This window comes from Podarcis tiliguerta, assembly GCF_965153285.1.
Source record: "Podarcis tiliguerta genome assembly, chromosome: 6".
Classification (NCBI taxonomy): Eukaryota; Metazoa; Chordata; class Lepidosauria; order Squamata; family Lacertidae; genus Podarcis; species Podarcis tiliguerta.
Window position 1 is genome coordinate 78,847,739 of NC_139539.1, and position 144,179 is coordinate 78,991,917.

A 144,179-nucleotide genomic window follows, 5' to 3' on the forward strand; every position below is an offset into this window, starting at 1 on the left:
TGCATGCGGATGGTACCTCAAGCAGCAGTGGAAATATGAGAGACCCTAAGCCATAGTTTACAGTAGGAAGTGTGTGATCTTGGCCTTTTAAGTCTTGATTAAAGGGGAAAAAATTAATTGCATAAATTGCACGTTTTCAGCTGGGTTTTTGTTATCTCAAGGTCTGCAAGACTCATAGTGCAGCCGAGGTGATTTATGGCCAAGGAGACATCTCTGTATTTGGGGCGAACTGAAGCACCTCAGCGTGCTGAAGTTCTGTGGCATTTATTTGACATCTCAGCCATTTAGTGACGGTTGGATGAAAGCTTCCCCATGGTATCATTACAGCTGCCGAATGCACATTCTCCTCAAGCTCCAGTTTAAATAATCCTTTCCACTTTTTTTTTTAAAAAAAAGAACCTAAAAATAAACAGCACCTGTACAACAAAGATAAACTTTAATCTTCAGCTTTAGCAAACTATAATATCGAGGTAGAAACAGCATTATAAACAGGACGTAACAACGAAATGTTACTGTGTGGAATGCTCCTTCTCAAGATACTCCATTCCTACTCACTTCTTTCAAGTAGTCAATTACTATTCCGTTCCCAGTGAGCATGCCCAGTCCTGCAGAAAGGCAAACCAGTCAGTTTCGGTAAATCCCCACTTACCATTCTTCCAATCTTAAATTCAGTTCTCCACATTCCCACTTTCATGTGCAATTTCAAAAAGAATTCTTCATGAAAACTCACCAATATTTTCATGTCAATTTCTCCTAATGTTTGTGTGCAATTGTGCCTACTATACACTATACACATTTTTGCAAAGCAATTTCCCCGAATGCAATGCATGTATTTTCATCAGTGTTACGCACACTTTACCCTGGTACATGCATTTTTGTACATATTACCTTGCTGTCAAACTCCCTTGAAAAATTCGGGAGAGTGCAACTTTTGAAGGACGGCTGTTTCAGTTCCTGCATTATTTTGGAAGGTGCTAATTAGGCAGGTTCACCTTTAAATGTGAATTGAATCAAATTCCTTCCCTATTCCTATGCAGTCTTCACTGGGCTGTTTGGGGTTCACGTGCAAAAACATTCCCCCATTCTTTTCTTGCCGGCTGATTCTACCTGTTTGCATCTGGATGGTGCCATTTTGGCAAAATAATGACTGGTGCTCAAAGAATAGTGATTGCTGTATACAAGGGGAGCTCTTAACACAATGTTACTTTAAAGCTCTCCTTTCCCAGAGCTCCTTCCTCTAGGTGTCTCTTTGTGATGGCCTGGGATTCGGACTCGGAGGCTGAACCTGAGGAATCCCAGCCTGCTCAGGATTCCCCGCCTCCAGAACCAGCTGAGCCGGAGCTGGGGCTTGAGCCTGAAGGGTCCTCACCTGTGCTGGATCCTCAGGTGCAGGCACCAGATGAGTCTGCTCTGGCTCCTGAGGTGATGGAGGACCCATTGCCTGCAGGTGCTCCACTCTCAGCCCCGTCAGGGCAGGCTGAGGTTGCCTCTGTGTCCAGTAACCCTCCAGCCTCTCCTGAGCTGCAGAGGCTCAGGGCAGAGAGGCAGAGGGAACTAAGTTCCTGCAGGAGGAGTGCTCGCCTCCAGGCCAGGAGAGGTGAGTCACCTGCGGACTGGGGCCGCCCTATGCCTCGGGGCAGCTCAAAGCCAGCCAGCCCCAGTCCCAAGTTATGGGAGCAACGTTGTTGGTAGCCAGTTGCTGCCTGCACCCTGTCCTGCTGGATCTCCTGACCTCACCTGACTCCCTGCCTTGGACCCAGCTTCAGCTTTGACGGACAGCCTCAATACTGCTCCCTCGACCTCGGACTGGACTCGGACCTCGCCTCACAGAAACCCACAGCACCAGCACACACTTCCTTCATCCTCATCTTCCCACCAATCCTTTTCCATCCTCCTTCTACTTGGTTTTCAGTTTTCTCTCTTAACAGTTAGTTATAATTCTGTGGGTATCGAGCATTCTCAGTCCTCATTGAGCTGTTTTCAGTTTCACCCCCCCTTACATGAATCATTATTTCGGTCACTGACCAGAGTGCCCCTCCCTTATACATTCTCACCCACCCCGCCATGCCTCCGAAAGTCTATTTGTATTACTGCAAAACTCAGGGTTACCCAGACTCTGCTCATACCTCCCCTCTTGGGTACGGCTATTGGCATTTTGGTTACATAAGCACTAGGAGGATGGAATCAAAATTTAAATGTAGGATGATTACCCTGATCTAAGAGGAGAGACTCACATGTAGAAATAGGCTTCGTTGTGCACAGCTGATGCGGAAGGGAATGCAAACGTGGTGCTTATCCAAGCTCCACTGAAAAGGATGGGTGCATATTTTAATGCAGATGGGAAATGATGCAAATCTTCATACGGATCCGCTAGCTGTTGCACATGACTAGTCAGCTGCAATTAGAGCTGGATTGTGGAAAATATGTGTTTCTGAGATGTGGTACGTTAGGGCAGGCAGTAGACCCACAAAGCTTTCTGTCTCCCAACTGTTCAACAATAGCAACACCCCCAAAAATGCTGCTGAAACAAAGGAAGTTCGGGGTGGAGATAAACCAGGACTAGATTTTTGAGTGAAAGAATGGTGAGCTCAGTTCTGATACTGGAAACGAATTCTCACACAAAGCATGTGTTTGGAAAAACTCGGTTCCTAATTCCGAGTGTAAAGCCTTACACAATTCTGTACCGAACTGCTGTTGGTGTAATTCAAAATTCTGGTCCTCAAGCTTATTCATTACCAGCCTACCTATTATGTTCATCACAGGGATCTGTAACATGGCCATTGACCATCGTTTCTCTGCCACTGGCCATATGATTTCGCACTAGTCACTTGTAAATCCTAGCCAATCCGCATTGCCCCCCACATAAAGCTCACTACGCCATATTGTGACCAGTTGGGTTGTAACTTACTGGTAGAGCACACATTCAAAAGGTCCCTGATTCAATTTCTGGCTTCTCTAGGTATGGCTGGGTGAGATCTCTTCCTGAAACCATGGAAAGTTGCTGGCAGTCAGTGTAGGCACCCCTGAGTTAGATAGACTAGTGGTCTGAATCAGTTCCTATGCATGTGCCCTTCCACTGAGCTATGGTCCCTGTAGCTTTGTGTCTCCTCATTTCACAACTCTGTTCCATTGCTCAGATACACACGCAACACATTCAGAAACAGTTACAGACTATACAGCCCACAGAGCAGTAATTTACTAAAAAAAACTTATTTATCTCCCTAAATTAGTAGCCAACCAACTGAATCGAAAATTGTCAGTATGGGGAAAACACCCCCCCCCCAATGCTTCCACCTTGAGAAGTAATCTAAAAATAAATTCATTTAGATAAATTAGGCCATGAAAAATGAAATTTGCTTTCTCAAGCCAGATGACCTAAATGGCGAAATCTGACAGCGGCCAAGAAAACAACGTAGCAAGGAAAGGCTTTGCAGAATATTGATTTAATGCATCACTTAAGCAACAGAATATCTCAAACCAACATTATCCATGCTCTATTTCCCTATAACTTGGACAGTTTATCTATTCACTTCTCTCAAAGGAACACACACATATTTCTACATGAATTGATTCTATCTGAGGCATTGCTCTTTGCCACAGAGCCAAAATGGAGTTCCTGTTCATCTCAGCCTCTGTAAGACAGATGCACTTTCCAAAATCCTAAATTAAGGCTTAGGGATGGGAGAGGTATTTGATTCAGTTCACATTTAAAAGCAAACCTGCCTGATTTGCACTTTCTGAAACATTTCGTGAACCGAAACACAGAATTCTTTGAAATTTGCAGTTTTCCGAACTTTGCAAGGGACAAGTAGTGTGTACAACAATGTATATACTAGGGCAAAGTGTGCTTAGAAATGCACATCTTAGGGGAAATGATGCACAAAAATACATTGTATTGGAGGGAAACCTCCCTTGCCAGAGAGAAGCACACTTTAAGGCCCCCAATTGTGCATTAGCTGTCATGTTCCCACCTGCTCATATGACGATAGGTGTAGGGAGGGGTGGAAGTTTTGTAGAAACAGCCTCATGGGACACATTTATGCCCATGGGCCAGAGTTTCCTCACCCCTGCCTTCCTGCAGATGCATAAATGCCAACCACTCACACCAAGGGCAAAATAAAGTGGCACTTGTGGACACCAACGAGGTGGGATTAGAAAGTCCCTGCCCTGTGTGACCCCAACCACTGAGAGCCAACCTACTCCACAGGGTTGCACCTCAGCAACAGAAGGAAGACGATGTCAGTGAGGACAGAGGAAGCCCCAAAGAGACCTGAGGCAGATCAGGGCTTTGCTTAGGCTCCTCAGCCTCCCCACCTAACAGCTGATGTGTGGGGTAGCGCAGCAGCTGCTGCCACTTTCCCCTTTTGTCCTCCACCCACCAGCCGACGCCAGGGCTACAACTGTAGCTGAAAAGAGTTGTGTGGAGACAGAGTGGGTATAGAACAATTCTCTGACACAGTATAAGGTAGATTCCCATTTCAACTTAATGTTTCCTGATCACTTGTGAATGTGAGTAGACTTTGGGAACTGACTTATGCACTGATGACCCCTTTTTGTGCAGACTGCTTTGGCGGGCTGGGCTTTCACCATGCATGCTATCCACTTGTAGTGTGCCATAATGGTTAGTGGGCAGGGCACTTTATGCTGGAGTACCGTTTAAGATGCTCTCAGGTCTTGTTTCACCCCCGCAATTCTAGGATTCTATAAATTACCAAGGACAGCCACTTATAACAGCAAAGAATCAACAGCCTCTTAGAAAAGTGTTTCATATTTAACAAGCCATCTTGAAAACATCTGAATTCTAGCGTGTGCTTGCTAGGCAGCTACCTTAAATGATTAAAACCGTGCAATTTGCAGTTTCATACGCTTTCAAAATAATGCATCTATGATGAGGCCATGCACTGGGCTTTGCTTCCCACAAAGAAAGCCAGTGATGTGGGCAGAAATATCTTTATGGTATTAATATCTCATATATAAAGTTTAAAGCCATTTCTTTTGCAGTAAGCTATGGGTGGAGTGTGAAAGAAATCTGCAGGGCAGATGGGATTCAGATGGACGTTTTAATGAACACCTTGTTGATCTGAGACCACCCAAAAAGTGGAACAAGAGTGGAAAAGGGCCAACTACCTAAGCTCATTAGTAAGACTACTCCCCCCCCCAAAAAAAATTTAAATGTTGGAAATAAAAGGGGCACTTATCGTATGGGGGCATCAGTTTTGCACTATTGAAATATGATATTATGAAGAAAAGAAAACTGATCCAAGAAAGGTCTGCCAATGTCAAAATATGGAAAGGAAACTGTAAGAGCTTAAATTATCAAAGAAATATGCAGTTCTCTCTCAGCTTGGTACCCTCAACAAGGGAACAGAAAGATGCTTCAGTTTTTGTGTATCTGAAACTGGGATTCAGTGCAATAACTAGAGATGTATGGACCACCCTCCCAAGAATGCTCACTAATTTCACTAAAGCATTTTAGATGCTTCCTCAAAATCCTTTGATAGTTTGCCCAAGCACCAGCCGCTTAAATTACTCCCATGATTTGCTGTTGGTCAGGGATGGAGGATCTGTGGCCTTTCAGATGTTGTTGTACTCCAACTCCCATCAGCCCCAGCCAGCATGGCTAGCAGTCAGGGATTATGGGAGTTGTAGTCCAGCAACATCAGAAGGGTCACAGGTTCTCCGCTCCTGTTTTATGTGAAATTCAATGGCATATGAACAATGAAGACTTAAACTGTGGGAGTCATTCTTAGCCCCCTATGAATCCCAGAGACTGTAGTTTGAGATGTAATTATAGCCTTGGGCTGATGAATACATTGCAACCTTTTAAATGTGTCTGTGGGAAGCGGGGTTATTGCTCTGCTGTTTTGTTTTACTTATTTTCATGTTTTTATCCTGTGAACTGCCCTGAGATCTTATGATGAAGGGCAGTGTATCAACCAACCAACCAACCAACCAACCAACCAACCAACCAATCAATCAATCAATCAAATAAACAGTGGATTCCAACAACATCTGGAGGACCACAGGTTTCCCATTCCTAAACAAGAGTAAGGTCACATACACACAATGCAGTAAAAGCACACACATCCCTGCAAAGAATCTTGGCAATTTCAGAGACCCTGTCTAGTTCTAGACAGAATAAGTGACAGCAGAGGGGGGGGGGAAAGGACGGGGTGTGTGGAGGGAGAGAAATATGACTTAGAAGTCTCCAGAAGCCCAAAGCAGAACTAGAAGGACAATCACATATTATGATGGGACAAAAGGAACTTTGAAAACAGAATTAGTTGAAATTTAACTAAATTTAACTAAATAGTTCAATTTAAAACCAACATTTGAAGAATTCCCAGATTTCAGGTCAGGAGGTACACCAGAAGGCACTAAACTTCCACTACACTTTTTTAAAAATAGCAGCAAATATAACTTGACGTCTGTAACAGAGTCTGATGCCGAAGTGTTGGCTCTGCAGCCTTGCTGACTGAAGCTTAAACAGGATATAAACAGTACAGGAAAGCTCTTAAATAGGCAGTGCAGGGTATTATTTCCTATGGCTGAACTTTCCCTAAGCAGCCTGCCATACCAAGAGAGTCTACCTTGACTTGAGAAAATGACTTTAAGCTGGTTTCCAGGTGATTTCAATTTCCTACCTACATGTTATTTGGAAAATCTTTTTAACAGATGCTGACCGTGTAAAGCAGGGGCGGCCAAAGTCTCTAAGCCACACACCAAACTCTTCATATGTACAAGATGCTTTTATTCTCCCCGTATCTCACACTGCCTGTTCCTCTTCTAACATCATGAATGTGCTATATATGGCTGGGTGGGAGAGAACGAGAGACAGGGAAGGGGGAGGGAGATCAATACAGTACTGTACAGTCAGTAGAGACTCTTAATCTCAGGGTAATCATATTGGGCAAAAGATTCCCACATTGCAGTGGGTTGGACTAGATGACACTAGTTGTCCCTTCCAACTCTACAATTGGATGATTCTATGGTAAGCTCCATCCCTGGCCTTTGCACTTTCACTAGAACCTGTGCACAGAGTCTCACCACATGCACAGGCGCATTTGCATTGGGCTCTCAATGTATGTTCCAATGATGTACATAAATCAGAGGCAGAATTGCACCCTAACCCCCCCCCCCGATAATGCCATCCTGCACATCTGTGTTCATTTGGCCATTTTAAAAACAGAATGCAGAAATGTGACATCCATATCTATCCAACTCAACTCAGTTTGCAGTCCCAATTTGCAGTCCTGGTTTGGACTTTCGTGGCTTAAGCCCTGAGGACTTGAAGGACTGTCTTCAAATGTTCCTACTTGTACATTAGGGTCTTCTGTGACTGGCCTCCTGTGGGTGCCTCTGCTATCCACACCATAAATTTAAGATGCATGGCTCTCCCCTCAAAGAATCTCTGGAATTGTAGTTTACCCCTCACAGAGCTAAACTTCTCCACACCCTTAACAAGCCACAGGGTTCTTTGGGCGAAGCCATTGCTTTAAATGTGCTTTAGATGTCTGGATGGTGAAGAGAGACTTCGGTTGGTAGCCTGTTTTTGGAATGGGGGCCAGGTAGGAATTTTTTTCCAGTGTGGCAGATTGGCTGTGGCCACTTGGTTTTTGCCTACCTCTTAGCAATCGTCACAACTTTGTAAGGTTTGGCGATTAGGCATTGGTTTAGGGGAATGTGGGGAGGGGAGGTGTGGCCATCACCTGCCCCTCCAATGAATAGGGTATTCCGTTAAAGGAATCTGGGGGTCTGGATCTCGTCCGAAGCCCAGAGAGGGGCTAGGGCCATGCCAGGACCCCCAGGGGTGAGCACCAGTCAATATACACTGACAGAGATCCCCCTGCTGGTTGTTTACCCTTCCAGGCCTCCTGCAGGGTGGAGCAGGAGCCAGATATAGTTTGATACCAATTCCTAAGCCAATACCAGTCACATTTGCGTATTTTAATAAAGTTGTGGCCAAAATTCGTCCATTAACATTTAAACTAAATTCTGTCTCCACTGTGTCTTTATTTCCATTCGGGATGGGTATTGGGGCTCGAAGCACAACTCCCTGTTGTGTAACGCTACCCTCAGAGAGAATTTACATCATTCTCCTTTCGGTCTCAGGCAAAGACATTTCTTGTTATGAGCTTCTTTGAAGTCGTTTTAATCCTGGCGTCTGTTCTATGATGTTTTTACATTTTTGTAACTTTCAGATTATTGTATTTTGTGTATTTACATTTTAATTGTTTTATTATTCTTGTAATCCGCCCTGGGAATATGACTGAAGGGTGGAATAAAATATGTCTACTACTAGTAGTAGTTAAATTTGTCTCCTCCTCCTCCTCTTCCTCCTAATTCTTCTTCCTCCTCCTCTTTCATCAAAAGAGGGAGCGTGGCTTTCATTTCTCCACCAGTGGAATGCCTGTTCTCTAAATAAAAGTATGTGGCAAATTTAAAAAGGGGGAGGGAAAGGTGCCTCAAGGGAAAGTCTTGTAAGTTTTTCAGGTGCCACAAATTGAGTATGGCATTCAGTTTTTGTGGGCTACATTCTGCTACATCAAATGCATGAAGTGTTATCCTGAGTTACCTGGGTGTGTTTCTTCTTGAGATTGATGAGTTTCCATTCCACACAACTAACTCAGGACAACACTTCATGCATCTGATGAAGTGGATTTTAGTCCCCAAAGGCTTATGCCATAATAATTTTCTAAGTGTTTAAGGTGCCTCAAGACTCTTTGTTTTGCTGCGACAGACTAACACGGCTATACGTCTGGAAATCAGGGCTAGGATACCGTTTATATACTGTTGGAAACAAATGAATACCCACAGGATTTCTTCATTGTAAAGCAACTTCTTGGGCTCTTGACAATGAATAGTTTTTCCTCATAAATATCACAAAAGAGTGCATTTTAAATTTGACATAAAGGTACAAGCTCATGCATTGTCTTTGGCACTTCGAAAGTACCGTAATTGTACACAGAACCTTTTCAACTCCCATTCAGGACTGCAAGTGTTTGTTAAATGCAATCTAAATTACTGTGTTAAAGACAGAACAGCTGACCTAGAATTCCAGGTAGTAGATAAAAATATACTGCTCTAAGGGTCAAATTTGATACAAAGAATTAATTTTAAGAAAGAGACCCCAAAAGTCTCCTTGCAGATGATAGAGCTGTTCTACAAGGCTTAGGTTGCTTCCCAGAGAACAAGCATAAATCTGCAAGTCTCACTCACCTATAATGTATGTACCTCAGGTGAGTATAGGAACACTAGGAGATAGGCTTCAAAAGGAACCAAATTGTATAGAAAAAGAGAGTTTTTCTCCTGTGGACATGTGTGGACAAGGACACATAGTAATGGTACTTGTAGTCTGTGATATTAGTAGCAGATATTGGCAGATTCAGATGGATGACAAAGTCTGTGCACTCAAATTGTATAAGATTACTATTTAGTACCTCCTTGATCCAAAGGACATTTCAACATCTGGTGTCACATGCTAGATGGGTATCCTAGTGTGGGGAAAGACCAAGAAGGAACATAATAAGACGCTGAAGCTACTTGAGGGATATTTGAGAGAATGCTGCAAGGCTAACCAACATGGTATTGCTGTACTCCAGCTCCTATCCTCCCTGACCATTGGCTATACTGGCTGAGGCTAATGGGATTTGTAGTCCCGGATATGTGGAAGAAGCCTTGTTGGCCGTAATCTGAAGGAGAAGGAAAAATCTGACCCTAAACCTCCACTGCCTTGTTTTGAGAGAAGAAAAGACAAAGGAGCAAACCAAACAAAGATCCAGTGTGGAGGCCCTAAGACGGTTGGATGGCGCCTCGTATAACTCCTTCCAGCAACTCCTGCAGCCAAGCTGGTGCCAAACATGTTTCTCTGCTTTCCTTTGGACCATATCAGCGAGGCTGAGAGGGGGAGTCTTTTCATGTGAACAGCCCAGGACCTCCATACACACTGCCCAGCCTTGTTGCCTGGGGGAGGTTGCTTTGGTGATGCTAATGCAATGGTTTGACTTCAACCCCCAGAGGTGCACTCCATTGTCCCTTGAGACAGATGGGTGCCAACTATTTTCTGTTTTGTTGTATTTCTGTTTTGTTCTCTTCATTTGTCAAAAACTTTCATAATTCTGGGACCGTCCCTGGAAAATCAGGACACTTGGTGGGTACGATGTATTCATGGAGACCATAAGAAAGTGGAGGGTGTGGTGAGCCAGAATCGTCTAGGGCAGGGGTGGGGAACATTTGAGGCTCTTGAAGTTGCTGAGCTACAACTCCCATCATACTTGGCAATTGACCATTCTTGCTGGGAAAACAAACTCCATCACCTCATACAGGTGTATGATAGGCTGTTGTTCTGAACCATGATGGAAGCTGTAATCCCCACCAGGTTGGGGAAGCCTAATGGACATCATTGAAGAGTAAACGGCCTAGTGGAAATTTTCAGGCAGATTTTTAATGTATTTGGTAAAGTTTGCCTGCATTTGACAACAGGAAACCATATCCCAAGAAGCTATGTTTTCCCAAAGTCCAATTGGAAAAATCATGTTGGCAGGTACAAGGTGCTGAATTTCTTTTTAAACGCACACACAAAACCCACAGCTGTAGAAATGTCTCAGAGTAACGAGTGACTTCCCTCCAGGCAAGAATCAACAAAATTTCTCATTTTCATGCAAGTGATCCATAAAATGACAATATTAGCATGATGAAATATTTGCTTAAACGTATGGAAACAGTCTGTGTATCCGCTGAAGGGTAAGCATGTCAAAACAGGGTGCTGCACACAGTTTTACAAGTAACAGGCTTTCAAAAGACAGAAGCATGAATGCTTTTAAAATGTGCAGAGGCTTTTTCTAAACGCAGCACATGCAATCCTAACCGACCTTAGGGTCACTATAGTGGATTTCAATTAGAAGTGAGATATTATAAACAAAAGCAAGATAGCTCCAGATTCTGCTAGATTTGCCCCCTTTTGTTTTGCAGAATTCCGATACTTTGAATCAAGTGCCTCTGACCATGTGCAACATTCTTTCTACCCTAGGGTAGACACACCCTTTGCACTGGAAAAAATATAATATACACATATCTCCTTACCTATATAATATTTGTAAAACAATATACCCAGTTTATTCCTAATCCTGGCAAATGCTGACATTCAGACTGGATATTTAGAATGAGATCACACATTTTAAAAAAACAGCAGCAAGAAAATAAAAGAGAAATGACTGTTCTTTAGAGTGAGGTTTCTTTTATTACGATTTCTTTCTGCTTTAATTGAATGAAAGAGAGAGAAGAAAAATTAAAGACCACCAGCCATGACCAAAAAAGAAAGCGAACGCTTCTCAGACTTTGTAACTCTGCTCCCTCTGTGTTCTGGAGCCCAGATGTGGAAAGCCCATTAGATCAAGATACAGTGACAGGGAGGGAGGAGAAAGTCTGCTTGCTACTGACCCATCTATACTTCATTGTAACCATACCAGCGACTGCCCATGCAATAGGACCATCCCAAGGCTTGTAAGAAAGGGAAAATGTTTTATTATGTAAAGTTTGACCCAATGCAAGGTTCTGTTAGATAGTCAGGCCCAACGATACAAACAGCAGGCAGGAAGAGGACAATGCAAAGAGAGAACTCAGAGACTTCTTTCCATCAAGCAAGTTGCCCAGACAGACAGAGCTCAGCAAATGTGAGGATATTTTTCACATGGTGGCCTGGGATTGGCCATCTGGCATCATGTAATTACCTGGACATGGAAGATTCTGGGCCTGTATGTGTCCCCACAATTCCATCTTCTGCCTGGTGGCTCATGAAGCGGAAGACCAGTGCTTCCACTGGCTTGAGCCTCACAATGGCTGATAAGGTGGAGGCAAAGCTGGAGGAAGATTCAGCTCATCTGAAACACCTGTTGGAATTTTGAGAAGGCTAAGTTGAGCTGAACATTTTCACCCGAGAACCCTGGGCTTGAAATTAGAAAGGAGAGGAGAGAATGGGGCAAAAAGATTAGAGAGGTTCGTGGGCAGTTAGTCAGGTGCCATTCATTTTGATAGTGGCACTTTTTTCTTTCTTACCTTTTTTTTCACCGACCCCACCAGAGTTGCAGGTGGTGGGGCTTCTGTGGGTCATTGATAGACAGGCTCCATTACACACACACACACACACACACAGACAACGGATTCCCTAAACATAGCATCATTTCAAGGCAATTTTTTTTGGGAGGGGGGAAATGAGAGCTGCCAGTTTCCAACTTTTTAGGTGCTGGGAACCTACCTCCCTGTGATTCTGTAATTCTCTTGCTTTTCAACCCCTCAATATTTTTTGGAACTCATCTGTTCTGCCCTCCACTGCAAAATTCACTGAAAACAAAATTGATTCCATCCTCGACTGCTTCATCCATTCTTCTTGCCACCACCAGCTTCTTAATAAGGTATCACAGAATCAGTTGATTCACTGCCCACCCAAATGTTCATTTTATCAGAATTAATAATGGAAGCAATTTACACCCCCTACCAAAGCTAAAAAATCAGTGACATGCTTCCCATGCCCACCCCCTTACGTTCTCCCTCTTTCCCCTCCACCAAAGGCTCAGAGAGGCATATGGTGATTGGCTCAAATTGCTGTTCTAAGCTGCTCTCCTGGCAAAGTGAAGAGAAACAGTGGGAAGGCCAGCTTTGTTTTCCATATGGAAAGTACGTTGCTAGAGTGGCAGAGAGTGCAACCACACACACACACACACACAAACACACACATACAGCATGTAGGAAGAGAACAAGTTTTCCAGATCCAAAAGCTATAGTATGGTGGAAGAGGTGCAGGCTGAGAATTTGTGGCTTGGGCTTTGGAGCTGCAAGCTGAAGAATGGAGCAGCCCAAAGCAAACACTATGATTCTATGAAAGTAAAAATTCACCAACCTGATGCCCTCCTGGTGTTTGCGGTTTAATGTGGAACTACTGAATTTCTCCCATTCCTACATGTAAGTCGTCGTAACATGAAGTAGTATCAGAATCCTAGTCTTCAGTCTCTGCAATAAACAACCAAACAAACAAACAAAAACATAACATTGAGTTTGTAGTGTCATTTTACATAATCTTAAAACATTAATGGTCAATGTAGGCTCTCAACATATATATTTGTGAAATTGGTGGGAGAGATTTGCTATTAAATTTTAAATAGCAAACTTTATTTAATCTTTTTTTTAAAGAATCCCAGTCTTCTAGGAAAAAGCAACAGCAGCCTTTCCTCCCAAATGCCTAAAAACCATGAATGTGCATGTGTGAATGCATTATATTTATTGATTCGAAATGTATCCCACCTTTTGATCCCAGTCTTCAAAGTGACTTCACAATGACAAATACATTATATAACAAATCCTTTACTTAAGAAATTAAAACTATGGCGGAAATGGATCCACGTGGAAAGATTGTTAGGCGGGTGGGGTAGAGAGTGAAAGAGAAGAGGGGAACACACATGGGAAAACTGTGAACATGAGGAAGGGAAGCAACAAAATGGCCGACCATGAAGTGTTCCATGAGTTGGAAGCAGATGGCTGCCTTTGTTTGTCTCCTGCTTCTCTTACACAGGCTGGCCAGTCTTGCATGGCTTCTGCAGATGACCCCCCCCCCCCCCCAGGATCTTCACTTGCTTTCCTCCATCCCATCCTCCTTCTCCTGGTACTCCTGCTGAAGGCACAGAAATGTGGAATGCCATTATTCAGCCCTGTTGCTGGAAGACTAAAATAGCCAAAGGAAATAAGTCCCGCAATAAATGCTGCCGTTGTGTCCGAGCTGGTGATACCCGCCCAATGTTACTTTATCCAGGACATAACACCTACCATGGTGTCACACACGGACTAGCAATATTACTGTTAATCAATCAGAAATCACATTATACATCTACTGTTAATAAAGGCATACTTCCAGCTAAGTCCTCGAGACAAGCAGGCATTCTGAGAGAGGAAATGGATGAAAAGTTTGCTATGAATTACAGCAGTCATTAATCTGGCTTCCCCTTTATTGCCCCTCGAATTCATCAGTCGTGTAGCTTTCATTCAGAAATGGGCCTGTAGGAGGAGGATTTTTATGTTTGCTACCTTCTCTTTAAAAATTATATTTGTTGAGGTTGATTAAAGAAACTGGACAAGAAGTACAGGATTAAGGGCTTATAAGGAGTGAGAACTGGGTAGTACCAGGTTGACAGTTTTTAATGTTTTCTTTACATATTTTGAATAAGAACATAACTTCTCCATGTAAAGCAATAAAGAATATACCGATATATATATATATATATATATATATATATATATATATATATATATCTCAGACCAACTATCCATGCAAAGGCATAGTAAACTAAGCAATTAGCTGCAGAGGCATTAGGTCACAAGCTAAGAACATAAAAGCTCTGCAACGTGCCTCTTGTGCAATTATACCTGGAAAACTATGCCCAGCTGAAGTGATGACAAGAGCACAGAGGATAAAGTCTATAAATACTTTCAGAGGTAAACATCAAGGAGGGAGGGAAACTGTCAAAACCAGTACAATCAGTCTTAGCAAGTCATGATAGGGAGGGTTTTTCTTTTCTTTTTAAGAGCATGTTTTAAGCGAATATCACTAAAAAAAAGTAACAAGCACGGTTCATATATGCCTGAGGCAGTGAGTGGCTATTGGAAAACCTTGCCTCCATGGGCTGGACCCATATCAGCCTTGGCAACATGAAAATTCCTGCCTCACAAATAACCCTGATCACATCGTTACATTTCATGCCACCATTGCCTTGGGTCACTGGTAATGAATGTTAATATGGGATTGGTGGAATCCATTATTATTATTATTATTATTATTATTATTATTATTATTATTATTACAGTGGCGCCCCGCAAGACGAATGCCTCGCAAGACGGAAAACCCACTAGACGAAAGGGTTTTCCATTTTGGAGGTGCTTCGCAAAACGAATTTCCTATGGGCTTGCTTTGCAAGACGAAAATGTCTTGCGAGTTCCTGCGATTTTTTTTTGCTCCCCACCCCCTTTTTCTAAGGCATTAAGCTGCTAATAGCCTTTTAGCAGCTAATCCGCTAATCCCTTAAGCCTTTAATAGCTGCTAATAGCCACTAAATCGCTAATAGCGCTAATCCGCTAATAGGGTTGCTTCGCAAGACGAAAAAACCGCTAGACGAAGAGACTCGCGGAACAGATTCTTTTCGTCTTGCGAGGCACCACTGTATTATTATGCCAACCTTTATCAGAAGATCCCATTTAAAACACATTACAGAACACCAATGATAAAAACATAATAAAAAGCATAATAAAAAGTATACTGGCAGACAGCCTAATAATAAAACAGTCATCATAATAACAATCTTCTCCCTGACACTTTCACAGGTCATAAATTATTTAATAGCCATAGACCTGGGTAAAGAGGAATGTTTTTGCCTGGTGCCTAAACACATGTAATGACGGTGCCAGGCAAGCCCCTCTGGGGAGAGCATTCTACAATTGGGGAGCCACCACAGAAAAGGCCCATCTAATCTCTTCGGGATAGGGGGACATCAAGAAGGTCCTCAGATGACATGTGCAGAGTTCGGGTCAGTTTGTATGGGGAGAGGCGTGTTGAGGTTCTGAGCCATTTAAGGTTTTATAGGTCAACACCAGCACTTTGAATCCAAATTTACATCCACCCACCCTCCACCTCTCTGACTGTCAGAACTCTCCCTGGGCAATATCCCTCACTGGCTTGCTCCACACCTTCCTTGAGGTTTTTTACTCAGCTGGAATGTTTCCTAGAATTCTGATGACTCCTTTTGCTTGTCTAGGAGGAGCATAGAGACAGAAGGTGTGTGTGTATGTGTAAAAACTAGCCTCCAATAATATTATCTACTGCATTGTACAGAACCACATAGTCACTTCCTATTGTTTACAACTGGACCCTTAGAGCGAATAATAACAACAATAAAAATAAATTTTATTTATATCCCGCCCTCCCCAGCCGAAGCCGGGCTCAGAGCGGCTAACAAAAGTAAAATGACAAAACATTATAAAATCATTTCATTTTAAAATTAATTCCAATCAACTTCCAATATTCAAGTTTGCTATTTATCAGTAGTCCACAGAGTTTCAAATGTAAAACAACAACACATGTTTTATTCCATACAATGAATGGAAAACAAACCGAAAACTGCAAGAAAACCCATTAACTGTACATTTTTCAAGGTTAAGAATGTAAAGATCAGAACAAAATTCAAACAACCAGTACCCTTTAAGATGTCAATAAGTACTAAGAAAAATATATCGGGTCTGATGGCACAAGATTACGCCTTGACGAGCATGTCCTCTCCGATCAGCTGATTGTATAAATAAACCATTCACTTTTTTGCATGCCTTATTTTGCTTTTCTGTGTTGCTATTTTTTAAAAATATTATTATTATGGCTAGGAGTCTGAAAAGCTAAAAGTGACCTATACCTCTAAGGGCATCTGGGAGGCCCCAAATACACAATGTAAGCACATATAATGTTTCTAGCTGCTCATGTGCAGGTGGTATAGTATCTGCACATTGGACAACAACACACATTTCTGAGGAATTTTATCATTCTATGGTTCTTAATAATAATATAAATAATATATGGTGATTCAGAGTGTTTAGATTGCTTCATTACATTATCCCAGTAAACCTTCCAGCAACCTTGTAAAAGTAGGTCAGAGTTATTAACCCCATGCTGCAGATGTGTGTATTTGTGTGCAAGGGAAACAACAGCCTAAGGCCACCTAATGCATGTTACTGGTTGGGTTTTTATTTATTATTGCAAAATTATTAAAGGGAAAAGGGGGGAACCCAAAAGTATGGAAAACAAACACACAACAACAACAGAACAAAACAAAAACAAAACAAAGCCACCAGTTCACAATCACAATACAAGAAACATCCTTCTTAATTTAGAGATACAGATATGCCTTCCAAAAGTCCACGTAGCTATGCAAATGAAGTTGATGTTTATAGAAAGTATGCTCAGATGTGGCAAGGGCAATGATGCCTTCAGACCATTGCATAATAGATGGTGAGAATTTATCCTCCCAGGCTTCAAGTTTCTAATAAAAATCCATTTTTGTTGCCCTGTCCCCATACTACAGGTGTGCCATTTAAAAGTACGCGACTGTCCATGAATATAGGAATTTGTCAAGACAAGATTAATACAGACAACAACTTCAGACCAAAGAGCAGATTATCATAAGGACAAGCGTCAAGGAGGCATTTCACCTCCAGCATATATCTGAGTTAAACACCTTATTGTAGAGAATCATGGAATAGACTTGGAAGGGACTCCAAGAGTCATCTAGTTCAACCCCCAGCAATGCAGGAATCTTTTGCCCAATGTGGGGCTCAAACCCATGATCTTGAAATCAAGTGTCTCATGTTCTACCAACTGAGCTGTCTCAGCTGTCACCTCCACAGAAGACATTGTTGAGTCCAACATACCCAAAATATCATATATCTTTTTTTGCTGAATCAATCTCAGATTTAAATCTAAATGAATATCATGTGTGGATCCTAAAGCATTTCTCCATGGTTTAAGTTACTTAGCTTGTACATTCTAACTCCCAATTTCAGCTGTTGGCGAGAGCTGAACCAAGGACTTCCCTGCTGTCCAGTTACTGCGCCTACAGAATAGTAGCTCTCCGCCTGGGTCTGGCTTCAATTCAGGACGTTTCCCTTTCCCTGAGGAAATCAGTCTACTGACTGTATTGGGGGCATTAAGTGGGTGCTTTGGCAGATGGAGAAGGACAGCTGCTCAGTGCTAGAGCCCTTGCTTTGCATGTAGAAGGTTCCAGATCCAACCCCCAGGTAGGACTGGGAGAGTTGCCTGTCAGTGTAGACAATACTGAGTTGGATGAACTAATGGCCTGACTTGGTGTAAGACAGATTTTTGTGGCCGTCCTATTCTGCTTTCCCAGCCCCCACAGCTGCTCCTTTTACACTTGCTAGTCTTTCCACCCCAACCTCTCACCTCATAAACAAAGTGCCTCACTTTAGAAACACCTCCAGCAGCAGATACCTTCTCTCTCTCTCTCTTTTCAATGCTTCCAGTTATTGGCATTTATGGCGAGAGTTAATCTGAGGCGGCCACACTTGACTATGTGCTATTTCAAGTTACGGTCAATGCCAGCATAAGAAATTGAGACAGGCAGATTTTGAACTGGAGCTGAATACCGTTTGCAGCCCCAATTAGCATCTTAATAAATGCTTCGTTATTGCAATCATGCCATTATTATGTTTTACAAACCTCTTGTGGATTGAATTTGTGTTTGTCCAACCATGAGACTTTTGTGCTACACAGAATAATGGTGAGGTTGAATTTTACATAGGTAGTCAGATGACACATACTCTTTCGTCTGTGACCCAGTAAAAGGGGCTAATGTTTTTAGCCAGTAGCTAATACAAAACCATAATTAATGTGATGGATTTATGTCTCCTGGATGTCACGTTAATGTAAAACCAAGGCTGTTTCTCTGACATAATGAAAACTCAATGATAAAGGGAGCCCCAGAAATGAATCCCTTTTGAGTTCTGCGAACACCTTTGAAAAGAATGTGTGTAAATATGAGAGAAAACAGTTTCAAATGAATGACAAAATTAATCAGTGCTACCTTTTGGTGTATTGAAAAATGTGAAGCACATGTCAAAACCAGTATCAATTCGTGGTTAATTATCCAAGTGTAAAGGAATATTGGAAAAAAATATTTCATGGTTGATAAATACATAGGCAGTTCAGCGAGCCTCTTCTTGTTTCTTGTCAGCCAATACAAAACGTATAAGGAATTCTTTCAGGGTAAGGAAATAATAGTTTCTATGATTGCAGTGGTGGCCAGAAACGGATGTGCTACAAAGAGACAGGCGACAAAGTGAAATTCCAGGCAGATATGGGCGAAAATGTGGACGATAACAGGTCATGTGTGAGGAAAGAGGGAAGACAAAAGACTGAGTTGGTTAAAAAGGTCGAGCCCACGTTTGTCAGATTTCCTAAAAGAAAGTGGAGCCCAAAGTTGGACGTACTTTCCATTCATTGGGGGGGGGGGGGGACGTTTGAGAGATTCGTAGTTGCACTACGATACGGTTTTGTGTTTTTTTTGAAAGGGAGTGAGAAAATATGAACAGTGCGGAAGCGCATTCCTTTTGTTCAACAGGCTATGAAACGCGCAGACGCTCTTCTGAGGGAGAAATTCCTCAGCGTGAAGCGAAGCCCTTGTTCATGGTGTGTCGACCAAAACCCCCAAATCCTTAAGTGAACCCTGAACGGAAGCCTCTTTCTTTCTTTCTTTCTTTCTTTCTTTCTTTCTTTCTTTCTTTCCACCCTCTTTCTTTCTTCTTCAAACACTTCCCTCAGACCCCAAACGAAGCCCCGTGTGGAAAGCGCGCGCTACGGACGCGCCTGGACGGGGCTCGCTTTCCTCACCACACAATATACACACACGCGTGGTGTATGTGTGTGTGTGTGTGTCCCCGTGTGCGTGTAGGGGCGGTGGCCTGCCGCCTCCCAGTCCCCACCCACCCTCCCGCCTCAGCCGGAGAATGACTTCACGCTCGCCGCCTCGCGCCTCTACTAATCCAGTCCCTTTCGGAAACCCTACAGTCATTCTTCCACACGGACTGTGGTGGCGGCGGCGGCGGCGAGGAGGAGGAGGAGGACCCAGACAGACAAGACAGACGAGCTCTCCCTCGGCGCGCGCACTCCCAACTCTCGCCGAGCGACGCGTCGGAGAAAGGCGAAGGGGTGCCCAAGTTATGCTTTCGCCGCCAATGGGGGAGCGCGTCGCGCCTCACGTGACGATGCTTAGACCCCCCCTCCCCTCCACTCCCCACCCCACCCCGCCTGCCCGCCCGCCCACCTCCAACAATCACCATCACCCTGTCTCTTCACACGGGCGCTATTTAGTTCTTCAATTCAGGTCGGCCAGCTCGCGCCGGCGGTGGGATGTCTCTGCGCGCGCCAAAGGGGAGCGCCCCGTTCGAGGCGGCGGCGGCGGCGGCGGCAGCTGCTGGACAAGGGAGACTTTCCCACCACCGCCCTCCTTTCCGTTTCTTCTTCTTCTTCTTCGGCCCGGCCCGACACAGCCCCTGCCCCGGCCCCCCACGCATCCAACCCCTGGGAATTCTGCATCTTTGGTATGCTTCTCACGCCGCGTGCAGCTCGCCGACGACGCCGGAGGGACTTCGCCTCAGCGGGAAACGGTGAGTCCCGTCCCTCGTCGCCCGCCCCCCCCCCATCCCCTTCTTTCTTCTCTGAGCGGCGGGTTCGGTCCCGGGCATGTGTCAAAAAACGCTTCCCCTCACTCGGCGGACCCGCCGTTGGCGCGCAGGTGGGGGCATTCCTGAGGAGAAGACTTTGCGGGGGTGGGGGGAAGAGAGGTTCGCCTGCCGATATTCCGAGAAGCCCTCAACTTCTTTATATATATATATATATAAAATGTGCAGAGTTATTCCCTCAGGGCAAAAGTCTGCGAAGCCACGCCGCTGCTTATCACAGACAGTGTCCTGCTTTGTTCGTGAGGGAAAACGAGGAGGGGGAAGGTGGGGTGGCTGGCTGGCTGGCTGGGGGGGGGGGGGACGGCGGCGACGAGGAAAGAGGGTCTGAGGGGGGGGGGACGGACGACGAGGACGCTCGGCTCCTTATTGATTTTCCGCGTCTTCCTTTCTCGGGGGGTCTTGAGTGAGGTGCGGCGCTCCGGGTGGGGCGGCGGGGAAGCGAGGGACAAACTTTGCCAAGTCAGCTGGCGAGGGGAGGACGCGCCACACTTTGCAGGCATCTGACAGTTATGATAATGAGGCCGCCCGGAGACACTTCGGGGACAAAATGCCTCGCAGGTTCTTCTGGACAAGGTTCTGTGGGGCAAGAGACCCCCCCCCACTCCACTCTCCCCCCCTCTTTCGAGTAGGATGTCTTTCTTTCTTTCTTTCCTGACATATAAATAAATAAATCTCTTTCCAGCGATTTATTTATTTCTTTGCCTGCCTAGGATAATTTAATTGCACCTAGGGCAGAGAGGTTGCTTCCCCCCCACCCCCCCCAAAAGAAACCCCAACACACATAGACACGCATTGGAATTCTCTCGCCTTTGATTTTGAATTTGCTTGAATTCCCAACGGGCTTGGGAGAAGAAGAAGGAAGAAGAAGAAGAAGAAGAAGAAGAAGAGAAGAAAAAGGAAAGCGGTGTGGGACTCTCTTCATAGCACAAGATCAGAGGGAAGAGAAAACAAGGCGATCAGAAGACATTCATAATAAGGAGTCTTTCCCTGGTGCTTTTTACACACACACACACACACCACGAGAGATTCAAGTTGCTTTTGCTGCGTGAGATTTACGAGTTCTCAAGCAGGAGCAACAGACAAAGAATAAGGGGGTGTAGTTTCTACTCCTTATTCTTCTTCTTCTTCTCCTTCTTTGCCCCCTTTTTCTCCCCTCCTCCCGAGAAGGGGGAAAAATGAATTCAAGAGTCTCGGAGTATAGCAAGGCACTTTGATTTACAGCTTATGCTCGCATAAAGAATTCTCACCAGGCACTAAAGAGTAGAAAAATGCGACCCTTTATGAGAAAGTTGCATTCTGAAACTAGCTTCACAGGGGAGCGGTTTGGGACGGAGGGGAGGGGAGGAGGGGAGGGCGAACAGGACAATAGAAATCTGATTCAGACCCAGCTAAGCAGGGTCTGTAAGAAAGTGCAGAGCAAAACCTAACACAGAGAGAGACATGCAAACTGTTTCTTGCTTCACCCACAGCGAAACAAAACAACGCCCCTTGAAATATGAATTTCAATTAAAATGAGAAAATGGTTTAGTGAGACTCCAGACGTTCCTAAATACATCTGGAAATAAATATTCGCGGGCAGAGCCTACGCTTGCTGTGGTTTGTTGGGAAAGGAACCCAAGGAATGCATTTTCTAAAAGGAGGACTCGGCGTGAAAATATCTCATAACCTTTTTTAAACACACACACACAAAGCAACACTCTTTATTTTTTCCTCTTCTTTGTCTGCCGTACTGTTATCTACACCTCCCCCAACCACCGCCCACTGTGAGCTGAGACACCTGAAGGCCAGACATAATGATCAACAGAGCGCTTTACTCCAGCCTGTCTGGATTCCAGCCAGGTCCCCCCCCCCCTTCCCCATTCTCCAATCAAGGAGCCTGCACGCAATGCACGCCAGGCTTATTCTTCAACTGCATGCAGAAGAAGGGTGGGAGTCTTGCTCCTCACACCGTGGCAAGACCCAGGCAAACAATATCCCCTTTCTCTAGCCAGGCGAGGACCCGTTTTGACATGTATTTTCTCTCTGTCCCTCGCAATGCATTTGCAAGCACCACTATCTGGTCCTCTTTGCAGTTTTGTCAAGCTCACAGTTTACTTTAGTATTCATGTGCTGTGCATTTCATATACTATGACAGTTCCCACAGGTATTATTTTTAGAAAGTGTGGAGTGTATAGAAAGGCATTGCACAAAGTGTCTTGCATGGTGCTTCTCCCCCCCCCCCCTTAAAAAAAAAGATTACTGTGTTTAGACGAACATACATAAACATTCCAAGGTAATTCAATAACCCATTTGTAAGAAGCATCAAGTCATTTACTTTGCTGTTATCCCCCTTGTTAGGCAGCTATTACATTGTTTTGAGAAACAACACTTTCATAAAGTTGGACTTTGGGGTGAAACACTGAGGTGTTTATGCCTTCAGAGCTGCACTTAAAATTTCGATGTGGCCTGTGAATTGGTTAAAAGGAGATGAGTAACTCTGCAATTCTACATTTGTTTACTTGGAAGTAAGTCTGATGATGTGCAGTTCAATGGCTTACTCCCAGGTAAGTATGTACAGGACTGTTGCCTTAAAGACAAGAAATATTTAGAGTCGAGTCACTAGGAAATTTTGCCTGAAACCAAATTCAAAGCGGTTTTGGATGATCTTGAACAGGTGATGCATAGGTATGAGTTTTGCAGGAAGTTAACAAAATGTTGATAAAGATTAGGAAAATATTTCCTGCGGCTTTTGCACAGTAAGTGTTTGTTATAAATGCATTATAATGTGCGGGTTGATTCTTTTATGGGACAGCTTAGCGCAGAGTACTGGTTGGTGTAGAACTGCTTTTGCCAGCCTAAAATGTGCCAGGTTATGGAAACCTGGTGCAAAAGCAATGAAACTGGCTTTGAATAGGGATGTGTTGTGACCTTGTTGCCTCTTCACCTGACAAATTTCACTAATGATGTTTGAGAACAACAGCAACTTTTGCCTGAAATTTGGCCAGTTAAAGAGAACTTTGATGTCGTTTTAAAATAATATTAGTGAAATCTCTTAGGTGAAAGGGTGGGAAGGTCACGCAAGCTAGTTTCACATACCAACCAGTATTCTGTGCCCAGCCGTGCAATATAGAAATGGATATGGCCTTTATAGCAAACACTGTTATTGAGAGTGAAACCTATGCAGTGAGGGAGGAATGCAAATAAAGTGCTGTTGTTTATTTTTTATTTTTTTTAAAGATACATCTGTAATTTTGTGAAGTGCTTTAGGTTTACACTTTCAGGTTTACTCCAATGAGTAAATTGATTTTCTATTCATTTGTTTTTGTTTTCAGTGGTGCATTCACCTAGTAACTTTCTTTCTAAAAGTTCCCCTGACCCACTGAAGGCATTTTTATGAGAGAAAGTATGTGTGTTGGGCAGGGGGCGGGAGTAATGGCATTCTCTAAATAATTTCAATGGAAACATTGTCTGCGCACATATGGCAAAGTAACTTGAGTAACATGTTAACTGATATAGTGTAACAAAACATTTCCTTAAAATTTCTATTTAAAGAGGAGACCTATAATGTTGTCCATCTGCATTGTAATGCAGACTATTGCATGTGTATGAAAATACCATCCATACGACAAAACGACATTTAAAACTCCTTACTTAGTTCTGATAGGGTAGTGGAATTCCAGCAGTCTAAGTTCTCAGTATGTAACAGCCCTATACTATAAATGTATACCTAGAGTTCAAATGGACTTACTTCCTTGTAAGTGTGTATTGAAGTACTTAAAATTAAGTCCCATTAAGCCCAATAGGGTTTTTTCCAGTGTGAGCGGGTAAGGAATTGAAAGGTTGTTCATGAAAACACATTCATTCTAGCGTTCTTAATGTGCTCTATTTTCATTATCACTGTCATTTATTCAGTTTACTTACCTCTTAAAGCAGTTTTTTTAATTACTTCAAATAACTAGAGAGGTTACAGCATCTCCAAAAATGCATTTATCCCTGATTTCTACCTATTTAATGCACCAACAGATGTTAATATACCTCTTATATTCAATACTTACTTAAAAAGATTTCATAATCCTAGTGTGTTACTTCACATCTTACCTGTAAATCACCAGAACTTCACCACAATGGGCAATAACAGCCTTCAATGGCGGTAAGTGATCTTGTGATTTATTCAAAAAAATGTACAGTACTGGTCTCCTTCAAAGTGTGAAGAGAAAGGTTGAAAACTGACTGTTCACTGTTTTGACATCCTCAGTGGAAATTATATGGGTACCCATACAGTTTCTTCATTGGGGTGAAAACAGCTGGATTTGAGTTGATTTCAGTGGAGTAATGGTGGAAAGGGAGAGGGCTCAAAAATCCACTTGTGTTTCAAATCACAGCCTTTGTGGCTTTGTAAAACAAAAGAAATATGTAAAAAGGGAAGAAAAAAGAAGAAGAATCACAGTCAGAAACATACACAATGTACAGCTTCATCCCCACTTCTGAGTCAATATACATTCATTAGTACAAAAAGTTTTAAACTTAAACCTTTTAGTTACAGGACTGCTGCTCTTGCCTTTGTAAATGGGAACCTGCAACTGAATTAAGTTTATCCAGGATCAAACACCCTTGCTGTACAGTTCGCCCACTTTTAAGTGGGATTCATTACGATACTGATACTTTCCTTGGTATAATCTTCTGAACGGTAGCTACATCTAATAAATAGTTTGTTGCACGGTTGTGTAAGTTCATTCTGAAGGAGCATCAAAAATCAAGATATTCTCTCTTACTATTATTCATTTTGTGTTTGTGTGTGGCAGTCATCATTCTCCACGCACACACACACATCATGCCCTGGAATGGCGCTTGGTCTAGGGCATTGTGGAGGATGCAAAAATGGTGGCCGGGTTGCCTACACAGTTTCTGCACCTGTGTTGCAACAAGATGGCAGCAGCAACAACAAAAAGAACCTTAGGGAGAAAAGAAGGAAGCCGTGCTATCGTCAGTGCAAATGGTCTCCCCAAGAAAGGGGAAGAATTGTAACTCAGTGGTGGAGCGTATGATTTGCATGTAGAAAATCCCAGCTTCAATCTTCGGCAGGTCCTGATAAGGTTGGGAATTCCCCCATCTGAAACCCTCGCAAGTTGTTGCCAGTCAGACAATAAGGAACTCGATGGACCAATGGTCTGATTTGGTAGAAAGCACCTTCCTATATTCCTATGTGTTAACTGTTGAATAGTTTCTCCTCTCCCATAAGCAATTTGGTGAAAACACCCACCCACCACCAATTTCTCTGTTCACAGACAGAGTGGATAATTTTGAGAGTTCGTTTGTTATTACTACTAGCCCAGAATGGTTCTTTAAATTTATGGTGTGACATTGTGGCGCCCGATTCAGAAATCTGGTTCTTCTGTATTTCCAGAATAGCTGTGAAAATGTATATTCACAGTCTGCTGAAGAATCCAGTGTTGTACACTTGTGCCCTTTCTCTCTAGGTGCACACACATGTTCACACACTTACACATACATACCTGTAGTTGAGTTTCCCTCTGCTGATCAGCCTCTCCTATTCCTTGGCTAGAAGAACCCATTCAGACATTATGCAGCATGCTCCTTTCTTCTATGGACGAAACCAGTGTTCATAGAAACAGGACCACATATTCTAAGATTTGCCTTTGCACAGGAACATGCAGTAGACCTATACTGGGAATAGCAAATTCAGCGTGACTCAATACCATGCACCCAGCACTGCTTTAAATACATGTCCTGATTTATATATTCAAGGCATTGACTGCTGTAATTACTGCATGAAGTTTGCATCAGTCCTTACCCACATCTTCTCAAATTACGTGTTGGGTATTCTCACATGGTGCTAATTAGGCAACCATTGCTGGAGCAGGTCCTCCTACTTCCACTACCGGAATGTCTTCTTCTCCATCTTCGCTTCCAGACTGTAGCGGACAGGGTACATCATTTAGGTGACTGCATGCAAAGGATAGATGCCAGAAGTGCCAAAATGAGAACCCAAGGACAGGAGCCGTTCTGAGCCTTCCAAAAAGGACAGGGTTGCATGTGCAGGAAACAAAGGTCGTTGCTGCATGCCTGCTTCAACCCCCCACTGCTTCCAGCGTTGCCACCAACATCTGTAAATCGATGCAAGAAATACACTCAGCACCGCACCCTTTCCCTATAACCGTCACCTCTGAATGAACCTAGCAATAACACCTTTTTTAACAGATCGGCTTTTGTAACAAGCTGGAGTAGAAATCATGGTTATTGGAAATAATTAGAATTTGAACAATGCTTCCACTTGGTGTTCTGCCTGGTGGTAGGAGCTGGTAAGGGGGATGCAGATCATTAAAGAAGCACTTCTTATTGCAGTGCTTCAGTGTTACAGCTGCTGTTTCAGTGGGACTGTTGCTGATGTGCCTGTAGCGAGCTTGCTCCCTGTGTCTCGACTAATGGTAATGGGGGTTGTTCCCCCCCCCCTCAAAACCTATGGTCTGTGGCCAGCCACCTGCAGATCTGTAGGTTTTGGAACCATTCACATTTGTGGTGTGTGTATGCCAAAGTGTGGTGGAGGAGATAATTTGGCAAGCCTTTAGGATATGGTCTGATCTCAGCACCCCAAATTTTGGTGGAAAAAATGCTACGAAACTTTGATTCATAAACATGCTGCCCAGTGTCGTGTGATGCTCAGTTGTGTGTAGTTAACTTGTAGCTATGAAATTTACAGACAGAATATTGTGTGGCTGGGATAAGTTGATGGGGTGTGGGGTAGGGAAGGTGCTTACTAACCCTATACCCTCTGTATTTTTTTCCTTGTGTAAATCACTTTAATGGTAACGTCACCAAGGAGAAAAGGGTTAAACAGCTCCTCCTTAGCTAGTCTTCCCCTGTAGCTTGCAGCCTGTCTGGCTGCATTTGGTAAAAGAAAAGGAACAGTAGTAATTGGGGATAAATTTCAAAACGTTTACAAAATGCCTGCACACAAATGGCTTGTGCACATTTCCAAAATAATTTGCACATTAAGTATACACTTAGACTTAGACAATACACATTGTTCTGTTTAATTTCCGTCCACTTTTGTACATCACTACTCTTGTATTTCCAGCATGTTTTTTTTTTAACTTCTTCCACATACAAATAATCCCCGCCCCAATTAGCGAACTGCCAGATTTATTGTGCCCATGCAGTCAAAAAAGGGAAGTGGCAGCAGAGGAGGCACAGAATTCCAAATATTTTAAATAGCTGGACTGTGGATCAGGAGGTAACCTGGTTTCGTTCATCGAAAAATAAATCGACACATGGACAGCACATAAGTGCAAAGGTAGAAATCTACGTTATGCATTTTGTAAAGCATCCGGTAATGCAGAAGAGGAGGCCAGACCGCGGCAAGGGAAAAGAAATGGGTCGACACATCTGTCAGGAACCCAGAAATGTTTGTACCTCATTTAATGGGGTATAAACTTTCCCATGTCAGAAATGAAAGTTTAGCATAGCATGAGTTGTGGCTTCCCAGGGTGCCTACTTAAGGTCAAATGTGTTATGGTCTACACCCAGATTTCATGCTGTTTCCAGTGCAGTAGCCCTTTCCATGTAGGAAAGACTTAGTACGTGAAGCCATCCTTACAGCCTTGAGGAAAAAATTATATCAGAGACATTCTTAGAACGTTAAAAGGGCTGCTTGGATTGCCCCAACCTTTATCAAGCTTGTTGCTGGCAACTGAGCCTACAAATCTTGCTAAGCAAGGGACATGAGTAAGCGAACATATGCATCTATAGAAAGGAAACGAGCTGCGCAGAGCATTTTTGGAGATAAAAATATGTTAAGGGAACCTAAATGTAAACACACTCCTCTTTGATTCCTTGGCAAACTCTTGCACAGAAAGAGAGGCGGGGGGGGGGGCGGGTAGAGAGAGAGTGTCTGAGTTTCAACGACTTTTCTGTACGGTAGAACTGAACCAGATGGCCACGTGCTCTTTTCTTATTTAGATGAGAGTTTTCCTTTCAATAACATCTTTCTTCCTGACCTGCTTAAAAATTCCAGAGAATGAAATCAGCACAGGATTTTCAATTCTAATTGACCATGTGCAGAGGAAGGGCCAGTGGAGAAATCAGTAGAGCCATTGTGAGACATACTACATCAATCTCGCCTTTGTCTTGCATCCTTGCTAGCCAGAGCTGAAATAATTAGGAATATTTGATGTATATGGGTTGGACTAGAATTGCTATGTTAACTGTTTTTATGTGTCTGTGTGTGGAGGATGTAGGTGGAGTCCTTTTTCTAGAATGAGGTGGTGCCCAAGAAGGCATGGTGTCTGCATTGCGTTCATTCACATTCGGTGCATTTAAAACAAAACGTGCTTGAAAATTCACAAAACTTTAACATATTTGCTTTCCCTCAAAAGGTGTGTTTCTAAATGCATTTCCTTCTAAATCACAAATTACGAAATGTACTTTCTTTGAAAACCCACACTTCAAAAACATTTCGATAGCTTTATTTTGCACCAACACCTGTGTTAGAACATTTGGAAAGTGTGAAAAGCCTTGGGTAACTCGGGTTCTGGGAGGTTGTGAATCAGTTGGTATCAGAATTCACAACAATCGGGTTCTTCAAGCATCCTTAGTGTCATCTTGCACACAGGCAAACACTGCTTATTCTCACTGGATATGAGAGAGAGGAAAAAAAAGAAACCCACAGGCATTATAAGGGAGGGAGGGAGCAAATTATAGCATGCTTGATTCCTTGTCATTGTTAACTGTAGGGTGAGTGTGGCTGGAGAAAAGTGGCTGTGATATGTAATTTATAACTGCATACACTGAAATGTATGCAGTACTTTCTTGCTGTGCTGTGCAATAATCTACAGGCATGTTCTAGATGGGACAAATAACTAGAAAGATGCAAATCGTAATACTTTAAAATAGTTTTCACCACAATACTGCCATCTAAAAATTGAGTAAAAGAGCTGGAATTATTAAAATGGCAGTATCATTACCAATGTTTAAAAATAACCATGAACTAACACTGCAAGTACAATCCAGTGGAAGTTATGCCCCAATTATCTGAATGGGAGATATTTGGCTGTATTCTGAACATACCCATCAGGAGCGTGTGCTGTGAATGTTGCTGGATCATGCCATGCATTTTAATAGTTCCCTTTTTAAATTTTATACGCTCGTCATGAAGGTATGTTGTTTGCTTCAGGAGGAACTGAAACAGTCTTAAATTGTAGTTGAAATCACAGTATACGACTGATAGAGTTCTCCCTTGCTTCAAGAAAGTCATGATATCTCACCACAAGCTGAAATTTTACTTTAGTCGTTGTATCAAAAAGGAGCATTGCTTGAGTTAAACAAGCTGGTCATCAAATGTCTGAATCAGAAAATTCCTGATTCTCTGGTCATACCATCATCAACAGTAATCAAAGCTGCATGTGTGTACATTTCACAGTATGTACGTGTGCTGAAAAACCACCACTGGCTGTGGCTTTCCATCCCATGGAGATGTATAAACGTTATTAAAGATTCTAAGACATCTAGCCCAGGGGTTTTCAGTCCATTTTCTAGGAAAGCCATGGGGTTCCTTGGAAGCTTCTCAGGGATTCCTCAGTTAGATTACCTTCCCTGCAATCTGTTGCCAGAGGAAAGTTTGGGGTTGTGCAAAGTCTAGGTTGTGCATTGTGTTTGTGTTGGGCCCACTAACTTCGGGAAGTGCCCCACACGAATTGAGTCTGCACTCTTGAATTTATTGTTGCTGTATGAAAGATATGAAGCGGCTTCTCAAGAGATGAGAGAGGAGTCAATGTGGAAAGGTAGAAAGTTTGAAAATCACGAATCAGCTTAAGTGACCCATAGTGGCCCAATCTGAAAGCTTTCAGAGATTTAATAGCATAAGTAGTATTTCTGTCTTTCAGTAGATGGTAATATTGGATTGTGGGCCAGATCCAGGTGCTCTTGGAGGAAACTGATGGTCTAGGCTTGGTTTTGGCACAGAAACTGCTTTGGTCGCCAGCTTGCTCACCTGGGTAAGGTGGTTTGAGCATATAACACCAATCCTGGCCCAATTGGTTGCCAATTAGTTTCCAGGCCCAATTAAAAGTGCTGGTTTTGTCCTATAAAGCCTTAAATGGCTCAGGACAGTAATACCTTATTAATTGAAGGACTGCCACTCCCTATATGAACCTACCCAGACCCTGAGATCATCATCTGAGGCCCTTCTTTGTGTGCCTTCTCCATAAGAGTTCCAGAGGACAGCAAGATGAGAACAGGCCTTTTCTGTGGTGACTCCCATTTGTGGGATGCTCTCCCCAGGGAGGCTCGCCTGGCACCTTTGTTACATATCTTTAGGCACCAGGCAAAAACATTCCTCTTCTCTCGTAGCTTTGGCTAATTAAACAATCTATGGTCTTTTAAACTGGGGGTGGGGGACATTATTGTTTTGTTTGTTACGATTTTATGTATTTTCTTGTTTCTGTATTGTAAACCACCCTGTAATCCTCAGATGAAAAGTGATATAGAAAGAACAACAACATTCTTTATTTGAGGAATAGACCTTCCATTAATTTGCCTAGCCCTTCTGAAAACATATTTCTCCTCTTGAACAAATGTCACGCTTGATGGCCAGGAGTTGTAAAAGTTGATTGTGCAGTCCAAAAAAGCCCCCCAAACCGTAGTTCACACTTGTTTTAAGTTTGTCATGTGAATATCATTAGGTAGCCTAGTTTGACCAATAACAGGTTGTGCAATAGCCAGGTAGTTACAGTCAGGCAATGGGCCAGGATGTTTTTGCTGCACTGTGCAATCGGAAAGGTTCTCTTTGTGTACTTTCATGTAGGAGATACATTTTCTTTACGAACTGGTATAGTTCATCACTGTACACTTCTTGCATATTTGAGGTTTGATAGGCTGTTAATGTTGTTCCCTTTCCCTTTTCTTTTTAATATCTATGCATACACTGTTAGGAGAGAATTTGCAGACATGCAGGAGAACTAGCACCTAGGAAAGCAATGCCCATTTGGGACTATTGTAATACTTTTAATATAAAAATTGGTGGAGCTATGCTTGAGTTCAATCCAATGCTGGTTCTACTCAGAATATACCCACTGAAATTAATGGGCATGACTAACATGGGCCAATTAATTTCAGTAGGTCTACTGTGAATATAACTTAGCGGGTGACAACCCACCGTTACAGAGGCACACCTAGGGATTGGTGATACTGGACCCTGACAGGTGTGCAGGCCTCCCCCACACTGAAATAATCACCCCAGAAATTTGCCTCTAGTTATCTGTGTAAGGTTGTGAGTTTAGACAGGAGCTGGGAGCTGAGCGGTAGGAGAAATGGCAAGGCAGTACGAAGGTGGACCATTGGAGACTATGGAGAGCATGGACATATATGTGTGTGTAGCAACGGTGCTACAGGAAGATCAAAAGGAGGAGAAACTTCTTGTCCTCGCACTGCAGCACAAAGGCATGTGTTTTTCCCCCCGTCTATCTTCCCCGCCTTACCCTCACTTTAGACTCTTTCAGTACTTGGGTCACATAAAATGTAGTAATTTCTAATGTGGCTATTGTGATTTTTTGGGGGGTGGGAAGGGAGCAATACAGCTTCTTGCCGAGGGTGCAAGGGTCCCTAGGTAGGTCTCGGCACAGTTAATACAAAATAATGGCAGATAGGCAAGTGGAACACATGTTACCTATTTTCAAAGAGCTCCACTGGCCCCCAGTCTGTTTCTTGGCCTTATTTGGAATGCTGGTTTGAATTTTAAAAATCCTACAGGACTCATGACCGAGATGCCACAAGGCCAATCTCTTTCCATACCAGCCTGACCATGAGTAAGAGACCCTTCTGTGGGCTGCTGTGATGAGGTGGGGATGACACGAAATATAGTCCTTTTTCTTATGGCACCCTGCCATAACAGAACCTGCTCCCCCAGCAAAGCTCACCTGGCTGCCATTTGTGTTACCCTTTTAGTTTGAAGTGAATATGTGTCTTTTCACCCAAACTTTTTATGATGCTTAATCTGACGGTTACGTCTGTATGGCTTTTCTTTAAACTGCTGTTACGAAACGGTGTTCTTTGGCTGTACCATATAAATCTTTATTGAGACAATTGTTTCACATTTTAGAAACTGCTTTGGAATGCTACACGCCTAAAAGCACTACTCAAATGGGAAAAATAAATGAGCAAAATTACAGCTGGGTATACTGTCAACTTTCATGTACCAATAAAACGGCATGTACCAATTGGGTAGAATTATGCACTGTATATATACTGCTTACGTGCCAAGTCATGCAAGAATTTGTGCATGGAAACTCAGACATTGAAAGCGTATTTTGGGATCTCCTAATTTTTCTGCTTGCCCATGAACCCCCACAACTGTGACCACAGTAAAGGACAAAAAAAAAAAGGGGGGGGGTGTGATTCTAACAAGCAGGGCAGAATTCATAATCAGAGCACATATACCATGTTCCCTGAGACTTTCAGTTGAATTTGTCTATGGAAGAGCTGCAGAATTAACCCTTGTAAACAAAGGGAGCAAAACTGAGATCTTGAAAATGCTTTGGGATAAAACTGCATTGATTCACAGTGAATGGTGAAATGAGAAAGTGTCTGGTCTTCCCTAGGAGTCGGTCCCGAAGGTCTGACGGTTTAAAACAGAATGAGCTGGTTTAGGGTATTTGACAGTTTTCTTTACTAGACAGAATGGAAAGCTTTTTATTCCATCTAAAGAAGAGTTCTGTGAAATTCAAAACTTTGCCAATGCAACCCAGTTTGTTCAGTGAAAACCCACTTCATTTGGGGACACTATTGCAGTGAGACCAGTACCCTGACACAGATTGATTAGCCCAGCACTAACAGGGATCCTGCAGTAGCACCATGTGCCTCTGACTGCAGATCAGGCCCTGTATCCTTCTAAGCTATTGCGACATACTGGCCCTTACTCCACATACAGATCAGCTATCAATAAGTTATTGGAATGCTTGAATAGAGATATAGCTTTAAACTTTTTTGGACCTTAGGCTGCAATCCTAAACAGACATACTAGGCCCTGTTGAACACAGTGAGCATTACACATGCCTAGGATTGTATTGTTAATGCAATCCACTTTGTGCTTTTATTACAATAAAGTAATATATGTAACGGGATGCGGGTGGCGCTGTGGGTAAAAGCCTCAGCGCCTAGGGCTTGCCGATCGAAAGGTCGGCGGTTCGAATCCCCGCGGCGGGGTGTGCTCCCGTCCTTCGGTCCCAGCGCCTGCCACACTAGCAGTTCGAAAGCACTCCCGGGTGCAAGTAGATAAATAGGGACCGCTTACTAGCGGGAAGGTAAACGGCGTTTCCGTGTGCTGCGCTGGCTCGCCAGATGCAGCTTCCCACGCTGGCCACGTGACCCGGAAGTGTCTCCGGATAGCGCTGGCCCCCGGCCTCTTGAGTGAGATGGGTGCACAACCCTAGAGTCTGTCAAGACTGGCCCGTACGGGCAGGGGCACCTTTACCTTTAATATATGTAACTGGTGAAATGAATAGATTAAATAGCTGCTGGGGTGGAAGAGCGGGGGGGAGGGGGAGCCCAGTTGCACAGGTGTGGCTAGAAGCATATTTTGGTATGTTTTCAGTTGGCTTTTGACAAGGACCAGATAACAGAAAAGATCTGGATTCATAACAGAAGTTTAGTGGATGAGCAGAGGTTGAAGTCTTAAATAACATTTTGCGTCTGTGCCTGCTGCCATTTTGTAGGGACAGAAAATTGCTTTCTGACTCACATATGTGGGACTGAAACAAAAAAAGAAAAAGAGAAAGAAAAAACATTTTAGGTTTTTGCTATTCCCCCACCCCCACTTTGGTGAAAACACAATGGCACCCTTCTATGCATGAGTGAATCTGTTAATTTAGGTTTCTCTGTTTCTTATTTTCCCAATATTAAGGTGAGTTCTCCTCATTTCCGTATCAGTTTGCATTTTTTTAAAAAAAGACATGAAAATTCATCAGCATTTTAGTGTGAATTTCTTCACATCCTTGGTATGCAGTTTTGCCTAAAGACATTTTTGCAAAGCAATCGCCCCTAATACAGTGCACTTCTCTGTTAGTTACACTAATATATGCATTTTAATGCACACTTAATGCACACTTCTGCCCTACATATGCATTTTTGAACTCATTACTTGGGTGCATTGCAAAATTCAGAGAAGTGAACATGTTGAAAGTTGATTGTGTTCTGGTTCACATATTGCTGCAGAAAGTGTGAATCAGGTAAGTTTGCCTTTAAATGTTAACTTAATCAAATTTCTCCCTAATCCCTACACCCTGGATAGGACAAGAAAAGCTTCCTTCTGCCTGCTAAGCAGGTTGCGTTAAGTTCCACTGGGCATTTCCCATTGCCTTCTTGTTGGCTTCAGAGCTGTACAAAAGTGCATTAAGAAAGTGAAATGCCTCTTTCTCCTTTCACATTTTAGCATGGTTGAGGTGGGAAAACAGACAAGTTATGATGTGCTTTGGCCTGTGTGAAACCTTAGCCACAAACCATGCATAAGCTGGAGAATGGGAGAAAAAGGATATTGTTTCCTTGCAAAGGAAGTAGGGATGGGGCTTACTTTGGCCAGCTTAATTTTAGTTACAAGGCACCCGAAGGGACACGGGTGGCGCTGTGGGTTAAACCACAGAGCCTAGGACTTGCCGATCAGAAGGTCAGCGATTCGAATCCCCATGACGTGGTGAGCTCCCGTTGCTCGGCCCCTGCTCCTGCCAACCTAGCAGTTCGAAAGGACGTCAAAGTGCAAGTAGATAAATAGGTATCGCTCTGGTGGGAAGGTAAACGGCTTTTCCGTGCGCTGCTCTGGTTCGCCAGAAGCGGCTTAGTCATGCTGGCCACATGACCCGGAAGCTGTACATCGGCTCCCTTGGCCAATAAAGCAAGATGAGCGCCGCAACCCCAGAGTCGGTCATGACTGGACCTAATGGTCAGGGGTCCCTTTACCTTTACCTGAATGTATTAACATTTGAGCTGGTCCTTTGAGATAGGGTGGGAGGCAATGGGACTGCCTCAATTTTGATAAAACCAATCCTGAGAAGTGCTTTGGTGCAGTCTCACAGTGTTGGCCCCAGACATGCAAATAGACGACTTCTTCTTCTTCTTCTTCTTTGGCTATCACTCGTAGCCGAGTAAGATTGTCTTCCATAAACATGGTTTTAACAATGAGTCCGTAAGTGACTGTGGAGGCCAATTCTCGATCCACACGTCCTTCCACAATGGGACTGTACCATTGACGATGGGGTATGGGAAGCACTCCATGGGTTTCTGGAGCTCATTATAACTTAGCCAGCATGGAGAAATTATGTACAGGTGATTGCAGCCATTGCCCAATCCAGAGTTCAGAGACGTATTTCATAGTATTTCCGCCATCTTGTATAATGCTATAATTAGGACAGTTGGCATTAGATAATTGTTTTATGTGACTATTTGACATGCTCATGTATTTTGATCCAAAATAATCCCCACAGTGGCTTGTAACAAATAGCACAATACAATGACATGGGGTGGGTACTCTACAGCATCTAGTAGTCATTCAGCCAGGTAGTTTGAGCTTCTGGACTTAATGGCCTGAGTTCATCCTCTCTTTAGATAGTAATGTGCATTGCTTCACTTACTTAAAAATGCAGTAAGCCTGTCCTGCTGCATTTGCGGGTCCCCTGCTCTCTCTGCTCAGTTGAACTCTGGACTTCTGCTCCAGAGTCATTCCCTGATGGTGCTTCTGCTGTCTGAGCAGCAGATTCTCCCCTTTCCCAGTGATTCAGGGTCTTTTTACTGGCTGAAGGCAGAGTGGGAGGAGTCATGCTCAGCAGCTATGCCCCAGATGAGAGGCTGAGTGACTGGAGTTGGACCTTCTATGACCCTGATGTTGTGATGCTCCTGCGCTGTCCTTAGTGTCTTTGCCATAGCACTGCAAGTCTCTCCTTGTCTGTCTGTCTGTCTGTCTGTCTGTCTCTCACTTACACGCAATCAGCCAAGAGGAGCCAGATGCATTCCAAGTGGATTAACACTGCCACCTTCTCCCCTGGTGGCCTCTTGTTTCCTTTAATTACTGCATGAAAAGGGAGAAATTTAGCAGTCTTCCTTTTACTGTGTCTCTGTTCCAGTAGAAAAGCAACCTGCTCTATTTGTACTTGTCCCCTAGCAGCTGAAGGCAGAGGAGCCTTGCCAGAAAAATGTTGGCAATTCTATAAAGGCAGTTTTCTGTTCCCTCCCCTCCCCAAAGATGCATTTCCCAAGAGAATGCTAAAAGCAAAGTTTGCAAATTGCTCTTGAATAAAATTACTCAGTTGCCTGACGTCCTTTCCTCCCACGCCATTGCGATGTGTGTTTTCCAAAATGTGTTGACCGATCTGAAATCGAAATGTAACCATGTTTCAGAAAGGTGAAGCCAGAGCACAATAATGCGGGGGGACGGGGGACGGGGGACGGGGGACGGACAGCTTCTGACATTAAAAGAATAAGGATTAAATGCGTTGATCCTTAAGGAGCAAGTAAAGGTGAGGGAAATCATATTTTTATTTTTTTAAAAGGATTTCTAAACTACTAGTGATTTCATTTCTGTTTATGGATTACTTATGCTTTGAAAAGAAAACACCCTCAGAGCTATAAGGTGACACTGCAGGGGTTGTCTGGACTTTTAACTGAGTGTAAAGTCTGTTTAGTCAGTGCCTTCATGCCTAACGCTGACCTTTCACCTTGTCATGCTTCCCTACCCCAGGTGCAACACTCCCCCAAACAACTAATTAGTATGTGCCTGTTACACATGCATTTTGCAAAGTACAGGCTATTTAACACAGCACAGACCCTGTTTCACAAACATGACCTCCTCAAAGTGTGTCTTTTAGTGCATGTCCAAATTTGTTTGCTTAATGTTTCCATTCCCACAATCCTATTAAATTAACAAAAACCAAACTAACATAGCAGCAGCAGTTCCCGCCAACCCCAACTTTGCTGCACCTTGTGGCCAGATATTGTGGTATTTCTGTCACACACATGAGCCCATTATTCTCTCTGCTCCAGGTTAACCAAGGCCCAGTATATTACAATCTGTAGAATAAGGTATGAGTTTGTCTGCAATCAATTCAACCCTGCAGAACCTTTGTCTTTCTCTGTGTCGGGGGATCACTGTTCACGAGGGCTATTTTCCATGGGTAAACAATCAGACCTGCAACCATTCATTAGCAGCCTGAATTAGGATAGTCCAGGAAACGCTCTGTTGCCATAGTCAAATCTGTCAGAATCTGGGTCGAGGTGAAGCAGTTGCACCAGAGCAAGAGGTTTGGGACAGTTCTAAGAAGCAGCAGATCCGGGCCTCTAGAGTGGCTGGGGAAGCCCAGCCAGATGGGCAGGCTATAAATAATGATGATGATGATGATGATGATGCCATATCCTGGAAAACCACAGAACAAATTGATGTTTTGCTTGTTTAAAGAAATCTTCTATCCTAGTGAGTGCTGAACAAAAAATTGTAGAGCGATGATATCTTTGTAGTTGCCCCAATACAGAGTACCTTATCCTGGCTGACTTTAGTCTTGCAACAGAAGTCGTCTATTTGATTTCTGCTTGAACTACTATTTTCCTCACCAGTGACGGATGGTAATAGAGGCTCTTCGCTGTTCAGAGTGGGAGAGGGATTGAGGCAGTCATGGATATCTAGTGATATTTTCTTGTGATTTCCCCCTACTTTCTTTTTATACAGTATAACTGTGTCTGATTTAGGGACTTCCCTATTCAGAATACCCTCTCATGAACTCATGCCCTACAAGGAGGCAGATTACTACTACAGTGAATTGATTTTTGCCAAAATTCTTCCACAAGTAAATAGCTAAGAATGACTGAAGCTTGGGGGAATGTCCTTTACCATCTTGGTCCTGATCCAGCTGTAATTATAGGAAAACAGTGATGTGTAACACCTGGTGGCCTTGAATGAAGATTTCCTCTTTGCTTCTGACAACACATCTAGTGAGTTCATTAGAGCTCAGATGAACATTGCAATAGAAAAAAGGGGGCTGTGTATCCAGATGCACAGTAGGAGGTTGCTTACCCTTAGATAAATCTTCCTTGCTTGATTGGGGGATGTCTGCCACAAGCACCTGGAAAGCCAGTTCCACTGTAAGAAAAAAAGTTATTGTACACCAAGGTGAAAATATTGCCAGGATATTCACTCTTATTCTGCCTCATTTCTGTGAATGTGCTTGGTCTATGATTACCTTGATGAGCATACCTATTCCTATTGGTGTTGCATTCTGTGTGAGCTGAACTATGCTTCATACCCTTCTGAGAAATAACCCACCCCACCCTCCCACTATATATAAGGGTCTGGTGACTTCTGCTTCAGTGTATCTGAAGAGAAGTGTGCATGCACACGGAAGCTTATTCCAGAACAAACTTAGTTGGTCTATAAGGTGCTACTAGACAGTTTTTTTCTTTTTTTATTTTGACTGCGTCAAACCAACATGACTACCTACCTGAATCTATCTTCATATCTGAAGTGGAAGAATAGGTATTGTATCATATTATGGGTGTTATAGGAAATGCATCATCACCAAAAAGGGGGGAGGGAGAGAGGAAGGCACAGTTTTACATAAAATGTTATATATGTTAGCTGCAAATTTAGAAACAATTGATATAATTTTAATAGGGATATAGTACATCTCACAACCACAGGAAAACTGATTGAAGTGAGCTCCATCTGCTGTGGAGGCACCTGCTGTTCTGATGGGCAACTTCAAGGCCCCAGCTGCCGTCCCTTCTTAGGGTTCCTTCTCTTCAAACTGGACTTTGGCTGGGCAACCCTTGAAATGGTGTCTGCCTTGAAGCAGAGGACAGCCCTTCACATAGTCCTCTGTAAACAGGAGAGAGGCCACCCACCAGGCATTGTGAACTATGAGAACGACCATCAGATATTTGATGGGCATCAGTTCTTTGTTTTTGTTTTTAAGAATTTGGAGGGGATGATTGCATGGCCATAATTTGGCCACGTGGATAAGCATTGCTTCAGTGCAGGGTTCTGCTTAGGCTGACCTTCACATCACTGTGATACTTCCAGTTTTGTAGTATAGGGCATTCCATACTTTTAATTAACCCCATTGACTGAATTCAGAAGATGAATATTGTTCGGTTCCGATGCTCTTCCGACATCAACAGTGGAATACCCAGCAAACATTTTCCAAAACTCCAGCTGAATTGTAAAGTTAAAGAACTCTTGCCTGCAAAAATCTATAGCTTTTAGAAGCAAAAAATGATTATTCATCCAACTGGGAAATTAAAACGACATGAACTTGCCCAATTGATTATTTACTGATTAGCCAGTAACTCTACTGTACAGTAACTCTGCCAAAACAACTGCTGAAAATATAAACCAAGACACAGTTTCAAACATATTTAATCATTGTTAGTGGTTGGTGATATATTGGCTTGCACTGAAGACCTACTTCTGATGTGATTCTAGCCAAGTAATTCACAAACTGTGCTGAGGGAGGGAGAGGCCTATGCACACACACACACACACAAACACACACAAACACATACGGACATAAGACATCTACCAACATTTCTCTTACCCATTACTGTGAGTTAGAATGCCCCTGCACAAGCTCCTCAGAATCCTTCTTAAGGAAGAACAAAAGCAGAAATATTATTCTCTGCATTGTTGGTAGCCTAATAGAAGCTTCCAATGCCCTTCCTCACTACTAGTAGTGAGCAATTGACACGGGAGGCTCCAGAGTCACTCAGTGATAGAGTACAGTGCTTCCCATGAGAAAGACCCCAGGTTTAAGGTGACCATTGCACATTGCCAAAAGGGGTTGGCGGGCAAAGGAGAACACATTTGCATGTGCTAATTTATATGCATAGATGCAAAATTAGAAAGAATGACTATAAATACAATAGATCTCACCAGAATAGGGGATACTGTGACCAGGCGATTCCAAAGCCCCATATTACTGTTGGTAGAAAATAAACTATCCTGAGATCTACAGATGAAGGGCAGTATACAAATTTAATAAGTATATAAAATAATAATAATAATAATAATAATAATAATAATAATAATAATAATTATTAATAATAATAATATAATATATTCATCCACTTTCACATCGAGTCAAAAAGTTCTGTCATTGGAGAGGCATGGGGCCCAACACCTCTCCTTTTAGAGGTCAGACACTGAATAATGCCTCCTCCTCAAAATTTAGAGGCTCGGGTTAGAGTTGTGCAAGAAAGGAAACGCCACGGGAAATCAAATTCACCGGTGCTTATGAAAAACTCCTGCAAGGACAATGCCAACACTAGCTCCCCCAACCTTGCTACCACCTCGCCCTGCCCCATCTCCATCCCAAAAAGCACAGCTGCTGCTCCACCCCCACCCCACCCCCTCACATGCTGCTGCAGGCAAATATGCAGACAACTAGCAGCAAGTGAGGGTTGTTTTTTCTTCCTCTTTTAAAGAACCATAGTCCAACAAGCAGCAATGAAGATTTAGATTTAGTGACATCTCAGTATATGTTGGCTCCTGACACAGAAACAACGTATTTCATTTCCCTTGGTGATTAAAATATAATAGCCTCAGTGTTTGAGAGAACTTGCTTGCTACTGGCTCTCTTGAGGATAGTTGGGGAGGTCAATTTTGTCCATGAAGTGTAGAGCTGTCTTCTGAACATGAGTCATGAGTGCCACTTTGAGCCTGATATCTGTCTCCAAAGCCAGCATGAAGTTAACAACACACTTTGCATTCCCCCCTACCTTCTTTGAAAATTGATATTGCTATTGAAAGTTTTCAAACTTTAAATTGTGGGCTAGCATACATGTTGGATGGAAATTTCCCCCTTGGCACCAAAGGGAGATTGCCTTCCCCCAAAGGAAATACTACAAGCTTCAGTGGATGGAATTGTGGGATGGGTTTTAATGAGTAGGAAAGGATATCTCAGGTGCAATTTAACCCTCCAGGTGCCTACGCGTTTGGGTTGAACAGTTTCACAATCCATCATTGGCAGCAAAATTAAAAGCATGGGAATTGGGCTGTAAAACCTTGTTTTGAGTAAGCCCAGTTATGAAATAAGTTTGTATCCCACTTCTTATCTCGCTTAACAAAGAAACGGGCAACAACTTGTAAAGTAAGTTTAAAATAAGATTTACTTACTTTATACTCATGCATTGGTTCACAGTACCAGTAAAAACTATGCCAGCAAAATACTTACATTTAAAGTATAACCAGCTTCAGACATGTGCCTAAAGCTGGAGCAAGCAGAGGCATGTCTGTATCCAATGCTGGTCAAAGGGGGGACGATGAAGTACTATATGTTCCTTTCTCTCCAGGAGAGGAGAGGAAATGACATCAGGCAGAGCCCGCTCTACCAACTGTATTTCCATGGTCTGAGTCAGCAATACGGCTCTGTGGTGTTAGCTCCTTTTAATGCTAGCTAGCAAGAATATGCATTTGTTACGTTTGGCAGCTAATCTCCCACAGGAACTACCACAGAGAAGGGAAGGGTTAACCACACCTCCATGCCTGCTGTGATCCCAGTAATGATCAGCATTCCCAGCTGATGTTATTTGCACTTTGAAAAAGCTGCACATTAAAAACAAAGAGGCAATTTGTTTTTAAAATCATGAGTAGTTTTGCTCTCAGTCCTCAAGAAAGATAATCACGCATTGTATTACATTTTTCATTCTCTTTTCCCCACTGAAATCGGCTGTCGTCAGTGGGAAGCCAAGCTTGTATTTGCACTTGAATGTAGCGTTGTGTTCTCAGCTTGTGCACCAAGAATAATTCTGGTACCTTGGGATGGACTTAAAGCAATGTACTTGCTGTATTACAAACAAACAAAAGATTCACAAGAGGAATGACAAGCCTAAAAACCTAAGGTCTCACTTTGCTCAGCCAGTCAGTGGTACCCCCAAACCAGTGGGCTATAAGGAAGATAAGTAGAACTGTTCAAACCCATTCCAAAAAAATTATACTCGGCATCAATATGGACAACGATGAGTAAGAAGTTATGGAAGGCAAGCCAACCCTGATGTGAGTGCTGTTTAGCTGGGCTTCCGCAGTTTCAACAGCCATTGCCCACACAGTTTCAAACCCATCTTCATAGCCAGTGCCAGATGGGCTAAAAAACAATAGAAAGGTGTGATTATGAAAGTTTAAGTTTGCAGGAGCTGAATCTGTGTGCCCAACACCAAAATTCTATTGGCAAAGGATAGCTTGCATACAGTTATGAAAGGAAGGGAGTAGGCGTTGTAAGATCGACCCACAGACACAAAAGAAATGGTCAGGATTTCCAGTGCTGTGCAAGGGTACCCATTGACTGATTTAACAAAAAAGGAAGCTCCTTATACCCTAAAGTTGTGGGTTTTTTTTATAAAAAAAAACTCCCATAAATCAGCCTGTTCTATGTTTTATTTCATGCCATGCAACTCCTGAAGAATGCTATCCAACATTACGAAGATAATGGAGCTTTCCCCACTCCTGCCCCATTGCACAGACACATTTTTGAACGAAGACTTTCTTGACTGAAAACTGTTTCTTCAAGAAAGCTGCTGACTGTACCAGCTGTCCAAACATATTTTTCAATCACTCCGTGTTCCATCCCAGTGCTGCTGAATTGGAGCTTCATTTTAGGGTCAAAAGTAAGTTTAACTGAAGGATCTACTGAATATGAAAAAGAACATAGCTACACATTATTTGCTCTATTTCTGATAGTGGTAAGGGAAATTTCCACTTGGTCCCAACTCCTAATTATATTAGGGACTGCAAGGGAAGTGCTTTCCAACCTTTCCAGGAGTCCAAGAGCTGCGGGGCATCATGACAATATTCACTAAGGTCCATCAGTTTCCCAACAAAGGTGGATTTGCTCCTGTGTTTCCATTTTGTTAACATTCTTTTCTTTCGGTCCCTGTCTACCAGATTTTGATCTGCAGATTTTATTATTTGAACAGTGCTTAGAACACAGTTGGTGCATCATGCTTACTGGAGTATTTATATATATATTTAGGCCAATGTGTTATGTGCATCTTACTCTGCAGCATGCCACACCGTATAACCCAATGACAATTTTATTATAGACAATTATACACATTTTATGTATTTTACCGTATTTTTCGCCCTATAGGACGCACTTTTTCCCCTCCAAAAATGAAGGGGAAATCTGGGTGCGTCCTATGGGGCGAATGCAGGCTTCGCGGACCTCTCCGCTAGCAGCGGGAACGCTCCCGCTGCTGGCGGAGAGGTGCCTGCATGCCGAAGCCTGCGCGCGCTGAGCTCAGCGCGCCCAGGCTTCGCGGACCTCTCCGCTAGCAGCGGGAGCGCTCCCGCTGCTGGCGGAGAGGTGCCTGCATGCCGAAGCCTGCGCGCGCTGAGCTCAGCGCGCCCAGGCTTCGCGGACCTCTCCGCTAGCAGCAGGAGCGCTCCCGCTGCTGGCGGAGAGGTGCCTGCATGCCGAAGCCTGCGCGCGCTGAGCTCAGCGCGCCCAGGCTTCGCGGACCTCTCCGCTAGCAGCGGGAGCGCTCCCGCTGCTGGCGGAGAGGTGCCTGCATGCCGAAGCCTGCGCGCGCTGAGCTCAGCGCGCCCAGGCTTCGCGGACCTCTCCGCTAGCAGCGGGAGCGCTCCCGCTGCTGGCGGAGAGGTGCCTGCATGCCGAAGCCTGCGCGCGCTGAGCTCAGCGCGCCCAGGCTTCGCGGACCTCTCCGCTAGCAGCGGGAGCGCTCCCGCTGCTGGCGGAGAGGTGCCTGCATGCCGAAGCCTGCGCGCGCTGAGCTCAGCGCGCCCAGGCTTCGCGGACCTCTCCGCTAGCAGCGGGAGCGCTCCCGCTGCTGGCGGAGAGGTGCCTGCATGCCGAAGCCTGCGCGCGCTGAGCTCAGCGCGCCCAGGCTTCGCGGACCTCTCCGCTAGCAGCGGGAGCGCTCCCGCTGCTGGCGGAGAGGTGCCTGCATGCCGAAGCCTGCGCGCGCTGAGCTCAGCGCGTCCAGGCTTCGCGGACCTCTCCGCTAGCAGCGGGAGCCAGCACTGGGCTCCCACGGCTTGCAGAGAGCTGCCTGTTTGGGGGCTGGGGTCGGGGGAAGCTCGGGCTTCCCCAACCCCGCGCCTGGGGGGGAAATAATTTTTTCCCTTTATTTCCCCCCCAAAAAACTAGGTGCGCCTTATGGGACGGTGCGTCCTATAGGGCGAAAAATACGGTAATTCTATTTAAGGTGGAAGACTACAGCAGGGAGAACATTTCCATTCCTAGTTTTGAAATGCTTACAAGTTTACTACTCAATGTATACTCCAATTTAAGGCTTATATGACATTTACAAAGCATTTTTACAAATCAGAGTGATATATTCTCCCTTTCTAAATCTTCTCCAACACTGGCAGCTCTTCGAAGGGTGTGCAGAAAACTAAAAGTAATTTTATAACAGCAGGCTTTACTTCCAAGTAAACATACACAGAAGTAGAAGGCTGCAGTCCTGTACAAATCTTACTTGGGAGTAGGCTCCACTAAACATAGTGATACGACTTCTAAGTTACCATACACACAATTCCACCGTGCATTTATTTCAGCTGTCCTGAGCCTTGGAAATTTACAAATAATAATACTGAAAGACGTTTCTTCTCCTTGTGCCCAATACATAATCCAAAGCACATTTTAAACTTGACGTGGCAATTTGAAAAAATACACACTTCTGCACGTTATTTAGGCCAGTTGTGAAGATACTTGAATGATGGTTTTTAGTAACAGAAATGTGGGGCCTTTAGTGCAGACCAGGACGTCATCTACATACACACACACACACAGTGGAACCTCGGGTTGTGAACGTAATCCGTGACGGAAGCACATTTGCAACCCCCAACCTTTGCATCCTGAAGCGCCGTGTCTGCACAGGCGCTGGTGCGATTTGGCACTTCTGTGCATGCATGAGCGGCAAAACCCAGAGGTAACCTGTTCCAGTACTTCCAGATTTCCCGCGGTCCGCAACCCGAAAACACGTAACCTGAAGCGTCCATAACATGAGGTATGACTGTATATATATGTCTTTTTTTATTAAATTTTGCTTCTCACATCTTATCAGGCATGCAAGCTGGCTGCCCTCCGCACCCGATCCACCCTGGGAAAGGCTTCCCCATCCTCATGCTCTTGCCTTATGTCAGGGGACGCAAGGCCAGACCACAACACCCAGAAGTGGCGGGGGACTGCACCATCATCCCTGCTGGGGCAGGACAGGGGTTTACTCAGGCATGCCAAAGACCCCTGGGGGATCTAGGCCAAGCCTCATTCCCCGAAACCACTGAACCTAATATTTAAGTGATGGATCGGGTTTTGTATCATCTCTTTTCTTTTCAGTGTATCTCTCAGAGTGGCCTTTATAGAGACTAGAGGGTTTGTTTTATTATTTGACTAACACAGGGGTGTCAAACTCAAATTCATCGGGGGCCGCATCAGCAGTTTGGTCACCCTCAAAGGGCCGGTTGCGCTCAATATAAAAACAAGTGGAGGTTTCCTGAATGCATGTAAAGTGGAGGTTTCCTGTGTAGAACGGCCGGCGCCGCTAGAGGGCAGATGTTCTCTGGCTTGTAGGCTGCCGCGCATACGCTGAAGAGGCGGCTTTCTTGTGTCAAAAAAAAAAAAAGTGAGAATAAAAGGTGAAGGCTGGCGGCCGGCGGCGGCTACACGGGCCACATGACGAGGTCTGGCGGGCCGGATTCGGCCCGCAGGCCTTGTGTTTGACACCCGTGGACTAACACATCCGCAGACTACAATTTCTAGCAGAAAAATGCTTCCTGGCGAACAACATAAAATATAAGGAAACTTGCTGAAATGATCTTCCCTTCCGAGTGTTAACATGCTCTAGTATTTAGAGATCACCTTCTGTTTTTCCTGACTCTGTAATACAGTAATTAATAAATGCAAATCAGTCGCTCATTAAGACTATCCATGTAATTATGAAGTCTGACACTTATTCCTTGTCCATGGAGACTACTCATTGTCTTGGGGAACCTAACCCTTCCTCAGAATGTTCGTTTTTGCCATTGTCAGTAAATGTGAGCTCAACACATCAGGTTTTTGTGGCAATTTGTGGCCATATTTTAAAAGAAGAGAGGTTAAAAAAATGAAAACATATGAACTTTCAGTAAATCCATCTAATTTATTCCCATAACTTTTCCTTCCTGTTTGGAAGCCGCTGCCCGTCAAAAAAATGTTGTTGTGATTCTTCCATTTTGTTGTCCGCCACAAGCAAATCCATTGTTCTCCCTTTGTTTCTGCTTCCTCAAAATATGTGTGGTAAAACAATCACTTAGCCTCCAGTTTGATTTATGTTTTATGTGCCCATGCAATTAGATCATAATGACCAGAGAGGGACATTGAACTCAGAAGGATGCACTTATTGCAATTTTGGATGATGTGTTTATGATTTATGTGCATGTTGGAACTAGGAGCAGCAATTACATGGGCTAAACCAAATGAAGATAAGTGACAGTGGAGTATGTTCTGCACATATTCGTTACTCAAATTGGATAGCACTAAGATATTTTAACATTTCTTTAGAAGTAAGCAAGTGAGACAATGAAAGCAATTTTCTCTCTCTCCCCCTGTGCATTTTTTTTAATGAGCACAACATCTGGATAAGACTGAATGAAATGTATGAATAGCACATCTGTTTCCAGGAAGTTTAATACAAAATGTAGAAGAAGTAGACACTGAATTCTTTAGTGCCATGGTAATATCATTCAATCTTCACCATTAAGATTTCTCAGTGTGTTTTGGAGAACAGTTTTTTATGCCTTGAAAATCAGCTTACTGAATGCAGTAGTAGATTTGAACTTCTGTTTAGGATGATGAAAATAATAATACATTTCAACCTTTATAAAAATTGGCATGGTATTTTCTTGTATTTGTAGCATGTCTTGCAAAGATCAAAGAGTTACTTCCAAACTATGAAGCTAACACCCCCCCCCATTTAAAATGGAGCCTGCTTTTTTTTTTTCAAGGGGGGGGGGGCTACTGATTAGAAGCCAAAAAGTTGAAAGGGCCTCGGTCATTTTTAATGTTTTTTTTAACCCATAATTCAATTTTCTTCCATCTCCAGAATGAAATCTGCATTTTAAAAATTCCTCCCAAAATGTGTATTTAATTACGGTTTGTATTTTAAAACACATCATATGTGTATTTTCTCTAAAAAAATACCTATTGAAAATTGGCATTTTGATATAACTGTATTGCAGCATACAGAGATCTCCAAGTCCCAATCTTCACATGAATCCAAGAAATGTGGTTCAGGTAATTTCATGTACGAATCCAGAAAGACTGAATTGCTGAAGCGTTCAAAAAGTGAGGGAGCACCCTGACTCCCCACTTACAGGTTCAAATTTGGCATCATTCCTTCCAGCTGATCACCTTTGGTTGTGCAGGCATCTTAAATCTAAATAGGATATTCTGTAAATTCATAGACTTAAATGACCTTTTCAGAAACTGAAAGAATATACTTCTTCCCACCTTTGACTTCTCATCATAACAATGTCACTGTAAATATTATTAGAGATCTTATTAACTGTTATACTAAGTCCGCACAATCCATACCACATTTCTGCCTGCTTATAGAAAAGCACTTGAAAAGCACTGATGTACAGTTCCCCTTTTTGATGGCCCAAGTGATGTCCAAGTGACCTTCTTGGTTCATGTCTGTGTTCTCCACCTGAAGAAAGACAAGAACATTGGAGCAGCCTTTGCCAAACTGGTGCCCTCACGATGCCTAGGACTAGAACTCCCTTCAGCTCCAGTGAGCATGGCTATGTCACATACTACCATGTTGGCAAAGACTGTTTTGGAGGATCTATCTGTTGGCAAGATCAAGTGGAAGCTCAGAGACACAGCAACTGAAGCTAAGAGGCAATGTGGTCTATTGCATGGAAAGTGTGGCTTCAGTTGGTGGGCCAAGATGCATGTTATGTTAATTATGTGATTACATTTAAGACATATATTTGAGCCTTTATTTGTTTTAATTATTGGGGAGAAGGTTGATATGGATGATGACACATGAGGAGCGGTGTTAGCCTTTTCCCCATGCTGCGATCCTGGCAAAAATAATTTCTTCTCAAAGCAGCTATTTGCTGTGTGAGAGAAGGTGCTATTGGTGGCAACTGAGAATTCTGGGTAAGGTCACTATTTCTCAGCTTCAGCCTATCTGTTAGCAAAGTGAGTTATGGTGATCTACCACACAGTGTTACGTCTGATTCTCACATTTCTTTTCATACCATGGTGTGAATGAGATGTTCAAGGAATTTGTTCAGCTTACGCAGAAGCAAATTGGCCCAGTTCACACTTGCTGAATCAATACATGGATTAAGGTAAAGGTACCCCTGCCCGTTCGGGCCAGTCTTGCCAGACTCTAGGGTTGTGCGCTCATCTCACTCTATAGGCCGGGAGCCAGCGCTGTCCGCAGACACCTCCAGGTCACGTGGCCAGCGTGACAAGCTGCATCTGGCGAGCCAGCACAGCACACGGAACGCTGTTTACCTTCCCGCTGGTAAGCGATCCCTATTTATCTACTTGCACCCGGGAGTGCTTTCGAACTGCTAGGTTGGCAGGCGCTGGGACCGAACGACGGGAGTGCACCCCGCCGCGAGGATTCGAACTGCCGACCATGCGATCGGCAAGTCCTAGGCGCTGAGGTTTTACCCACAGCGCCACCCGCGTCCCATTAATACATGGATTAGGATGTACTTAACTTTTGGGTCATGCAGTTTTCTAAATTTTGCGATGCAGTTCTCAGCTCAAAATGCATAAAACAATGCATATTTTCAGCTAAGATGTCCACACCTAATCCTACATTTGTGTACATGTTATTTTGGACTCTGCTCTCAGAGGACCCATGCTCAGTTCCCAACCATTCCCAGTTAAAAGGATCACATGTTGCAGGTCAGAGAATAACTCACAAAGTAGCATAGACAAGTTTATGTATCCTATTCTGCAGCAATTAGAATTTGGATCTGTTCCTCAACAAAGATGGCTAAATGATATACATTTTTTTTAAAAAAAAGCCAAACATCAATTGTAACATCTGGAAAATTGAAATCATATATAAAAATAAATTATCAGATGTCTAGACACCAATGGCTAACATAAAATATGAAAATTTAGCAAATATCCAGTGTATATTGGTGATCAAATTCTCTTTGAAGGTAATTTTTAGAAGCAAATTGATTTGCAGCTTTGGAGATAAATAATAGCCTGAGATTTCCCAGCATCAAAGCATTTTTGGAAGTTTTACTGTCAGGAGGTATTTTACATAACACAGTATTTGGCTGCTCTGTTTATTAACGCATAAATGCCTTTGTGCTCACTGTCCTGGACAAGTGTGCAAGATGCTCAGTTTATGGATGACTCATTTTCAAGCTGTAAAAACACATCTAAGAAATCTATTAACAATAAAGGCCATTTTAATGTGTTCCTTTATTGCTGCATAAATGTCACCATCCATTAAACCAATTTAACACAAACACAATTTGCTTGGTTTAATTACTCAATCTTTGAGGATAATAATTGAAATTTCATGGAGAGGGGCATACAGTTTCTGTTTACTATGCTACCTTTATGTATATTTTACACCTTGTGCCACAATATAACTTTACTAGCAGGGAGTGCCAGGGGCTGCCTGGTATTTTTTATTTTTTTTAAGAGAACAACAAAAATGTTTTTTAAACAAAAATCGCACCAAAAATTGGGAGAAGTCATGACAAATTCACATTTGGGCCTGTCATCATGATTAAAAATGGCACTTGGCACCCAAATATCAACCAAGACCCCCACCCCAGGAACACTTACACCACATTTGACAATGATATCTCAAGAGGCATCTGAATGTGTAGAGAACAAATGGACAGAAAGACAATTCACACACACACACACACACGTTAATTATCAATTACCCTGAGCTCTTTTAACAAAGACTAAAAACTGCTAGATTTCAACAGAATTTTTCAGTGAAAGTATTTTTTGCTTTTCTTCTGTTATCATAGCCAACGTTCTAGTCTATTTATTTCAACAAAATGGCCTTCAACAGGTGGTTGCAGGGGGTGGGCTAGAATCACAGAATCGTAGAAATGTATAGTTGGAAGGGACCCCAAGGATACGCTAACCCAACCCCCTGCAATGCAGGAATAAGCAGCTGCCCCATATGGGAATCGAACCTGCAACCTTGGTGTTATCAGCATCACAGTCTAACCAACTATCCAGCTATCCAGGCTTCTTTCTCAGGAGACAATAGAGGAGTGTGCCTTTGGGGGATGAAGTCAAACTGTTGGGATGTTACAGTGCCTGCTGAAGTTGTAGAGACTGTTAGAAGAGAGACATACTTTCTTTCAAGTACAGTAAAGAACACTTGAATGGTAGTAACACTTGAGTAGACAAGCTCAAGAACGTTGGTCACTGCCCTCCCCAAAAGAGCTTGACAACTCTTGGCCATGACAATGAGTAGATCACTGCTAGTTTTTTAAATACTGGGAGTAGATCGCAGTCGCTGGAAGTTAGACGTGCCTAAGGTAGAGCTTATTGGACACAACATAGCTTAGGACTTCTTGTGGGAAGGCCTCGTTGTTAAAGGACTGAGGTAGGTACAGTGGTACCTCAGGTTACAAATGCTTCAGGTTACAGACGCTTCAGGTTAAAGACTCCGCTAACCCAGAAATAGTACCTTGGGTTAAGAACTATGCTTCAGGATGAGAACAGAAATTGCGCAGCGGTGGTACGCCGGCAAGCGGGAGGCCCCATTAGCTAAACTGGTGCTTCAGCTTAAGAACAGTTTCAGGTTAAGAACGGACCTCCAGAACAAATTAAGTACTTAACCCGAGGTACTACTGTATTGCAATAAGAAGATAATGAAAAAAAGCCTTAGATGCTGAGAGAGCAGAACGAGCTGAGGGAAGGACAGCAAGACAGCATAGCCTGGAGGCGCAGGCTAGATTCCCTACTGCAAGATAGGCAAGGAGTAAAGCACCCCGTAGTGTACTTTACTGGGAAGTTATCAGTGTGGGGAAATAAGTACTTTCAGTGGCAGAAATGGAATGCCTTGCTATGATTTGGGCCTTGGATGAGTTAAAACCTTATATATGGGGACAGGAACACACTTTTCCAAATAGTACTGGGCTGAAATGTTCAGACCAGATTTGGGGTGGTGGTATTTTTGTGTCTGCAGGAGGGGTGAAAAGCGAAACCATAAAAAATTTGTTACTTATCGTTCCATCCTTACAACTGGTTTCATAACCTTTCTCTTTTCCTAAGGAGATCTGAGAAGTGCAGTTCTGTGAAAGGGATCGCATAAATTTGGTAAATAATCCAGCACCCTCACTTTTAGTTAACAAGGTAAAGGGACTCCTGACCGTTAGGTCCAGTCATGGATGACTCTGGGGTTGCGGTGCTCATCTCGCTTTACTGGCCGAGGGAGCCAGCGTACAGCTTCTGAGTCATGTGGCCAGCATGACTAAGCCGCTTCTGGTGAACCAGAGCAGCGCACGGAAGCGCCATTTACCTTCCCACCGGAGTGGTGCCTATTTATCTACTTGCACTTTGACGTCCTTTCGAACTGCTAGGTTGGCAGGAGCAGGGACCAAGCAATGGGAGCTCACCCCATTGTGGGGATTTGAACCGCCAACCTTCTGATCAGCAAGCCCTAGGCTATGTGGTTAGAACACAGCACCACCCGCGTCTTGTTAGTTATCAAGACATGGAGCCAATTCTGCCTCCTTCAGTTATGCGATGTTTGTTGTTGTTGGCATCTGTCTGTCCAAGGGAGAAGTCAAACTGAGGTGACGTGCCTGGGGCACAAGCCTAGGCATTGTGTATGGAGGTTTTGGGCTGCCCAGACAACAAGACCCTTGTCTCAGTCTTGCAAATGTGGTTCAAAGGAAAGCAGGGAAATAAGTGTGGCACCAGCTGCAGGTGTTGCTGGAAGGAGGTGTAGAAAGCACCAGCCAACCATCTTAGGGACTCCACTCTGGATTTGTGTAGAGTTTACTCTTTAATCCTTTCTTCTCCTGAAGATATCCCACAAGGTAGTGGAGGTTTAGGATCAGAGTTTTCCTTCTCCTAGATGGGCTACCTTCCCAGGTTGAGGAGCCCCATCTGCCCCTCACTTCCCTCCACAGCACGTGCAGAAACTGTCTTCTCAATCGTTGGACCCACTACTGGTCTCGTCCGCTCAGCTCGCCTGAGCACAACTGTATACTCTTTATAAAAGAACTGACTACTTGTACAAGAATGTATAAGGAAGACACAGCAATGATGCTGACAAAACTTCTGGTCCTCCTTCACTGACCTCTATTCATAGATCCCAGATGGGTCAATAAACGCTCACCAAGTCTTTAAAGATAGAGGTTAGCTGTTATTAAATTACTTGCAGGCAAGGGCAATGCATTTCCTCATTAGACCCTCTCTGCTCACCAGTCCTTTAGTCTTCTTTGTGACTGAGAGGTTTATGGATACGTTTAATTCCACTTCCCCATTCTTCTGGAACCTTTTTTTTTCTGATTTAGATTCTCAGTCTTCCACATTATACCCAGCACCTAGTTTGCCACTGGGGGTGAGGGACTCAGGAGGTTGTTTACATCTGACCCTAAAAGTAGATTTAATATCCTGCCCCCGCACAACCTTATAATGCATCTTGTGCAGATATATTATTAAGGCATGCATACATACAAGGAAGAATCAACATCTTCCTTGTAGTCTTCAGCTTGTTTATCAGTTTTGCTGTTTCTGTTACACCGGTATGAGGAATTGTTATTGTTTTACTTGTGGTAAACATAATATTTATTACTTTTATAGTGTATCTGTGTATATAAAAATATATTTTATATTTTAGGGTAAGTTTACATTTTATAGTAACGGAAACCATCTTTCATGAACCCTCCAATATTTCTGCAATGAAAATAGGGATGTCCTATTCCATTATTATTATTATTATTATTATTATTATTATTATTATTATTATATTCTGCCCATCTGACTGGGCTTCCCCAGCCACTCTGGGCAGCTTCCAACATATATAAAAACATAATAAAACATTAAACATTAAAAAAACTTCCCTATACAGGGCTGCCTTCAGATGTCTTCTAAAGGTTGAACAGTTACTTATCTCCTTGGCTTGGGGTTTGCATAACTCCATACTCTCAATAATTTCTCCAGTGAAAATAGGGATGTCCTAAGGAAAAGCAGGACAACCTGGGATCAAATCAGAAACTAGGATGGCTTCTTTAAATCCGAGACTGTCCTTGGGAAATAGGGACACTTGGAGGGTCTGACATCATAGCATATGACAGTTTTTATGACCTGTTGTTGCAGCACCTCCCAACATGCAGCAGGTGATCTTTGCCACACCATCACCACCAATCCTGGGAAAGAGAAGCATGAGTGCTTTTTGTGTGTGGTGGTAATCAATGGTACCGAGTACTGTCACCTCTTACCCTGGCAGCTATAGTATGCTTGCATCCACAGCACTTCTATCAAGGTATGAGTGCTAGCACCTGATTTTTACCTGGGTGTGGTGCAAGTCATGCAGTGTGCAAGAATACTTTTCCACAAGAGAACAGTTTGCTGGTGGAGTCATTTAAAGGGGGCATGCGTCTCTGTAGTGGCTGTCCTATGCAAACAAGACATTTGCCTTCATGGCTGTGGAAATAAGCTACAGAACATGTGGGCAGCAGGTCAAGCAACACTGGAGCAGAGCAGAATTTCCAGTGTGGCAGCTGAATGAGGTTTTGTTCCTCTGTGTAGTTCCTTGCCCTCCCTGCTAAGAAAACCAGGAGGAGCTATATAATCCAGAACAAATTCTCTTAAGCAGCAACCCTAACTATAGGAAAACAGCATGATTTTCAAGCATTTTAAGTTAAGCTAGTGCAAAGCACACCAGATCCAGACCCTGTTCCAGAGCAAGCCTATTGCTGGCTGAACCAGCCCAAACCAGGCAGAAAGAAGACTAGAATTTTAAAATAGTGTTTGGCTTGCACCACTTTTGTTGGCAGTGCAAGTTCTGCCAGGTTGCCAGGTTACATGAGTGAGCTGAATGGAGTTAGAACACAGCGTAAGTTCCCTCCTGCTCAGTCATGCCCCTCTCATGCCCCTTTGGGGGGACTTAACACTAGCCTTACAGCATATCTCTAGCTGAACAGGGAACTTACACTAGCATAGTCCTGATTGAACCAGAGATCTACTAGATCCTAACTTTCTCATGCTGGTAGATCTTGAGTTTGAATTATCCCCTTGGTTTTCAGATAGCTATGGTCAGCAGCTAGCTTTTTTGGAGAGCCTCTTTGGGGAGGGGTGATTGACCTTCCTCTCCTGAGCTGTTAGGAAAGCTTGTTGCCCAGCAGTGGGTCTGTGTGCCTTGAGTTCTCCTCCTCCTCCTCCTGTGTATTCGTGGAGGCGAAGGAGGAGCGCAACCAGGAAAGACATGCTGCGCCATTCCAGCAACCTTGACACATACGTGTGGTAACCATAGCGGGGAGGTGGCAGGGACACCTCACTGTCAGGAGCAAAAGAAAAGAATAGAAAAGACCCTACCTCATCTGAGTCCAGCTTCCATTTGTGGCTGAGCAGTGATTTAAGCCTCATGCAGCTGCAGAACAAATGTAGTAAAATTTATTTACATTGGCCCCTGGTCATAACAAAAGCGGAGTTAAAAAAGAAAGAAAAGAAATCACCCCTTTGCATTCCTGAAATCACAGCCCTTGAAGCATTTGCATAAAGCAAAACCGATAGAAGAGTGCAAGTACAGTTTGGTGATGATAAATTAAAATTGCATCAGCAACAACAACAGTTGGCGGTGGTAGTAGTTGTAGTTTAAAAAGCATTCACTAATCACGAAGCCTTTTGAACTCTAGGAGTACTTGATTTGATTTTACTGGCATCAAAGACTAAGCACACAAATCCTTTTTGTTTAAATCTATCTTCTTCCCACACACCCCCACTCCCCAAGACATTAGAACTGCATGAGGGGGAAGGTAGGTGCATGGTTTGCATTCCCATCATTTGGCTCCATGACTCCTTCCCCCAACAGCGCTCGCATGAATTCAAGGTGTAACTTCTTCAGAGGCGAGCCTGCTTTCCTCTTGTAGGCTCCGCGTGGTTGCTGAGAGTTCTAACTTGTGTAAGGAATATAGCATGCTCTCCCAGCACGGACGCTTTCTCCATAGCTTTGCCCCACCACACCAGCTGTGACTGGTCACAGGTAGCTGAAAATTCATCCCCTCGGTGACAGTTGGTTCAGGTTGCTTCCCTCTAGGTTATGTCAACGGAAATGTGACTTCCACAAAGAGGCTGTGTACATGCCATGCATTTAAAGCACATCCCCAACCAACCTGGGAACTGTTGTTCGTTAAGGGTGCTAGGAACTATAGCATGTAGTTCCTGGGATTCTTTGGGGAGGGGATGGATGTGCTTACAATTTATGGGGTTGCATGCGGCTAAAGTAACATTCCTGAAGAGAGATGAGAGAAACTCTGGCTTCCCTTGCATATGAGAGAATGTTACGTGTAGTATTTGTCTGTCTATTTATAGAATGTCTGAGTTGCATTTTTAAGATTAGGCAATCACTCATAGTGACATACTTTTTTTTAAAAAAGAGGGTTAAATTAGAACATTAAAACCACAATAGAAAGCAGAAAGCGATGCAGATAATTTCAAGAAGGAGCCAGTGGATGCCAGATAGAATAAACATGTGTTGTTTTTTTCTGGCAGTGAAGTAGGAGAGCCAATCAAACTTCCATTGGCAGTGAGTTCCAAAGGGTAGCTGCCATAATAGTAAAAGCAAAGACCTCCTTTGTGTTCTCTTGCTCCTATTATAAGAAAAGGTGGAAAAAGTAAGCAGGGCCCTATTAAATGCTTTCAAACTAAGCACTCTCTATGAGCAAGCTCTACGTTTATTTGGGTCTATCCTGTATTTGGAGCTGTGAAATGCAAGCAATAGAACTGATCCAGCAATAGTGAAGTCCTAGGCAGGGGTGGTGCATCCCATTTCGCTTCTTGAGGAAAATCAGAAAGTGCCACCCTGCTCTGCCATCCCCCTCCGAAGCATCCTTTGCTGGTGGTATTAAGTGGCGGGGGTCAGTTCTGGCAAGATTTCAGAAGAATTTCGTGAGATCTTGATGAAAATTGGAAGTGGGTGGGTGGGGCACTCATGGGGGCAACAGTTTGGGGGCTTCTGCCACCCAAGATGGCTGCTTCACCCCACTTCATGGGCAAGCCAGCGGCACATCAGTGCCCAACAAATTTATTGTGGTGTGTGCTTTGGGACCCCTCCTGAGGTGTTGTTTATTGAGCATTCTTCCTGATTTGCTTACAGAAAGCTTACACAAAAGTTAGATTGTATTTGCTCTTTGTTGTGCATTTGTTCTGATTTGTTTGTGGGATGGTTATGATGATGATGAGTTTTGAAGGCAACAGAGCTCTCAAGTTCACTTTTAACTGCACAAAGGTCTGGCGTGTGCTTGAACTGCACGATCAAAGTAGTGATCGTGCAGAGGCATGCTGTGTCAACAACATTCTGCTTTATCAAACTCGTGTTGTGGGGTGTTGTGTACAAGAACACGTGCTACAATCCATTTGTTTGGCTCTACGTTACTATAGAACTCATTGTTTCTTTGGCAGCACGAGACTAGCATCGTTATCCTCCTTGAATTCTTAATAAATACATGTAATCATTCACAGTGCTCCAACTTCCAATTCAGCAGTGTTCTTGGAGTCTTTAATGTTGCATCCATCAGTTATTCCATTGCCTTGCATGTCACAAGTTGGGAGGGTTTGAACAGGTGCTCAGCCTGCGCGTAGGCTGCTGCCAGAAAGCTCTTATTGGCAACGGCAATCCATGCAAAGGGAGATAAGTTCAAACTTGCTGTTGGAAATCCTTGTTTGTGTTGGTGCTCCACACTTGGGGAGTGATACTGAGGTCGACTTCTACCACCTCTTTCATTTCTTACAAGCTCATGTCGTTCTGGAGCGTGGTATGGAATGAAAAGGGGTTTAACACCAGCTACCTGGTGCTGCTTGATATGTAGCCACTTCAGCCGGCTAATCTCAAAATGGTCCACTAGGGGCCCATCATTTTGTTTTGGGACTCCCTCAGGTGCAGAGTCTCTAAATGTTGCATGTGATCAGACAACAAAATGGGAGAAAGTGATTCAACTATTGCCCTCCCAAATGCAAATAATGGGCAGCCACAAGGGTTTTTCAGTGTCAGCCAAAGGCAGATGGCCCCATTGAATGGATTGGAGACGTTACATGGTTGATTGAAGTGGAGCAAATTGCTTAACAAGATATCATTTTTCATAAGTTATTAGTGAAACATTCAAAAAGCAACTAGGACAACCCCCCCCCCCAATTGCCTGCATTTTGCAGCAAAAACTTTAACTTAGCACTTTTTGTTATTTGCTTAAATTAGGGTAGATTATATTAGCACCTCCCCCTGCACAGACATACAATTTCATGCTATACTCATGTATATATATTTTCAAATCAGTCAAGTTCATTCCAGCCCGCCTTACAGAGAGGTTCTTACTTAGCATTCATCTCAATACCCATGTACAGTGTAGCTGTTAATCTCCCATGTACAAAAGAGTTTTGGGGGGGGGGGAGAGGTTGAGTAGGAATGTACCGTAGGTATATTTTTACCTGTCTTCTCAGAGTTAACTCTTATCTGTTTCTTGTATAGAGAGGTGGGAGTACAGACATATAATTTAGCAACTATATATTAAATGTCCAAGCCTGTAAAGATCTACGCATTTACAACTTTGTACACTTGAGAATCAACAGAAAAACCTCATCCCTGCTGTTCTGTTTTTCAAGGTCACTGCCAAAACAACATGCCGTGTGTGGCACACAGTGTAATTTGTATAGGAGGCATGGGAGCAGATGGAGCCATAATTCAGTAAGGCAAGCCCTATGCAACCAACTAATATCAAACTATATTTTTTTTCCGTGGCTTGCCTTCATACATTTGACTTCCAATTTCCATAAATACCAGCCTTTCTGCAAGCAGGAAAGAAAATAGTTAGGGCCCCAGTTCTGAACTCACTTATCGCAAGCCAAGGGAACTCTACTGAGGGAACTCTTCAGCAATGAAATAAACATTGTTCCTCCATATTTATCTTTGTGTCATTTAGATCAGAAGAGCGCACTTCGAGCTCATTTTCCTTCTCCCCCCCCCCCTCCACCAAGGTAAAATGCAGACACCACAATTTCTGAGCAGGCAGTGGAAGGAAACCGTTGTGAATCACCTGCATGGTCACTTGTACTTAAAATTAATTCAAACAAAAACTAGGGTGTGGGGTAAAATGGTTTCTGGTCTGTACTACTAAAGACTGCAGACGGGTGAAATTATTGAATGCTCTGTTCTCCTCCAAATAATAAAAACACTTCTCTAGAGAAAATTAAAATCATATCAGTTAGCAGGGTTCTACGCTATCATCTTTGCATGCAAGTTTTATGGTGCAGGATTTGTTTGTTTTTTAAAAAATGTGGGAGCTTTCAAACTTCATTCATTCATTCATTTAATGAATGCACCACATTTCATATGAGGATCACAAGGTGGTTTACAGTATAAAAACACAAAAATGCATAACATAATATCAAATGAAATAATACTCCCACAACCTAGTTTAAAAGGCCATAGGCTGTTTAATTAGCCAGTAGCCTGCGTGAATAGAATGTTTTTGCCTGCCGCTAGGATATGCAATGAAGGCACTAGGCAAGTTTCCCCAAGAAGAGCATTTCACAAATGAGGAACCCACAAACATGCAGGGCCACCTATAGCCTGCTTTGCGGTAATTCAGTACAAGAACAGATTTAATGCAGAATCTGATACTTGTGACTTGGTATTAAGGAACTAGAGTGATGAGGGTCACTAGACAGATCCTGAAGGTTGATTGAAAAGTCACCGTATGCTAGGACTGGATGAATCAGTCTATAGAATCATAGAATTGCAGGGTTGGAAGGGATCAGGAGGGTCATCTAGTCCAACCCCCTGCAATGCAGGAATGTTTTGCCCAACCTGGGGCTCGAACCCATGATCCTGACATTGAGTCTCACGCTCTACCGACTGAGCTATCCCAGGTCCGTGTGACATTTCACATGTATTCATGTGTCCATTCATTCCTGTTTCCACATTAATCTGTTTTTTTAGAAAATCAAAATCATATTTAAATAACTATTTTATGTGTATTCTATTCTAAACTAACTTTGTGCTAAAATATTAATCTTAATGCATTTTGGGTACATCTAAACTGTCCCATTGCATTCCAAGCTGCACATTAGTTCTGGTGGTATGGATCAGGTCTGCTCACAGAGATATAATTCCTCAAGCACCGCTATGCACTGTGTCATTGGATGCCCAGTCATCTGTATACATCTGTCGGATTTAAAAGGTCAGAACACAAACAAGAGTTGTGCAAGTGGGCCTCTCCATAGGTTTTTGTAGTTTGATTTTAATAACTATATATGTGTGTGTGTGTGTGTGTGTGTGTGTGTGTTCCTGTTGTTCCTTATCTTCCAACATATACATTTTTTGTTCCAGGAAATGTCAGGAATGCCTTCTGGTTGCTTTTAAATAAACATGAAAGACTCCCTTGCAAGACACAGTATTTTAAATAATTACAAAGGAGGAAGTGTGCTTGGATTATAACAGTTTAAGAGTTTTGAAAGGTCAAGAATCTCATGCTGTAATTAACATGCATTATCTTTATCATTGAACCCAAAGTCTTCTGCTATCGCGTACCTCCATTAGGCTCGGGCAGAATTTTAATATGTCTACAGCATAATCTGCTCCTATACACTTAACACTAAGCTGCGCTGCTCAACTGGGATCTAACATTACTCGACACATGTTACTGTTGTCATTTCATTTGTCACTAAAACCTTGTTTACTTGCTTCCTGTTATTAATTATTGGGAACAGGATCCTTTCAGGCTAGAGAAGTAGCTCTTTTAACTCCTGTCTAGACTTTTCAAGGGAAATATTGATGAGCCCTTTCATGTTTCTGCTAAACCAGAGATTGAGATAACAATGTGTTTTAGTGCAAACAATGTAAAGCCTCATTATTTCTTGCCAAAAAAATATATCACCGCAACTCCTACCCTCCTTATTAGTCACTGGAGCAATAATTTCTTACATAGTTGGATACTTCCTCAGTTTGTCAGACTGATTAATTAACGGCTCACAGCAGGAGCTCAGAACTGAACAACCTACAGAAATTGTAAAAGATCAGCACTACTAGTTCATAAAATATTGGAATAGATCCCCATGTAGAAAGGAAGGAACCGTGTTCTGAGCATTCTTTGCTTTCCTGTGACCGTTCTAAAGTCACCCATGCTTTCCTAAAGATTCCTGGATGGTAGGTGAAGATAATTTGAGTAAAAAGAAAAGGCAGATTTGCTCTAATGCCCCGAAGAGCTGTCCTTTCTGTGGAGAAGATATGGGAATCTAAGATTCCGAACAATATTTGTGAAAAAAGGTTACAGCAACTTTGTCCACTGCAGTCTGCAGATATAGCACGCATTTGTCTGAATTCAAAGAACTGTGTGAATACTTATCCTATAGCTTGCAGTTCGTTCAGTGGATTTTCTCCTAAATCCAGCCCATTCCCCTCCCCACTTTGACTATTACTGTCTGGCAGTTCTTTTTAAAAGCTTTTGACTCTCTCCAGCTATGAGAGTTCCCCTTTTCTAAGCCCCTCTAATAGTGCTGAGTGGACAAAAAATTACAGATGCGGGAAAAGCTGACAAATGACTGCACGGTCCCTCCTCCTCCCCGCCTTTCCAGTGCCTCGACAGTCAAAGCTTCTGCCAAAACATGCCTGAAAGCTAGCGAAGGAGACAAAGGCACAAAGATCCCATTTGCTCGAGGAAAATAGACTTCATGTGTAAAACACCAGCAAGAAGAATACAGAGCTGGCAAGATGTCCAAGGCTTCAGAGGCAAAATGCAGGGGAAAGCATTCTTAGGAAGATGAGAATTGTATATACTACGCTCAACAAAATAGCTGCAAAGAGGGACACTTTACAGGCATGATAGCTTCCATGAAGAAAGGCTGAATAGAAAATTCTGAGTTTTATAGAGCACACTCTAACCTTTTACTTCAGGCTGTTCATGATCTTCGCCAAATAAATATTTTTCAAGCACTGCAACAAGGAAACTCAATATATGAATTATGCAGATAAAATAATTTTGCATATATTTCCAGAACTCAAAATGATTCCTTTATAAAGCAGAGGTGGAGGCAGCAATCCTGTACACACTTACAGTCTTAGGTAAATCACATTGATCTCAGTGAGATTTACTTCTAAGTAGACATGCTTAAGTTTGCACTGTTAGGCTGTTAGAACTCGTGGTGGTTTCTGCAGTTAAGATGGCAAAGCAGGGCTGGAAAGGAAGATAGAGAATGAAGATGTCGATGTCATAAAACACTTCCTGTATGATACTACAGATTTTCCATAATGGAATATCAAAAGATGAAGAGTGGTACTTGTTATACAAATAAGGCCAATCTGAGGATGGCCATAAATTTCATAAATATCTGGCCGAAAAGCCCTAGAGGTTTACCACATCTTCTTCCTTCCCAGTCCCCCTAGCCATAGCCCTTAGATAACCAGTTCTTCCTTTGCACCACTATTTCTACTTAGATGCCCACCAATTTTAGCTTAGTGCGGTTGTTGTTGTTTTTGGCATATAGTTCCCAGACTATATGCTTCATGAGACAGTAATCAGGGGCCTCCATGTGTTTTTCTTTTCAGATGTTGTTGCTGCTCCAATCAGCATGGCCAGTTATTAGGGTAGGGGGAGTTGCAGTTCTACAAAATTTGGGCAGCCACAGGTTTTCCATAGCTAGTTACAGGAGTCGTCTGTTTAAAGGATTTTGTCAGTGAGACTGACCTGCAAGTTCTTTTTAAAAGTTTTTGACCTACTGACTGTTAATCTACTTACTGCCACCAAGACGTGTATCACAACTAGTTGAAAGAAAGATGGCTGACCCTCCATTTTCAAAAAGGCACATCAAATTTTGAAATATTGCTATTTTATCAAATTTAACTAATTATTTATTTCACTATGGACAGCATAATGCATTTGGTAGGGGGAAAATGACTTTATTTGCAATGTTTTGCAAGAACTAGTTTCTAACGTATAAATATTTTTCTCCCTTTTGTTAATTTTCTCATTTTCCTTTCCGTAATATAAATCTGTATCTGTTCTTCTTATATTAACAACAACAGTGAAATCCGGGTAATTCTGCTTGAACAAAATATAAGAATTCCAAGTTTCAATTAAGACCCACAAAATTTCTTGGGACTGGGGTGTTCATAAATTTCAAAATATTTGTATTTATTGTATGTCTTCCTCATCATGAGTCAAAGCAACTGCTGTTTTTTATTGTAAGATTACATTTGCCGGGTTGCTTCATATCAGAAATTTAAATGCACCTTTCATGACAAGAGTTTTTAGTTGCTCAGTTTTGAAGACTGTTGTTGGCACCCATCTGTCTTGTGAGACAATGGAAGAAGGCATCATTAGGGGTAAAGTCAAAACTGTTACATTTTTAGCACCTGCTGGGGCTGTAGAGACAAAACGGGAGAGACATGTTTTATTACAGCTGGGGCAGATGAAGGAGTCTGGTTTGGCTGGTGCAGATGCACCATGGCGTTTCTTCTTTCTATGCTCCTCCCAGTAGACATCTCTCCTCTGGTCATTGCTGTGGATACACGACCTGACTGCCTGCCTTCAGGCACTGCGGTCGTATGCAAAGGATTCCTACATAGAAGGGTTAATGCTTTCAGCCTTCATGTCACATTTACAGACATCTTTTTAACACAGAGTTGGTCTGCCAACAAGCCTGGTGCCTGAGGCCAGCTCCCTGTAAAGGACGTCCTTCGGGATCCTGCCTCCCCCCCCCCCCCCAATGTACATGACCAAGCAAGTGTAGACATCGCTGAGACAGAAGTGCGAACATGCTGGGAATCTGGGCTTGGAAGAACACATCTTTGTTTCAGCCTCTGTCCTGTCATGTGATGCCCAAAATCTTCCTTACACAGTGTAAATGGAAGGCATTGCGGCCTTGATGACCGTAACCATTATATATATAAATATGTATGGAATATGGAAATTCAGAAAAAAGCTGGAGTGCTACCCAGAAAAAGTTCCACTGGGCTTTCATGCTATGTTACCGTGCTGCAGGTTAAGGCCATGGTTCAAAACACACAGGGAAGTGTTCCACTGAAACCAATGTGATTTTAGAACTGTAGGTTTTGTATACAAGTCATATCACAAACTCAGATTTTGTTGCAGATTAAGAAAATCACATGCACACACACAAACACTGGTTTATAGGCAGTGTTCACATAGATGTATGTATGTATGTATGTATAATCTTGTAAGCTAATTAAGGTCATGCATTAACATTGTGAAGCCCAAGTTCATATTTTGGATCACATCTTGATCCAACAGAATAGACTTGGTAAAAATGGCGTATTGAATAATGTTTGGTATGAACAGTTACTTTTTAAAAATAGCATAATTTTAAAAAGTCAATGGTGTAAGTGTGTTGAACATACTACTAGCTTTGGTTTTGAAAGGAGGCCCTTTTGTTAAGTATTTGCAAATTTGATTGACATCTGGAGTGAAGTTCTTTGAATCTCTATATAGATTATGACATGGAATATTTTGCTCCTGATGTTCTAATGTCAAGTAATATTTATTTTAGTGCAATCCCATAAGTGTCCACTCTGAAGTAAGCCCCAGTGTATATGTTCTTATCCATACTGAGGCATTTTAGTTGCAGACTTAAAGGGTGGGATCAGTAGGAAAACGTCTATTTAATTTTTTTCAACGTGGGGCTCCAGTACAGCTAAAATTAACCACGAGAACAATCCGTTGAAACAGCGTTATAACATTCAGTTTTTAGTTATAACATTCACAGTTTTTAGTTGGACTTCTGAACATCTTAAGCATAAAAGTGAAAATATAATGTGAAAATATAATGTGTAAAATGTTGCAGGTTGGTTATATTCACAGTTTTAAGTTGTGTTACTGAGTAGCTTAAATAAACATAGATTTCAAAATGTAATGTATAAAATGTTGCAGGGGTTTCATACGTCCTCATCTCTCCAGGTCACACATCCACTGCTGCTTTCATGTCACTCAGATGGAGATTTGGAAATGTTGGCATAATGCTAGCCTATACAACTTGCAACCCATCAAAACACGCAAAGCTCACAACCCATGTACAGTACAGGTGGGAGTTACAAACTAGGCTTTATATCAGGGATAAGGAACATCCAGCGCTATGGTCAATCTTGGCTTTCCAGGGGTGGTTGAAGTTGAGGTCATTTCCCCCCAAACCACAGCCACCTGTTTGCTGGATGATGTCAGCTGATGGCTAGGGGGACACAGAATACTCAATCCTGCTAGATGCTGCTTTGCCAGTGTGTTCCTGCAGGCACCTGTTTTTTCTATGAGAGCATACTAGTGGATTTCATAATGGGCCAATCTCTTTGGCAGAGGCATTGGCTGCAGCTGCACATCATGCTGACCTATGTTTAAGCAAGAAATACACAAGCAGGAAAGAGCTCCAGTGACTCCCAGGCTCACACAATTTTCACTCCCTTCTCTTCTTCCCATGTGGCTGGGTGGAGCTTGGAAGCTTTTTCTCCCAGCAACAATGAGCTGACTTTAAGGGGAAATGAACGCAAAAGCTTACAAAGTCCTCCTACTGGCCACAATGCTGAGAAAGGTGTTCAACTCCAAAGCTAACTGTAGCTCCCTAGGTAGGCTCGAACCACCAACCTTCTGGTTAACAGCCACACTGACCCATTACAAGAGTAAACAACCAAACCCCGATATGTGTACACACTGGGTTTACATATCATGGTAAATCATGGCTTAACATACCTCCAAGAAGCAACAGCAATGCTTAAAAGAAAAGAAAAAACCACTTCAAAGAAAGGGGAGTAGGTTACAATAGTAAGTAAGTAAGTAGATATAGTATTCCTGACAAACCAAGTTTTATTTTGATTTTTTTTTTAAAAAAAACCAACAACCTGTTTTTGCAATTATTAAAATAAAAATAGACGTAAAATAATACGGTGAAATATGACTGTGGCGTGACAGATTATTTGCATCACAATGCATTAAATGTTCAATCTGCTATTGTGCTATAGCATACAACTAGGAAAATAGTCATCATTGTGACATCTGATGCAAGGAGAAGGAGAAAAAGCAGGTTTCTGTGCTGCAAGGTTCTCTGGAGGTGTAGGCAGTATCACACTGATGATGTGAAGGCTAGGTTTTGTCTTTTTTGACTACAGGCTCCCTACATCCTTATATTTTTTCCCATAGGAAGGAGTGGGAATTATTCACAGATATGAGATAAAGAAAAGGTACATTTGAGGAAACCATTGGAATGAGGTGGCCAAAGCTTGATCTTTGTTAGAGTGGCCATGGAGCCCTCTCTACAGAGAACAGTCCTTTATATTACTGGGCTGACCTCAAGGTGTTACTGCTAGTATACAAAGCCTTTAACAATTTGGGTCAGCTTACCCCAAATGTGCCAACTAGACTGCTTCAGTTGGTGGAACTGGCACTGTACACGTGTCACATAGGACCTGCAATGCATCTGTAAGAACTCGATCCTTTGGTGTGATGATCACCAACACTGTGGACTTCCCTACCTATTGATATCAGGCAGACTATCTTACTACATTTTTAACCTTCTGAATGCTTTAAATTACAGCTGTGGGTTTTGTTTTGTTTTTCCTTTTTAGTGAAATGTTATTGTTTTACTGTTGTTTTTTTGTAATCCACTTTGAGGTTCTTTTACAATCAAGCAGCGTAGAATTTTTTTTGTTAAATAAATAAATAAATAAATATTACCAGCTCTTAATGGGGTTCCTTGAAGGAGCAGGTGTGCAGTTCAGAGGTATTCCTGGAACCACTGTTATCACTCGAGGCCCAAGTGGCCTTGGAGGCTGGAAGTGCCTGTGCCAACCTTCGGCCATTTCTAGATAAGGATAGCATGGCTATTTTGGTACTCATCCTCTTGTGACCTTCAAGCTGGACTACTGCAATGTGCTGTATGTGGGGCTGCTCTTGAAGACGAGCTCATACACATATACTGGTTGCGAATGTCCAGTTCAAGGTACCTGCTCTGATATTTGAGTCCAGGACCCAAATATCTGCAAAGATGCCTTCTTTCACATCAACTTGCATGCGCTCTCAAGTTCAGGTCCACTGGGTAGTCCCTATACAGGACAAAGAATGTAGTGTTGGAACCACGGGGAACAGGCTTTTCAGTAGAGGCTCCTCACATGTAGAACTTTCTCCCTGCTGAGGTGCATCTGGTCCCATCACTTTGTAGTTTTGTGTGGCTGGATAAGATGTATCTTTTCGGGCAAGCACTTGGAGGAGAAGAGACTTGTTTAGATAAATGAATTCATTGCTGCTGTTGGTTTTTAGTAAAGTGCTCCTTTAGTGAGTTGTGTTTTGTATCTTAAGGGCTGTGTTATTTATGGAGTTTATAGATTCTTTTTTATCTAATTTGACTTGGTTGTAAATCGCCCTGTGGTTTGTTCATACAGCAGAATATAAATCATCCAAACTAAATAAATACATAGCAAAGAGACAGATACAGAGGTTGCATGTTCAAGCAAGCACTCCAGATGTTGTGAAATTCAGCTCCTCTCTTTAACACTGGCAGCAGTTGATGGAGGTTGCAGCCTGCCACATCTGGAGGGCACCACGTTGGCTATTCTTGCTGTAAGATGTCCCAAGAATTAAGCTGGGGTTGGACATCCCTCCAACGATTTTCTCATCCATCTGCTAGCAGTCTTCATTGCTATGGTGAGATGGTGATTAATGAATTAATTTCCATGTACATATCTTAAGGTGTACAAAATATAGTGCTGCACAAAATATATAACTACCAAATGCCTTGGGAATCAAGCCTGCTCTGTTCTGAATGGCCCCACCAGGAGTTCTCTCAACTTGAGCATGATAGAATGTTCAGAATTCAGAACAAACAAAATGTGGCTTAGTTGCAGAACCTGCAGGAATGCCTGTAAAAAGTGTTGGGGGGGGGGGAATGAAGTTTCTTTAAAAGCGACCCCTGAACGGCTAAGTCTGTCACATGCAGAGCATCATCATCCTCTTCATCCTCATCATCCTCATCTCCCTCCCCCCCCCTCTCTCACACACTGCATCAAACTACATTTACACAAACCTACCTTGTTTACCACACTATTCAGTTTGCCCCCAATGTCAGTATATTTAAATGCAATCTGAAGACTTTTTTGTTTGCACTGTTGTTTGGTTCTTAATTATTTTTGTGCTGGGGGTGTAGTCCCTTAGTTAACTATACTGCTGCTCTGCTGTGTTTTATTATAGTGGAGTAATTTATATTTCTGTTTTATGTCTTACTGTATATGGCTGTTTTGACAATAAATTATGTGAAGCCACCCTGTGCTACAAAATAAAGGGTAGAGCATAAAAATAACAAATAACTATTTCATGATGTTCCTTTATCCACGCTGCTTCTGTTAATACACAGAGAGATGTGTATTAATTACATTTTCCTTCTTTTCCCAGATGAATTGGAAGAGGCAGACGAGTGACAAAGTTGGCTCAAGGCAGTTGGTCCAGCATCTTCTGTGTCTGCTCACAAGGAGCCGATGAGGCATCTTATCAGTCCATCAAGATGCAACGCAATGGCCTCTTCTGCCATTACATTCTTAGAAAAAGGCACAAGTAAGTTGTTCCTATGAACTGTATCCAAAGCACGAGTGGTGAGGAATATTCATCGCTAGAGACACCATGCTTGATTTTTTTAATGCTGAATTTGATATTGCATTTTCAGGATTTTGTTTTTACAATGGCATTTCCAGTCCTTGGTGCTGCAGAGATCGTTTGGGCATACAAGAGCAGCTGTTTGTTTTTAGACACCCTCAAAGGAACTTAGAATAAAAGCCACCAAAACAAAATTTAAAAGCCTCACAATAAAAAGCAATAAATGTCGCATGAGTAAAAGAGATTGAAAACAAACAGGTTAACCATGTCCTTCAATGTGTTTGCAGTTTCTAGTTACACATATTTCATCTAACCTCTCTTCAGCCATCTCAAAACCATGAGCACTACATCACTGTGCAGCCGAAGGTAGCCTGGTACAAGAACTATGTATCTTTGGTACATAGCTTATTCTAACAAGGAGCCACCCTTCTCCAACCTGTTGCAGATGTTTTGAGCTACAGGTCCTAGGGATGGTGATAGTTGTGGCCTTGAGAAGGCTGCTTTGTGCCATTTTATATTCCCAGCAGGTTGTGCTTTGTGTGATTGAAAGTCTCTGAGGCGATCTACTTTTTCTGCATATATACAAAGCATATTCAGGAAGCTTCCTCTGCATCCCATCCTACTCCATCAAAAGGGAGGAAGGGATCTACGTATTTCAAAAAGCCTCACTGAGTGGTCAGACAGGCAGTCTGGAACTCAAGAATTATAGGTGAAAGGAATGAAATGAAGGCTTGAAAGCTATAATTTATCTTTTTGTGGTGTCATCAGAAGCAGCTGTTAGAGGCAGGCAAATTAAAGATTTAGGCGTCCTCGGACAGCTAGCTCAGGAACGGAAAACTACTGAGAAGAACAAACAATTTGTGCCTACCTAAAAAAACTTCAGGATCTTTTGACCTGCCTGGTTTGTTTTCTTCTCATCTCATCTGTTCCTCTGGCTACACTGCTCCCCATGTATGGCCACAGATTGCAACCCTATACTATTCCCTATACTAAAGTTGCAGACTTAGTGCACATGGCAGCACAGAGAGAGAGATTTTAGGGTTGGGTCTTGTATATGCACATCTGCCTCCCATCCACAGATGCAGCATTCAGAGGATGAGGCAGATTCATGGACATGCCTCGTGTTGGCTAACCTGGTTTTGCAGCAGTTAGTATTCCCAGGTTGTAAATGACCTAAGGCTAGATAATGACTTTCCTGTGGCCCCCTCCTAGTGCATTCATGGCCAAGGAGAGATTTGAACCAATGGGATGGCGGGGGTTCTGTCTCACAGCCCCCACCCTTAGCCATAACACCACATCGTCCTTGTCCAAAATGAGCAGCTAGCTATTCAGCGTGGTATCGGAACACGATGCAATGTCTTGCTAACTGTTCCGTGCTTGTACGTTTCAGCAGATCGTGAGGAATGTTTTACAAAGCAGAGAAAGTGAAACAAAGAGAAAAAAAACATATTCGTTCAAGTGGGGTGGGGGGGGAGTTGGTGATTTGTTTGCCCCTTTCGTATGCCGGCTGTTTCTACACTAGAGGATAAATAGCTGCTTTTATGTTGAACAATGCTTACCACATTCGCTGACAAGCAATTGCTTTCTCTCTGTTTAGTCAACCAGGCTTCCAGATAAAAGAAGTTTGGAAAGAAGAGGGGGTGGGTTTTCTTTCCCCTGCAGTGAGGAGAGACAAAACAGCCACAGTATTTGTGCCTTGTCCGTTGCTTAAGCAATGACTGAGCTGAATATCTCTAGTAAAAGTTTTGTTGCTGTTTATAACCCCCCCCCCCACTTCTTGCCATGTCTACACATAATCCAGGCTGGGTGTGAATGCTAACATTGGCCTTCTTCAGCCGTCTCATATATATTATTTGGTGGTGAGTTTGTTAAAGGCTCCACCTTCACAAAAGAAAACTACTGGAGGAGGAGAGGGGAGTCGACATTTTTGCACAGATCCTTCCTCTATGAATTCTTTCAAATAAAAAGAGAGCCCCCACACCCTGATTAAGGTAGAATTAAGGCCCCTTCAGACTGCTGAGATTTAAGCTCTGGCTCCATTTATGGCTGGGTTTTGTTTTTTGTTTTTAACACACACACTATGGACTAGACTGTGATACAAGGGTATGCATCATGAATGTGCATCATACCATCTGTCTGTTCCATTTGTCCGTGTGGTTCTGCAGTCAAAACAAATCCGTCAACCCAGATTTGCTAGTGGTGGGTTGCCTAGGAGCCAGGATTACAGCATTGCTCTTGTGTGATGTGTGTGTGTGTGTGTGTGTGGTTGCTGTCTTTCATGATATTGCTTGCCTCTTCAATTATGCCCCCCTCCACACACACACACACACACACACACACAAATCTCAGAAGACTTTTGAAAGCGTTTCAGGAAGCATATCCAATTCCTCTTAAGAGAGGCTCAGAAATGCACCCAGTTTGGAACAGGGAAACTGAGGAACAATGATTCATGTTGCTTATTATTCCTTGATGTGCAGATGAAGATGATTTACAAGAATAGAGTGGGTCTTCAAAACACACATTTCAAGTGACAAAGGAATCTTCAGCATTCACCAAAAACTGTATAGTGCCAAACACAACTCTGTGGGAAGGCAATCTCACTACTTAGGTGCTGCCGCAGAGAATTTCCCTCTGCACCACCCCAACCTTCTGAGGGCCTTGGAACTTCCAGGAGAGCTGCTTCTTGCTGATCTTAACGCATCATGAAGATGATGGCAACAATGATGTATGAGGAAAGCCAGACAGATGTTCTGAGTGGGCCTGTGGAAAAGTGATAGGTTGCTGACTCTTTTATTCCCAATCTGGCAACTTCATATTGTGCAGGCTATATCTCAAATGGACTTAGATATTTTATATGGAAATCTTGTTTGGAAAGAGCTTATGGTACATCTATAAGCTCCATGGGTAGGCTGGAGACAGATGGAAGTTTTAGGAAGACAGGTTAATGTCAAGAGGCCTACTAGTTACTTACATAGGTAGCACTCTGAAATACTTGGTCATGTTCAGCGCCTCTGCTCTCTCCCCAGTTTTAGCCTTCATCAAATGCTATTTGCAAAGGGGGGGGGGAATTAGTGACTGCTCTTGTCATTCTCCGATTGGCTCTCTCTTTCTGTCTTGCACATGTGCAAATGGTGCTCCCCAACATGAAGAAAGGCTAAATCGTATCCACATTTCCATTTTGCACTGCCAGAAAGAAAACATCAAAGATTTGATCCTGCATGTCATATGACTGCCTTTTTGCAAGGCAGAGAACCCAGCGCAGAGGGAGACAATTTATCTAGATAATCCAAAATGGAGGCTACAAATTTAATTCAAAGTTAATTTGGTGTTGCATTACGGAACAGCCTTTATTACATCCTGAGTTGTATTCAAGGTAGTCCCTGGTTCCATCAGTGCAAGGACTTCTCCTCCTCCCACTTGCTTCCTCCATTGATTCTGGGGGTTGCCCCTGCCCTCTGCTGAGATTGGGGGGGGGGCAGTGCAAGATGTAGGTGGGATGGGGGAAAGTCCTGCTGCAGAGGCTTGACAACCATATGTCAGGAGTGCTCTGATGGTGTTTCCTGCTTGGCAGGGGGTTGGACTCGATGGCCCTTGTGGTCTCTTCCAACTCTATGATTCTATGATTCTAGTGCTAATCTTTGCGCTAGTACAGTTATTTTGTTGAATATCTCCTCATGTGTTCATTCAGTGATTTGATAAAGCTATGACTTGCACAGCAAATCCTGCATGACTTTACTTAGAAGTAAGAGCCAGGAAGTTCCATGGAGCTTACCTGGAAGCCGTTGTAGATTCGATGGCACTGTTAGTGTCTATTGCTCCACAGCATTGTGGTCTAAGATGTTTCATAAGTTTAGGGTATCGCATTCCCATGGCTCCCAATCGTCTGTTGTGTGATCTGCTTTAAAAACTGCCACATGTCTATTTTTAACTGCCGTTGATTTTGCTTGTCGGCTCAATTTTGTTTTTAGATTTCATTTCGTCTTGCTTTTAGCTAGTACTTTTCATCTTATTTCATGAACCATTGTAGAAAGGTGGGGAATAAATTCATAAATAGCCTGTGATTTCCCCTTATTCATTCATACTATACATACTCTAACTCATACCGTCCTCCACTGAGGAACAGTGTTTTCCTATTATATATTACCCCCACCCCACCCCACACAGTTCATAGTGACTCCCCCCCCCTCTCCCCTCAGCCTCAGTGGAACAGCCAACTCAGGTTGTGCACATAATTCCTCTCAAAGGAGCCCAGGGCGGTTAATGAGAAGTCCCATGACAATGAGGGCTATAGGTTGAAAGCAAAGAAGTGGAACATGGGAAGAGGCCTTATACCAGGTCAGTATTGTCTCCTCTGACTGACTGGCAGTGGCTCTGTGGATCATTAGCACCACTTTTTTTAACTAGATCCCTGTTCAGGCACTAGTTTCCAGTGCAAGTGGTCCTGCTTGTGCAATGTGACTTTCCTCTCTCCTCTCTTGCCCACTCTGTGTTTCCCCAGATTGGCTCTTGAGAACCCACAGAACACCACATGGATGGAGTGTGGGAGATTGCTCCCTTGGGCTACTGGAAAGCATGACATTGATGCTTCTCCAAGTTTCCCTTGTGATTAGGGAGGGTGGGAATGCATTGGCAGCTGCTTTTCCCATCATGTCAGTATGCTCATCCCCGGCACACTATGTGCATAGGATAACAAACAGGTGCAGTAGGGAGCCTACAGCACTTACACAAGCTCCTCACTTGATTTAGACCCCCTGATCTATTGTGCAGGGCTTACCCTATGCACAAGAAGATCAAACCTATCCATTCTTAAGTAAATCAGCCCTGAGTGTTCATTGAAAGGACAGATCCTGAAGCTGAGGCTCCAATACTTTGGCCACCTCATGGCTGGAAAAGACCCTGATGTTGGGAAAGATGGAGGGCACAAGGAGAAGGGGACGACAGAGGGCGAGATGTTTGGACAGTGTTCTTGAAGCTACAAACATGAGTTTGACCAAACTGCGGGAGGCAGTGGAAGACAGGAGTGCCTGGCGTGCTCTGGACTAAACGACTAAACAACAACAACTGCCCCATGCAAGTACCACAGGCTCTGTGCTGAAGATGTGGGTGGCAGTGGGCACAGCAATGACAATGTGGACAGCATTCCCCCAGTCTCCCTCACTGAATTTAAATTTCATTGGGGGGGGGCAACTACTTGGATAGGTCTTACAACAGGCATAGGCAAACTCAACCCTCCAGACGTTTTGGGACTACAACTCGCATCATCCCTAGCTAACAGGAAGGACCAGTGGTCGGGGATGATGGGAATTGTAGTCCCAAAACATCTGGAGGGCCGAATTTGCCTATGCCTGTCTTACAAGATGCCAGGAATTGAACATCAACCCTTCTAAATGCAAAGTATGTACTCTATATACTAAGTTATAAGGTCTGTGGAGGTGGGTATGGAGAATGCAAACATGGCAGGAGAGGGAGAAGAAGTTTCATTGCCTAAGTGGAACTTATTCCGCTTATGCAGTGACTTCAGTGGATTCAACCCACCGGTTTCAAATGCTTTTTTTTATCAGCAGTTCATTTTTAATGTGCATTAAGAATGCTTTTATTAGTGTCCTAAGACTGTAATGAATCATACTTGGGGTGTGATTGTCACCAGTCCTTCAGCATTTATTCACTGCTGCAGCAGCAAAGCTCTTTTGTTTAGCTTTGTTAATGGATCAAAGATTTCCAGATGTGAACAGAAGGAAGTTCACATTACTAGGAGAGCAGCGACTTTGTGCAACACAATCAAAAGAGTGTGAATTGTTTGGTAAGCCAGCAGGCAGCCGGCAGCTTACAAAGCTTTAGAATCAAAGTATGTAGAATTATTGCACACCTGGGGCATGATATGGTCAGAGTTATGCAGCTGGAGGTCCTATTGATTTCAATCAATGGAATTCGAGCACTTGTTTCCCATTGAAATCAATGGAACTAAAGAGGGCTTAACTTTATATTGATTGTGCTGTTGTTTCTTAGTTGCGTGTGTATGGGGGGGTGGGGGGGTGGGAGACGACACAAATTTTCCAAAAGATTTAACCAACATTACAAAGACTAATTGTTTGAATTTTTGAGGATTAGCCAGGTTAATAGAAAATTACATCAAATCCTAAAATGTAATTCATCTGAAACTTCCATCTTAAAACTGTAAAATATCCCTTCATCCATTAAGTTTGCTAAATAATAATAATAAAACAATTACTGTAAGTATTTCTACTGTTATTTTAAAAATAACAGTTCAGTTGACTCGCTTGCTGTGCATGAACTTTATAAGCATCAGCAGATATTATGGGATGGAATCCCTTGTTTTTCTGCTGGAACATTATCCTAAATATGTGCAAGTCTGTGTAGAAGCAACAGCAATAATTTGAACTGAGACAGAAGGACATAATCTTCAAAGAGCATTGCGTATCTAAAGTATAAATTAGCTTCTCCATAATGCTCACTTCAGAGACTACTAAATGATAACCTGAAACTGCAATCCTGTAGCCACTTACATGGGACTAAGTCCTTTTTAACTCTATGGGACTGACCTCTGAGTGGACTTTGTGCTACTTGGAAACCTTAAAAATAAGATTTCTTACATTGTATGATTCATTTGTTTTGATCACTAGTTCCCCCACACCAGGTTATATGACTTTTGGGTTTGTGTCATTTTTCAGTAAGCCATATCACCTTTTTTAAAACCACATTACTGTATTATTCTTTTTAGCTGAAAAGAAAACGGGACATGTGCAGCAGGTGATAAAGTAGCAGTGGCTGAGAAAGAGAATTGTAGGCAGATTGTATTTCGGTGGAAGGGGTAAAAATATTTTTAGAATACTTAGATTTCTCAATCAATCACCTCCTTGAAAAAAAGTTGGATATTCAGGCTTAGATATTTCTATGCCTTACACAATATAGACAATAGTTGCATATGAGCTATGTGTCTCTTTCTGCATCCATACTCCAGGATTTTAGCTCTAGTAAGCTCAGAGTGGAATCTTATACGAATCTGCATGGAAGTCTCATTGAGTCCAGTGGGATTTACTTCAAGGTAAGTGGATGTAGAATTGCAACCATGATTCTAAGCATATTTGCTCAGAAGCAAAGCCCACTGTTTTCAGGATTGCAGCTTCCAGTGTTTAGAAGGCAAAATGGATGGAACCTGCAGATAGAACAGAAAATTGCCATAGGCTAGCATAAGATATTGTTCGAAGAATGTAGAAATCTGTAAGCAGTGATCAGAGAGCAGAATGAAGAAGTATAATTCTGATAGCTACATGGACCACTGATGTGGTGCATGTGTGTATAATAAAATGGGAAGCCATCTCATGGCTGAAAAATGCAAAAATGTGTGCACATTTTGGAACATTTAGAACATATGAACTCCACTAGCCCAGCCACCAGCTTGTCCCTCTGTTTCTACACAGCATTTGATCTCCAATTTTCTGAGGATTGAAGGATGCCTTCCAGACTGTAAATACAATTTCAAACTGAAATGTGCAAATTAAGTAAATATACAGTTTTGTAATCTCAGCTGCGGAATATGCGCTTTTCTATTACAAAAATGTAGTTTTTTCCTAGTTCAAAATCCCAGGTTACTTTTGGTTTTATTTACAATGGACTAATGCAATCCATGACTTGCTATCCTTTCATCTATTAGAAATATGTTACCCATGAGTCAAACAATTGAAAACTGTCGTAGCATATTTAAATAGGTGCTGTAATTTGTGGGAAACCTATGCAGCTATTGATATATGTACCTATCAATTCTGATATGCCACATCTAGCCTTTTCTCCCCATTTCTCTGCGCAGTTGATATCTCTGATTTACATTTACAGATCTATTTAATTAAGCTAAAGCAGAGAAGTGCATGTAGATCAGAGACAGGGTGGATATCGTGCAAGATTAATTTGCATTGTGCCCTAGACAATTTAGGGGTTGATTTTTTAGAGGAGCAAACCAAAATTGCAATGTAAAGGTGTTTTTAACTTACTATCTCTCTCACGCATGAAAATATTATAGTCATCACTGCAATTTGCATGTTCCCTTTAAAGTCAAAAGAGTTACTCTGCTGAAGATTAATATATGTTACAGCCAATGGTGCAGACAGCCTTAGACAGAGGTGGGAAATGTTTTTCAGCCCAAGACCACAATTCCTCATAGACAAACTTTCAAGGGCTGCATGCCAGTGGTGGGTGGCGCCAGAGGCGCCAGAGGCAAAAAGTGAGAGGAACAACAGGTGCTACGCTTGCCTTTGTGAACAGTAGGCTGCATTGCAGCCACACAAAAATCAGTGATTGCTACATACATCTCTTCATCCTCCACCTAGGCAAGCAAGAGGATGCATTATAGCCAGGCAAAAGCACTCAAGGGGGATGCAGAGCAGGGCTGGTGATGGGTGTGGTCTGGGAAGGGGGTGTGGACTTGGGAGCTTCTCAGGAGCCAGGCATAGAATACTGAAGGGCTCTAGGTTCCCCTCCTTTGGCCTGAGACATTTTGGAGCCTAAGGCAGAGCATTAAAATGGCACCCCATGCTGCATAATAATTAATAATAATAATAATAATAATAATACAGCAATAACTAAACCGCTGGAGTTTTTTACCTTTTAATGGTAGCCTAAATTTGTCATGCTTGATGAACTGCTTCTGTAGCTAGAGGAACTAGGCCAGTGTTTCTCAAACTTGGGTCCCCAGCTGTTGTTGGACTACAGTTCCCATGGATGATGAGAGTTGTAGTCCAAAAACAGCTGGGGACCCCAATTTGAGAAACACTGAACGAGGCTCCGTGACCATATAAAATTTGGCGAATGATGACAGTCACGTTGAAATGCTTGAAATGCATTTTCTCACTTTTTGAAAACACAAGACTGCTGGTAATCAATCACTTTCACCACATTTCAGGCATTTGCTGTAACATATCCAAAAATGTATTCAGGTCATGAACAGGCTTTTTTTGTGTGTACAGATAGATGTCAACATAAGAGCATAAAAATAGCTTTTAAAATGCAAACCAAAGGTCCAACAAAATGTTTTTCAGGAAGCCCAGAAGTGGGGCCTGTGTACAACAGCATTCTCTCCACTCAGCAACTGGGGAAAGTCAGAGCTAGCTAGCAGGGTTAGGCTGTGTGTCTGGTGCTGGGAATAGATTCCTGCTCCCTGGTTCTTGAATGATGCCCACTTCAGATGACTAATGTGTGAAGTTAGCTCTAGTGGAAGACCTGGGCAATGGCATTTTAGGCATCAAACTCATCACAGATCAAATGTTTGAATCACAGATCAAATGTTTGAATAAAACCTCAGTTGCCAAAATTGTTTGCACTTTTCATTCTCCGCAGAATTTAATAATACTGTCGTTAATTGGCAAGGACAGGCTAGGGTTTAATCTAATAAATATGGAAAGACGATCAGATCCAAAGATAGACCAAGTTCTTGATAGCTCTTTTAGCAGGACTTGCCCTCTTGATTTTGAACATCATGGGCTTTGAAAAAACAAACACTCTGCATTACTGCCACGATCACTAAAATGGTTCGGATGCATTGGGAGTCTAAGAAGAAGCCGTTGTTAAATAGCGCAGATATGTATGTGGGGGATTTGAGTAGGAGTTAATCAAATCATTCAACCATGGCCTATTTCTCTACTAAAATAATATATAGTCTGACAACAGAAAGGACAGCCAGGGCTCGATCTGCCATTACAATCTCCATTCAGTCTGTTGAATTTCTGCATTGCTAAAATCTCTGCCTGTTGCATAAGCTTTTCCTGTATGCTCCAGTACTCTGTGGCAATTAAATGAGGCTCAGAAAGGCAGTTTTTGACCTCAATTTGTTGGTTTTCATCAACTTAAAAAGTTTGACCTTAAGGATTTTCTTGGGGGTGGGGGAAACATTCCTATCCGTTCTACATACCATGCGTTGTTGCATTATCCTATAGAAACAGCTGCTGTGTGGAAGATTAACTGTGCATATTTTCAAACACAGGACTGCGACTCAAAAACATAAAAAAGAAGTACCCTCCATTGCTTTCTCACATTACACTGTAGGAGAGGCATGGATGCTCCCTTGAGTCTCAGGGATATGAGAGCGAAGCATACTTATGAGAACAGAAAGACAGGAAACTAACTTTGGAAACAAACCTTGGCTGGAGGGGTCTCAATTCTGAACTTGGGGTTGCTGCCAAAAGCACAAGTTCCATTTGAGTCCTTTGCTATTCACTGCCACTTGACCCTTAAAAAACACACCAACAAACCTAGAAATGCTTGGGATTGAACCTGAGGTCTTCTGCATGAAATAATAATAATAATAATAATAATAATAATAATAATTAGTACCCCACCCATCTGGCTAGGTTTTCTGCAACTGCAGATACTTGAGAAATTTGATCTTTCTGAATTCCCTTATGGAATTCCGATGTGGATTGGAATTTAGATAGACACCAAATTTCACACATCTCCAGATTCTGTGGCACAGTTCTTAGTGGTCTAAATGTATTGATGCCCACATTCAAATACGTATTTCAGCTGAAAAGTAACAGTTCAAATGCATATTTTGAGGAGGGAAATAAGCGTTGAAATACATCATATCTTGATAGGAATTTTGTTTAGGCGTAGATTAATGCTGAAGTGGAACAGAATTATTAAAAAAGGTGTGATGAAAGTCAGATGGGTTAGAAACAGATTCATCCACCAGGTAGATAAAAACAGGGTGCTGGATTAAATGGGCCTTTTGGAGCAATGCAGCTTTCTTATGTTCTTATCCAGGGCCGGCGTTTTGCCGCCTGAGGCACACCACAAAATGGCGCTTCTCCTCTGTGCCAGGGTGAGTGAGGAAGGGTGAGTGAAGATCTACATCAGGAACCAGGGAAGAATTAATATCTGCATTGGGAACAAGGGGGAGGGGACCAGCAGCTTCTCCTATTCACCAAGAGGCTGCTATAGAGATGGCATTGGGAGGGATGCTGAGGAGGCAGCAGATCTGGCCTTCAAGGAGCACACCACAGCTGTCGCTGCCACCATAACAAAAACATTCCCTGGAGGCCGTATCTGCTGCCCCTGTGAATCCTGCCACCTGAGGCGGTCACCTTACCTTGCCTCATGGGTGGGGTGGGGTCTCCATTCACATTTTGCATTTCTGGACTTCATAACCGCATCATTGTCAGGGGCAGAGGAACAACACGAGTAAGCTTGCCTAATGGGAGAGAGGAGGTGAACATGGGCTGACTTTTCATTGGCAGCTACATCTGGTTCCGCCCTCGAACATGCAGCGAGAGAAGACTCCAAAGCAGAACGTTGGCATGTGTGTGTGTGTGTGTGTGTGTGTGTGTTCAGATATGGGAATGATCTGAGAGAATATGCCCTTGCTTTTAAAATAAGATACACAATGTTAATGAAGGCAGGCAGACTATGACTCGGTATATAATGCATTATCTAAAGACTTGCAGTACAGACTCAATCTACATCAGTGCAGTGAAATGTGGAGTGTTTGACAACATCATCTGATAGCATAATTGTATCCCTTCCTTCCTGAAATTACACCACTATTCCACAGAACAGACAGACATCTGGAAAACCTACTGCATAAGTAGCAGCTGTGGTTCCTGTGCTAAATTAGGAAGTCAACTGGGTTTCCCCCTGGTTTTGTTACAAACCATTTTTTGTAACTTTAGAGGTATAATAACTATTTGCTAATTTCATCTGTGAAAACAAAATCAGAGAGAGTTATAGCCTGACTTTTCCTTGCACTTTAGAAGGTTTTGCAATATGTTGCATCAATTATTTATTTATTTAAAATATGTTCAGTGTAAGAACTCTTGCCTCAATTTTGATAATTTTGTTAGCCACCATTACCTCCAGATTTTAAAAAGGCCGGGGCAAAAATTCAAGCAGAGTGTAATTAATATAAGGAATTGTGTCATCATACACTGATGGGCAAAAATGTTAAATAAAATATAGTAACCAAAAACCACCCTAATTTCGTAAAGAAACAGAATTAAATGAGGACAGATTACTTTTCTCTTTTAACCAGTTTTGTAATCACTGCTCAGCCACTGGAAGAGATTTACAGCTCAGCCCTACACGTGTCTACTCAGAAACAAGTCCTGCTGAAATAAATAAGTCGTGTTATGTGCAGTTAGGATTGCAGCCATAGCCAAGCATATTCGAAGGAAGAGGCCACAACTTTATTTGCAGGACTTGTAATGGGTGATTACAGCAAGTGCAAGAAAGCATCCCATTACATATCACCACCATCATGTGTATTAATTAAAATATTAAACGGGAGCCATAATATTAAATAATAGCTGCATTTTTCAAGTTTAAACACAACAATGTAGCATCCTCTATGACATGGTAGAAGTGTCCCATGTTGCTTGTATTCATCAAAGGGTGGTGTATACTACCACAAACTGAAAAAGCAAAATTTCCAGGGAGGAGAAACCTGAAATTTATAGACATATTTTAGTGGGGAAAATGTCTCATTTGAGGATATCCAGATGTGTGGATTTCAACCACAAGGTTCATTTTCTCCCTAAAGCAGAGCGAAAGTCTTTCTCTTGATTGACGCACCAACGCGGCTCCCCCATTGTGATCTTTTATTCTGCGCTGAGTTGTACAGCTTAGGGGCCGGAGCTCATGAAAGCAACCTCCACCTGGAGGCCACTTTAAAGTGCTCCCTGTGGTGTCTGTCTCCATGCAGCAAACTGTTTGTGTGCAGTGGATTGCGATGCCAAACTGGGTGTTTTGGGGAAGGATTTCTCTCCATGACACCACAAACCTCCTTAAGAAAATGCAAAGCATCCTCCATGTAAAAGTTATTTTGTGTGCATTAGTGTCTTTTAGATATTTCTGGTACACAAGTGTGCAAGCCCCAGTTCGGGCGCTTTTAACGGACAACCCACACGGAGAGAGCTGTTCATACAGTTACGATTTTCCAACACACGCTCCCACTGATGATTGTGGGGGGAATCAAGCATATAAGCCTCAGGCCTTGTGTACCACAAGCCTTTTGGGTTTGGAAGCCCACTCACTTCTGTATGGGCTGAATGGCCAAGCCTTGAATGTAAGAACAGCCTTGATCTAGCCCAGGGTTCTACTTTCTGAAGTAGTCAACTAGATGGCTCTGGGATAGTCACAAGCAGACAGACATGGTCGAATACATTTTGCTTCCCGAAGCGAAGGACAAAGCAATGCCCCACATTTCATGTACTAAAGCCTATAGGAATGTTATGGATCTCACTGCGGCATTGGCAGTGGAAAGTGTCTTCTGTGGCATGTAAAAGCAGGGTGCTAGGGGTGCTCAGAGGCAGAGCTAGCTGCTCCAACACCCTGAGCAGCCCGTGGGGGTGGGGCTAGTCACCTGCGGGACAGGGCTAGCTGCCATGGGAGTGCGTCGGTGTCGGCGTTCATCCCAGGGGGGTTCGCCAGCGGTGGGGAGCATCCCGGGGGCACCGCCAGTGGCGATGTCACTCCCCGTCAGGGAAGGCACTCAGGCTGCACCCACTGCGTTCTGCTACTGGGGGTGCTGTGTGGGATATGTGTTATACACTGCTCTGTTCTCATAGGGAAGTAAGAAGGTATTGGCTTCTATTATGACCCATGGTCATTGCACTGTTTCCATTCTGCTGCAGTTTGACTTCTGGAAAAAAACAAAACCCTACATTATTTGTCTTGCAGTCTGCTGTGGCATAATTTTAATTATTTTAATTAGCACGGCAATATTCTACATCATTCATTTCAGTTCAGAGGGGAAACATCGCAAAGGCGGGGGACGACCACATCATCAATTAAATTTCATTTGCAGACTGAAAGCAGAAATAACAGTGAACAACCAATTGTATTTACTGAATTGATTTCAAATCTGGAGATGGAATAATAAGCCAACATTAGTAATTTTCATTTTCACTGGTACTCTCTGACATCCCTAGTTTTCCAGCACATAACAACCTCTGCTCAGGCCACTTCCCCTTCTGCCCCCCTGCATTTGCCTGGAGTTGCCATCTCACTCTTCCTAGCGGTAGGGCTGGCCCATCAAGCTGAGCATTAAGTCCCCATCTGCTGAAACTGCCTTTGAATATAGAGGATCCCTGTAGTAAGCATCACTATTGATAGACCTATCTGTGGTGAATTTGTCCAAATCTCTTTGTATTAAGTTACCTAAATCAGCCGTCACCACCACATCCAATGACAGTAAATTCCATTATGCCTTTTGTGGGGAGAAAAGAACTTACTTTCTTGCATTCATATACATACTGAGTTCATATAGGAATGTGTACGTGTGCAGAAAGAAACACACAAACAAGAACTTGTGCCAGACCTCTCCTCACGCGAGCAGTGTGACATCAGAGAATTTATTCACAAAAGATCACAGAAAGTGCCTCTGTGGAAAGGGGTTTCCGGTTTCTAGCACATCCTCTTCACGGAAGTAATCACTGTAATTTTACCAGAGTACCTCTTCTGATGTTTCATTGCTCACATGAGTAGATTACTCCAATATAGTCCAGATGTTTCAAGTTTGAAGAAGGCAAGTACGGAGAACAATTATGATAACTAAAAACAACAAGGTATCAGAATACCCCACACAGTGTAGCAGTTGCTTAGAACATCAGCTTCCTTCTGTTTGATTACATTATCTTGTTGTTTTCAATTTAGCTATTAAACCACACAGATTTTATATTATCAGGGTTGCAGTTTGATTAAGAACTTTGACCAGGTAAGTGTAAGTACATCTGCAAATTAACAAAACCACAATGTATGTTCTATTTGGAGATAGTAAAGGAAGTGTGAGGGTATCGTAGTTACAACTTATAAAAGTTAAGTTGCAACATATAAAGATGAAAGGACATTTTTTTAAAAAAAAACTCCTATTATAACTAAACCGAAAAGTTATTCAGAAAGTAAACAAGAATGCCCATTACTCACAGCTCTGCTGAGGGGCAGTATATAAATCTTTTAAATGGTAAATAAATCAACTCTAGTGATTAATAAACTCAAGTGATGGAAATGAGCACCACAGATGAATAATCTAAAGTGTCAGTTGATCTACCTATGGATAAAAATGTACAACCTAACACTTGAAACCCAAAACTGCATAATTTAGTTGCACCTGCTTATTATTATTTTTAAAAAGTATTGGTCCTTAAATTAGTTAGCTTGACTAGCTTGTTTAGATGGTTTCAGTGGGGCTTAGTTGCAATGAAATGTAAATAGGCTTGGAACCATTTTGGATGTGAACAAAATTATGATAATGAACATTCTTCAACGGAGAAAAGTGTGCTCTGTGATTCAGAATACTTTCTGCTACCAAGTTTTAAAATGGCTGCACTAAGAGCATTCAATCACAAGTACTTATATGTTTTACATGTTTCTTTTTGATGACAGAAGATGTTTTAAGTCAAAAATGGCAGGAGGAAAAAACATATTTTAAAATACATGTGACCAAAAATAAAATTATAGCAGCATCAAGATTTTACTAGCAATCAAATCTGTGTATACAATGACGTTGTGTTTGACAAGCGTGAGCAAGTTCCTTGTTCTTTTGTTTCACTTTATACTTTAATGCACCTATTATGATAATCTCCCACATGTTGCGGGTGAGTGGGTGGGGGAATACAAATTTATCCCAAAATTCACAAATACAATACCATAAGCTATCTGCATGATAGCTTACTTCTAGTAAGAGTAGGATCTAGCATTTGCAGACAGTTGCAGCAAATTGAAGTCCACGCCGTCATATCTTCTATGAAAAGAGTTCAGGAAGGCTCACTTCAAAGCCAAGGGCAATTAGAAGAAAACATAAATCAATTAGAACTCTTGAGGGAGAGGGAGAGAAAGAAAGGATTTACATCAGCTTTCTTGAATATTGTAAGCAGGATACTGCAGGAGTATGGGAAACTGTAAGAAGCCACAGAGTCAATAACCATAATGCTCAGCTGACCACCACTCAAATCCAGTGTTAAGGACTTCACTGTCCAACACCAGGAATATCAGAAACTGCAACTGGTAGCCAGGCCATTATTCCATCTAGCTTAGTATTGTCTACCCCAAGCTGTCTGTGTGATTAAGTCCCATTTCGACAGTCTATCACGAAAGAGGGGTGGGTTGATCACATGAGCAGCAGCTTCTCACAGACATATGCCTAGTCTGAGGGTCCATCATATGCATAACATACATGCCCAGGCCATGTATGGACTGTATGGGCAGGTCCCCAAATCGCAGCCCTGTCAGAGAAGAGCTCCAAAGACTCAGAGGACTAGGTTTCTTTACCACTGGAGACAGTCAGGTGATCTACTAGGGCTATCCATGCCCCAATAAGGCATTCAGCCCCCGTGCTTCAGGTAGCCTGTGTCTTCTGAATCTCACAATTACTCCTGTAAATTATATTTAGTCCAGGCGGTCCCTTCACCTCACTCCACCAGTCCCAAACCCAAGAGGAGATATTCCAATCCCACCAGGGCACACACCTCACCAGTGATGTTGTCAGGACAGAAATTTGATGCAGAAGTTCAAACTAAGTTCTAAATGTGGTTTAAGGCCCTCCCTTGCTCCAAAGTTGGTAACCATATTTTGGATAAAATGTCATAAATGGGCAAAAGGCTTGTTCAGCATCTCAGTTTATTAAGCCAAGATATGATCATCTGAACACAGCCATTATGTCCTGGAAATGAAGCGAAAAAAAATTATTTCTGCACAGGCAGCTACTGTTCTTGTCCATGACATTTCCCCTCTCTATTTTGCATATTTTTATTGGTGGATTTTGAAAAAGCTTTCTTTCTAAAGGCCATTCAGAAATTACTAGTGCCTTGTGCAACTTGGGCTCAAAGTCAAAGAGTTCTAGCAAAGCTGAAATTTTCAGAAGCGACTATCAGTAATTAAAGACAAGTCTTATTAAAATTGGGGAATAAAGTCAGCTAAATTAGATGATCATCATCATCAAGAGCAGAAACTGAACATGCTACCCTTCTGCAAAGACTGAGTATGCCTGATCAAGATTGCACTAAACGCCTGCAAATATTTCCAGAGCAGGGGGCAGGGAGTGGGCCCTCAAGGGTGGGGGAAAAAAAAGTCCCTGATTAGCTGAAACCTTCGTTCCAGGTCATATTTTTTCTGAATGTTCAGAATCCCCAATTGTCATAATTTGGGATACAGTTTTAAGGATTCTTTATTTTTCCACACCATCTGATCCCAGCCAATCAGCAATTCTGTAGGTGATGCCATAATGTCATGCAGCCTATCAGATTGGGCAATGTAAAGCATCACTTTACTTGCTGCAGCCTAGTGTACTAAAAAAGAGAACAATGACTTAGTTGCCTCAGCATTTGGGATAACTTTCCTCACTGCTAACATCCACTCTGAGCAAGAGGCACCCAGACACAACAAGCATACACTTTTTCTGCTTGCTATTACAGCACTGAAACACATCCCCTGTCAAAATATATAGGTCTGTGCCTCCAAATGGTCTGGTTAATCCACTGAATGATCTGTCTATGACCTCCTTGCTGTCAGGATGTGATGTTCCTTTATCTCTCTCCTACCTTCACAAGTTTGCTAAACCATCTCTCCACTTCCAGTTTATTTGAAACTGACTGGCCACTTCATGCATCTCATAAAGAGTGTCCTTGCCTATGGAAACTCGTGCTGCAATAGATTCATTTCAGTTATATACCTCCTGTCCTAAAAAAACCAAACCCCTCATGGTGGCATACATGGGTTTCCCCAGGGCTAGCCCATCCATGAGACAAGGAAAGGCAAGCTCCTCAGGAGGCAGAGTCCATAGGGGTAGCAGATCCCGATGTAGATCTTTATCCTCTCCTTGTTCCTGTTGTTGATCTTCACTCCCCCCTTCTTCCCTGGCAGGGAGCGGGGCCCATTTTGTCTTGGGCTGGCCCTGGGTTTCCCCTCCCCATTTTATCCTCACACAGAAACCTGTGCAGTACTTTAGGCTGAGAGATGGTGACTGGCCCAAGATCACCATGTGAGCATCATGGCTGATTGGTGATTCGAACCCTTGTCTCCCAGGTCTGAGTCTAACACTCTTAACCACTACACCACATTAACCTTTCTGCACTGCTCCAATAAACTACTATAAAATAGAGCCACTGAGCAATATCCACTAAGATTCTTCACAAATGAAAGACATGATTCATAGTTGCTGGAGGCTACTCTACTGTGTTTGCTTTCCTTCATCAGGCTAGTATTACCACCATTCAAGGAATGGTGCCAATCCAGTAGTGTGCTCCAAGTTTTTCTCAAGGTTAAGCAAAGGTTAGGTTCAATTTCAGCTCTTCTGATCCTAGTTTTGGTTTAATGGTCCAGGCTGGTTTGTTTCTTCTTAAGATTTATATACTGCTGTTTATACGCTATGGTCACAGGGAAGGTTACAGAGATCCATCAACGCCAGGCACAATCTTAATACTACAATATCAAAAGTCAGTGTACAAGTTTCTCAATCTGTTAAAAATACATACATACATACATACATACTATTTTAGCGGTAGCAACTCGGTGTGCTGTGGCTGTGAAGAATTGTATTTTTATTTTATTTTATGTTTTTTTGTGTTTTAACATTTAACACCACCCTGATGTGTGTACTGATATGACAATACAGAAATAAATACATAAATAAATAAATGTATTATTTGCCCTGACAGGATCACTGGAGATCATTAGGAAAGCTAGAAAATGCACAAGTATTGTGCTGTTATATAAATCTATGGTTCAACGCATTTGGAATATAGCATGCCTTTCTAGTTGCTCCCTCTCAACACAAATAAAATTTGCACAGATAAGGTCAACTGGAATGATCATGGCCTTGGGGGCTCTGTCTGATAAAAGGCCAAAGCATCCGGGGCTTTCTAGTTCAGTGGGAAAAGATGAGTGATAGAGAGGCGTTAGCAAGATAAAAAAAAGTTCATATACCATGTGGCAACAGATACATTTTCTTCCCTCTCTCACTATTATGGACAAAGGGTCGCCCAGTGAAGCCGAGGTTAGCATTATACTCAGCAGCGCTAAGAAACCAAAGCAATTCCTGACACAACACCTAATTAACCTTTCTGAAACCCAGTACCAGAAGATGCGAGACTGACCACCAATTTAGAAGGTTTTAAATACAAGTAGACAGAGTCAAGGAAGATAAGTATATGAACACATCATGAGAGGCAAATAGGAGCAAATAAGAGGCAGCGTATATCTGTGAGCGCCAGATGCTGCAGAGCAACCAGCAAGCATCTGCCTGGCCTCTGGTGAAAGCAGAACATTGGAAATAGATGGTCCTTTGATCTGATCCAGCAAGGCAAATCTTAAACATTCCTATGAAGATTCCTTACAGAGCAAAGGCTGCAGCTGCAGCTCTTGAGGAACATATTTGTGCAGGACCATAATGAACTTTCTCATCTGATCTAACATCTGCAGAACAATTCCAGGATGCCGCAGATAGGGAGATCCGATTACAAGTGTCTGTGGGTTTCTTGACTATATGCCTGGTAACACAAGCATTGCCATGCAGAGTATAAGTAATTGGGACATAAATATAATTTCTCTGTTCCATAACCAAAACCACCTTGTCCCACCTCCCTGATGAGTGTTTTCCACAAAGTCCTTTGTTTCCTAATTGTATTGGTAATTTCAGATGCTCTGTGCCCCATCGTCAACTCATTTGGAACATGCATATTCCCATCAAAGTAAAGAAAAGGCTATCTGTGTGGGGGTTTTTGAGAATCACGGCTTTCATGGAAGATTGCCTGATCCCATTATTGAAAATCAAGAGGAAAATGTACACAGAGATCCGTGTCAAAAGCAGGAGTGAAGGCAGCAGTTGATTTATATACATTTAAACCCACAAACTGTATTTGTAACCCTTTTTATTTATAGACACAGCTCACCATTAAAGCAACTAGCTATTATTTCCATATGTCCATGAAGAGAAATTTTACAAATGAAAATAATCTGAGCATAGCTCAACTGTTTTTCCATGACTAACCATGATGATGCTACAGAAGATGGCTTTAAATGCTTTCTTTGTTCGGTTGCCCCCCTACCCTTGAACAGTTACATTTCTAGATGGACTCAAGTTGTAAGCTAATATTGAGCTTCTCGTCGAGGCCAGACTCCCCCCCCCCCCCGGTCAGGGTTTTTTTATGGGCCTAATGGGATTAAACTTGGGTATCCCATATCGCCCATGAAAAAGATCAACCTACATTTTACTCAAAGCCTGACATTTGTTTTAATATGAGTCATTTTTTTAAAAAAAGGATTGCTTAAAATATAACACACTATCCAATCTTTCACCCCACATTCCTCCTGCCTCAAAATGACAAATCAAGGATCCTAATGTTAATTCTGAAGTGTTAATTCAGAGCTATTTCCCCCTTATCAAGGCTGTGAGAGCTTGCTACGATTCTGCCGGACTGAAAAGCTACAGAATGCAACACTGCCTGGAGAATTCAGTTTCCTAATAATTCCAGCCTTTATGGGTGTATGCCACATTTTGGAACTATGCAGGCCTCCTAAGGCGGTTCACATCATTAAAAAAATAAAATGAAATCCAACATAAATCATGCAGTACAGTATGCAATAAAACAAACCAAGTCACTTTAAATTCTGCATCATACACATCACGAGATAAGGTTAGCAAGGGCAGGCTGCAAGCCCCACCATCAACTTAAACCAAAGACCTGAGAGAACAGATACATTTTAAACTCATGCCGGAAACCCATTGGGACGGGTGCAGGCTAGATCTGTGAAGGAAGGGCATCCCACAGTGTGGGCGCCTCTGTTGAGAAGGGCATTAGGAACAGCATCGTGTGTTACCTTGAGCTCATTGGAGGAGAGTGTGATTGGCATGGCATTGGCCCTTGCCATGCTCACACATCACCTCTTTCAAAGGAGAGAGAGGGGGCTACAGAATGCATTATGGAAAATATTAACAACAGCTGAATTGTGTAAAATAGGAGAAATCATGGAAATTTGTTTAATGATATATGATGGAGCAGGTTTTTCTTGCTCAAGCACTAAGGTTTATGCATTCTGACTTATGTATTTTAAAGCATGAAGTACACAGAGCTATTACGGTTATGTTCACCGTTGTGTACAGAGTAGCCTCGGGATAAAGAAGCCCAAATAAATCACACCAATTTTTTTAAGACTGAGACAACTTTGTACTAATTTGTCTGAGTGTAACCTCATAGGATTGGGCTTAATTTCAAGTAAACTTGTGGACTTAAACTTACTTCTGAGTAAATGTTAAGAGAAACAGGCTACAGAGCTTATATCTGGAGGACTTTGACCCTGATGGATGGTCGCATATTCACAGCTTCAGCCAACAGATCCAACATCAGGGGTGATGGCAATTTAAAAAAAAATAAACTGCAAACTGATACAGAAATGAGAAGCTTGGAGAAATCAAAATCAACGGAATCATTCATCCCTAATGTGATCCCTAATTTGTCCATTCCTGAGCTTGGGATAGTTGTGTAGGGTATAACTGTGAAATACCAAGATGGAAAAGTATATTAGGACCAAGACATTATCAATATACATTGATAATATACAATATACATTAGGCTTTAGAAATTTTTGTAAACAAGAGAAGAAGAAATGAAAAAAGGCAGGTCTGTACACCAAAAGTTGTTGACAATTGCCTGACCGGTAAAATTGCCATAGTAATTCTTATATTCCATAGATCTAGACTTCTAGCAGACATAATCAGTGTCTATGCAGACTTATGAGAAGTTTAAAACAAAATATTTCAGGTGTCTCATATATACCAGAGGTAATAACTAGTACTAGCCGGAGTTTTGTAGAACAGGGCCCCAAAGAAAACAGAGGAATTGCCCCAGAGAGTGGCATTAACATCCTAAATATACACACAGTTGAAAAGCTATTTTCATTACAATATTTATACTGGAAAGTGCAACTAATGGGACCAATATGCTTGGGATTAAGCATTTTATGCAACTGAAGATACTTTTCAGTACCCATGAGAATCTACTGGAACATTTAAAATAGCCACCATTAGAAATACTGTACACACACACTGTGGGAAGGCGGATTTTACCTTCATTTTGAAGGGTGAAAACATACACCACTTACCAAGAGGTAGATTATGAGAGAGTGCACATAACCAAGCCTATCTATTATGAGGAGAATTTCACTCCTGCCGCTCCAGAATTTGCATCAATTGGGTGGGTGTGGTGTAATTCTCCTCTGTTTTACAGTTATTGCAGATTGGTTTACCAAATTATTACACTGTGAGAAAATACCATTTGGTAAATAGTCATCTCTAAACTACATAAACATGCAGGCACCCCAAACTGTGAGAAGTATTTCTTTAATAATAGAATTTCTTCAAAAATGTACACAGTCCAGAAGAAAATTCACATACTCAAAGGCGGTTACTGAAAACATCAACACTGAGCTTGATGCAGATTGATATAGATCTGTGGAATAAGCCAAATAATCAACAAACCAATCTGCGCATAGATCTGTACTGTACTTATGAGGCAGTGCAAAGGCTGCCTCTTTCTTACTTAAACATTTTACAATTGCTTAGAACAGTGAATACCTCCACTGTGGCTGTGTGCTGTTGTTGCTCTAAAATGATCCCAGGAAGCAAGTTCTCTTTGGAAATGGAATGATGGATTATCTAAGTTTGTAGGCGTATAAAAAGCTTGAGGTGTTAATGACAAGCACATAACAAGGCTAGATATGTTACTTGTTAATGAGCTCTGCTGCTTGAACAAATGATGTAGCAATTTACCTAATACAGTAGTCCTCAACCTTTCGTGACCCAAACATGCATTTGGGGACCTATTTCTTATTTGATTTTTTTTTTATCTCTTATTTGTATGGTAGTAGTGCTACCTGCCTTAGATCAGACTGTGATCCAGTAGGGGTCATTGACTCAGCAGCTGAAGGCAAATAATAATGTGCAAAGGAATTAAAGGAATTGTAGGAAGGTGTGTATGAGAAGGATGATTTGCGTGGTGAGTCCCCGCCTCCCACCAGTAGAAATAAAGACACAAGACACCATTATTTAGGTTAATGGGCTAAAATTGGCCACAACTTTATTGGTTAGAGGTGATGAGCGGTATTGGCTTAGACATTGGTGCTAATCAACTATCCGGCTTCAGTCTGTCTGCCTGAAGGCCGGGAAGGGTTAACACCAACAGGGGGAGTCCTGCTGATGCACATCAACTAGGAACTCCCCCGGGGTCACCGCTTGGGGGTGTGCCTTAGGCCCTGACCTCCAAAGGCTTCGGACGGGGCCATGCCCCCCGAAATCCTTTACCGGACTACCCTTCAGTAACTGGGGGAGGTGATGGCATTCCTCCCCCCCTTCATCTACATAACAATACCCCATCCAATGCCTAACTGCCAAACCGAGGAAGTTGTGACGATTTGCTATGAGGTAGGTGAAAAAACCAAATGGCTGGTGCCAATTTGCCAAGTGGAAAATTCCTACCAGGCCCCTTAACAGCAACCAACCGAAGTCCATAGCAAGGTCAAAGTAGAAACCTTAAAGGGTGGTTGGGTGGGAAATTCCCCGGCTGATCAGCGGCAAAGAGGAAGCTCCTCTGCCGCGCTTGTCTTAAATGCTGCAAGCCACACACCCCTGAGCCAGCCAATTGGCAGAGGATTCCCCTGATCGCACAGGGCTGGGAGCCGGCCTCCGCGCGCATGTTGGGGGCGTGAAGCCCGCAACACCACCTCCTCCCGAGGTCAGAAGTGGCTATCTGGAAACATGGAAATGGATCAAATGGAATTGCTGAGGGTATGTATGCAGGAGAAGGATGATAAGCAAGAGGTTGGATGGATGCTTCAGTTGAGATTCCTGCAATGCAGGGGTTGGGCTAATAAAACTCGGGGTCCCTTTCAACTCATAGAATCATAGAATCATAGAGTTGGAAGAGACCACAAGGGCCATCGAGTCCAACCCCCTGCCAAGCAGGAAACACCATCAGAGCACTCCTGACATATGGTTGTCAAGCCTCTGCTTAAAGACCTCCAAAGAAGGAGACTCCACCACACTCCTTGGCAGCAAATTCCACTGTCGAACAGCTCTTACTGTCAGGAAGTTCTTCCTAATGTTTAGGTGGAATCTTCTTTCTTGTAGTTTGGATCCATTGCTCTGTGTCCGCTTCTCTGGAGCAGCAGAAAACAACCTTTCTATGTGACATCCTTCCCCTATGTGACATCCTCTACAGTTCTATGATTTTATGATGCCTCTCTGAACTTGGGTTTGTTTGTTTGTTACTTGAATCTTAAAGAAACAATGCAGGTGTTCCTAGGTAAGAAAACGAAACGAAAGCTGTTTACCAGGGGCCCCTGAAGTGACATGTCACAGCCAAGACCTTTATTTGTGCAGGCAAGCATCCGTTCCCCGGTTTCTCTGGATGAGTGAGGACCATGCATATTCCTGAGAGCCAGTCACTTAGCTTGGCTCTCATCCACGTCACCTGGGAGATGCCACTTCAAACTGAAGAAGATATAAAAATGGTCCGTGAACAAACAGAATGGGGGGGGGGAGAGTTCCTAACTAGACTTCTGTGACAGCCATTCTCCTGTGTGCCAGAATGATGATTATTTACACAATGAGGCAACGCTTTCTGCCTGCTGAATGGCAGCCTGCTTTTCTATTCACCACGACAAGGCAGCTCTGAAAAGGGGCCAGGCATTACGCAGCTAATGTAAAGCCTTTAGGATCCTATTGAACTCCCAAGACAAGAGGTTTTGTCTTGAATTGCATTTTCAGAAATTGGATAATGAGATTAAGAAAACGGGGAGAGTATTATTTAAAAGCAAGTGCTTCTGCTAGATACACTGTTGGTTGCCCACTGTAATTATAACTAAGAAGCATCTCTCCACTCACAGTTTTTCTCAAACTTGGGCCCCCAGCTCTCATTGGACTACAACTCCCATCATGCCTTGCTCACAGGACCAGTGGTCAGGGATGATGGGAGTTGTAGTCCAACAACAGCTGGGGGCAGGGTCCAAGTCTGAGAAACACTGATGGGGTGTCTTCAAACATGATGTAATGCCCACATAGGAATCACCGCCATGTGAAAAGGGGATTCAGTCTTCCTGTAGATCAGGGGCTGAGCATTTTTTCCAGCTTGAAGGCCACATTCGCTCCTGGGTAACTTTGCAAGGGCCATTTTCCAGTGGCAGGTGGGGCAAGAGGCAGAAGTCAGTGGAATTTAAATATTAACTTTGTATAATATGCTAGTTTTCTACACACAATCACACAACCCTCTCTGTCCTCTATCCAGATAACCAAAAGGCTGTGTAAATCAGTCTTGAATGTCACAGGTAAGATAACATCATATACATTACAATGAGTAAGTTGAGATTCCTGCATTGCAGGGGGTTGGACTCAGTGTTTTCCAAGTTTTGGTCTCCAGTTGTTTTCAGACTACAATTCTCATAATCCGTGACCACTGGTCTTGCTAGGGATGATGGGAGTTGTAGTCCAAAAACAGCCGGAGATCCAAGGTTAGGAAACACTGGACTAGATGACCCCTATGGTCCCTTCTAACTCAACAAGTCTGTGGTTCTATGATTCTAATATTGACAGTTCATGAATGTCTATATTCGTATCGAATTTTGTGAATGCCTGAAAACTCAGAGGTATGTCAGTGAATAGTGACAGCCATTTTAAATGTGTTGTGTGGGGAGGTAGGGGTTATTGGTTTGTTGGTCTTACTTTTACTATGTATATTGTAGTTTTATTTTGCTGACTGCCCTGAGATCTGCGGATGAAGAGCAATATACAAATTTAATAAATCATCATCATTTAAATGGGATTATCAGAAATTACTGGTGTATGTCACGAATGTGGGGAAACACATCTAGTGTTGGACACAGTGAAATTCATCTGGCATAATCAAAATTCACATGTGAATGTCACATTCACGAAATTTTTTGGCACTAACTAACACAAACGGGGGGGGGGGGGGAATCACACCTGCAAGTGGAGCTCAGAGCAATGCTCATTTTCAAAAGTATATATTTAAGATCCTTGGTATTCAGAAGCATATTGCTTCTAAGTAGGGTCTGACAGCAAGATGTCCCAGAAACTTTGAAGCAATGGAAAGATCAGATAAGTGTTAATCCGTGCAGTTTCCTACTGGCTCTGATATCTTCTGTGAGCACATCCCAATAATACCTTCAGCCAAGTGACTAACATCCATCATGTGCAGCTAACTCTCACATACCCCCTTCCAAGAACAAGAAAATGAGAAACAGGCTTTTGACTGGAATGTGTGTTTGGGTGCTATTATTGCTGGCCCAAGGCATTCTGCTGCCTGCAGCAAAGCCCCTCCCCACCCCCAAATAACAAGGGCCAATGCTTGTAAAAGTATTGCTGCACTATTCAAACACATCCTACTTTTATCTGTTCGCTTTCCCCAGCCAAGTGTTTCCTGAAGCATATTGTATCATCTACCTGCTGACCCTCAGCACTATTAAAGTAAAATGTGGTTTGTAAACTGGGGAGACCGGGGGGGGGGGGAATTGGCCTCGCTTGTGATATTTGGATTTTATTGTGGCTTGTGGATATTCAGATTTGGGTAGAGGGACTAAAACATAGGAAGACAGAGAGCTGTCTTAGACTGAGCAAGAGGCTCATCTACATTGATTGGAAGCCACTATCCAGGTTTGAGACTGTGCAGTCCCAGTGCTACCTGAAGATGTATAGAACCTGGGACATTCTGAATGCAAAGCAGATGATGTACCACTGAGCAGCAGCAGCCTCCCCCCACAACAGACCCTTCCCTTCAAAAGTTGCAATGAAGATGTCTTCGGTTTGCTTGGTCTCAAGCACATGCATGCTGTTGCAGTTTGACAACACAAATATGGTGCAACGTGAATGCTCAAGGCTAGCTGTGCAAGTGGTTCACAATGCCAACAACCATTGCAGGTTTTAGGTACAAAATAGAATGAAAATGACTGGCCAAAGCAATAATTCAGTTTTTATTTTTAAACCCAACTTCAAAACAGGAAATGAATGCATTGCCTATTTCCATTTCTTCAGTCTGATATTTGGGTCTGTATTGCCTTTGAAGGAAACCATATCTTAAGAAAGGTTCATTTCTCTTCATTAATTAAATTATAGGAATCTGTGAGACTGTGCCCTTTCGTTCCTTGCACCTGATCATATGTAAACAAGGTTTTGACAGAAGAGCAGATAAAGTTTATCTTTCTCTTACAGAATCAAACTGTCTATACAACTTAACAACCACCCAAAATGAAATAAATAAATCAGTATGATAATTGAAAGGAACTTTTGGAATAACCACTGGGTTCCTACCTAGGTAGTGAATCATGTGATGGCTATTAAGGGGAAACCAAATTATTTCCAAAGTAGCTTTTGTACTTGCCATGTACATGGAAGTAATAGTGCCACTGTATTCTGCTCTGGTCAGACCTCACCTGGAGTACTGTGTCCAGTTCTGGGCACCACAGTTCAAGAAGGACTGACAAACTGGAACGTGTCCAGAGGAGGGCAACCAAAATGGTCAAAGGCCTGGAAACGATGCCTTATGAGGAACGGCTAAGGAGCTGGGCATGTTTAGCCTGGAGAAGAGGAGGTTAAGGGGTGATATGATAGCCATGTTCAAATATATGAAGGGATGTCACATGGAGGAGCGAGAAAGGTGGTTTTCTGCTGCTCCAGAGAAGCGGACACGGAGCAATGGATCCAAACTACAAGAAAGAAGATTCCACCTAAACATTAGGAAGAACTTCCTGACAGTAAGAGCTGTTCGACAGTGGAATTTGCTGCCAAGGAGTGTGGTGGAGTCTCCTTCTTTGGAGGTCTTTAAGCAGAGGCTTGACAACCATATGTCAGGAGTGCTCTGATGGTGTTTCCTGCTTGGCAGGGGGTTGGACTTGATGGCCCTTGTGGTCTCTTCCAACTCTATGATTCTATGATTCTATGTTTTGTTTTGTTTTTCTAAAATAAGCAATGGTTAATTGCTTATTTTCTGCAATGATTCTAAAATCATTGCAATGGTTAATTCATTTGCCAACAGACCATAAGGCAAAAGCAATGTTGCACCTAGGTCAGGAGAAGCAGGCAATGTACGTCGTGCTAGCAGATGGATGCATGCTGCTGCATTCATACATGCAGAGGCAAAACTTGAAGGGACTCTATTCTTTAAGCCCACTCCACCCTCACTCAGATTTAGGATAAAATTAACCAGTTGCTTCAGGGCTGAGTAGGAATTTTAGCCTGCTCACCAACTGGCCTAAAAGCAAACTTGGAAATACATACTCGGGTGGAGAACAAAGGGATTTTGAAGCCAAAATGAGTTCGGATAAGACTAGTAAAATTCTTTGAGGGAAAGTTCATACACACACACACACACACTAAAATGAGTTATTGTTCCATTTCAAGTCAAGAAACAGAGAGAGTAAATGCCACTGAGTAAAGCAATGCTTACTTCTCAGTAAACATGCATGAGACTTGACTAAAGAGTTATTTGCCAATAAAATATCACTCTCTCGTGATCACGGTAAACTTACTACACTATACAGATGTCTACACCCTCAGGATAATTGTTATTTAATGTTCATTTTCCTCTGGCTGGACAGTGATTTTTTAAAAATATAGGTATGTGACCTGTCCAAAGTTGCTGAGCAATATTTGAAGCATGACAGCACAATTCTAACCATGTCTACTCAGACATAAGTGCCACTCAATGGTGCTTACTCCCAGGTAAGTTGGCATAGGACTGCAGCCTCGATTTAGATTCTGTTCCATATTTACTCCCATCTTTCCTAAAGAGCAAGACAAAAAAATATCTTCCAAGTTTATGCAAATGTACTTCCTCAGAATTAAAAAAATCCAATTAAACAGAACTCAAAATCTTTCCATCCACTATGCTTCCTTTTTTCTCACTAGCTGTCATATTAAGATGTTCCCCTCTCCAGTTTGTGCTACAAACACAAGCATGGTCTCTTGGCTGCCTATACTTGTAACCATCTGTTGCAATGGCAACATGCCCAGTTGAAAGGAGCTTGCTTCATTTCTCAAAGACAGAGGTGCTAAGAAAGGTTTGGAGGGACAGGTGACAGCTTTGACATCTCTCTACAGACAGGTTTTTCACCTTGAGGCATATTTTTCTCCCTGTCCTAGTTTGACAAGATTACATCTGTTGGCAATCAGGGTCCATAATTCCCCTCAACAAAGTGTTTCAGTACAGCAGAAGATCACCGGCATTTTCCTTTGCCAAGAGAAAGATTATTTCATAACCAGAACTCGGCCAAATAGCATATCCGAATACATATAGCTTCCAGACATACTGTTCTGATAATCTCATAGAACCATAAAGGATTCAGTCTGATGCTAAAAAAACACAGTCAGTCCAATCACATCACTGGCTGCACATAGCCAATCAGGCTCAATGTAATTGCTAAAAGTGCCTAATGAGAAGCTCCGCAGCCATATTATGACAGCAAGAGCAGTGGCAGGGGAAGAAAATAATTGCAAGGAGAGGAGGGCTGATGTCCGAGTCTCCAGCTGGAATGGGTAGGACTTGAAATACAGACTTTTGCCCCTCCCCAAGCCCATGCCAAGTCAAGCCCAGGCATCTCCAGAGATCAGACACATCTTAGCATGAGTTCATTTGTGTTCCCAGCCATAAGAGCTGGTTGCCAGTGCTGATTCTTCCCCTGACCCACACTTAACTAGCAGCAGTGAGAGTTTGTGGCTCAAGTCTCCATTAGGCTTAACCATGCTACCAAGGGCTATTTGTTTTAATGGAAAGAGACAACTATATATACCGTATTTTTCGCCCTATAGGACGCACTTTTCCCCCTCCAAAAATGAAGGGGAAATGTGTGTGCGACCTATGGGGCGAATGCAGGCATTCGCTGAAGCCTGGTGAGCGAGAGGGGTTGTGCGCACTGACCCCTCTCACTCTCCAGGCTTCAGGAAGCTCTCCGCAAGCCTTGGGAACTCCTGCGGGCTCTGCAAGCCTTGGGAACTCCTGCGGGCTCTGCAAGCCTTGGGAACTCCCGCGGGCTCCCAAGGCTTGCGGACAGCAGCCTGTAGCCCGAAACCTGGGGAACGCAGCGGGCTTTGGGCTGCTCTCCGCAACCCTTGGCAGCCTGGCGAGAGTTCGCGCCGGGCTTCCTAGGCTTGCAGAGAGCTGCCTGTTCTGGGAGCTGGGGTCGGGGGAAGCTCGGGCTTCCCCCGCCCCAGCCCCGCGCCTGGGGGGGGGGAATAATTTTTTTCTTTATTCCCCCCCCAAAAAAAAACTCGGTGCACCCTATGGGGCGAAAAATACGGTACATTGTTCCCAGACATGTGAATTTGATAGGCTTGCCTTTAGATGTCAGGTGAACCAAATTTCTCCCCCATCCCTACTGATGAGGCAATGGAGAGTGATGAGACAGGATTCCCATTCATGGGGAGGAGAGATTCCACATTGTCGCAATACAAAGGCAGAACCACTAACAGGAGGAGAAAATCACCTTGCCTGCATAGCACAATCACCTAAGGACAGGTGCAGTGCCTTCTACTACACCAGGGGTAGTGAACCTGGCTGTGGACCTCCAGGTGTTGCTGGACTCCAACTCCCATCAGCCCCAGTCAGCGTTGCCAATGGTCCTGGATGATAAGACCCAAGAGTCCAGCAGCATCGCCTGGTCTACCAAATCTGGAAACTTCAAGACTTCAGGAAGTGCTAGTTGGTATTATTCCATTAGGAGGACACAGAAGAAGAACCTTCCTTTTCCACGATACCCAGTCAGTATAGAAAGCCTACCACGGGTAAATATCACATTTTAAAATTAAAACAAAAACAAAACAAGGAGTATGCTAAGACAACAGCAGGAAAGCCATTTGCGCTTTCTGATACACCCTCAGGTCATTTTCCAAAACATAAATGAAAATGCTGGGGATGTTTCTTTTGTCCAAAGCAGCACTAAGTAGCTTTCGGGGCTAATTAGTTGCCTAGGTAAAAAAAAACAACCCCAAAACCACCCTACAGTAATTTTCCCATGTGCTTGGAAATGCTTAGATAGGCTTTTTTCACCTTCCAGTGTAGTCTTAGAGAACAGCAGTAAATCAGCAGGGTTATGGAAAGAGCTAACTTTCAACAGAAACCCATTAGACATACCCATGTGATGTATCTCACTGCTTTTACTGTAATACTTTCCAGACAGTGCTTTTTAGTTCCTGGTTCATTAGGTATTATATATCCAGTCCTTGGGCAAGAAACATGCTGTGGGAAATGCCTTGCTCGCCCTGGCCCTGTTTCAGCTCCATGCGTGCCCAGCGACAAAGGCTGGATACAGGTTGTTCCAGCCAGATACTCAGCAACAGCACTAATCAGTTGTTTGGCAGGGGACAGGAGGGAGACTAAGTCAGTCTCCATCTCCCCATCCTAAATTCCATCAGTCTGATTGAGGCTATGTATGCACAGCTCTGGCTGGGGAAGGGCTCTAGTTCAGTGGTAGAGCAACTGATTTGCGCACAGAAGGTCCCAGACTCAATCCCGGGCATCTCCTGGTAGGGCTGGGTATGTCTCATGCCTGACCATGGAGCAACCAGCAACCATGGAGATTTGCTGCCACCCAGGTAGATGGTGGAACAGTGCCCTGGCTCCACATAATGCAGATTCCTATGTTCTGTTTGGGCTGGGGAATTGCACACAAAACGTGTACATGTGCGCACCTGATTCCTGTTTCTTCATTACATTTCTCTTTAATTATCCTTTTCAGTTACAATCAGAAGCTTGTGTTTTCTGACCATGTAGTTTTATTAGAGTTTAAAAAGAAAAATACAAGTATTATTGTCAAATATCTTTGGGTCCAAACTAAAACATTATTTCAGACATCCAAGCTAATCCATCATCATGGAAGAATAATATATTTGGGGAAACTGGTAGGGACGTCGAACCTGGGACTTTTTGTATAGCAAAGCATGTGCTCTATCCTTGAGCCACAGCCCTTTCCCTTGCACCAGTGGGTGGTGATTGCAGGTCAAATCACTAGCTTTTTAAAAAGTTTTAAATCTGTATTGGCTCTCCACTGGCTTTTGAAGATGCACCTGTTTACAAATAGGTGTGCACCCGGACATGGACAAACCTCAGAACCACTACATTTGCAGTAGCTCTGGAACTCAGTCTTTCATTCAGAAATTAGTTTTGGGAATAGACTTGCCAATGGACTTGAGATTTTAGAAGTCTGCAGAGGAAATGAATGGAAAAGGCAGCAAAAAGGCAAGAAGCGAGTTTACATGGTGCTGTAGCACTAAGATGAATTTAAAACAAATGTTAACTAACATCCAGCTGTGCCATCCTGTTTGAGTCTCCATTAAAAAAACAACACCTCTCTATTTTCAACAGAGATCCATGGTCCAGTGACCACTTTCCACACTTTCCATTGAAGAAGGTATGGATGGGGGTGGAGGCAGCTCAGAGCTCAGATTAGAACATTCAACTGAGTACAAAAACTGAATGCAGTTGCCGAACCACAGAATTGGGAGGACGGGAGTGGGGAGGTTGCAGTCCTGTGCACAACCTGACAAAGCAAGGGTTTCAGCAGGCTAAAGAGGGAACTGAAAAGCATAAGGCTGCATATCTTTTGGAAGTCCCCCCCCACCACCACCACCAAAGTACAATACAGTTTATTTGCTCTTCCTTAAGAAAGCCTTGCAACGGGGTATTCTGGGTGTGGGGATTCTGTGCATCCTAAGCTGGCCCCACTGCCATCAGTTGATGAAATTGGGCACGATGTGCAGAATGTGTCCTGCAATAGGGTTCCTCGTGTCAACATAAGCAGGAGGAGTATTACATCCTCTACCAGTGCTTTTTTCTAAAATAAATAAATAAATGTTTAGGGCTACTCTTATTTTCCTACTCGTATTGAAATACTGCCACTCAATGAGGCCAAACTTAGATTCACAAAATCTTTAGGGGTATGCGTATCCCTGCGTCCCTCCAGAAAAAAGCACTGTCATTAGAAAATGCTATAGGGTTCCTTAGCGTTTCTCTTTTCACTCTCTGAATTAGAAAGCATTTAGGATGAGAGCTACTAACATGCCCACTCATGTCACCCTCTTTCCCCGTGAAACAATGGGGTGGCTCTAACAAACTTGAATTGCCTGACAGCAGTACCGTTTCTAGGGATGTGGTGCATAGCCCTTTTGTTGTTGTTGTTGTTTGTTTTGCATGCATTGGGTTGAGTTCAGCTAGCAGTTTCCTTAACAGAATCTCTAAAAGGCTGCTGTGCTGAGGTCACTTCCTGCTTATTGAAGGCAATAATGGTGCAGCCCTGAGAATGTCTCCAGCCAAAACCCAATTCTACCCAAACCTAAACTTCTTCATCAAAAGAATGCAAGCTGAATATAAACATTAACTCATATAATAGCTATTTGCTGAACATTTGACAGGTCAACAGATTTAGCTGAAATAGCAATAATTCTCCACACATCTTCAAAGCTGCATCATATGTTTCTTTTGCATGATAGAATCTGCAATAGTCATATTTTGAACTTCCTTGATGCTGCCATTTGTTCTGATCTGATAGGAAGATGAGTGCATGCATTTCCCTTGGGGGTGGAGGGTGGGAAAGAAAGCCTGATGAAGAAGGTGGATTAGATTGTGTTCTGTACTACCAATCATCTGTTCAGGGGGAAGGAAAGAGAGAGAAGAGGGCTCCTCCTGAACAGATGATCAGTAATATGTAGTCTGTGCTCCTCGAGCAGGTTTTTTTAACCCAGGGAAATGTCCCCACTAAGCTGATTTGCAAATGCTTTGTTTTGCTATTGGAAAGGGGAAATTGCATCCTGTATATACACACGTGTATAGATATATTTCTTATTGCACTAAATAAGGCCAAGTTTATCCTGGCCATGACTGTATAGAAGGAGAAAACAGACTTTGGAAATCCATTTAACAGTCTTGTGCAAACTCATCCAGGAAATTTGAGGTACGGCAGTCTCGTCTCAACTTAAAAAGGAGGTCTCTGTATATTCTCTCCCACACACAATGAAAAAAAAGAAAACGTGTCTTTCCAAGCCAAATCAGGACAACTGTTAACCAAAGAGAGAAAAAAGAAAATCCTCACAAAAGGAAATTAATGTGCATGGGAAACTGCACACAGGACACTGTGTGATGCCTTAAGTTTGTTGTGTGCTGATTTTCACGTCTCCATCCTGTTTCCTACAGTATTATTTCTGCTAGGTTGCTCCTGTGTCTTCGCCTACTCACTCTTTCCCAGAATCTGATTCCAGTTCCCACTGTCTAGAAAATGGGATTGCCAAGATATTTGTTAAATCATCCGAACCTAAACATGAAGTCAGGATGAGAATATTTGCTTCAGGGATAATAATGAGGAAAGCAGTTGTACTCCTGTGTGGTTGATTTACAGAACAGATGAAGGCATTACGATTTATAAAAACCAAACTAGGTACCTCTCTTCTAGAAATAAGAGATTGCTCCATTAGCAAAACAGTGGAGATCTTGCAGTCCAGAAGTGAGGAGAAAGTATGTTTTAAGTAACCCATTACTTGTTGGTTTGTCGTTGGTGCTTTAACTGTTTGTGAACCCAAATGTGTGTCCTGTTGGCACATACTGAAGTAAAGCGGCAGATCACCATGTAGAGATTGTGGGATTGTCAATATTAAGGCCATTCTCTGTTGTTTTTAGACACATCTGTTTGCTTTTTAAACAGTTTATTTTATTATTTTACTGTTGTGTGTTTTATTATTTATGCTCCGTATCCTACCCTGGGATAAAAGGCAGAAGACATATATTGTTTAATGAATTAAGCTAGAGAGGCATGCGTGCTCTCGCATGTCTGTGTAGCACACTCTGCCGAAATTAACGTGAAAGATGTTGCAACCGATAAACTTCTGTGCATGCATTGGAGCTTGTGACCTAGAAGAGATAAGAGGATAATCATTATTTATATACTGTATTGTCCATTTGGAGTTGCTCGTTAGAGAAAATTTCTCCGGGAAGCAAGATTAGATCAGCCAGACCCAGTGGAATCTCTGTGGATAATGTTGTTCTGTTTGCAATCTTTGCACTTCCTCAGGCAGGTCGGTTAGCAGTAGCCCCCATGCATGTGCTTGTTCTGAAATTAGCATGGATCACCAGCATCCCATCTCTGTAGGATTGCCGTGCACACATGCAGTATTAGTTGGAGAGCTTTATTTCAACAGTGCACTCCATTTTCAGAGAGCAAGTAAACGTACTTCGAGTGCCACCAGAATAATCTTTTGGGTCAATAATAGGCTCCCCGGCAGTAGGAAACGATGAACATGCATACTGATTTGCTGATCCTACTTGATCAGTGCATATTCATGTCAAGCACTTTCACATCTGGTGCACAACTGCCAGCTTCCTTCAGAATTCATATTTTTTTTTTAATTAATGGGGTAACAACATAAAGAGTTAATGTGACTAATTTGCACTCCTCTTCTACACATTTTATTTATTGCTTAACAATAAAACAACAACAACAACTAATAATAATAATAATAATAAGCCACCCATCTGACACGGTTGTTCCAGCCATTCTGGACAATAAAATATTAAAAGCACAATAAAACATTAACTATTCCAAATCTCCCTGTACAGCGCTGCCTTCAGTTGCCTTATAAAAGTCAAATTGTTGTTTATCTCCTTGACATCTGATGGGAAGGCATTCCATAGGGTGACGCCACTATCGAGAAGGCCCTCTGCTTCCCTGTAGCTTCGTTTCTCACAAGGGGGAACTGCCAGAAGGCCCTTGGAGCTGAACCTCAGTGTCCAGGCTGGACGATGGGGGTGGAGAAGTTCCTTCAGATCCACAGGGCTGAGGGCGTTTAGGGCTTTAAAGGTCAGCACCAACACTTTGAATTGTGCTCGGAAATGTATTGCGGTCATGGAATTCACCCAGTGTGATACAGTGGTATTTCATATTGAAATGCACCATCTTCCTACCTATGCTCTTCCCTGCAGAATATTACATATTACATTCGGATAACAAAATTTCTTACAAAAGCTTTTATTTGCAAAATCCTACACTGTTTGCAAATTAGGAAATGGCAGGTGTAATAATTTGGTCCTTTGGTTGCTGATATAACAAGTTGCATTTATTTTCTCAGATTGCAGCAAGATGATGAACGTGCAGTGCAAGAGAATCTTCAAGACAGCATGAAGTTGAAACCAGGAAAAATGGCAAATATTAAATAAGGAAAATGTGAGGTACGTCTCTACCTGCCACTAAAGGTGAGGTTGGTGTAGACTGATGTCAGCTGAATGAAAAACAAATGGGCTTGCAAAACACTTTCCATTCTCTTTCACTTCTCTACCTATTCCTACGTTTGCCTATGACCATTCACTTTGTCAAAACCTTGCAAATACCTGGATTTTTCATCGGCGTTTTGAAAACTGAATGCAGCAACCAACGACAAACCAGTCTGATATGTAGAACAGAATAGACACCGTTCTTGAAAAAGAGATGTGTAACTGAGTGAATGGAAACTTTGAAACCAGTTGTAGTAGTACAGATGTTAATGTTGTTGGGGTTTTTTGTGTGCGAGAATATAAACATAAGAAATGCACTGCTGGATCAAGTCAATGGCCCTTCAAGTCCAGCATCTCTCTCAACCAGATGCCCATGGGAAGCACAGAAGCAGGACATGAGCTCAACATCACTCTCCTCACCTGTGATTCGCAGCAATTGGTAGAGTCTTACACATTGTAATAGAAACAAACAAACAAACAAAAATAGTTCAGATTAATGGTTTCCAAACTGATCAAAATAATATTTAGGAGCAACCCAGTTTCAGCCTTGCTGGGCAGCAGTGGACTTTTCCAAAATGGCTGCTTCAGTGATGGAAACTGCAAAAATGCTACACACACACACACACACACACAATATTCCCAAAAGAGCCCCAGGGCAAACAACAAACTAGCAAAACAATACATTTTATAATAATATAAAGACATTAGGAGCATCTAAAAACATGTAAAATTTATAAATGAAGTTATTCCAATGTAATACCAGCCTTTCAGATGTAATAAGATGTAGAATAATAACATATGTTCTTTTGGTGCTTTATGCTTTGAGGGTGTATTCGCATGAGTGCACTGCATACCAAAATTTCATCAGTGACATTGACATGTACATGACCACAGATGTCTTCATTGCAGTTCATTCTTCTGACGCGGACATTTTCCAGAACAGTCTGTTTTACATCCACAGTAATCACTTCATCGCAAAAATCCTAAACCTGTGAAAGAGTAATCCAATGTGGTTTCCATCCCGTTGCTCCAATTATAACCCCTGTGCTGACAGAGGTTGCAAGTAACCACTTCTTCACCCCCATACACATAGCTGTCAAAGTTTCCCTTTTTTAAAGGGAAATTCCCTTATTCCAAATAGGAGTCCTCGCAAGAAAAGGGAAAAGTTGATAACTATGTCCATACATGAATAGCCTAGGAGACGGCAATGCATGATATGTTATTGTAACATTTCTTTTATTGATTGAATGTATTTGATGGAACTCAGCATCTTAAAAAGCAGAGACATCACCTTGCCAACAAAGGTCCGTATAGTTAAAGCTATGGTTTTCCCAGTAGTGATACATGGAAGTGAGAGCTGGACCATAAAGAAGGCTGATCGCCGAAGAATTGATGCTTTTGAATTACGGTGCTGGAGGAGACTCTTGAGAGTCCCATGGACTGCAAGAAGATCAAACCTATCCATTCTGAAGGAAATCAGCCCTGAGTGCTCACTGGAAGGACAAATCCTGAAGCTGAGGCTCCAATACTTTGGCCACCTCATGAGAAGAGAAGACTCCCTGGAAAAGACCCTGATGCTGGGAAAGATGGAGGGCACAAGGAGAAGGGGACGACAGAGGACGAGATGGTTGGATAGTGTTCTCGAAGCTACCAACATGAGTTTGGACTAAGTTGCGGGAGGCAGTGGAAGACAGGAGTGCCTGGCGTGCTCTGGTCCATGGGGTCACGAAGAGTCGGACACGACTAAACAACAACAACAACATTTGATGGAACTACCATGTGAAAAGCAGCACTTGCATCTCTTCATTCAGTGATATATATTCACCACAGTTGTACATCAGTGCAAAGTACCTTTCAATCCTACCTAAAAACATGTATTGAACTCCATGAGTTTCAACACTGAAAATATGAGTGTGTCTGAAATCCTGAAGACTGACTACATGTCCCATGCTGTGAGGTCCTGCTTCCTGCAAATGATGACGTGGCGTCTCAAGCTATGGATTCATGAAAGAGAATCAATGCCTTGGTTATCTTCTCACCAAGTTTCATAGCAATATCACAAACATCTCTGTGTGTAAAGTGCTTTGCCAAACCAAACAGAAATCTGCAAAAAGAATAAAATGGCGAGGGCTTCAGTGTAAGATTCAAGAGTCCTGATCTGTTTTCTCAAGCAGTTATCAGTGAAAGCAGCATCTTACATGAGGAACATTATTCTTAATTGCATTTCTTCATGGTTGTATGGGGTGACAGTACTAATGTCAAAATGATGGATGGTGGAAATTGCTGGCTAATCAAGATTATTTTGTAGATACGCCTTGAGATAATCTCTACAAGAACTTTGAACGATTCAGTCTTGTTTTCAAAATCCATAGCAGTTGATGGACAGAGGTGTCTCATACTCGCATCACATTCCATGCAACATCGGTTGACTAGTATGCATGACTAGAAAACCAGTTCAGCATACCCGTGACACTTAAGAGCAGTCCCAGCGTTGAGTACACTTATCTACCCAGGACCATCAATAGCTACTGCATTAACATCAGGGCAAGAGTTATCCGTGTTTGAAAAACAAAGACACTTTACCATCAGCCTAAACCCGAGTTCTCCAAATACTAAAATAGGTGATTATCTCTGCTGTCTTCATGTGACAAATTACTGGTAATTGCATATTCTTTCCATGACTTGGCAATGACTGCTGGCGCTCAACAGGGTAAATGGGAGATGGGGCTGCTCTGTGAGATGTAAGTATAGTAGGCAGCCAAGGTAGTTCACTGATGACCTTTCAGTGTATGGCCAGTGACACCCCTTTATATATAACCCCTTTAAGAGGGGGACCCTGGAATCACCGCTGCTGGGGGGTGAGTCACCACTTCATGCCCCCCCATATGGGGAAGAAAAGACTGAAGGATTCCACCCAAGGCCATAACCGACAAAGTTGTGACGAATTGCTGCAGGGAAGACAAAAGCTGCCAATGCAGGGAAATTTCTTCCTGGTCCTTCAACAGCAACCAGTCAAAGACCGTAGCAGCGCCCGCTAAAGAGGAAGGAAAAGGTAACCTGCAAACAAGAAACATTAAACAAAGGGAAGGTAGGGAGCCGACTGCCTGGCTATTGTCAGCTCCACCCCCTATTTATAAATGGGGCTGGCCCCACCTCCCAGCAAGAAACTTGGGCGTGAACCTCCAAAAATTAACACTGAGAGGCAAGCCAGCCCCTGTTTGCCAGTAAGCTCCCTGGGAACTGTAGCACCATGCGCAATCCCGCAAAGGGCACCCACAACGTAAAGTGTGAGTGCTCATTATATCAATCGGTTTGTGGTTTCTTATTTTGGTACAAGTTTTCATTGTTAGATAAACCACCACTTGCTCTATTGATGCAGCTTCAGGTGCAACGCTGCTGTGCTTTCTCTGCATCGCACAGTGGAATCATAGGCACTGCAAAATGATGAATGCTGAACACCAAGAAGCATATTCTATAATACTACTCATGCCTTACAAAGCCATCTCTATGAGGGCCGTGAATACAGTGTATTTCCACAGTCTGGTATAAATCAGCTTTCCCCATCTTGGTGGTGTTTTGTGCTGCAACTGAAACTCCCATCAGCCCCGACCACCATCACCAAAGGTCAGGAATGATGAAAGTTGACTTTCAATTATATTTGGAACACACCTGCTTAGAGGAGGCTAGTATAAATGGATCACTAAAGGAGTTTTGGACAAGCATCACAACACACTATTTTTTCAGTTTCTGCTAGATGCCGGGCTTCCTGTTCACACACACGTTTGAGATTGTTTCCCCAATATCACAGATACCAAAAGCACATACCATCTTTGAGACTGTGCAGCAAATCAGGAATAATTGGAATTAGTTTATTCTTGTAATACATAGCATTGTAGTTGCTTATCCTGTCCACACCTTGTTCTTTGAATTGGACTTTCCCCCCCCCAAGACCGGCCACATAAAGTGCCATTTCTGTGTCCGTTGTTTGAGACGTATGACATCTCTATAGAATTTTGTAATGCAGTCAAGATGATAAATGGCACGATTTGCCACTAATTGCAACCTGATGGGAACTTTGATGTCCCTCAGCTAGTTGGGGAATAAATTTGGTTCAGCTCTCATTTCCCGAAACAATATGCCGACCAAAGAGCAGCTACTTGTTTGAAATTTACACTTTCTGAATTTTGTGGTGCAGTTCTTGAACCACACAATGCTGGAAAAAATGTTATATTAGAGGAGAAAGTGATACATAAAATACATGTGTTAGTGAAGATAACATATAAAGTGCATTATATCAGGGGAAATTGTTTTCCAAAATGTGCATATCAGGCAAAACAGCATGCAAAAGTGTACATATTAGGAGAAAAGTGTACTAAAATGCTGGTGATTTTCATGAGGGCTTTAAAGAAAATCACAAGCTAATGCAGTGAACTGTACTTAAGGTTGACAAAATGAGAAAACGAGAGAAATTGAAAATGGCGTATTTGTCCATCTGTACCCTCAACTCTGTCATAACCTTTCGGACTTGATCGTTAAGATTGAACCTCAGTGCTTTTGTCAGTTTAACTTTGTCCCCTTACATCAGAAAAAAAGGAACCATGAAGATCGACTAACATTGCCTACTAATTAAAAACACTAATTTAATCACAAACTGAAATTGTAAATAAATTAATAATAATTAAGAAACCAAGCACTTTGAAATGAATAATATAAAACCAATGCAATAAATATCAGCAAAGCTGTTATAAATTAGAATTGATTCTATGCCAATTTGTCATCAGCAGGCAGAATACTACATTTGAGCCAAATCCCAATACTTCTGCTGGTTGCAAATTAACTTCCATCTTTGATGTGCAGCAGACAGTTGCTTTGGGTGCTGTTTCTTGTGCAAATCGGCTGTTTGAAGCATAGCATGGGCAGTTTCATTTATGAAGTTATACTTTGTTATTGCTTTCCCTCAGCCACAAAAGTATTAAGTTTAATAGCATATTTATATTAAAGTGTAGGAAGAAACCACCAAACCACCGACTCTAAAACCTGAAAGCACTGCATTTCCAATAGTCAGTTTAAGTACTGTGAATAACTGCCACAAACATATGGATGGAAATTAATTTTAGGGTTGAGTTGAAATTTCTTGGAAAATAATATTCTGATAAATTATCTGATTAATTCCTTTGCCGGGGTGGGGTGTCCCTGAATCCTCCCCTCTGAGGTATGCTTTGGCCCAGTTCTTTAGTTCAGTCGGTAGAGCATGAGACCCTTAATCTCAGGCAAGACTTGCATTTTCTAAAGGAAGCTTCCTGCCTATTTCCCAATACCTGTAATAAGCTTAATTGACACTGTTTGTTAACCATGTTGGTGACTGGTGTTGGTACAGATGAGCTTTTGATGTGATAAAAAAGGTAAAGGTACCCCTGCCCCTACGGGCCAGTCTTGACAGACTCTAGGGTTGTGCGCTCATCTCACTCTAGAGGCCGGGAGCCAGCGCTGTCCGCAGACACTTCCAGGTCACATGGCCAGCGTGACAAGCTGCATCTTCCCGCTGGTAAGCGGTCCCTATTTATCTACTTGCACCCGGGGGTGCTTTCGAATTGCTAGGTTAGCAGGCGCTGGGACCGAACGACGGGAGCGCACCCCGCCGCGGGGATTCAAACTGCCGACCATGCGATCGGCAAGTCCTAGGCGCTGAGGTTTTACTCACAGCGCCACCCGCGTCCCACTGTGATGTGATAGTTCTTAGAAATTTTCTGCTGATTTTATTTTTTTTGGCTCCCACGCAAACTGTTGGAGAACATATTTCAGCCATGTGGCAGCCATTCACTTGCATGGGAAACAATTGGGATGGAGATAATCCTATTTACTCTGCCTGATGATCCCAGCTTTGAAAAATAATTCTCCTGTTTTAAATACCCAGCCTCTTCACCAGCATAGCTCTGGTCTGAGATTTATTTCATGGTCATACTAGAGTATGACAGAATTTTGGACGGAGGAAAAATCTCCTGCCTTTCTAATAGTAGTAGTTAGTGTCACCAAATGTAATGGATTGGCACAAAGTTCAGCATGGACAAAATGAAGCAGTTATTCAAACAACATTTAATTAACATACAGAATTCATTACCACAAGTTATTATAGCCACTAGCTGAGATGCCTTTTATGAAGGAGTAGACAAATTCGTGAAAGATGGGCATTTAGTGAAATGGAACTACTAAATTGTACACTAGTGTTGAATGCTTCATGCTGAGCAAGTGAACATCATTAGCTTTGATGGTCTGCTTTAGTCGAGTCACCATTAGCAGAAAAGTTCCAGGCTGATCACTGGGTGACCTTGGCCCAGACTTTGTCTCTCAGCCTACCCTACCTCAGACGGTTCCCATGAGAAATAAATGGAGTGGGTGAACCATGTTTGCCACCTTGAGCACCTTGGAAGAAAGGTGGAATGCAAATGCAGTCAGCCGGTCGATCAAAAACTATTCATCTAGCCATGCAACGAAGGAAGCTCAACACTCACATTACCTCGTGGGCAGCTGTAATGTGCTCTGAATTTGCCACTTGAGCCAAGTTTGGGTTTTGTGGAATTGTAACTTAAGAGCTAAGCTTAAATTACTCTTGCCTCAGGGATGCCGTCTAAACCTTTCACAGTTACATTTGCAAGTTTTTACTGTGTGGAGTACAGCTATCACCCAGTATATTCTCCATCCTTCTAGCAGCCAACAGGAATGTGGTGCTGAGATTTCACATGGGGTGTAACCATCATAAGTGAGTAATTGCGTATAAACAGGCAGCAGAGCGGGGAAGGGGAGAACTTGTCACAGCTATCCTATTTTGGGTAGCATTCCCATGGCAAGAACAATGTGTGGTCCAGCGCTCTGTTAACATAACTTATTAATCTTTCTACAAGTGAATACATAGAGGTGAGAAAGCAAAGAAAAAAGACGGGGTGTGAAACATCCCAAACTTACAGAAGTAATAATGAAATAGTTTCCTTCTCTGCAGAAGCTATCATGTTCAGTTACGAAGCAAAGTCTGCATGTGGAAACCCAATAGTGTCAGAGATAACAGTGCTAATTGGTAGTGTCCTCTGGGAATCAGCTTCACTGTGAAAGTCATTAATGTCAACAATCACCGCAATTAACTCTTGATAGAGCAAATCCTTCATGATTATTTCTTTATAGCCAGAGAAACTATTAGAGCTCTCCAAAACGGTAGGCCCAGCGCAGCCATTGCTAACCACCTTTACGTCTAATTTATTTCAACTTGAGTGATTCAATTACATGCATGTCATTGCCCTTGAAATCAGCAAGGCTTGATAGTGCTTAACGTTGCCTGAGTCATGCCAATTATTTTTATGTAAACAGTGCTATGCATTCATGTACCTGGTACTTTTCATGATAAGCAAAGGAGCCAGAAAAAATCTCTCCTGATTTCTGGAAATTATGGTGTCATCAGTGTCCTGTTTTATTTGATTTCTTCTACAGGAACAAATAAACCTACCTAGATGGTTTGGCAGACAATTTTACTCTCCCAAGGCAAATTCGCATACCTATTGGGGTGGCAAATATGCCGCCCCCCCCCCGCAAAAAAGCAATGTGTTGTTTCAGAAGAAGGACACTTAATTTTACTTCTCTAGATCAGTTTTTGTTTGAAAAGCCATGTGGAACATTCTTTTGCCTAAGACATTTCACCATCTGGGGCAAAAAAAGGGAACCCAAAACACAAGAATCAATTGGGATTTTCTGGATATATTTTATGCCAGTTGGATTTTTTTTACCCCAACATATCATACCACTTGGGACAAAAGAAAGACCCCAAACCCAGGATTTGATTGATGGACTTATTATGTCTCAGGTGCTTTTTATCTACTTGGGAGGGGGGAAATGACTGAAATCGGGAAGCATAATGTTTACTACTGTGAGAGTGCCAGTAGCATATAAAGGATTATGTTATAGGTCTACTTTTGTGTCAGTTCTACAGTGAAAAGTACACCCAAGGTTGACAGCACCCCACCCCAATTCGTTGGAGAAAGGTTTTCATTATATATAATATGCATGGGATCTGCTTATTAAAGTAAACACAAAACATATATTTGAGTAAATTAATGGCCTTAAGTTCTTCTTGGCCTCCAGATAGATAGATGAATGAATGAACAACATTGTTTCATTTTAATTAACCATTTAAAAGATGTCGCTTGGCGTAGCAGTAAAGCAAATGTTCTCTGCAACACAGCACCCATATTTTCAATTTAGGTCAAGCCATCAAAGACGATGCAAAGGATTGAAGACGGAAGATGAGATGCTCTATTTCACATATTCGCCCTCTGGAAGAGCTGGCAAAAGCAGCCACTTAAATTAAGTACAGGTCATCAGACAAGATATCTAATCTATTCCTAAGACAGACAACTTCCACAGCCGAAATCCCCATGGCCTTTAAAGCAACACAATGAACTACTTCCTCGTGTACTCCTGTCAAGTCATGTTAGGTTCCTTCTTTTTTAGAAGTGATATTTCATGTACGCTTATGACCATATTGCTCAGAGCAAGGAAAAGTGTTTTGGTTTATTTATGACCTACTAACCTTAAATAAAGAACAAAAAAAAAAAGAGTTTCAGCCAATCTGAATGTTCTCAGAAGCCCGGAGATATGAAATGAACATAAAATAAATCTGGCATTTGTAGTGCAGAGCAGCAAAGGCACACATGGCCAATCCACAGGGTTTCTTTAAAAAGAAGAAGATGGAAACCAGATGATGGAAGAGGCAGGGGGAGAAGTCATTGTTACCCTGTGTGTAATGTGAAAGGCAGACCACAGACCTGAAAGTTTAGGAGAGAATAGGGATTTTCGAATTGCACTCAAGGTGAGAAATAACAGGAGAATGAATGGTGGTACTGAGCTTTCCAGTACTTTATTGGGGAGGCAAAATGGAAATGTGAAGCAGCCAGCTCTATTGTTTGAAGACTGAATGAAATGGAACCGACATAACTAAGGGACACATTTGCCTGTTTGATACCAAGGAAGTAAGATACAGAATTAGGTGGTGGGGAGGAATAGAGTCACAGGAAGAAGACAGCAACTGAAAAATAAATACAGAAAGGAAGGGAATAATTGGAAGACGTTAAACATGACTGGTCCCAAACTATGAAGTCTGCTCTCTTTATTGGGACAATGGTGAACACATGCAGATGCATTCAAAAGGCTATAAGGCACAAAGGACTTGCAGTGATGTGAATACTGAATAAGTCTGGCTGAGCTGAAACTACTCAGAAGTCTCAAGCAACCAGAAAGAGGAAAAGCTACCAGCACGGTTTTATTTTATTTTGACTAGGAAAGGTATGTCTTAATCTACTCAGAACAGCAAAGAATTATCTCTGGTAACAATCCTACACTTTGCAGCAGGGCTGGAGATGGTTTCAACGAGAAGGCAATTTTCAGCAGTGTTTCCCACGTCAACCATACCACCCCAGCTCAATGAGTGGAGTCAGATGACTGAACTGTTCACAAGACACTTGTGGTTAATTTACAGTAGACCCCTAACCCATTTGATTCTCATAACAATCGTGTGATGTAGGTTAGGGTGAGAAACACTGGCACCAGTGACTTAATGGCTGAGTATTTGAACCTGGTCTGTGCTGAGCAGTCTACATTTGTTTTATTCTTCTAGTGAGGCCGAGATGTCTACTAAAGTTTTGGCTTAGAAATAGAATTAAAAGCAATAATCCAATGTAGCAGTCTGGGAAGGACATACTAGGAGCAGTTCCCTTGCTGCTTGAATCACTTTTTTGTGTGTAGTAGCATGCATTCTTTTATTAAGAATGTTATTGTTGAAGCTATTTGGGCTTCAGCTTATACTGGAGGTGGTTATTTGTTTTAACTGGCCTTTGTTTTTCAGAAAACTGTTAATACCCCTGCCATTGTTAGTTTTTATACTGCATTATTTTTATAAAGTTGTAGGCTTGGGTGGGCTGTGCCCCAAAGGACAGCACATAAATCACTTTATAAATTAAAAATAAATGCGAACTAACTCAGAAAGTCTAAAATGGAAATAATGCCCTGATGCATTAAAAACAGCTCTTGCTTAAACTTCCTAACATTTGTAGGAAACTTTGGTCAAAACCTAGGCATGCTTGCTTGGGAGTAAGTCCCAATAAACTCAACAGGACTTACTCATAAATAACCAGGTGTGGGATTGGGCTGCTCCTCTTCTCCCGTGGCCCATTGTGATCGAAAACTACTTGAGAAGCTAATCTTCATCACCCTATCCTTGCATACAACAACCAAGTATGATTAGTAAGACAGTCCCCTCATATAAATAGTTCTTAACAACAACAACAACAACATGAGAGGACAGGTTTACACCCTTAATGCGCTTGCAATCCAAATATCAACACAATGGAGGAAACAGGGACGTATGAAGGCAGGGACAAGAAGGTAGAAAGTATTCAATTATGTTTCCCACAGTTATGGAATTCCTTCACTTAGAAACTCACCTCAGACCAAGCCTGGAGATTTACTGAAAGATGTTATAAGATGCTTTCTATTATGGTTGGGGCTTTTTTGTGACCAGGGACAAGTCTGAACTGAGGTAGTTGGGGCCATGTGTGTCTCAAATTAATATTGATATATATTTAATGTTTAACATTGAAATTGTGCTGTCTATTTTATACGGGATATTTAAAGATTTATTGTTAAGTTTGGGGGCGCAAACGATGCAATAAATTGCCTGAAACACCAGGATAGGAGTCTGGGGAAGGGGGGGGGGAGAGATAACACAGCTGGGAACTCGGAAGCTGAGAGACTGAGTTGTGGACAGGGATGTCCTCACTCCAAATCTCTGTCTCTGTCCTGACCTCATTCAGTAGCCTGAGGCAAGCTCAGTTCTCTAACTTGGGAAAAATAATAATGACCTGCCTTATACTGCTGTTGTAAGGGTCTATTAGATCATGTATGCTACGCTCTTAGAACAGCAAAGTGCTATATAAATGCTAGGCATTTTTGGATCTGAACAATGGACTAAAGCCTTTTACTATTCTGCACAATTTCCTTCCCAGCTTTGTTTTGTTTTGAAGAAAAGATAAACCAGGAGGACGTTTTGATCTGATGTTAACCTTTCTCCCAGGATTTGAGGGCTGTATCGCCCACTATTCCTGTACCCGCAGTCCCTGAAATTACATTAAATGGCTCACAGGAATTATTTGCTGAGAATTATTTGACAGAACAATTTAATGGGATGGGCCAATGGTCAAGTGTTGCGGGACCGCCAAATTAAAACTGAGTTTTCTATGGAACTGGAATCATTGTCTTTTCTTAAAATTTCTCTCCCTTCCTCCCCTACTTTCAGACATTTGCGGGTGGATACCGTGAAGTCTGTGGAGCTCTGCTTCTAGTGGTTGCTTCAGTGAACATTCAACGCTGTCGGTGAGTTTGGGATTAAAGTGAAAACCATCGACCGTTGATTGTACCCTCCAGCTAACCATCCTCCTCATTGCTTCATGCGTGCAGACCTTTCGCTGAAGACAGCCACAAAACCAGCGCACAAGATTTGGGTTTCTCGGTGGGGGGGAGGGGAAGAGATGAGGGAGCCCATCTTCCCTTGCAGGGTTTCACAAACACAAAAGGTCACAATTAACATTCATTGCTGTCGGTGGGTTTAACTATGTGGACAAGCTCACTGAACAATGAATGCAACTGTGGCCCCACTTTTTAACAAGAGGAATACTGGCTTTGAAAGCAGCCCCCAAGGTGGATCCCTTTGGCTGAAAACCTACGCTTCTTAAATCAAGAGGCTCAAATAATTTCAAATGGCTCGCTTGTCTGTGTGGCGTGGGGCCAGGAAGACCTCCGAGGATGTCACTTCATTGAATTCCATGATTATGTCAAATAAAAGTCTTTGCTTTTTATCTACCGTCTATTACCTGGATTGGAGGTTCTTGACCTTGTTTTACCATGAATATTCTTTAAAACAACAACAACACCGATTCACTGTCCTAAAGGACCTTCAATGCAATTAAGGCTAGTAACACTCACAGCAAAACTCATTACTGCCCTTACCTAGGAAAAAGAAGGTCAAACAAAAGAAGGAAGAACAGGACCCCATGGGAACGTACCATGTTTTAAGATCTGTGCTGGCAAATGAAAATTCAGTGAACAAATGAACACAACTTCCTTTATTGTGCTGATTGGACCTAACGTAGGACCACAATGACCAATCAGGACACATGATGGGAGGGATTAGGGAGGAGCTAACCCCTCCTATGGAGGTCTTGCCGAAGCCCCTGAGAAAAAGCAGAAACATAAGAAGCTGCTTTATAACAAAGCAGACACTAGTACATCTATGTGTAGCTCAGTATAGTTTGTCTCCTGGTCCTGCCTGAAAATGCCAGGGATTCAACTTCAGCCCTTTTACATTCAAATCTATGCTTTACCATGAAGCTTTGGTCCTCTCCTAGATACACATTCATGCACAGGTTACATCAAAACAGAAGGAAGGAAGGAGTCTTTGTTTTCTTCCAGGAGGTTGTCTCATATCCCTAAACTACCTTAGAGGTGAAACACAATCCACGTGCGCTACTGTGACAACAGCTCATTTTAATTTTGTCCTAGAACAAGAGTATTCTTGTGATTTTGTGTTTTAATTTGCATATGTTACGCTTCAGGAGTTTGTGTCTGGTTGTTTTATTTTTACATCAGATGAATATTTTTCTTTGTACATAATTTGTTTTAAGGGTACGGTTTCCTGACAGTAAGGTTTCTATACAATTGACACCAACACTCCCCTTTTCAAAAGTATTGTAAGCCACAAGCTCCTCATAAAAAAAGCATCACTAGGTATTTTTATTTAAAAAGAACTCAGGTAATATTTTCCAGATGGAAAGAGCGATCTATTGCAGAAGGTGCTGTTCAAATAATTGTAACAACTTGATTTCGGAGCCTGTTATTATAAATTGCTTAACTCTGTTGCATTTTCAAGTGTTGTGAATTATTTTCATTATATATTACATTCTTTTCAAATATTTTTGATACTTATCGGAACGAAGAATGTCAGGTATTGAGAAGACAAATATCCTGCTGTTTAAGTGGAATTTTTAATGAATGCATCATTGATATTTAGCAGTAATTGGTTAATGCATCAGAACGACAGCTCCAGATGAAAACGAATTTCTTTTAGGATGAAAAGTGTTATATTAGTTGCCTGTTCTTTTATAATATTTGGTTGTCTAAGTATTTAAAATTATCGCTATTTCAAGTCATTCATTTTGGAGTTGTGCTGCATTTCTCACAGTGTTTGAAAAGTTTTAATAAATATGCATTATTAAAGAAGCAAGAGAAAAGGCAAGCTGGCCACAGGCACACTGGCCAGAAGACCAATGTCTGTTGATAAGTTGTACATGCGTACATGCAAACTCTTCCCAACGAAAGGAAGATCTGGTTGCTGGCAGCTTGCTCACGCCTTCCCTCTCAAAGAGAAGTCTGCTGCAACTACCAGTTGCCCTATGGCCTACGTAAGCAAGGAAGGAACAATCTGCTGTCATACACAATAACTATAAATCCCAGAACTTCTGGGGGTTATACCTCTTCCTTCAATCAATATCATGCATATATGAAAACAATTCTCAGAATCACTTCCATAAGACAATGGCTTCTGAATATGCAGGTGGCATTTAGCTATAATGAGTTAGCCATTGATAAATATATCTTCCACTGTGGATTTGCACAATCCTTTTTTTGAAGTCAGCTCAGATATCACCACAACTTTGGATTCCATAAGTTACTAAGTTCACTTTGTGAAGAAGCATTAATAACAATGATGATGATGATGATGATTTATTATTTATACCCCGCCCATCTGGCTGGGTTTCCCCAGCCACTCTGTGCGGCTTCCAACAGAATATTAAAATACAACAGTCTATTAAACATTAAAAGCTTCCCTAAACAGGGCTGCCTTCAGATGTCTTCTAAAAGTCTGGTAGTTGTTTTTCTCTTTAACATCTGGTGGGAGGACGTTCCACAGGGTGGGCACCACTACCAAAAAGGCCCTCTGCCTGGTTCCCTGTAACTTGGCTTCCCCTCTGCCTGGTTCTCTGTAACTTGGCTTCTCGCAGTGAGGGAACTGCCAGAAGGCCCTCGGCGCTGGACCTCAGTGTCCAGGCAGAACGATGGGGATGGAGGCTTCAGGTATACTGGATCGAGGCCATTTAGGGAGGTCAGCACCAACACTTTGAATTGTGCTTGGAAACGTACTGGGAGTCAGTGTAGGTCTTTAGTTCACACTCAGTCCCGAACAACCTGTTGCCAATCAACTTCATTGGCTGCTCCCATATTCTAGTAATATTTGAGGATGGAGAGTGTGGGGTGTGGGTGTTCTTTCATATATAAATTGCAACCATTCCAGCATCAAATCTCCAGCTTGTATCGCTGTTTCATCCTTGTTATTTGCCACTTACAGCCACTGTAAATAAATTACACTGAACCTGAAGAAAACAAAATGAATGTAGCAGTGAAAATAATATACAAGAGTGCTTTTAATTAGGGGAATTTGCTTTGCAAAAATGTATATGATGGAAATGTAGAAAACTGTTAAAAACGGAAATTGACAAATTCACCCATCCTCAGTGCATCGTATGTTACCAAGGGTCTACCTTCTCCTTGCCTCGGGATTTCACCCCTGCCTTTATTTTATAGACCATTTTAGTGAGATGCAGGAATTTATAAGGAGAAATATCATGCCACATAGATACGTCACAGATATTTCAACATTGAGGTCACACTTTCTAGACAGAGTACAGCAAAGTATTCTTGATGTATTATTTTTTAAATTGAACTCATTAACTGTACGCTTTGTGCACATAATTCTGGATACAGGATTAATGGTTTGGGAGTGTGTGTGTGTGTTTAAATAAATAAGGATAATTGATGATAAACATTTTTCAATCATGAAGCTATTTCAAAAATAATTTGTACCAGATTTTGGTGCAATATGGTAAATGAATTTGCATTGGTATTTTCTTATGTCTTTTCAAAGTAGCATGTTCATAGAAAAGAGTAAAAGAGAGACAGAGAGAGAGAGAAACCCAAACCACAACTATTGTTACAGGATTTGGAAAAATGTAGAGACAGAGTATGTCTCAAGACACAGAAACAAGCTAGCACCTCTTGCAGTATTAGTAAATACAGAACCAAAGTCTTTAATCGTACACTTACTATTGTTCAGTTTACAATTGTTACACATTGTACAAGTATTTCTGGACACACCCCGCCCTTTACTAGTGGCATAATAGAGGCAAAAAGTTCAAGGAATTAGGTCGCTTCCAGATGACCTGTTTACTGAGCGTTTATCCGGCATCTGTCTGTATTAGAATGTGTGTTCCTAGAGACGTACTGTGGAGTTCAATATATTTGAAATATGGTGCAGGGTTTTGTGGAATCAACCTCAATCTGCAAGGTTTATGAGGAGGTTGTACAACAACTACTGCTTACTGAGCGTTCATTTCAATTTGTTTGTGCAGAGGTTATATAAAGTCACATCTAGCAATTGGTATGCTACACATTCCATAATTTTCCTTACCACAAAAATCCAGTTGGGGTTTGAGAAGAGCAGCTTTGTTGTACAAGAGAACCAAACCCACTTTAATGCACCACCTGAAATTTTCCCGGAGGCAGTTGAATCCCACTTTCAAAATGACAACAGTCCGGAAATGGCCTTCAAAAAAATCGGGTCCACTTCCTGGTGGGGCCAGGTTGTGGCCCGGCTGCCTAGCCACTCCCCTCAGCACTGGGGCAGGATGGAGTCCTACATCCCGCTAGGGAAGACCGCGGCCATGTCCGTTTGCCAGGCGAAATTTGGTGTTCTTGTGTCTTTATTCTCCTGCAGGTGGCTTAGGGGCCTTGACACACAATTCACTCATTTCTCTCTACTCTGAAATTTTGGTCAACATGGTGTGTAAAAGATTTCTTGGAACGTCTAAGGGAGCTGGGCATGTTTAGCCTGGAGAAGAGGAGGTTAAGGGGTGATATGATAGCCATCTTCAAATATATAAAAGGATGTCACATAGAGGAGGGAGAAAGGTTGTTTTCTGCTGCTCCAGATAAGCGGACACGGAGCAATGGATCCAAACTACAAGAAAGAAGATTCCACCTAAACATTAGGAAGAACTTCCTGACAGTAAGAGCTGTTCGACAGTGGAATTTGCTGCCAAGGAGTGTGGTGGAGTCTCCTTCTTTGGAGGTCTTTAAGCAGAGGCTCGACAACCATATGTCAGGAGTGCTCTGATGGTGTTTCCTGCTTGGCAGGGGGTTGGACTCGATGGCCCTTGTGGTCTCTTCCAACTCTATGATTCTATGATTCTCAGAATAAAAAATTGTCACATTTAACACCCCCACTGAGGTGAATAGCCTTCTTCAGCCAGGTGCAGAAGTATTCCCACAGAACTGGCAAAAAGTAAGTAAAAATAGGAAGCTTTCTACATATTCCCCTTTGCTGTGTTCCAGCAAGTCCAAACCATTCTTAAACATTTACATCTGATAAATTATACTAAAATCCTTCCTGCATTGAAGTTTGTAACAGCTGGTGTTTACGTTTTCCTACCGGGGATAGACTGGAAACAACTCAATATATGCACTTTCCCAGGTGGATGAGGGTTGAAAAAGGTTTCAGGGTAGCAATACTCTCTGGAAGTTGTGGCGGATTGTGGAGTGAGGAATCCACAAATGGTTGAAGTTCTATCACAGGTAAGGTACAAACTGGCTTCAGTAGCTTTGAACAAAGATTCTTCTTGTTGTCTAGAAGTGAATCCACAATGCTAATACTCTGCTTACCAGACCTAGCTCATCAGCAGTCGCTTCTATATATCTCCTTGTCACAAAGCAAATTAGAATAAGGTAAGGGTGTAGAGATGAATCTGTCCCCAACCAGAATTTGGACTGGAAGGTCACTTAACAGCTTCAGCAAAATAAAATACCATAGTTAGCCTAGCCCTGTCACCTCCACCATACCTGCTACTGCCATTGTCATTTCTTTGCCCACCCTGCCACCTCCACAGCTAGTGGAGAAGTGCTACTGCCATCGGTGCCAATTTCAGGTGAGATCTTGCCCAAATCAAATCTCGTATGATTTTGGATGCAATTCTGGCCAAAATAGGCACTTATAGTGGTGCCACTTTGGGCCAGCAGCAGAAGTGGCAGGCAGGTGAGATGCCCACAGGGCTGTCGTCTTGGGGGCTTTTGCCTGCTGAGGCAACTGCTTCAGCTTGCCTAATGGCAGAACTGGCTCTGTAGCACTGTGTAAATTGCCCCCTTTTATAAACTTCATTCAGGAGTGAGGGTACTGCTAGCTGAACTGGCCCAAGCCTGGCAGAAAGAAAACGTCGAGTTTGATTTGCACCATCCTTTGGGTCAATGTAAGTTCTGCTAGCTCATATGACTGAAAGGGATTTGGAATAGGGGTCTATCCCTCCTTATCCGGACGCTGAGATCCAGCGCTGAGGGCCTTCTGGCGGTTACCTTATTGTGAGAAATGAGGTTACAGGGAACCAGAGAGAGGGCCTTCTCAGTAGTGGCGCCAGCCCTGTGGAACATCCTACCATCAGATGTCAAGGAAATAAGCAGCTATCCTATTTTTAAAAGACATCTGAAGTCAGCCCTGTTTAGGGAAGTTTTTAATATTTAGTGCTGTATTGTTTTTAACTCTTGATTGGGAGCTGCCCAGAGTGGCTGGGGAAACTCAGCCAGATGGGCGGGGTATAAATAATAAATTATAATTATTATATATTATTATCCTGCCCCACCTCTGCCAAACCCTTGTCACATACACCCCACCCCCCAGAATGCTGCTTTTTAGGGCTTGTGGAGATGAGCCCTGGCTGGGCCAGGATGGAAGAGTTACCGCAGCATATCTCTGGCTGAGCTTGGATAAAGGACTTCAGCCAGCTCAGTCCAGGCTCATCCAGAGAACTGCTTATTCTATTCTCCATTCATCCAAGCAGATCTTGGATTTGGATTGCACTGAAAGGCCGAAAGCCTATGCCCACTTAACCTGGGAATAAACCCCCTTGAACTCAATGGGACTTAATTTGAGTCAACAGGGTTAGGATTGTGCTGTTTACTGGGCTTGGGAGACATTTTTGACCCTCCCCCCAGCAAGCAAATGTACCCTGGAGTTTAAATGCAGGAAACACACACATGAGAGAGAGAGAGAGAGAGAGAGAGAGAGAGAGAACCTTCCACTGACAATAACAGTCCTGTCAAAATTACAAGCCTGCAGCCATTCATTTCCCCCTATTTCTTTTTTATAATAAAGCTTGAACATTTTTCTGTAGGAGTCCATGACTGAGGGAGGGGAAAACTGAGATGGAGCCAGTCTTCGTCTCCTCAGATGCCAGCATTCAGAATTGTTGTTGTTGTTTTCCAGGCTGATATCGCCTAGAAAGAAATATTCGTATCAGTATTACCTTTTTCCTTCCAAACTGGAAACACTCCAGGAACGAAATGCCTAAACTGACAGAGAGCTTTGTCAATTGGGGGGTGGGGGGGGGGTGACCTTGAAGTAATATGCCACTCCAAAGAGGGAAAAGTCTGAAACCTCAAGATCTAAGAAAATGTGTTTGAATCATGAATCTCCATCTTGTGGCAGTAAATGGGGGTGGGGGGAAGCCACCACTGGTATTAATTTCTGACTACAATGAGATGGCACAGGTGGTTGCCCCAAATGTCAATGACACCATCTGACGTGTAAATCATTTTAATTATCAAGTACAATCTGTGCTAATTGATGCGTTTGTGATGAAATAAGGAACCGTAGCAAGATCCTTGCTCCTGTGGAATTTGCTTTTAAAAATAATCTCAAATGCCTCAAACTACACAGTGAGCAGGGTCACATGACACATGCTGGACTTGGCAATGGCTCCTGTGGAGGTGAAGGTGAGTCCACCATAGAGCCTCCAGAGCAAAATCCCTTTGTTGCTCAGGCTGACAAGCAAACCTTACCTGAAAGCCCTTACAGAAGTCAGGGAGCACCACCTTCTCTCTTTGGCCCATTGGTGCAAAGAGACCTCCTAGTTTGATGGAACTGCTTTCTTTGCATTTTCTGTTTTGGTAAGAACTGGCTGGATTGGATACCCAGGCTAGATCCCTGGCAGCTCTCACATTGTCATAAGAGCTAGTTACCCTTCACCACATGAGTAAGCATTTCTTGGTGTCTTCTGAAGATCAGGAGTAATGCCTTATACAGTAGCCATAACCTGGTTTAAGGACTGGCATGTCCCTGGGGATTTGAGTTAGGGATTCCACAGCTTGAATCAGAAACTTGGTAGCCTGAGATGAGGCCTTAGCAGAGGGAGCTGTTGTGAACTGTACAGGCCCAGTGCTCAGAGCTGCCTTCGGACATAAAAATAATAAAAGGAGCAGTACTTCTTATGTGTGGTGGTACTCAATGGTACAAGACTCAGGTAGATAGACGTGTTGGTCTGAAGCAGTTGAAATAAGTGTGCATGCACACGAAAGCTTATACAGTGGTACCTCTGGTTACAAACTTAATTCGTTCCGGAGGTCCGTTCTTAACCTGAAACTGCTCTTACTTAACCTGAGGTATCACTTTAGCTAATGGGGCCTCCCGCTGCCGCTGCACCACTGGCACATGATTTCTGTTCTCATTCTGAAGCAAAGTTCTTAACCTGAGGTACTATTTCTGGGTTAGCGGAGTCTGTAACCTGAAGCATCTGTAACCTGAAGCCTCTGTAACCCAAGGTACCACTGTACCCAGAACAAACTTAGTTGGTCTCTAAGGTGCTACTAGACAATTTCTTATTTATTTCAATGGTACAAGATACTGTCACCTCCCCCCCCCCCGTCCAAGGTAATCAAGGTAATCATTCTGCTCTGACACTCACAGCACTTTTATCAAGTACTGACACCTCATTATTCACAAAAAGGTGGAGGGGAGAGAGAACTGAATGGAGTGTATAATGTTGATTCTTGTGACCAGCCGCCTGAGTGTATGAAGACTCAGAGTGGCCAGAATGGTCAACAGAGGACTACTTTCTAGCTCAGGGACCCTGCTTTTAAAAAAACCCAGCCTTTTTTCTAGATTTGGGCTGGCCCTGAGAATTAGTTCCGATAAAAGGATGGCTGTACACAACTCCTTTTCTCTTCCCGTCTTGCAACTCAGTGGTTTTTCTGGATTTGCGCAAGCAATATTAAAACAAATCTCTAGATCTGTGATTCGTGAATCCTGCTTAAATTATAAGATTAATTACACCACCGTTTTCTTAATGTCCTCCATTGCTTTACACAATTGGGCTTTACACAATATAGGATGCAACCATGCAGCCTCAAGATTCCAGGCGTATCAGCAAAGAGTGTACAAAAACCTGGAACATGACATTTAGAAAATAGGCAACTTCTCACTAACTCTTTTGGCTTCCATAATTATGCTATAGGTCTCAGTCAGGGGAGATAAGTCAAGATAGCTCACACAGGCAATAAATCTTTGTGCACAAAGGCAAAGTGTGCAGTTGCCCCTGAAAAAAATCTAACTATCCTCATACTACATTAGGCCTATCTATATCTATCTATCTATCTATCTATCTATCTATCTATCTATCATCTATCATCTATCATCTATCTATCTATCTATCTATCATCTATCTATCTATCTATCTATCATCTATATCTATCATCTATCTATCTATCTATCTATCTATCTATCTATCTATCTATCATCTATCTATCTATCTATCTATCTAATCTATCTCTATCTAGTTTCACAGGGCTTCTTTGAACACCTTCACTTCTGTTGGGAGAGTTGCTGTTTTGCAATGCCGAAAGTGGCACTTTTAAACAGGTGGTTTTCAGGATCACTGATGATCAACCAGAAAGTAGCAAAGGCTTAACTTGTGCTCCTTTTACTGGGTGAGAAATTCTGTTTCCTCCCGTCTTAACAAAAAGCAGAGCCTTGCCTTCTGCTGCAACAGAACGATTGCCGACACGATGAAGCTGTTTGGCAGGCAAAGGTGTGCGTCAGGGGAATTCAGAGCCTAGTCAAACTCCGATTCTTAACTAGCTGGCAGAACATTTTGGCTTTGCTCATGCACACACACACACACACACACACACACTGAGTAATAGGAAGGCAAGGCATTTGGACAAATATTGAGCACTGAATCTCACTGGCTTAGAGCTTATTCCTATGAATGGAAACATCAATTTATGGGGTTCAGTTCCAAAAGATGTGATGATGGCCACTAGCTTATACAGGATCAGTCAAATTCATGGAGGAAAGATCTATCAGTGGCTGTTAAGACAAGAAAAACAGAGCGTCCGTGTACAGAGACAGTAAACTAGAATAACAGATGCTGAGAGTAGACAACACAAGCACAACTTCACCTTTCTTACCTGTTTGTGGTTGCCTGGAGGCATCTTGCTGGGGAAGCATTTATCTGCTGCTTTTGAATACAAAATTGAATCCACCATTTTTGCTCTGAACAGCTGCCTAAAATAACAAATCTAGTGAAGGAATTAGCTGATAACACTGGACTCTTCCACAAGGCCGGAAGCTACTAGCAACTTCTTTACTATGCAATGGCAGGTCTCACGTGGCAAGCTCTGAAATGGCGTCTTTATGCCTTTATGTCAACGTGAGCTCATTTTCTTGATCCCAGAAGTAGAGGGATAAGCAGTGCCTTTTTAATACACTCTTTACAAAGGATGTACAGCAAGACGTCAAACTGTCCATTCAGACTTTGTAAGACATGTTACTCGTCTTCCTTGAAACAAGGTAAGATGGGCAGCTTCAGAGGCAGAGCTAGCTGCTCTGGGTGCCTGTGAAGAACTTGTTTTTGCTAATGAAGAGTTGACTCCAACATGCTTGGTCTGATTGCTTCTGCCTTGTCCCTGTCAGTCTATCAGAAATTGTCCAGTAGTCCAGTAGGGGAGTATTCTTCAAACTTGGGCCACAGACCACAACTTCCATCATACCCAGCCATTGGCCAAGCTGGCTGTGGATTGGACCTGCACTCCAACAGCATATATTGATTCTAAGTTGAGGAACATTGCAGGAGGGTACCCTAGTGGTTTAACATGGTAACATCAAATAGTTGTATTTGATACAAATTTACATGCAAAATGTTGTTTTAAGTACTCAAGATAAACACTGGACAATGCACTAAATAGGATGAGTTGCTTCTTTCTGGTATAGCTGCCCTAAAGATGGTAGGCTACAATCCTGCAGCAGAACAGGTCCCGCTCCATAGATTTATCAGAGATATTTGCATGGTCAGTTGCTTAATCGTAAGAGTTCCTCCTCTGTCGCGCTCTACTCTGTGCCTCATCGTGGCCATGCAGATGCGTGAACGAGGAACAGAAACACCAAAGGCAAGGCCACATGAAATGAGGCCAGGGACAGCATCCTGTCAAACTGCAGCTGGCGGCACTTGCAGCTGAGATTAGCAGCTGCTCCCCTAAAGAGCTGGATCAGCCGAGAATGTCAGCTGTGGTTGTCGGACTACTCCTAGCCTTGCCCAAAGGGCTTCTCCTTCTCCCATACTGGTGGAAGCCTGTACACAAATCTTTGCAAACCAGCTGTTTCCAAACTTTAAAAAAGGATTTTTCTCCACCGTTTGCTAAATAGAAAGAAGACAGGAAGATTGCCTTCAAAACATCCAGTGTTTGGAAGCTACAGCTTTGTTTTCCTAAAAGCAATATATGGTGGCATTTGGGGGTTGGCTGTTGCTGTTGTTTTAAATATAAATTAACAATTAAAACTCTACCAGTAGGTAAATTTATTTAGCCTAGTATGCCTACAGCTTTTGCCTTTATCTTAGGTTAACTGGGCTAACATAAACTCTCTTTCTGTCTTGCTAATTGGCTTCCCCACTTACAGAACATTTTACAGAATGGGCTAACTTTCTGAAAGCTCTGAATTAGCTCTCAGGCAGAAGTCATTTTTACATTTTGTTCTACAAGGACATTTTAAAAATCCCTAGGAATTTAATTGAAATTTACTTCCACAAATGGGGGGTCGGGGCGGGGGGATGTAGACTGTGTGAGATTCCCCCCCCCCCCTCTTCTTTCATTCTTTGGCTAAAGGGAAACGATGCCAAAAATAAACAACTGTCTTTTTCATCTTTTAGAGTTAACATGAGAGAGAAAAACAAGAGATCCACAATGAGCAATTATGTCTTTGGCTTTCATGTCATTTTTACATCATTCCATGATCAACCAAGCTCAGAAGCTGGAAGGCAACATTCTAGGTCAGTAGCTTTTGCCTCTCGTGTATTTTGATAATTAAACCAGAAGCATTTAAATAACATTCTGAAGCAGAGGCAAAATACCCATTGATACGTGGCACACTGAAAGATTTCGGCCATAATATATTTTATCCAAGCATCACGGTTATTCCTGCAGGAGAAGTAGCCTGCATGTCAGAACCAGTGCTTCCTGGGTCAGTTCCAAGACGCAAATTTAGGTCCATTCCAGCTTAAAGTCACTATATCATAATTTACATACTTTTGGGCGGACTGATTAATGCAGTATGCAATTTGCTTACCGGGGCCGTCCTAAGCATATCCAGCGCCATGGTGCAAAGTGTAATGGTTCTAGGGGTTGCTCGTGCGTAAATCGGCGCCACACCTGGGTGGGTTGCCTGAGTGAACCCTTTCTGTCTGGACAGCCACTCGCCCGTGGCTGTCTCAAGCGCTGGCAGAATCCGTCAGTGGGCGTTTCTTGAACTTCTTCCAGCATAAAAGTTCTTTGACGTCTAGTCGCCGCCTACTCTCCCTGCGCGGAAGCCTTCTGTGCAGGGAGGGTGTGGGCATCGGAGGACCCTTGCTCTCCCCGCTGGTCCCCGGCAAGGAGTCTTGGAGCCACCTCGCCGATTCCCCCATCTGCCCCCCTCCTCCACTGGTGCTGCGCTGATTTCCTTCCCCAGAAGATGTGCTGCTTCTCTCCCTCCCGGGACGCTCTCCGGAATCCATCTGGAGCCCTCCCTCTCCCTCTGGCTCCGATGGCAGTTCCCTGACACAAAGATCCCTCCAGTGCCCCACCCCCTGTTTCCCAGAGCTGTCGACCTTTTCCCAAGCCTCTGCAGGGATCGCTCTCCTCCCGCGGGGGCTTGGGAGGCAAGTTGCATGCCCGCCAGCCATATGGTTGAGGGAGCTGGCGGGTGTGCAGCAGGGAAAGGGGAGGCCGCCGGCAAAGCCGCGCAGCCACACCACTCGCTGGGGCACCCCTGAGAGGCCGGCGCCCTGGCGCAACGCACCAGTAAACCCAGTTGGAAAGACTGCTCTGTGGCTTACTAACTATGCAAATCAATCACCATAAATTTTACATTTCTAGCAAGGACCACAGCTGGTCCTGCCAATAGGAAGAGCAGGGTGGTCACTTCACGATATACAATACGATATCTTTATTGTCATTGTCCCATACAGAACAATGAAATTGAAGAACTGCATAAAACATTCAAAAACCCCTAAAAACTCTGAAACCCCCATTTTAAAATACAATATACTATAGAGACTCCTTAGGCTGTGTTTAGAACCAGAATTGCATTTGCGTAGACACTGTTTCTCAGGTGGCTCGTCCTGGCCTTTATAACCCTATGCCTTCTTCCAGAAGGCAGAAGCTGAAAGAGATCATTTCTGGGGTGCGTACTATCCTGCGCTATCTCTGCCGCTTTCTTATGGTACCTGACAGCATAGATTTGATCCAAGGTGGGAAGAGTGCACCCAATTATTCTCTCTGCAGTCTTTACAGCCCTGGACAGCATTGTTTTTTCCCTGGCCGTGCAGCTCCCAAACCACACACACAGACCATAAGTTAATACACTCTCCACAGTGCAATGGTAAAATGGCATCAGCAGGTCCTTTGAGAGATTGTTTTTCCGGAGGATTCTCAGAATGAACTGGATCTTGCAGGGCAGGGAGTGGCAAGGAAGTGTTGGAGAGCACCGCTGTGTCTTCCACGCAGCCCGCCCTGCATCATATAAGCTAGTCTGTTGACTTATGTGCAATGCGTTGCTCTCCTTACTTCCACTGCTCCAGCATTACAGTGGTGCCTTGCAAGACGAAAAGAATCCGTTCCACGAGTCTCTTCGTCTAGCGGTTTTTATCGTCTTGCGAAGCAACCCTATTAGCAGATTAGCGGATTAGCGCTATTAGCGGTTTAGCGGCTATTAAAGGCTTAAGGGATTAGCAGATTAGCTGCTAAAAGGCTATTAGCAGCTTAGTGCCTTGGAAAAAGGGGGTGGGGAGCGGAAAAAAATCGCAGGAACTCGCAAGACATTTTCGTCTTGCGAAGCAAGCCCATAGGAAATTCGTCCTGCGAACCACCTCCAAAACGGAAAACCCTTTCGTCTAGCGGGTTTTCCGTCTTGCGAGGCATTCGTCTTGCAGGGCACCACTGTATATGGCTCTGCAGCTACACTTATTTCAGATACAAGGGGGAAGCTTTTTTGTTGTGGGCCTTAAAAGTCTGGGCATGCTAGTGTGAAAAAAGGAGGGGGTGAAAGCTGATCACCACTGTGCAGAGGGCTCTCAATTGCTGCACCAGTGGCATGTCCACATCGCTTTAAAAAACAGCATTATAAAAGAGAGCCAAAGGGAGAAAACAACACACAGACAGAACAGTAAAGAGTTGCAAATAAGGGGGGAATTGACAGATGCAGATTCTCGTTTATTATTCTTATCTGACAAGCTGTGCCTGTCAAAAATCCTCTTAAAAATATACTGTTATTAAGGGACACCGATCCTGCTCTCTCAGTTGTTAAAAACAAGGGTAAGGACAGGCAAACACAGTAGAAATATGGGTCAGTTGTTGGAGGGCTAGGGTTAAATGTGAGTCCTGGCAATATTACCGTTTTGCAAGTGAACTGACTTGGCATCCTGGGATATTTCCCAGAATCCTCTGCAACGTGCCAGGGTTCTATGCCGGTAACACATGAGGCTCTTCCGTTGAAAGGGGCAAAGTTTGCAAAGCACTAATGTGGGATAGCCGGAAAGTATTCTGCACCATGAAGAGTATGCCCTGAAGAAATCAGTGGGTAATATATAACAAGGCCATTTGTTGCCCTAATAAAAGCTATCCAGAACAAAGATATATATTGTGTCTGTTTTTGCACCACAGGAAGGGAAGGCTTTCTGCACTGACATTCCCAGCTTCCAACAGGTGCTGTTGCGGCTATCAGTGCAAAGGTCCCATTCAGTACAGTTTCCCGCTCCCATTACGTACCCTTATGAGAAGGAAAACAGGAGAAAACAGAGAGGTCGTTATACTAACCTTAAAAGCCCTCACAACCTGACCTCAGCTATGTGTTTCAAGCTGTGCAGATCACAGAAAAGAGGAAAAAGTTGTCCACAGAAGGATATTTTCTGCTCCAATAACCTTGCCTTTGTTAATACGCTGCTTGGGGAGAGAGAGAGAGAGAGAGAGAAATGTCAAGCCGTTTTTAAAAGCAGCACACAGGTGTAGCCCCCAGCTATCAAAAAAATAAAAAATAAAAAGATTGTTGTTGTTATCTTGTCCACCATTGAGTTCACTGAGAGAGAGAGACAAAGAAAAAATGAAAGTAAACATCCATAGGAAGGCAAAGGTTATCTTATTATTATGGACCTTTGAGATGTGACCCCCGCCTCCTGCCCCACAATTGTTTGGTTTTATCTCAGGCATAGGCAAACTCGGCCCTCCATATGTTTTTGGGACTACAACTCCCATCATCCCTAGCTAACAGGACCAGTGGTCAGGGATGATGGGAATTGTAGTCCCAAAACATCTGGAGGGCCGAGTTTGCCTATGCCTGTTTTATCTGCTCTGTGGGTTTTGTCGCTCTTGGAGTGTTTTATTTCTACCTTGTAAAATGCTTTATTCTGCTTTTATCTATGTCAAGAGGTTGCAGGCTAAAAGGTGGGAATTGTTTTTTCAAAAGAAATATTTATATAAATATGAGATATTCAGCACATCAGAGTATTTTTTAAAAAAATACTCTGCTCCCTTAAGTGGTTATCACTCTCTGTAGGGAACTAGTTTACTTTTCTGAAGAAGAAAAAGCTTTTTGAGATCCCAAATGTTCATGCAGAATGTTTATTCTGTTAGCCTAATTAATGCCAATTTTGCATATGTGTGATTAATGGTCCCTACTGGCATCAGTAGGGGATGCAAAGTATAACCCTACTGGGACAAATATTGGTGCTGATACCTATACATTAGCACTTCAAGCACTGATACACAATAAATCAATTTTGTAGTCCTTTCCGAACCATAGATCAGGAAAAGCAGCTGTGTTTTGTTTTTTATTGCTTTTTTTTTATTGGGGGCACACACAAGGGGAAGGAAAAAAACCTGAACTCTCCAGTTCTACTTAGGTATGTGCTCACATATGTGAAGAAGAGGCTACTGCAATCATTTGGCAACTGTGCTTTGCAGAGCTTCATATTGCGAACCTGTTTGCAACACTAGGATGTACCTCCCTTCTAGCTTGGTCCAGTCCTGGCTTTCTATGCAAACCTTAGAATGAGATGATGAAACCCATTAGGTGGAATATACCACTTCAGACTATGGTGGGTGCTACGGGTACGAATATAACAAGCAGTTCAGTTCAGTGGGAACTCCTCGTGTAGGAACTTCACTGAAGTGGACACTACAAAAGAGAATAACCATTCATTTCACAAATGTTCGTGCAGGGAAACTTCCTGTGTATATCAGGGAGAGCTGTGATCCAATGTTAGTGCTTTTTGGAGCTTTGCATGGTCTTGTGTTATTTCTGTTGCAGATAGGATGCTTGGCCCTTGCCTGTTTTGATGCTACCTGAACACAGGGCTTTTTTTCACCCAGAATTCACTGGAACTCAGTTCCGGCACCTCTCAGGTGGGCACCATTGCCATTATAAGAGAATAAAGTGGGTGTTCATGGTGAGTTCCAGCACCTCTTTTTCCAGAGAATTAGCACTGCCCAAACACACTTTTCTGGCAGTGAGGATCCTGCTGAGAGCTGAGTAACCAACAGGCAGTGTGAATCTGTTCTCAAGTATTATGGTAAGCAGTCTTGCTGAGTTGGAAGGGACCTCAACTTTAGTCCAAATAAGGCCTCCATTTTGGAATCTGAGCAGACCCCTTCGATTTTTTTGCTAATCCTTGCCCGTTTTCCTTGTAATGCAACAAAACACAAAACAAAAGTTTTCAGGCAGTCTTGCTACCTGAAGCACTTTGAAAGGGAATTCTTGGGACTAAATCTGGAACCATACACATAAACAATGTACCTGGGCACATCCCATGCTGTGAAAAAAATGGCGGTAGTGGGATTTAACCATTTATTTACCTCAGATTACCCCCAAAAGATGGAACATTGTAAATAAATAAAAGAGGGGGGAACTTTTCCTTGAGATACTTTGGGCCCCCAAGCTGTTATTATTCAGCTTTTAATGAGTTGCAGTACCCACATTTCCAAGCCTTTTGCCTCTTCAGAATTTGTTGTCACCGAGAGAGCTAAAACCGTAAGGCCAGCCATGATGATTCAAGGAGGATTGCAGCAATAGAGAGGTGAGCTGGAGAGAGGGAAATGGTGAGAGGAATAAGAAACAGAAGAAGAAATTTCTAGAAATAGGAAAGGAGAATCATGGGACATTCTCAAGTGACTTCTCATGTCACTTTCTTCCTACAATGTACAAACTCATGCTTAGGCAGAACGCTTGAGGAACTCGAGAAAAGCTAAAAGTATAATTAATGAGGACATTTCCCCCCACATTTATATGATGACACACTCACATATTTATTTATTCATTTGGAACATTTGTTGGCCACCCAATCAACAAGGTCTGAATCGCTCACCCAGAGTTTAAACAGCATTGGAACCTGGTTATGTTGAAAAGATGTAATAAAGTTCCTGGATCTCTTTCTTCTGCAACTTCACCAAATGGGCAAAAACTTCCACATAGTGATTGCAGCACTGCACTGAAACTGTGGCTACCATGTCGGATCAGCTCTCCCGATAATTCAATCTGGCACTGCTGTTGTTGCATTTCAAATCACGAAACCAGAGACCTCAGCCCTTGAAGCAATCTTTCACACATTTCCACTAGACTTACCCTCCCTCACTGCCTGTTCCAAAAAATAGCAAGCAGTCAAGCTCCCAAGAATGGTGCCTGGGTGTCTCAAAAACTGCTTATACACTGCACATTTGTAGACAGTATGACTGCTAAAAAACAAAGCGGGACTGGGGGCTTGCTTTATTTCAACACTTTCATCTCTAAATATCTAAGTTAACACACCAACCCGGGTATCTTTATAAATTACTTGAACACAGCATGAAATACTATTAAAGGCATAGATTCCAGGCCGTAAATCAGAAATTGCCTGCTTGTTAGTAATAACTGTACAAAGTATATATTTTATAAGGAATGCAATTAAAGACAGAAACATATGTCTAAAATTACCAGAGATTTAACTATGAAGCCTATCAACAGTCTTGTGTCTCCATCGGGATATGTTTACTTAAGAAGAAGTCAGCAAGTTTTGGTCTGTCCCGCCCCCCCCCCCCAAATAAGTCCCCTATTGTAAGAATTACACATACAAGCTTGGAATAATTTTTGTGTTTTTTTTAAAAAGCCAGGTTGTTATTGCTGATACCTGGGAAAAGAATATGCACAGAATATATGTACCCCTTGGTTTACAGTGTGTCTTTTCCATGTTGTGAATTTCAAATTAATCAGATATGTGACTTGAGCAGTTTGCATGAGGATGTGGCTATGACTACATAGCAGTCCTTCTGCAATGGAAACAAACAATGGACGAGGGCAGTGATGAAATTTGTGGCGGTGAACAATGCGCCAGGGCCACAATCTTACAGAGAATATAATCCTATAATTTTCATCGACTAACGGCTCTGTCAGAAATAATCAGAATACACACACACAAACACACTAGATGTGGTGAGTGAGGGAAAACTGAAAGGCTTATTACTTTTAATCTTCACCATCGCCATAATCAAAAACTCATTTCAATAAACAATTTCACGTAGCAAACCTATTCCAACAAGTCTGTTCTGCTCTGAACGAACCATTTCCTAGTTATAACCAGCGATCATCACCATGTATCATCTGTATGGGATTCAAAATACTGAACCAGCCTTTTCGACCATCACTACCGATATCATTGTTTCCCCCAGAAAGGGTTCTTTTTTTCCTGTATTTCTTACAGCTGTCTGTATTTTGCTTCCCTCCTTTTGCAGGTTTTTTGGGGGGCGGGAGTGTGTGAAGGAGGGGCGGTTGGCTTTATCTGCACTTCGGTTTCTACCTTCCCGCTTGCGAAGTCTATGCTTCCTTAAAGGAAGCATGAAATTATGCAAAGCTTTCCCCCTCAGGTCCTCCCCCATTTCCCTCCTGCAGACAAACCCTCTCACACGCCTAATGAGGGTAGCCAGTGAAACTCAGCAGCTGCCTTCACTCACCCCAGATAAGCTCATAATGAGAGGCGCTGACTTCTTGGAACATTGGTCTTCCATTGTGTGGGGAGAGCCCTGCTGCAGGCGAATTCCCTCATGACGCAAGTGCCAGAGACTGCTGGCAAACATCGCCCGAGTAATATTTCACATGAGGAAATTTGTGAGAGGGAAAGAGAAAGTGGACGCTTGTAGAAGCCCACAAACACTGCCAAGCTGGGGGGAAAAATATTAGTGGGAATAATTGGAATTGTAGTCCTATTCCCCTTCCCCAAGGAACTTCAAACACGGCAAGTGTCACAACGACATAATGACCCACATAATGCAAAACAGAGCTGACGCATTCAAAAAGTTACACATATAGGCTCTCCACAGACATGTTTGTGAGATTGGCGGGAGAAATTTGCTACCTAGTTCCTTATATTGACCGTCAACTAAGATGATGTAAAATAAAATTATAATCTTAATTATATGTCTTTTATTCTTTCTGTGGACATTGTATTAAATGTTTTAATTAAAAAAGAATTATGGATATACAGTGGTACCTCGGGTTAAGTACTTAATTCGTTCTGGAGGTCCGTTCTTAACCTGAAACTGTACTTAACCTGAAGCACCACTTTAGCTAATGGGGGCCTCCTGCTGCCGCCGCGCCGCCGGAGCCCGATTTCTGTTCTCATCCTGAAGCAAAGTTCTTAACCCAAGGTAATATTTCTGGGTTAGCGGAGTCTGTAACCTGAAGCGTATGTAAGCTGAAGCGTATGTAACCTGAGGTACCACTGTAGTGAAATATTTTAATCCACCATGTTAGAGATAGTGAGTTAAGTAAAAAATGTTACGACCATTGAAGCCAAGACCACAGGAAGCAGCCTCATAGCAGGTGAGGTTACATGCCCATCTTAACCCACTATTACCTACACTTGGTTTCCCCTACCTCTTGCTTAATCTCCATATATTTTGAACTACAACTCCCATTGGCTCCACCAGCATAGCTAAAGAGCTGGTGGGAGTTGAAGCCTAAAACATCTGGAAAGAAGCTGGTTGGGGAAATCTATTCTAATGGCCCAGGGGTCAGTCAGGGTGTAAGAACAAGACGCTGGATTGCCGAGAGCTAAGGACTGTAGTGTTCTAGCAACTGGTTGCTTTCGTAGCCTAGTCACCTGGACCCTACCTGGCTGGACCTGTCTGCAACTTCTTAGCCCAGCCTTCTTCAGGGCCTTAAGGTGCACATTCTGTCCTCCCCCCCTCAAATTTTTTTTATTGATGTTCCACAGATTTTTTTTTACAAATAAACAAACAAACAAACAAACATAAAATTCCACCATAGTTGAATCAAACTTCATAACATTGTTAAGTGACTTCCTCGTATCCCCCTGGTTGGATTTCAGTGTGTATCATTTTAACGGTTTTCCAACACCTAAATTCTTAAAAGATTAACTTAGTCGCTTATCATCTTTCTTTCTAAACAATTCAACTTTAAACATGTTAATTCATCACATCAAATATTTAAATCCTAGGCCTATCTGGTAATTGCAAGCTGTCCAAAGTTGATTTAACATATTTAACTAAATAGTCTTTAAATTTCCTCCATTCTTCCTGGTAATCCTCCTCCTTCTGATCATGGACTCTTCCAGCCAGGTCGGCTAGCTCCGAAAAGTCCATCATCTTCATCTGCCAGTCTTCCACTGTTGGTACTTCTTGTGTTTTCCAATTCTTGGCTAATAAAATTGTAGCAGCAGTTGTGGCATACAAAAATAATTTAACATCTTTCTTGGGCAATTCCAAGCCTGTTATTCCAAGAAAGGCCTCTGATTTCTTAATAAATGTATATTTCAACATTTTTTTCAGCTCATTATAAATCTTCTCCCAGAAGTCTTTCACCTTGGGGCAGGTCCACCACATATGAAAAAAGGTACCTTATTTTTCTTTACAAAGATTATGATACATCTTTGCTAATTTTACAGGAGTTAAGTACCATCTATACATCATTTTCATAATATTTTCCTTTATCGTACATGCAGTGAACTTAACCCCTTTCTTCCACAATCTTTCCCAATCTTCAAACATTATATTATGTCCTACTGCTCTTGCCCAGTCTGTCATTACTGATTTAACTTAAGGAGCTTGTTCTGGGTGCACACATAGAGTGGCGCAGGGTGGGTTGCCGGTGTCTGGGGTGGGGCAAGTATTGTGCCCCCTGCTGGACTGGGCAGCTGGGGGGGAGGTGTGGGGAACTTTGAAGCCCTCACGGAGGGAAGGGCGAGCCAGCCCAACTTCATTGGCCAGCCCAGAGGCAGGGTGCGCACAGGCGTTCGTTTGCTGGCTCCATGGCTACAGTGAAGGCAGATCAATATCAGCCTGCTTTTCCTGTGTATTCATAGCTAATATGCCTGATGATTCAGAAATGCTAGCCTTATCCGCCTCTGCCCCCATAATTCTGCCCTTAGGCAGTGCCACATTTTCCTAGCCTATAGGAGCAGCCTGGCTCCTTCCCATTTGGCAAGTTAGTGTTGAGCTGGAAGGTAAGTCCTTTGGTTTCTAAAGAAACCTGAGGAGCCATTGGGGAGAGAGAGGGTGAGGGTGAAGAGCTGGGCAGGTCAGCAGATATTCTCATAGATGGGTTATCATTTGTACATCTGCTGGAAAACCATATCAGTCACATGGTCACTAACAGCTGTTGCATCAGACTTATAATGCAGCACTATATACAAAGTGTGTGCATTTGTGGGCAGGCTGGTGGTGGGGAGGACATTGGAACAGATGATAGAAAGTGATTGTGCAGGATTCCTTGATAGGCAAGAGCAAACAGATTCCAGTTTCAGTAAGGGACAACTTTACTAAGCCTTTGGGGGCGGGGAACAGCTCATGTGTAAAGGGCTTTGTTATGCACTTTAGAAGCTACACAAAATGGAACAGTGGTCTGAACACAAAGCAGCCTGCACATAAGAAAAGTATCTTATGCTGTGCTGATGCATTGTGCTGAGTCTAAATAGATGAGATGGTATAATGTGCAGTACAGGATTGTGTGATGAAACTACCCTTTGCAGGTAGCAATACTGAATGTAACCAGTAAAATAACAGAAGTCCCACACCAGTGTTCAAAGTGTTTGTGTGAAGGGGGCACAGTGTGCAAGACCCAATCCCAAACCACAGGGCTTCTTGCACTGAGGAGGTAGGGAACTTCTAACCATGTTCTAACCCCCACAGGAATGTGCAGAGAATTTAGCGTGCCCATCAACACACACTTAAAAGCTTCCTTTCAAAGCTTGCTGCCCATCACAGAATGGCTTGGAAGAGACATGTGGGCTGGAGCTGCTGGGTAGAGGGCTGGCACACACACACACACACACACGTCTCTCCTTACACATTTGCCCCCCAACTGTTGCTTGAACCCAAACACGGCTTCTGCCAGGTCTTAAGAGGGAATGTTTCATTGAACTGACACCCTAGTTAGTTATTATTAAAGCAATAACAAATAAAATGAATGCAGCACCCAAAATATTAGTCTGACTTGGTTTTTCTCTGCCCTTAAGCACACACATGCAAAAGCAAGGTCTGTTTGATTTAGTAATAGGATTCTGTAATTTTGGGCAGCGGAAAAGGAGGGCTAAATGCAAGTGCACCTCATCACTCATATAATCGAGAAATTAATCTTGGGTACAGAAGGTAAATGGCCTATGTAAACCCCCCTCCCCACCTTTGTCAATGCTACTCTATGTCAAGAGCACTGGCAACTTATGGCTGGCTTCCCAAGACTGGTCCTGTGTCAAGCAAAGAGTGCCAAGGCTGCTTGCAATGTGCTTCTGTGTGTGTGTGTGTGTGTGTGTAGGAGGGCGAGCAAACAACTAGATTTCAGTAAGGCTTTTGACAATGTATTCTTTTGACATGGTATTCTTTCTTTCTTTCTTTCTTTCTTTCTTTCTTTCTTTATTTTGAGGGCAGGATATTTATTTATTTAAATTTTATTTAACATAATTGTTACAAATTATAAGCAAAACACTGCAAATACATACATACATATACATTTCAAATAAGCACATATACATAAAAAAGGAACAAAAGAGAAAAAAGAAGAAAAGAAAAAAGAAGAAAAAATAAAGAGAAAAGAAAAAGAAGAAAAGTTGGAAGAATTTCTTCCAAATTTATTCTGCAAATACAGTGGTACCTCGGGTTAAGTACTTAATTTGTTCCGGAGGTCCGTTCTTAACCTGAAACTGTTCTTAACCTGAAGCACCACTTTAGCTAATGGAACCTCCTGCCGCCGCTGCGCCGCTGGAGCATGATTTCTGTTCTTATGAAAGCATGACTTATCATTGCTCCCTTTTGTTGTGACACCTATTTCGACTGCCTGAATTAGTTTTGTACGTTTAAAACAAGACTGGTGGGATGTTGTTACTGTTAAAGTCAACTGGCAGTGGTTCAATGTGCTGGTTAAAATTATTATTCTTATTTATGAATTAAAATAAAGACATGCCAATGGAGAGAGTGGAATTACTCTATGTGAACTGGTCCAAGCAAGCTTTTGTGGACAAATGCATGACTTAAAACTATCAGCTTTGCACTTGTGATGGCAAAACCTTATATAAGTTTCTGCTGAAACGAGGCTGTACAAACATACGGTTGGCAGCAGCGTCTGTTGTTTAATCTGGCATGCCCATTTCCCCCCAAAGACGTCCAGCAGCCTAACAGATGAACACCTGCATAGACAGAGTTTCTTTTTCCTTTTTCTTTTTTTGGCCCAGCTCAAACTATATCCTGTTCTTACGTTTCTGTTTTTATTTAGCCCAGGTTCCTTTTTTTAAAAAAAGCATTTCCTGCCTGTGTGGTCTTTATCCCGAAACCACTTGCAACAGTCCTTAATTTGCACTGGATTATTTCAAAGCCTGAGATCATTGCACCTCTCTTTGTTGCATTCTTCTTTCTGGGTGGAAAAGTATTGCGTTGCAGCGCATGGGTATCTGTGTAGTTTATGGTTCAGTTTCAGAATGTTGCCAATAGGGGTGAATAAACATTTCAAATATGTTTTTTTTAATATATATATATATATATATAAAATATCCACCTTCCTGTTTGCTTTACTTTTTGGAGTATGGTTTTAATTTCAGTTTTAGTTCATTACAACTGTTTACCTTGGATTTGTTGGCATTAGATTTTCTATTTGAGCACAGAAGTGCCTGTTTTGACAGAACGAATCCCATCCCATGATTCACACATTGCACAGTGGCAAATCTAGGTTTTCCATGGAAAATATGCTGATCGCAGCTCCCTGAAGGGTGTACTTGCGATGTACATTTGCAAATCTATTTTGTTGCATCTGCACTTAACGTTTTAAGGTGTGGGCTGTACAGCACAATCCTGTGCATGTTTATTCAGATGGAAATAGGCCCCACTATTCCACATCCATGGAAGTGAGAGCTGGACCATAAAGAAGGCTGATCGCCGAAGAATTGATGCTTTTGAATTATGGTGCTGGAGGAAACTCTTGAGAGTCCCATGGACTGCAAGAAGATAAAAGCTATCCATTCTGAAGGAAATCAGCCCTGAGTGCTCACTGGAAGGACAGAACGTGAAGCTGAGACTCCAATACTTTGGCCATCTCATGAGAAGAGAAGACTCCCTGGAAAAGACCCTGATGTTGGGAAAGATGGAGGGCACAAGGAGAAGGGGACGACAGAGGACCAGATGGTTGGATAGTGTTCTTGAAGCTACCAGCATGTTTGACCAAACTGCAGGAGGCAGTGGAAGACAGGAGTGCCTGGTGTGCTCTGGTCCATGGGGTCACGAAACAACAACTAAACAACAACAACAACATTCCACATCCCCCCCCCCATTCCATTTACAGAAGCCAACTAGACTGGCAATTGAATCTGGGAATTGGCACGGGCCACCATCCTCCACCACGCCAGACACCTAGTTTAGAGGGCACAAATCATGCCACATGCACACACAGTTCCATCTTCCAACACCTCACCACTGTTCTCTGTCCCTTAGAATCTGGTCAACAAGGCAGACGCTCCACCCTGCCTAAATTTAGAGCCAGCCCTGTGTGCATTCAAAGAATTCCAGAGCCTGAAATTGCCTTACTGTGCAGTTCAATAGAAGATTAAAGGACTGAAGGATCACCATTCTCTGTCCTGCTGCCTAAAGTCACCCTTTATAGGAGTGATGGACTGCTCACAAATGATCTCTAAACTCATTTAAATACTATGTGATTAAATTGTAGGGAGGGACAGTCTACAGCCCGTCATTCTCCTGTAGATGACCTGCTGCAGCCCCGAATGTGTCCATGTTAAGAAACATGCAATGGGGTCCTAGAAGACATTGTACGAAAGAGGTGTTGGGGGCAACAACGATGGAATGGCTAGGGATTAAGTCAGGGGCTGAGGGGATCCATAAATTGAGACCCAAAGGAGCAAGGCAGGGGTGAGGAACCTGTGGTCCTCCAGATGTTGCAAGCCTTTTTGGCTGGGGCTACCAGGAGTTGGGGGACGCGGGTGGCGCTGTGGGTTAAACCACAGAGCCTAGGACTTGCCAATCGGAAGGTCAGCGGTTCGAATCCCCGCGACGGGGTGAGCTCCCGTTGCTTGGTTCCTACTCCTGCCAACCTAGCAGTTCGAAAGCACGTCAAAGTGCAAGTAGATAAATAGGTATCGCTCTGGCGGGAATGTAAATGGCATCTCTGTGCACTGCTCTGGTTCACCAGAAGTGGCTTAGTCATGCTGGCCACATGACCCGGACGTTATACACCAGCTCCGTCGGCCAATAAAGCAAGATGAGCGCCGCAACCCCAGAGTTGGTCACGGCTGGACCTAATGGTCAGGGGTCCCTTTACCTTTACCAGGAGTTGGAGTCCAGAAGCATCTCAAGGGTCATAGGTTCTATTAAATTGTGGGTGAACATATCAGACGACACAGCGATTCTTCAAACAGCTCTTGTTTATTCACGGCCAGAACAAAACTGAACTGAAGGGTTCAGCCAGCCTGCTTATATAGAGCTCCACTAGAACACAACAGTAACCATTTTCTGTAACTATCCAATCACTGAATGTCACTTTCAATTCCTTATTTGCATATGTGGACCTGAGTGAAAACTACAGTATCCCCCTGCTTGCCCAGGGTGAGAACTTCAGTACATAACAGGTTCCACCGTTCCTGTTATTGTCAGGACTTCGAAGCACAGTGCAGGGCAGCAGCATTGTGTCCTTTGCTGGTGCCCGGGGCACAGAGGGTAAACAAAACCCACTGCATCGACCAAGCCTTATTGCTGCTGCTGCCAGATGAGCTCAGGGCACAGAGAATTCACGGGGCTGTGCTGCACTGCCAGCCCATGCAGTGGGAAGCCCGACTGGCCAATGTAGCACTTGGCAGGTGCAACCCCCCCCCCCCCATTCTGGCTGGGTGGCCATTCAGCGAGGAGGCTGGGGGAGCGGCAGCAAGGCCAGGGCAGGCTTGGCACAGGGCTCTTTCTAAGGGGCTTTCTCACCTGTTTTAGAGCCTCATACTGGAGCTCAGTTGGTTAGACACCTGCATATTTCTGCATTGCAGGGGGTTGGACTAGATGATCCTTAGGGTCCCATCCAACTCTATGATTCTAGGTACAGTGGTACCTTGGGTTAAGTACTTAATTCGTTCCGGAGGCCCGTTCTTAACCTGAAACTGTTCTTAACCTGAAGCACCACTTTAGCTAATGGGGCCTCCTGCTGCCGCTGCGCCGCTGGAGCACGATTTCTGTTCTTAACCTGAAGTTCTTAACCTGAAGCACTATTTCTTGGATAGCGGAGTCTGTAACCTGAAGCATATGTAACCTGAAGCATATGTAACCTGAGGTACCTCTGTATAGATGTTCTGCACATTCCCTTACAAAGGCAAGCATTGTGCACGTCTTTGTGAAGCCCATGCAAATACAATGGTACCTCGGGTTACATACGCTTCAGGTTAAGAACAGTACCACTGTATCTGAACGGTGTACCACTGTATCTGAACGGGGAGTGAGTTAACTTCCTAGTCTCCTCTCGTGGCCACCAGAATGGTGCCATCCTCAGCAGAGCTGCAGCTAAAAGCTTTCCTCATCTTATCCTCCATCTTACATTTATGAAGTCAGAGGAAGCAGTGACCACAAACTGAAATTCAAGGCCCTGGCAGCACGCTCCGTTTAATGTACATACAGATGCACCTGTATTGTTTTGTCATGAAGGAAGTATGATACATATTGCGGAGGCACTGGACATTATGGAATAATGTCCACTGGACATACTTTGGTTTTTGGAAAATTGGTCTTAGGGGGTTCTTTTGGACTTGGCCAGACAGTAGTCAAGATGGGTCTTGATCAGACAGTAGCAGAAGCACACACAACAGCCGTGATCCTGCACAGTGGGCTAGCAGCTTAAAGTTAGGTGTGAGTCACTCAGCCAGAAAGTACCCACCAAGCTTGAAAACAGGGTGAAACTATTTTTGTCCTTAAAGCCAAGGATGGAGAAGCTGAGGCCATTCAGCTGTTGTTCGACTAAAAACCCCATCATCTCTGCCTTTGGCCATGCCAGCTAATTGGAGCTGAAGAAGACCTCAATTTCTCCACCCCCATGTTAAGCAAACACCCTGCAAATGTTTAGTGGCACCATAAAACTCCTCCCTGGCTTACAGTGCAATCTAACCATGTCTACTCAGAAGTATGTCCTATTGAATTCAGTGGGATTTACTCCCAGGTAAGTGGGGCTAGGGTGCAACTTCAATCTCATTGTCAGTTGCACCAATGGCCGTGAATTAAGAACCACAGGTTTCATCCTTCTTGCCGTATTATTTTACTTATTTAGAAAGAAGTTATACAGACTGTTTAATCTCTAAGTGGCATGCACAACAAAATTTTCTATAAAACACAGCTGAAATCTACAGCACTGTTAAGACATGAGAATAATAGAAACAGATAAAATCAGTAAAACTTTTAAGACAAACATAGGCTAAATTCTATGCTAGGGTAGGTTTGCAGAAATAAAAGTTTTCAGCAGACATTTACTGCTGCTGCCTAAGTATTTGTCTCAAAGCACTTTTTGTTTGAAAGATGCACTTCTATTTGAAATGTTTTAGCACAGCCTAGTGGACAAACTATGTAGTTGTATGGAAACCTAGTAAGATACCTTTGGGCACCTGAAACAGACGGACAGCTGTCCCTCTTAATATATTTTTTAATTATCTCCCCACGTGCTGTGAAACAGTTCCCCACCTTTCCTTCATCTACTGCTTGACCCTAAATCTGCTCCTGCCAAATTACCATGAAAATATTTGATACCTTGCTATTTTCACAGGTTTTAGACTATCTACATACCCAGGGACAATTCTCTGTCGCACACCCCTACCTGAGATGGACCCAGAGAAAATTACCATAAAGTAATTATTAGACAATTATTTAAAGTAAATAATTATTTAAAGTAATTATTAGTAATTATTAGATGTGGGGACGCGGGTGGCGCT

The 144,179-nt window shown here is 42.7% G+C and overlaps 1 long non-coding RNA gene across 1 annotated transcript; it reads left to right on the top strand.

Moving 5' to 3' along the window:
• Nucleotides 1–19,928: 19,928 nt before the first annotated feature.
• LOC310679776 lies at nucleotides 19,929–117,263 on the top strand. Its single transcript, XR_014512524.1, has 4 exons — nucleotides 19,929–20,205; nucleotides 67,862–68,020; nucleotides 104,169–104,268; nucleotides 115,643–117,263. It is a non-coding gene; the product is annotated as an uncharacterized lncRNA (long non-coding RNA).
• The last annotated feature ends 26,916 nt before the right edge of the window (nucleotides 117,264–144,179 follow it).